The sequence below is a fragment of the Gymnogyps californianus genome, chromosome 2 (assembly GCF_018139145.2).
Source record: "Gymnogyps californianus isolate 813 chromosome 2, ASM1813914v2, whole genome shotgun sequence".
Lineage (NCBI taxonomy): Eukaryota > Metazoa > Chordata > Aves > Accipitriformes > Cathartidae > Gymnogyps > Gymnogyps californianus.
In genome coordinates this window covers 125,985,105-126,129,283 of record NC_059472.1, presented here as the reverse complement: position 1 = coordinate 126,129,283, position 144,179 = coordinate 125,985,105, and the positions used below count along the sequence as shown (strand labels likewise).

Here is a 144,179-nt window from a genome sequence, read left to right as displayed (position 1 = left end):
AGAAAACCTCACCGATTGATATGGTGCATACAGCAAGCGGCTACGTCCCACAAGATCAAGTCATTCCAAGAGCGGAATCTCACTCCAGTCACTACAGTTTCTGCAAGGTGATCCTTTTCCCACCTTTACATATGTAATATAGCCCTCTCCCAAAAAGTAAAGTAATTGAGCTGGGACTAGCTTCTCAGCCTGGACATTAAGAAAACAAACACTACACACACACAAAAAAAACCCAAATATGCTCCTATTCTGATCAGATCATCACCACTTCTTAGTGAAAAATAACAAGATGTCCTCCTGTTGCACAATGAATAAAACCAGTGATAAGTTCTTTTTTGCTTCGTTAGAACTTGCCTTGATAGGCTTGAAGCAATTTAGGCTGCACCCAAGCTGTACCATTAACACAAATAACTGACCATCCCTCAGGCTACTTCAATGTTAACTGAAATCAATACCTGGACTGGGAGCAGCCTGCCATAGAGAATCTACAGAAGTCCAACATCATCCAGACTGGAAAAGATCGTATTACCCTAAAGCATTTCTTGTGTTCTTAAAGACCCCTTTCCTCCAGTTTTTAAATGGATTTGCAGACCTGAATATCTCTTGGAATTCCAAATAGCTAGACAGCCAAAAATTCACACCTCTAGCTTAAATAAAAATTGAAGATTGCGTTCCCATTCCCTCTAATTCAGGCTTGAACATTATAAACCATATATTAATGACGTCAAGACTTGATTATCAGGATGTCTCATATTTAAAAACAATGCAGAAGCCTGGAGACATTCTGCCCAGCACAGAACACAGCATCTCATCTGTTTTGTGATCCTGGCTGATGTGAATGCATAGCAAGGATCCCTTGATCTTTCTGCATACAGCTTCTCATTACAGAACCTCCTCTCACCTCCTAAAAAATTTTGCTCACACCCACTTCTTGTCTAGCAGCAACCATGACCTCCCACATGAAACCACAGTGACTATCAGCCAAAAAGATGGAACTGGTGAGGACACCTGGTTATACTGCGCAAATTTACTCAATCCAACTTCTGGAGAAAAAGTCTCTCTTCTCAACCTCTCATTCCTCCCCCTCACTACAAATGCCAGCAGTTTAGACAGCTCTGTAGCTTCAGAGCAATAAGTATTGAACAAAATACTGGAATGGTTTGTACAGCAAAGCTCAGTGCAGTCATTGACTATAACAAGTCTTTTTTCTCACTTCTTTCCACAGGCTCTTGGGTTCGTTATCACAAACTAACAGTTCTCCTTTAATCTGCCTTCAGGAGAAGGTTCTATCCACTAATTCCTATTCCTCATTTCTACTTTTCAATACTTTCCACAGGAATGTGGCATCAACAACTCTTAATGAAAATTGGTCATAGAGAGCACACAAAAATATTCTTAGACATCACAGTGCACAAGACAAGATCACAAAGCCATCTTAAAAAGAACACATATGTTTTATACAACATTTTAGTTTTATTTATTAAGCAGATCCTTCAGTATTTACCTTCCAAATGCAACAGTTGTTTTTTTCATGGAAATAAAGAAAATAATTTCAATGATACTACCACAAAGTAAGTTAAGGTTAAATGCTATTAAATGAGTCAAGGTACAGCCAGTGTAATACCTTTTTAACGTAAGGACACTTATTTGCAAAACACTTTGCTTAAATAGCAACCAGAGTGCTATCTGCAAGCCTACTCACATGGCAAGAGGTGTGAATTTGTATTTGCTGGCACAGCCTCCCTGCCACGTGGCCCCTTCATTTGCACCACGTCACTTGTGTGCTTTATTAACTTTATTAAATTAATCAAAGAATGACACTACAGTTTTGTTTCACTTTTTATTTAATGTTTCAATATTTTAATCAGCACTAATTCAAAATCCATCAACAAAACAGAACATATCAAAGCAAATCTACAATAACAACACTCCTGGTTTAACTGTTATACATATATGTGTATTGTAGCTCTGCTATGATTTCGTATGATTGGAAATACTACAGCCTCTACTCAATTTCTTATACACAGAGACAGAATATGAAAATGCTACCCTACAGTTTCATGAGAAAGAGGTTGAATCCTAAGAGGATAAAGATATTCCAGGTTTCGGGATGCCTTATTCTTCTGCTGCTCAGAACAGCACTGGGTAAAGTCCAGCCCAAATACATATGGGAAAGTAGTCAGGGTTGCCACAGTTCCAATCAATTATTATGGCGACTTGATGAAACAAATTCAGTACATAAACAGACATTCCAACTTTAGTTAATGGACAAGATGATTCATTGTTATAACATGGCAAGGCTAAATGGAAAGACAAAGGCAGAGACACTAAACTGAATACGAAGACTGGAAACTTCCAGATGTGAGTATAAAATGCCCCTGAGCCAGGGTTACTCAAAATATAAAATACTTCAGAATGTACTAAAATGAGATAGTTTCTATAGTTCTGTCAGAGTAATCATTTCACCTAGCTTCACAATTTTAAACAGCAAGAGCCAAATGATCAGGAAAGTGGGGGTGTTTTTTCCCCTTTTAAAGCACACCTTGCATTTCCCAGCAAAGTGATTTGTGACCTCTGTCTGATTAAAACTCTCCTAATCTTCTGTAAAAAAAAGTTCAGAAAAATAAATCTGGTTATGGAATGGAGGGGAAGTCTTTGGTTTCTTAACTACATTTCTGTGCCAAAATTGGATTTAAATGAACATCATAAACTGTATTTGGAGTCTGCTTCTAAGATCTAGATGGTGGGTTTGTGATTCTATTGTAAATTCAAATTTAGAATAATCCATGGATTTGTAGGTCTGATTACTTACTTCTAATTGTGCAAGTTGTAATGCTAGGTTTTATCAGTATCATAAATAACTTCTTCCATGAACTAGAGGGGAAAAGGCACATACAGCCATGTAACAGGTATCTACTGGTTTTATCATGCATATTTCTGGCCATGAAGGGTATTACCTTTTTTTACAGTAACACTGTTGTGAACTAATTTGAAAAACAAACCCAAAGAAAACAACAAAAAAAAGAAAAAAACCAAAACATACACAGAAGGGAACTTAGCTCCTAAATCACAAAAGTTCTTTAAGAAGTTGTACCTATTATGTATATAGTCTGATTAAGATAAGTGAAGAGCTATCAGCTGGCGCTTATATCAAGGAAAAGGCTAAGCAAGTTAAAATATGTTTGGTAAACCAACCCTTCTTGCTCTCCAGGTCAAACCCTTTACCCATCCATTTGTTTTGAAAGCCATGCCTTCACAGCAAGGTCTGCATTACACATGGCAAACACACACTCACTGACTAGTGAGATCCCAAAAGTGGCTGAGGCATCAAAGTGCTAGTAGATCTAAGTAGAAATAACATCAATGTTCACACTTTCTGAACATATAGGCTAGAAAAATGTTTTAAGATTTAAAGTCTACCTGAAGATTATTCCAGTTGACCAAAGAGGTTTACTTGCTTCAAGAAGAGAACTTCTTTTATATGAAGCAGATTTATATATATATATAAAAATATATATATTAAAAAATGCCTACATGAATTTCAGACATTTACTTTTACAAATACTATGATAAGCCACACGTAAAAAGTGAGGCGTAGAGAACTACGCCTCCAGCAAAACAGAAGATTTCGTTATGACTACCTCAGTATGACCAAGAACATTATTTTCCAGGAGACAGAGAAGGAAAAAAGGAACAAGCCAACAGAAAATACTGAAGCACATTCTTGAATATTTCAAGAAGAAATGTGCGAAGATGAGAACATCTGAAACTGGAAAGCTCAAGCACAACTTCATTTCCCTACCATCAACTGTGGAATTAGTCCAGTCCAGTAGCAACCAGAAGTCGTTAGCATATGTGCATACATCTAAGCTTATACAAGAGGAAAACAACAGACAGGTTTGTAGGTTTTTTTCCCTCTCTCCCTGTTCTTCCATCGGTTCAACACAGTTAGAGGAGTCCACTTCTCTGGAGCGATAGTATGCTGACTTCTATCCTTACCGTGCTACAACCTTTCCGTTACACTCAGATGGAATAAACACCAAACAGAAACGGAGACAACAGTTTTTGTCTTGTTCTGTGACAGCTCTAGACAGGTGAGGACTAAAATTAGTCAGTGGGTCCAGGTGAAAAAGAGATCTCTGTTGCTACAGCTCACATTTATTTATCCAGCCTACCTGGGCATGATCCAACATATTGGCACAATACCAACTGATTTCATTGTGCTGGCTGAAGCACAGAGGACTTCCACTCCTCAGCCTAAATTTGGCACATTTTGTGAGCAGTTTAAAAAAAAAAAATCAAATAAATTAAGAAGTAATAATTTTCTGTCTAAAATATCACCTATGTGTACACACACTCCTACACATACATCCAGCACTATTTACTTGTGCTACTTTCCCCTGGTAATTGTTTTAATACTAAGCATGCAGAACTACTTTTTCACTACAAAACTTTCACATAGCTTTAAAAAAGGATATAAAATATTGCTTTCTCTCCAGAAGTTATTTTTGGTAATGTCAAGTAACTTAAAACATCTTTCTGTTTCACAACTTCTAGTCACAAACTTTCCATATCTGCTCCTCAAGGGAGGAAATTTTTTCATACAAGTATTTCAAATTTTCTTAAGCAGTACAGTAAAATACTACTTGATTTACACTGTGATTTCCATTATGTTACTCCTTAACATCTTCTGCTTAGAGAGTATCTGTAATAGAATTCTGGCTGTAGCCATCCATCTAGGTTTTCAAGCTCTTGGGAGATCTTACAGGTAAGGTGCCAATGCTAATCCACCATTAAATCATTTAAAAATAGGCTTCTTACAAGACTGTTAATATTCATCATCTTAACAGGATCTTGAAGTTTTTGCTGGAGTTTGACAAAGACTTTGTTTACTGTCTAGACTATGATAGTAGTTAAACTTTACATTGCTTTACATAGTATGAAACTACAAAAAGTGTAAAACAAGAACTTCTGCACATGAGATGATAGGGAAAATTTCATATTTGTGTTTTAAAATATTTGAAAAGTATAGAAAAGGCTCCATAATTGCTCATATAAAAGGTGAGAAGAATGTCAAAGCTGGCAAATACTTGTAACTTGAGTCAGTTAAACGGCAGGTTTGCTCAGGTGTTCACAACTCAATATGCACCCTGCCAGTTTAGACCCTTAAGTGATGCCCAAATAAACATATCTCTTAATCCAAACATACACAGAAATATTGTGCTAGGTCTTCAGCTGGTGTCAATCATAACAGTGCCATATAGATCCATACAGCTATGCCACTTTTTACCAACACAGGCTGGTGGCCCATTGAAATGGTTTTGCAGCAAAAAGAGAATAGGAAAGAACAACATTAATTCCCAAAACTGAAAGTATTTCATACTTTCAATACCTCCCAGTTCTTTTGTGAATAGTTCTCACTTCACTTCGATAATTGTATGCATGTATGTATGAATGAGTCAAACCTATAAGCCTGTTTGCCAGGTAAAAATTGCTGATAGCTCACGTACTACAATTTTACTTTTAGGTATATCTTACTTATAACCCCTCTAATGCTTTAGCTTGAACATTTTAAGTAAATTTTCTATTCCTGCATGAAGTGGTCGATACTGTCTACAAAACCCAAAATTTACTTAAGTGTCTGTTCTTGGAAAACAGAGTATTTCTATAACTTTGAAAATTGAAGAAGCATACTAAAGTAATACTACACTTTTTTTCTCCCCAAAAATCTCCCTGTAGCACACAATCAGTATTAGGCACATACAAATTAGGTTTAATTTTGTTTTTACCTTACATTTGGAGCTGTTAAAGCATAGTAAATTACCTAGTAAGTCCAGTGCATCTTGCAAAGACAGTACAGCAGAAAGAGTGATTATCCTTAAAGTACAGCTGAAAACTAATTGGGATGCAAACTGTATGTGCTGCAGTGTAATTTAGTGTTCCATGTTGTTACAGCAATTACTTAAATGAGAATTTAGTGTCATATGATACTTTACAAAACATTTATAAGAAGCAACTCTGATAGACTGAAGCACACCACACCTTTTTTGTTAAGCTAAATTAGAACCAAGTTATAAAATATCTCCCTAAATTAACTAATTTACGGTAGAGCTACTTTGATAATATTTTAATCACAGCAGCATACTGCAGTATTATAAACTTTGCCACAATTGCATAGCTGTATCAGTCAAAGGTTTTCAGTTTGGCCTGACACCTTACACCACACAGTTTGTGGGTTCAATTCTGGCTCTTCTCAGGTCAGTGGTAAAATTCCCATTGACTTCACTGCATCCAGGATTTTGGTCTATGTGCCTAGCTACTGTATAACACCCACAAATAACAGGTATATAACTTAAAGAGATCCCACCAACTCTCTTTTTCATGCGAGTTATTCCCCACTACCAGCATTACGCTCAGAATTAATAGAATAAATATTTGCAACTATTTTTAAACAACCACTTTTATTCTCTGACTGGATAACACTTCCTTTTCTGCACAGTCATTTGTTTTAGAGGTTTTTTGATATCCACTGACAAAACCTTCGCTCAAGCTTTTAGTTTGTTTCCTCTTTGCCTTGTAAAAGAGGCACAAACAAGCACCAGAGAAAAGGAGGTGTGGCTGCAAAAGCACTCTAGCTTAGAAATATCCAGGTGACAGTCAGTGGGAGAAGCAACTTCTAGTTTTCTTTCATTTCAGACCTGCACTTGGGGTTATGACTTTCATAGCAAGCACCTTCTTCAGAACGCCATTGCCTAAGATGCCAGGCTCACCGTCATCCCAACATCTTTGTCGTCAAGATTACTGCGTGTGCTACAGCACTCTGTATGCTTACAGAGAGTACAAATTACTCCTTCAGCCAAATTATTTTCTCTGGAAAAGGCACAAAGTTACTTTGGGGACTAACATACCCAACCACAAACAAGCACAAATTAAAGCAGAACTCAAACGCAACTTAAACTGTTACTTTAACCTTGAGGGGTTAGGTCAGAGACTTCTGCAAACCCACTTACCCAAATAGTGGGTTTAAAACCCACGGGGAACGCACAGCTAGGACAAATTCTAGTGAGATTTCCAGACACTGTGACCGTATCTACAAGCAGTTGGGTTTGTTCATCAAAGCAGACAACAGCAACAGCCAAGTGGTACAGTAAGGAAACCGTACATGACAGATTTAGCTCGGGGTAACTGCATTCACCGTTCAGTACACAACGGGTCACAAACCTGAACACTTGTTTTCAATAGTTCGTGCAATAGCATTCCCTTCTATGTTTTCAAAGTCAGGATCTGATTTTGGAAGAACTGTTTGTGTGCTGCTTAGCCTTGGAAGAGAGCATCTATCTCCCCGAACAAGTACGGGGGGGACAAGAGCGCACAGGGCAAGTATTTTTAACAGTGCTTCCCGGGCATTAAGACCAGGCAGATGCAAGCCAAAAAAGATTTCGAGGACTCTTCCCGGATTCACTGGCGCTTGCCAGGTTGCGAATGATTTCCGCAACAATCAAAGAAGCCGCTATCAAAGCAAGATGCCAAAATGCACGCGAACGCTATTCCTCTCCCCTAGGCTCGGTACGCGGTAAATAAAAGGCATGAGGCGCAGCTCGGCGGAGTTGGGACGCAGGGAGCTCCCCTCCCTTCGCACCCGCTGAAGGGGAAAGGAGAAGAGGATCCCCCTGCCCCAAAGGAGCCGAGCGGGCAAAACAAGTCACAGGCAAGTTGGCCTCGGGGCTGCCCCGCACGGACCTCGGGGCTCCCCGTCCCACCCCGCCGAGCCCCGCCGCCGCGGCCGCCCCCCCTTACCGTGCCGCGACTGGGGCTTGCCGCCCGGCGGCTTCTCCTTCCTGCCGCCCGCCGCGCTCCGCATCCGCCAGCACGCCGCCCCCCTGCCCAGCGAGCCGGCCATGCCGCGGGCGGGGGCGGCCCCGCGCAGCGCCGCGTCGAGCCGGGCGGAGAGAGCGCGGGGGCGGCGATGGAGCGCGGGACCCCGCTGCCCGGCGGCGGGCGGGCAGGCGGGCGGGCGGGCGGGGAGGGAGCAGCGCGGTCCCGGCGGGCCCGCCTCCGCCCGGCCCGGTGTCAATCAGCGCGGACGGGCGAGCAGCGCGGAGCCCCGGGCAGCGCCCCCCGCGCCCCCCGCCTCGCTCACCCGGGGCGGCTGTACGGAGCGGCGGGGGACGGCGCTTGGCCCCCTGCCCGGCCGGGTCCGTGCGCCGCCGCCGCCGTCTGCGGGGGGCGGGGGGGGGGGTGGGGGCAGAGCGGCGGCAGCCCCCTGTTCGTACCGCGGGGAGGCAGAACATCGGAGGGGGCGGTGGTGGGCTCCCGGGACCAGAAGGCTTCCGCACTTGGGAAATGACAGTCCTCGGCATAAACCTCCTCCTGCCCGCCGGCAAGTCCTCCTACAGCACCTTCGCTGAAAAACATGTGTACGTTACCTCCTGCCATCAAAATCATTGGTTCTGCACACTCCTGACTCCATAACGATGAGTAACTCAACCTGAGATTCCCACTTCCCACAAGCCCATGTGTGGTGAGACAGCAGCCTCCCTCCCTCCCTCACCTCCGCGGAGCACCCTCTTCCTCGCTAGAGTCCCGGGGACTCCCCCCGCCATCGCGTTCCTCCCCTTGCTTTGGCGGGGGGGGGGTCCCAAATTTCTGTGGAAAGAGCATTGCAATGTAAGAAACATAATATTCTCTGAAATTTGTTGTCTTCTTAAAATCAGATTTAGCGATTAAAAAGTTACAGGCACAGAGAGATGGAATATTAGCAATTTTCAGGCAAGAAAAAATAGTTTGAAATGCAGTTGTAGTCCTGAGGATTTGGCAGAGCAGTATGTTTCCTAAGTATAAATAATGCACATAACTTTTGTTTGTAATCTTGGTAATAATCCACCTGTATGTCAAATCATAGCAGTCACTGCAACAGCTCTGAAAAGGTATTCCACGGTTGATTTTTCATTTTTCATACACATATATGTCTATACGTCATCAGCACTTCCACCAGGCGTGTCCTTCTTTCTATCTGGACGCTTTGAAATACAGAGAAAATGTATGCAGAATTTGCACTGATGGAAAGAAAAGAAAAAAAAAGGAAAATAAAACCTCCTTCCTGTGCCACTATATTCCATCTCTGTTTCCTTGGCTTCAAGAACCTAGTGGGGAAAGATAATTAGGATTCATTGTTATCATAACTTTAAAACCTATTCTTTGGAAACTGACTCAGAACCAAGTTGCCTTTTTTTTTATTAATTTTTGGTTTTGGGAGACTCCCTTTGGCTTTGAAACTCAAACAGCCAAGGTGCAAAGGAGCCATAGCCTACGATGCAACAGGACCCTTTTGTCCTCCAGTTAAAAATTATCCGCCTGTTTTTCAGTGCTGATCTCCTCCAACAGCCTCTGCTAATTCATCGTCATCCATCCTAAGCCCTGAATTCCCCCCAGCCGTTCTGCCTCACCTGTGAATTCTGGCTCGCAGAAGTGAGTCAGTCCGATACTGTCATCTACTGAAGCTGTTGGTGTTTGAACACACTGCATCAGGGGTGGTTTTCATTAGCGCTGAGAATGATTCATGTGAACAAGGATCACTGACCTTGACCTGACATGTACAGATACACCCCGTGGTGATGAATGTAATAGAATAAACAGTTAGATATGACCGCTTATTCCCTCTTGTAGTGTTGTTCATGCCCAACTCTATTGCACTATAATACAAATAATGACTCATTTGCTTACCCTCATAATATCACATTTAGAAACCTGCTATTCATCTCCGCTTGAAGGATCTTGAATGAAATGACTGATTTAAATCACATATATTTCTATCACTTAATCCTGTTTCTGTTGTTGTTGATAAAGTCTACACAAGTGGATGTGTGGTGTATCATGTCACTGCTGTTCTACATGAGGACGTTTTTTATAGTGAATAGTCTTTCGTTAAATGTACTTTCATAATAGTCTTTACACAGGGGAGGAGGAAGAAAGAAAAACAAAAGAAAATACATCTGGAGATACATCTTTTTTTGCAAAGAATATGAAACTCCTACAGCAATTAGTTGGAATGCAAATTAAGAACAGGGTATAAAAAAGTTTTGTAGAGAGCAATATTTTTAAATTATATAAAAATATATAGCATACAAAATAAGGAATTAGTAAGGACAAGGAAAAGTCTGCAATAGTTGTATGTAGAATTAATATTACAGAACAGGTTTAACAAATAGGAAAAATGCAAAAAAGACTTATACCAACCTTACATACTTAAATTTGTCTTTGTGCAAAGAAGTATTTTTGCAGAAACTTCCACAGCTGAAAAAATACATTTGCAACCCCTTCTTGAAGGATTGATTTGTCCAAGATCAACATTTAATAACTTTCCTTTTTCTTTTTTTTTTTTTTAAAGGAGTGAAAGACACAAGAATCTATCTTAAATACTACTACAGAGTAGTACCTGTGATTTAAAGGACCGTCACACTTATTCATCATATGCCGACAAAAGGCGTAACGGAGAATATGAGCAGCCTCTGTTGAAAAGAAAAGGTACAGATATCATAAAATGATAATACTGAAAAGTTATATGATACCTCTATGTATCACACTGTCATTCCTTTAGTGTAGCATCATAAGTTGCAAGCTAATTTTTGTTTATTCTTGTTTATGTTTCCTGCTCATTTAATGTTGAAGATGTACAACTGTTTTCATGTACTAACTTGGGGTTGTTTTTCCACTGGTGAAGGAGTGTTTGGATGTCTTATCTCTCTGTTTAACATGTTCTTTGCATAGATGCGTTAAACACACTGGTGATTTGAATACACGTTCTAAATTTTGCTTATACTGAACGGACTTTTTCAGACCTTCACAAATAGGAGCATTGCCATACTTGCTTTTTTGCTTAGGCATCTGTTGTTTTACCTAAGAATAATATGGAAGAATTTCTAGTAGTACCGTTTCTCAGTGCTAAAATTATTATACTTGCTTCCTTTGGAAAGAGGAATACACAGTACCTTCTGCCTTGTCAGTCCATCTGAGCACACGATTTCAAATTCATAAGGCTTCAGCTCAGTCCATGGTAGCAATCTAGCTCTAATCTAGAAGCCCCAAGGCAGTTCTGCCCCTTCTCACCTTCCGGTTCAAAACTTGCTGGCAACATCCTTGTAATTTACCATTGACAAGAATTTTCTCTCAGTGTCTTTTGGTACTGAAGATATCTACCTTCTCCTAACGTGGCCAAACAGAGGAATGCTAGATAGGGTAGAAAAGCAGTTCACAAAATGACACTGATTCCTTGCAGAGCACCACTTCACTTTCCACATGGGACGTTTCACATGGGAACATGTGCCCCTCCAGAAGATGCCTCCAGATTGTAATGCATTATGTAAATATGCAAATGATTTTGTGCAAACCAGACAAAAGCAGAAAGACCACAAGCATCTTTTTTTCCGGGCTAACTTACCTGCCTGCAGCTGCCCTCCTCTGCTTTGTGCAGGTACAAAGCAGTGATAAAGCAGCTAAACTGGCACCTGTACCCCAGCTTGCTCTTTCACAGCAGCCTCAGCCATATTCATGCATTGCTTTGGGTCAGCCTGTGTACGCTCCTCTTACGCTACCTGGTGCTGGAGGAATTGGAAAAACAACAGAGTGGCTTTGGTACTAGCTACAAGACAAGGCACAAAGCAGGAGGTAGGCTGTGGTGGCTCTTGCCTTGGCAATAGCAGCGTCCACCCCCACCACAACTTTATAATCCCCAGTATAATCTTTCTGAGTCTTCTTTCTTTCATGTGCTAGCAGCAGCTATGCACACACTGGCACCATATCCAGCAAAGATACTGCGCCTGCATGGTGGGCAGCGGGGAGCCCCACCAGCTCAAAGCCATCAGAGCACTGCTGGCCGAGGTTGTTTGAGGAAAACTCCAAGGCCAACCTTAAACAAGTCATATTCTGGGCTTCCTGTGCTCATAATTGTTTCACGGAGCTGGGGGTACATTTGGAGGACTACGTATTCATCATAAAAAGGAATGTGCCATGGGGTCAGATCTTAGTACTGAAAGTCTGACAAAAAAGGCAGCCGCTATAATTTTATGTTGAATAAAGCAGAAATAGTGACTTATCTTTGCATCTACAATGTTTAATTTTCAGGTTACACATTCCCAAAATTCAAGGTATACTTGACTTCCCAGAATCTTTAAGTGTAATATTGTTTCTCCTACTCCTAGAAACTAGGGAAAAGAGTAGGTAACTGTGAAACAATGTCACGCTGGAAAGCAACATTTCTGTTCTCTATGCCCTTGCCTGTGTTTCTTTCAATGCACCTCTGTTTCTTTCAGTTACTATGCCTAACAGCAGAAAACTCGTTTTCCAGCAAGTGGAAGTGAAGGGATGCATTTCCAATGGGTAGGACAGAAGATACAATTCATAAACTGTGCTGGCCCAAACCCTGCCACACAGAGTTTCATCCAGTTGACTGTAAAAAGCAATCGAGGGTCTGCCCAAAGAGTCGGGTGTGCTGGGTGGATGCAGCAGAGGTGATGAATACAGAAATTTAGAAAGCCCACAGGATACTGCTTTGACCTTATAGCATTTCGGTTACCATTCTAGAAGCTCAGATTTTAAATGATCCCATTACATGTTGAATGTCCTGGCAAAAGTCCATTTTACTCAAACTTTTACTTAAATCTGATCAGGAGGAGCTACTTGAATTACAATTCTGTCTCTGAGATATTGTTGTGGGACAGAGTTGCCTGCACATTTTTGTCTTTTCATCCAATATACTGAAGAACTACAAGATTTGTAACACCAGGTTCATTTATCCTAGTATTGCTGTTTGAGATATTCCAAGATTTCATTATGTAACTTAGAGCAGGCTGGGGAAATTGCATGTACACATACATCACTAACCCAATGAGCAAACATTTAGAGAGATATAAGTGTGTATTTCCAGGCACCACCATTCAGTAGCTCACAAGTAAACCAGGAGGTTTCTGAATGAAATAATAGTTGTAAAAGCAAGTATAAAGAAAAACTGAATATTTACTGCTCTTTCGGGTCGGTCAAGTTTTGGTGACTGAAAAACAAAAGTAAAAGAATTTTTGGTTTTCAAAGCTATGGAATTATTGCAGGGGTGCCTGCAATTTGGTCCCTCATATTAGCTAATGAAATGGAAATGTGACTCAAGAGCTGGATCAGAAGACAGATAATCTTTAGGATGTGCAAGAGACAGGATCCCAAGAAGGCACGCTGCTCTCAGGTACTAACTAGTGCTTCTGCTTTAGATACCCTGAGGAATGGGATTTTAGATAAGTATAGAGCAAAAGTATGCCCAGGGATCTGTGAGCGAAGAATTAGAAGGTCAGTCATAAAAGGTTAAATTCAGCTTATAGTTACCCCAGTCACAGAATTTAAGAAAGAAATAGCTACAGTAACAAAGTTGAAAGAGATCTTCCTTTCTACTTCTTTCCAAAATGAAATAAATTTTCCCTGAATTTTCTGAATTCCTTAGCAAACAAATTTAGAAGTTTGAGTCAAAATTCCCATTTCTTCCTTTTTGACACACATTTTGTGTGATCTGCAACTCCTACGTTATTTCCTATGTTAGTTATCAGTATTTCTCGGTGTTCAACTTGGTCCCTGTTATAAATATGTTTCCCTGTCACTGTGTCAGAAACATATTTGCTGTGCTTTACTTTAAAAGAGTAGTAGTAATATAAATTGAAGTCAGTTTAACATGATATAACTGATGATAGAATCTGGACTAAGAATTTAGTCCTTACAGACTTGAGCAGAAATGTACATTTCATATCCTAACTGGAACAGAGCCATTGCCCTGCAGTGGGAACTCACCCTGCAAAAAAAAAAAGGCTAGCTCTTTTTTACCTGTTGCCTTCTTAAAGGTTCAGTGAGTCAGACACAGCCTTGGTTTCTATTTGCAGCTCTGTAGGAAACTGCAGAAAACCTCTTGCCAGGGGCTGCAAGAGGAACGTACTGAATGAAACATTACCTCTCCTGGCTGTGCATCTCCCTGCCAACAGCCACAACATCTGTAGCATCCCTCCGGCATATGGTAGGTTGCAGGAGCTTGCAGAAAACCTCACACAGGTTTTATGGTGCTAGCGACTGCGAATGGTTTGTTTGTTCTTTGTTTCTGTGACCGTAATTCAGGGTTTCACTCTCTGTTCCACCAGAGTTATGCTTGAATATGGCATCTGGGATTGGGCCCTAACTGCAGTGGCTAAAAGTACATCAAACACAGGCTGTGCTACGTCCTTACTGAGTAGCATGTTAATGTAACTAAACTCATACAGTTATGGAGGTCTAATCACCCATTAAATCCACTACGACTACATTATATGGCTTTTCCCTGGCTTTTAGTCAAAAACTGTTGCTTTAGGTGTTTTTGGTAAAGAGAATGCACTAGTATGAAGCCACATGGAGTAAGACAGATTTGCAATTTTCAAACACGTGTCTCAAAATTACATAATTTGGTCTGTATTTCCCCCTACTTCAATAACCACCTAATTATTGAAAGAACTGCTACATTAATATTTAAAGTAAGTATAAATAGGTATCTAACAACCACTCCAACATAACTTTAAGAAAACATTCTGTGTGCTTCTATGTAACATCAATGAAGACTATGGAACCAAAATAAGGAAATTCCTTCAGAATTAGGTATACAGGAGATCCCTGATCACTAGCATTAGTTCTTTTTCCTTTGGCTGATTCCCTACTAGTCACCATATAACAACATTTCTTTAAATTTCCAGTTGCCTTCATCCTTCCTCAAGTTCCTGTGGTGCTTTCACTGGCCCCTAATGGAACTATTTCTGTTCAGGGTTCGTTCTCTATTCCTTTTAATTTTGGACCCATGGAGCGTTCAGGGATCATTCAGAGTCGAGGGGGATGGCCACAGCTCTGTCACATTCAGTAGCTGAATTCCAAGACATTGACACTGATGACCTGACTGTCTAGCAGAACATGCTGACGGGTTCCTACGTTATTGCAATATTACTGCACGACACCTCTGTCACTGCGTCCTCCTTTGATGTGCTAAGAAGAGAAATATCACAATACAATGGCACACACTGCTTAACCTTTTTGAAACCTATTTGCCCTGAATAATAGAATTTTTTTCAATTTTGCTCTTTTGGCCTGCAGAGGAAAGGGTTCAGAGGTGGAAGGGTGACATTTAGACCATCAGCAGGATGCTAACGAGTGTGTCCACTTTCCCCGTGAAAACTTTTCTCTTCATACACACACTAGAAAAATCGTATCATCCCGAAGTGAGAAGCAGATGCTGGTAATGTTCACAATTATGATGCATGTCAGGTCATGTGCTGTCTAGTTGATTGGCACATCTCACAGCTGGCAGAGACCAGAACCGTGTGAAATGCGAGATGGGGTTTGTTGTCAGCACTTCTTCACCTCTGCATCCGCAGCAGCAGGGGCTCTACCACCAGGCACGGTTCTGATGGATGCATTTTCGCCTTACTTATGTGATCTTTCAGTCTTGGTCAAAATGAATATTTCCACAGTACTGCATGAACAAAGAAAAGAAAACAACATTTGTGTCCTATGTAGGAAACGGGAACAGGAGACAAGACGTAGCTTCTATTTTACCCAGTGCACAGCTGAGCTGTATAACATACCGCTCCCAGAAGCCAGTGCCGTGTTGCTGACCACAGGAAAGCAGCGTTCTTCTCCAGGGTTGCTCCAGCCTGTCAAAACCAGACTCTGTCTGTCCTATAGACTAGAGATAAATAAAAGTACATTTTAATGTTTGACACCTCTTGAGTTCCCAGTACATTTTTTCAAGTTGAGCTTTAATAGCCGCAGGACTAAGGGATATGGAAACACATGACATGTATCAGATACACCCCATGGAACCACCTGACTTTTAAAAGCTGACAAACCACAAATAGAGTTGTTAATAATGATGTGTGTCTTTCTACTTTTTCTGTCTAGCTACAGTAAAACTAAAAAGCACTACACACATACAACGGCTTCAAATCTGCCTCTGCTATTTCTATTTTCATCTCATATTTTTCAACATGAATACATTGGATCTTTCAGGATTTCATAGCCCTATACCTCTCAGAGGCATTCTCTATATAGACAGAGTTTTTTAAATAGCTGGTAGTTCATCTCCATTTCAGTCATTCATTGGCTTATACTAATATAAAACAAGCAATGATTCCTATCAGTAATCAGAGTTAAAACTTGTAAGAAAGACAGTTGTTCTTAACATGGTATGTTTATCCCACGGGACACCTGTGGCATGAGTTTGGTTTAATGGCAGAAAAGATCATTCTAGGTCACTCCAGTCTTCAAAACACAGCACAGGAATAAAAAGCTAGGTTTGCCAAAACCAAAGATGTAAAGCATATACACTAGGCTTTATTTCTAAATACAAGGGTATACGTTTGTTTTCAGAACTCAAACTCAATTCAAATTTCAGCACAGCTGCACACAAAAAAGGAAATAACTACTGATAACTCAAGTCTACATACCTGGAGTCCCTCTTCACTTCTAGAAGCATGCTGCACAGTGCTGCTCTAAGAGACCAGAGACAGAAAGCCTGAATATTAAAAGCCACAGCAGTTCAACAGAACAATGCAACACCCTCTTAGACTTAGGTGCATCTGGCACTACGGTCAGTCCTTCCATTCATACTTAAGCAGCAATATTAGCTATTCATTCACACAGAAGGAAACATTTTCTAAAAGGTATCATATTTTGCTCTACAATTACCTAATTTGCAATAGAAAAAAAGAAGATATGTGAACCTCTGCACCTGATAAAGTCAATTGACTTCAAAGGGCTTGGGACTTTACCCAGAATTTTCAAAAATATTTTGGACAATGTAATACTGAGGTTAGGTCAACATTAGATGAAAGTCTCAAAAATACTGGTCTGATTCTGTAAAATTTTCATCTTAAATGATGATAATGATTTTAGTAAATCTTCCTGTGTCAGCTACAGGATCGAGCATATGCAGATGTTGAATAATGCATAGCTAGAAGTATTATTTATTCTGATAAACTGGAAGTTCATCAAATTGATCTACAAACACTGGAATCAAATTTAATGTTTCAGAGAATAGAACTTTCCTACAATGTACACTATAATTATATTTTCTAAATCACACGTGGTTGAAATTTTAGGTACAATAAATGTAAAGAGCCTAGTAAGAATATGATAAACCCAAGGCACATGAAATATTAGGTAGTGTTCCCATGCTTTGGAGCAGGTTAATGTTTTCTACATCCAAACATCAAAGGAAGAGAAACTCAGTTTCAATCAAAGCTCAGCTTACCTTGTATAATTTCTATTCCTGGGTCTGTCAACAGGAAACTTGCCTCAGTAAAGACAAAAGATGCAATCTAATACGTAACACATATCTAACACATGGCACAATTGCCTAAAATTAGGAAATACAATGTCTAAACTATAAATATTACACTCCCAAAAGAGAATCAGTAATGTCATGCTATGTGTCCATGGGAAAACCTGCCTCAGAGGTGGAGTCAAAGGGAACTCAATAGAGAGTTAGAAAACTGGCAGTTCACAAAGCTATTTAGAGACTGCTAAAAGTAAAATAAAAAAATACGCCAGGGAACAGAAGAAAAAATTCCCACAGGTCTTCCTAACGAAGTGATGCTGACTCTTGTTTCTTCTATGACATAAATATGTCAATTATTTATCAAATAAGAATTTATATATCTTGTAATAATTATGACCCACAGTCAGCTGAAACACTGAAAACATGCTCCTTCCTTGGAAGAGTCTTTAGGGCCAATGGCTAATGTCCACTCGTAAAAAAGATACAGATTTAATTCTGAAATGGCAGAAAAGAGATTTGAATCAGAATTTGTCACTTTCTAAATAAGTATTTCAACCACTAAGCTGTCAACTAAAAGAGAGATTTCCTTTTTCAGCCATATTTTAATTTGAAATTAAATTTAAAATAGTGGCCCAAGCTACATTTGTTGGGCAGACACCTCTTTGTTACTCATTAGGCATGCTTCTAAGAGGTCCCGCTAAATTGTTTTTCTCAGGGGTTTTTAAGCAGACATACTGACTGGATCTGGATCCTGACTGAGCTTATATACAAGCCAGGTGCCAAGCTGGGTGCCTGTACTCTAAGTCCTTGATTTTGCCTGGCTTCCAGTGAAAACTCAGAAAGAACTTCAGGATTTTCAGCTCAGCCCTGTAAGTACTTATTCTTGCAAGCAAGGGATTTGTGGGAACAGTCCCTTAACTTTTCATGCTCCAAGTTTCACATGCCAGAAAAATTTAATAGGCCATTCTGTGGTTTTGAAATCGTGCTGAATACAGACTTAGTGCCAGCAGTTTTTAAATAATTTCCTTCACTATTAGACATAACAGTGCGGTGGAAGTTTGAACTAAAACTTGCTTCCTTGATTAAATATTATCCCGCTGCCATTCTGACCTACAACCTATAAAGAAAGCTCTAGAGTATATGCTTAAGCATGCATATAGTCCCATTAACTTCAGTGAGCATAATGAGAAAACCAAATGAGACTTTATGTTTAAGTTATTATTTTAACATTGTTCAGAAGGACTGAACAATTAAATGTTTGAGAGATACATTGAAGATATTGTGCTCAATTACATGTTTTTTTCAGCAGAGGAGGATTCTATTTGCTTAACTGCAAATTCAGGATTTTCACAGATATTGGAATTGCTCAAATGACATGGATTTATAGGAAGCTGTGGAAGGTCTGAGAAAGTTGAAATTTGAAGAAGCTATGTGCTGACATATGAACAACTTCACATTTCATTTTTTAATAGTAAAAATCCTCTTTGTTATTTGGGAGCATCTGAACAATTGAGAGGATGGATAAAAATGTTTGTGGTCATAAAATTTTCATAGATTCAGTAACATATTCAGTAACTATTATTTAAAGTTTGGCTTCTTTTTTTTCACCCTAGGAAAAAAAAAAATCAGTTATCGATTTGCAAAGGAATATGACATCACATGATCAATCCTCTACCCCATCCCAAAAACCCATGCGTAGCAAAAGTCCTTCATCTAATTCCTTAGAAATATCATATATGCCTGCCAAAGGTAATGAGATGTATACCAGTGATATAATAGAGGAGGAAATATTACAGTTTTAGGTTTTGACATATAACATTGTATCAGCTTGTAATTTTTGGAATTATTGTACAGAATTTCACTCAGAAGTCCTACATTTGACATTATGCTAATGATACAGCTCTCAAAAATCTAGGATTAAATGCATCTTTTTAAACCACTTGGTCTCTCATTTTTTGAAAAGATCATAGAAGAGCAAATGGAAAATACATACTGTTAGTCACTAAGAAATAACAAAAGATCCAGTTGCTGTCGGTTTTCAGAAGGTTTGGTTCCTGGTCAAAGTAAATAAATTTTTGTTTTCCCCAAAAAATCAAGCTGATAATTTGCACTGCACATGTTATATTTAATTACAAAATAGTCCTTTCTGTTTTACACAGCTAGCTGTAGATAAAACTCCATTTCTTATTATATACTCTAGAACTCTCTCCAATCAAAACATTTTTTGTGTCCAAGTAACAAACCTAGGTGTATATGTTGCAACTAGACATATAATAAATCATTAGTGCAAATTAAAGCCAAATTTCTTTGAACTATTGATACTGACAAAGTAGCTGTTCAGCAGTAGGAAAAATACTTCTTAGGACTCATTTTAAACAAAATGGTTGTCATATTTAAATAGGATCCTCCTCCCCTCACCAGCTCACTTGAGCTTGGGAATCTTAGGCTGTTTCTGCCAATTTTGCCTCAGTGACTCATTCTAGCTAAGCTTTTTGGATTTTGGCATTTGTGTTGTTTCTATGTTCCATAGTACTGTGCCATTTTGAGAGCACAGATTGTATTTTTATTAATAAAATAGGATGTATAGAATCAGTCATATAGAATTAGTCAGTGCCCCTGTTGTCTTATCCAAAAACCTAAAAAGGAACGTTAAAACAGGGAGAGTGGATCAAGAAAGCAATTAAATTGGGTTAATTGACGTGATTCTGGACTCAAAAGTGTTCACTTGGCTCCGAGTCCTATGTTTAATGAAGTATTTGTTTGCACAATCCATCTGGTGTAAGTGCTTGAGAAAAAAAAAATAGACAGAAAGTATAAACAGAGCTTTTAATAGATCCATTAACAAATAGATAAGTTGACATTTATCTTTGATATGTCAACTGCAGATGAATCTCATTACTACGTTAACACATTTCCCCATAAATTTCCCTTGAGCGCATAAGGCTTTTTTCCTGCACTTGTTGTCTTAGACCCAACCTGTCATTAACTGTACACTTTCCAGCCAGGGAAATAGCAATTCCTACAACTTCCTCTAAGGAAAAGAAAGTTTTCCCTCATCCTCTCATGTCCATTGATAGGATGCCCTAATGTCATTGCAAAAACTGTTATCCTTGGACATCTCTACGGGAGGAACAAACTCCCTTCTTAGCCGAATAAATGAATGCTTCATCTTCTCAGTTGCATGGTACAAATATACTCTGCTTCTGGATTCTGCCATGTCCTTGCACAGTCAAGACCTATATAGTGTCCCTGCAATATATACATTCATGTGCAATATGCAAAAGACACCCAGAAGTGCACATTTTCTCCATTGTCACAGTACCTCATGACTGCAAACTTTTACTAGCCCTTTCAATTCCCAAAGTCTTTCTCTACTTTGCATGCCATGTTACCTGGGATTCCTGCGGTAGCATCCTCAGAGAGTTGATGAAAGAATCTAGATAAAATTAATAATTTATAAATTCCCCTCTACTGTTCCTCATTTTCAGAAATCATGTACCCTTTTATTCCACTGAAGTGCATACATTCAAAGCGGAACTGAGGCTACTTTCATGGAACTGAGGCTTCTCACATAACTTTCTGGTGGCAAAGCTGATTTGTGCACCTTTTGCCTTCAGGTGGTTAGTCCAAACATAAATTTCAATACTAGCCATTATGCCTGGGGATTATGCCCCAGAGCTAGGGATTTTGCCATCCTCTTGGTTCATGATGTGTGTCAAGCAAATCTTTAAAATTCCTGCACAGTGATGTTATCCATTGCAATACCTACATCCTTATGCTATCCTTTATCTTACCTTGTACGGTTTTCCACTGTGTATATAGCTTAATGCACTGTTCTGTGACCTAAACTGGAGCTCTGCATGCCTTTTGCCTAGTAATTGGGATTCCCTTTTGCATCAGAGTACTGTTCGCTTTCCACAGTCTAAGCATGGCCTGGGTCACTTCCCTTACTTCACAAATACCTGTCATTTTTGCCTTGGCTTAACACTGAGTGAGTCACCTACGAGTGTGTTTTGTCCAAGATCCCAGGGAAGGTCTTTTCCTTACCAGGCATTCAAGAAACCCTCACCTGTAAGTTGTGAGATTTCCATCCAAAATCCTCAGTGGGTACCATGTAAAAAACATTTGTGTAGCTGAGCAGCAAGTACAGACACATCTATCTGAACAACTCACTCAGCTCTTTTGGAATATTCCTAAAATGGGTAACAAACTCTGGCTTAAGTAACACTATACGTTAATCTTTCTGTTGACAAGGCAGTTCCAGTGAGCCTTGACTCAGTTAACTTCACTCTTTGACATTCTCTTCAAGCCAAAGCATGTTTTTCAGCAAAGAAAAACCTCCTCTGTGATACACTGGTAGAGACAGAGAATCTTTTTATGAATAGATTTAGAGGAATTTCTCTGATTTGAAGTGTTTATAGGTTTAGGTAAGGCCTATATGTCATGAATGTGTTTATAAATATACTGCACAGTGAAGTTAGTACAGGTGTTCTTCTGCAGAGATAATTTTGCTGTAGAATATGGCATATATATATATTGGAGATGGCTTCGTTCAACAGAAAACAAGATTTTATATGGTTTTGGTAGCTTCCTACTTTTTACATATATTCTGTGTAGGTAGATGAGCTACAGCTGAGCTGGCTTCACATACACTAGCCAGCAGCAGCAACGAATGTGAGACCCAGCCTAGCAGCACATAAGGCTGGATCAAGGCTGGAAGTGGTACAGCAGTGCTGTGCAAATGGCTTTTGTGCCAGTGAGTACTCTGGTAAAATGCTGCACTGTACATCTTTATCTATTCAAATCCACATCGGCTCAAGGCTCCAGTGCTCAGAGTTGACATATCCTTACAAAACACAGAGATAATATAATCTGTTCTCCCATTGCTTTTAAAATAAAAGTGAAAGAGGTCATATACGTGCAGTACAAAACACAGGACCAGGGCAAAACGGGTTGAGTAGAGAGAGAAAAATGAAAATTACATCTGCTAATGGAGAACAATCCACAAGCAGTGACTGTTTAATCAAAATAAATAAAGTAATCAAACTAAATAAATATAATAAGCAATTTTTAAAAAGTTTTGTGTGAAAATCCAAATCTAGTCTATCTTTTCCCAGTGGGTCTTCGTTTGCAAGTTAGATGTTTACTATTCCCTGGGGGTTTTTTCCCCCATAATTGTCATATTGGACTAAATATTATCCTCTTAACATACGATGCCAAAGTACACCACTTAAGTACTTGATAATGCATACTATGTATCTTCAAATAACATGGCAATGACAATTATTGCACTGAAAGTAAAGCAGAAATACTAAAATGCTACCTATTTCTATAAAGAATGCTCAACTAGCAACTACACAAATGAATATATATAGAATTTCCATTATGCAAAAATATGCTGTTGGACATCACAGAGTCTGTGTGTATACATACGCACAGAAGAATAACAATTAGAAATGCTGACATTTTTCTTACATTCTGACCTTTTAGTACTTTTCCATTGATGCATTCTAAAAAAAAATGAGTATAATTTGTAAGAAACTCAATGAGAAGTTCTCCTAGGGCTTTCAAAATGAAGTGTGATGCATACACTTTAGGCTGTATTTTAGTTTGAAAAGAAGTTCTATTACACTGAAGTTTTCACTTCTAAAAAAGACTGATATGCTTATATAAATTACACATTATTACAAGATGGTCACTAGCTTCTAGCATTTTTATTTCAATATTTAAGACAGCAAACAAGATGTACAACTTTGTTAACACCGATTTTGGCTACGGATTACTAATCTGTGTTAGTCAAACTATTTCAAAGCAAATTTGAAAAGTGGCATCGAGCAAATGTTCTTTTTTGTTTTTTAATTTACAAAATCCTAGTTTTGCTCTGATATAGAAAAAATGGGCCAGATTTATTTCTACTTTTGTTTCACTGAGACCAATGGAAATTACATCACAGCCAAATTGAGCTCAGATTGATCGAATCTGTAACACAACATCTAGGCACACCTTAATGTGTACACTGAAAACTGATTGTTCTACTTCTGTGCCAGATGATGGATCTGACCCTGATGTAGTCATAACAAAAAAAAAAAAAAAAAAAAAAAAGAAAGGCTATAAAACAGAAAATCTGCTGCAGGACTCGGTTTGGAATACATGACCTAATTTAAAGCAGAAATCTCATTGATTTCAGCCTCACAGCCCAAAGGCAAAAGGTCCAGCACTGTTGCCAGTGAAGTCAGTGGCAAAACTCCTACTGGGTGCAATGTGAGTTAGTTGTTTTTTATATCAGGCTTGTATCAGAAAGACATTGAGCGAAATGTTGGCCCTATCAGTGTCAACAGGATTTTTACCACTCGCCAAGTGAGAACCAAGATTGCATTTCTTACATCGGCAAAACTAAAGCCAAGTAATTACTGTCTCTCTTTCTGGATGGATGGATATTGCTGGCACTAATTGCAACTGACATTTTTCAGAATTCTTTTCTTACTCTTAAAAATTTTGCTATCTGCAAATGTTACTACAACTCATTTTTACTTAATTTTTCTGTATTTATTTTTCTCTCTAAACGTTTTCTGGTCTCCTTTATAACACAACTTCTTTTCTCAACCCCTGTCACTTCAAGCAGTGTGATTTTGGAGTCACACAGGGTGCACAGATAAGTTTATAGTTCATAAGGGGATTTAAGAAACTGAATGACTTTGGGAAAAACTCTGTATTTCATTGTTCAGAGGATAAAACAAAATTAGGACACTATTTAAATATGTCAAAATGATGTGAGAATTCACTAATGCTTTTGATTAGTTAAGGAAGTAGTAGTTAGCTACTGTTATAAACAATATTTATAATTCTTAGCTCCTCTGTAGGTACTTTCTGTCCATAGGTATCAGTAGTCTATTTCCTTAACATCTTGTTCATTTCTACACCAGTGATAAAACTAGACCAAAACTATTTTCTAAGGATCCCTCAATAGATGTTAGAGAAGAATAAAGATGCTGTAATATTGAGGCCAATCTGTTTCCCAAAACCCTATCATAATTCCACTATTAAAATCCATGGTATCATGAAATGACTTGGCATAGACTAACACACGGAAGTACATTTGGTAATGAGACAAGAAACCAAAACATTATATAGTCACGGGAGGATGATCAAAGCTTTACATTTGTTGATTCATTGGTAATTGTGTAGCATGTTTATCATCTGTCTCTTTTTTAAGAATCAGGGGAAAAAAAAATTTGATTTTTTTTTTTAAGGAGAAATCACTTAAGGCTTTCATGTTCTTGAAACTTCTTTTATGCTGTTAAAATGACAGGTATGCAGTAAATGCTTCTCCACCCATTAATATGTGTCCTTTGATCAATGAGTTACGTTTGTCTGCTTATGGCATTTTAACACATTACTCCATTTAATACAGCATTCTCTTAAAGAGCAAAATGTCAGTAATAGCCATTTCCTTACATTTTCCTTGTTTCATGATGACATTCTTTAGGAAGAATGGAAATTAAAAATCTTAAGTTTTACAAGGATTTTAAAAACTTTTCTTAAAGGTTACAACTCACATAGAAATTTCTGGTTATCTGAAGACCAAAAACAAAGTCAGAAAGATGCCATGATATCCTCTCAATTCTGATTACTATGATGAGATTATAGTTTCCTGGCATAAGTAGATTTTTATTGTAATTCCAATTTAACAATTTCAAATAAAGTTAAAACAGTATTTAAGCTGTAAGTGTGTGCTTTACCCCCATGTCATCACCTCACACCTTGGATATCTATTTAAAACAGCAGAGCACAGGACAGAATACAATCTAGGTAGGAGACAGAGGAGTTAGAGACGTGCAATGAAGGAAGAAGAACAAAAGAAAATTTTGAAGAACTTAGCATCCGCCAGTATTAAAAACCTTCTTGTTTCACATCTAAGAAAAGAGAAAGCAGAAGGAGCCCCCAGAAAAGCCTTTCTAGATGGAGAAAAAGTGAGTGTCAGCACATTAAGCCCAACCGTCAGCCTGGCACTCTAAGCTATCTGTTCTCTTCTCACCAAACCTTAGATAATCAACTCCTGTGCAGTGTATTTCTACAAGTATAAAGGAAACATCGCTCCTTTCACTATCTGAGGTAATCTGTTTCCCTGGCATACCAAGTAGGCAGGACTAAAAGCTTTGTTTACTTGGAGATTAACTCTTGCATTGCAATTTATGATTCAATTGAACAGACATTTTATGGCCTACAGTTGGTATTTTTATGTACAATAGCGCATGTATTAGAGGTTTAAGTTTTTTAGTCTTATAAAAGAGGATTAAAATGTTTGCAGGTGAACGATGTCTTTAAAAAGCTGTTGAGGTAGGAAAATGATCAAACACCAGGCAAGATATTTACACCTAGTGAACATTTTATATCTGTGTTTTAATACTTCTGCAAAGCAATAAAGCTGGAAATAGAGTGAAGTCATTCTTGAGTAGACTAGAAAAAAAGCAATTTTATTCTAGATCCCAGCCCAACACCCAATGTCAATGAAACCTACACAGTTTGAACACTATGCCCAGTCCTGAGTGAAAACAGACAGTTAAATTCATCCCTAATGTAAGTGCTGAAATCACTGGAAGCGTGCCTGCTTAGATTAGGTTGGAATTTTTTTTTAGCTACTATGCCTTAAAGTATTTATTATCAACTGCATAAAATACACCATTTAAAAACATATGGCTTGGCAAAACATCACCCTTTGCTTTAATGTTTCTGGAGTTTGAGTTAAACAGTCTTTATAAACTGTTGAAGGAAGAAAATAGCTGAAGAATAAAATCACAAGAACAGTTTGAGATATGAAAGCATTCTTACAAGGGACTTGTTTTTAAAGGCAGTCAGAGTACTATTAAAAAGAGTGGTAATAGAAGCAGCAGCACGTCAAGCATATACATACCAGTTAATGTCTGCCTGGGTAGCTCACAGTCCTCCACTCACCAAATTAATGACTTTTTTGCTTTGATGACTAACTTTCAGTCTTTGTGGCAAAGCTGCCCCTGCATGGACACTTCTTCATTGTCTTCTTCATCCTTGCAGACGAAAAAGCACACTTTCATGTAAGTTGTTAGGTGCTGGGAAGACATTTGTAAACAATCTCATTTTAAAAGGACAAGTAATGAACCTGCATGCCATCTTCTGTTAAAGCAGTTATTTGATAAGCTTGAAGTGAGATTCAGAGGGACAGAAGAAAGGACACAGTCACTGGAAGGATATAATTTAGTGCTTAAAAAGGAACTTAGAAGCAGATCACAGCTATAATTCAGGCTAATGTTTCATTTCATTTCAAAAGAGAGTCATTAGAAAATGCTTTGAACCATAAGAATGTCTGCCCATTGGGCTTCCTGACTGGTCTAGGAAGAGAAGATCTCAAATAGTTTAATAGAAAGTTATGTAAAGATCCAGACTTCAAGATAAAAATAGGCAATGTACTATGCAGAAAATTATCATCATTTCTGGTGCCCTTGGGTTTTGCCCTGCAAGTGCTTACTCACTTAAAAAAAAATCCTAATGTCTCCAAACCCCACTTACTTTCTAATTAGAGTATTATTACTTACATGAGTACGCATTTGCAGGATAAGTGCTTTTGCAAGCAGTCTGAGAGAGGCCAACAAGTGAATGAGCACTGGAATGGAATGATCCATTTAGCTATCCAGGAAGCCTGGGTACACGAGTCCTGCCCTGCAGGCAGTATATTACCTTTCTGTGAGTAAGCAGGACTTGTAATTGGCAAACACCCCTACATGAGAACTACATTTGCTTGTGCAATTACTGTAAACCAAAATAAATAAATAAATAAATAGCAAGCCGTAGGTGTCTGACAGCACTTTGGGGATTAGAAGGTCTCAGGTAGTTAAACATAAGTAAAGTTGTGGATTCAACTGCAGTTTGGATTTGGGAGCTGCAAAGAAGCCCCCACATAAAGGCAAAGGTGTGCTGTATCAAGTGGGACCCCAAAGAGAGGGAAGGCTCTTGCCTCTTCACCTTCCAGTAAATTCACATCTGCCTCCAAGAGTCCTATGTCTTTATCACGCTCAAAACTAATTTGGATGAAAAGTAGAAGAAGAAGAAAATATCCTCCTGAATTGATCATCAAGAATATAAAGGTGGCTATTTAAAAATCCAGAATTTACTACCAGATAGACATATATGCCCTGAGAAACCAGAAACAACAAAAGACTGTAATGTTCCAGTGATTTTAAATTTATTAGATGGCCAGCATGGCTGTATTTCTGAGATACAAGAGATTTTTGCATCAATTCAGTTGCCTACACAAGCATCTAGCACCATTTGAGACCTCTGTTATCAAAGACATCTGCGCAGTGATGGCAAAGATGAGTCAAGGCCAATGGGAGTCCACACTCCCAGGACAAGCAGCTGGAGGACAGGGGACACTGCAAAGCATATCAAATGGCACCAGATGTCTATATTTAGGAGACTGAATCAAGACATCTCTAACCTGAAGTTATTCCATAGCAGCTGCCTGACACACTAAACCCCTCATTTGAGTGTGGTGCTTAGTTGCCGGCTGGGGTTAAACCACGACAGTCAGACTCGAAGTGGATGAGACCAGGTTTTTTCCTGTGCCTGAGTGCAAGCACACTGACAGCTTGGTATACAGGTTGTTGATGTTATTTTTTTTTTCAAAAGACATACATAAAAGCTGTTGTGTTTGGTCCAGTAGCTTCCACTACACTTCAGCAAGTGCAAACCAGCATCTGCTCAGGACTTTGGATGGAAATGCAAAGCACTTCAATTCCACATGGATTTCAACCCAAAATCACAAAGTCTGGCATTTCACAGAATCACAGAACCACAGAATGGTTGAGGTTGGAAGGGGCTTCTGGAGGTCATCTTGCTCAAACCCCCTGCTTAAGCAGGGCCACCTAGAGCAGGTAGCCCAGGACCCTGTCCAGATGGCTTTTGAGTATCTCCAAGGACGGAGACTCCACAACCTCCCTGGGCAACCTGTGCCAGTGCTCCATCACCCTCACAGTGAAAAAGTGTTTCCTGATGTTCAAAGGGAACCTCCTGTGTTTCAGTTTGTGCCCATTGCCTCTTGTCCTGTCACTGGGCACCACTGAAAAGAGCCTGGCTCTGTCTTCTTTGCACTCTTCCTTCAGGTATTTATATACATTAATAAGATCCCCCTGGGCCTTCTCTTCTCCGGGCTGAACAGTCACAGCTGTCTTAGCCTTTCCTCATAACAGAGAAGCTCCAGTCCCTTCATCACCTTAGCGATGTTTTGCTGGATTTTCTCCAGCAGCTCCACCTCTCCCTCCTGTAGTGGGCAGCCCAGAACTAGACCCAGCACTGCAGATGTGGTTTCACTAGTGTTGAAAAGAGGGTACCTCTACTGTACTTAAAGATACCCTAAAATATACACCTAATAGAAAGGGGCTTTTTTTTTTTTCCACAATTTACAGCTCTGTAGACGGGAAATTTTTCAGTACTATATATAAACTAACAGGAAAGACGAGAGTCCGTCATGTTATAAAGTTGCTGGCATGTAATAACTAACAAAAAAAACCAAAAAACAAGACAGACAAACAAAACAATATGAAAAAAGAAAGTTACCTAGTGTTGATCTCTGCTAGTTCAAATGCAGATTTTCTAAATGTAGTTTCTTATACAGAGCTGAAGTATCAAACCAAAAAACCTCTGTACATTGGAGAGGAATGTCACCAATTATCTGAAGAGAAACCAACAGACATAGCACAAGCTAAATAAAGTTATAAAAAACAGTTCATCTTAATTCATGCAGGAGCAAATTATTTTGTCATTATATTGTCATAACGAAGTAGTTACTTCCTCAACATGGGCACACTAGCTTCGTCATTTATGATCAGATCATGGCAAAACTCCCCAAAACATGAAGCAGTGTGCCTTAGATGGACCCTCTCATACAATGTTAACATATAAAAAAAAAATTCACCTCAAATTAACTTATAATTTCCTGTTGAAGCCAGGGAAGAATGATAGCAACATTAAGAGAGAGTTACTGAGCTCATTATGATGATTATTCTAACAAATATGCAAGAAAATTCTCAAAGCATACTGCACTGAGTACCCAAGTTTAGACACAAAATGAGGAATTTCAGAAGCCAGATGCAGAAACAGTGCCACTTTGAAGATCTTTTCTGTATATTGGATACAGAAGTGACTTGTGAATTCAAGCAGGCGGTAAGAGACACCAAGGCTCATTTCTCCTTCAGAATATAGCTTTCCAGACTTTTTCTACTTTCCAGTTGCTCATGTTGCATTCTCTCCTTATCTCATATACCTGAAGATGCCTTCTCCTTCAGTGCTATTTGATCTATTTAGGATGTTTAATTCAGATAATAGGCGCCTTTGTAATTTTCTAGATCTATTCTTGATGAAGCAGCATGAGTCATGTAAGTAGAAAGTCCCAGACGTGATCCCTCTGGAGTTTATCTCAGTCCTCTCCTCCTATGCAAAGCTTAGAGACATCGATTTTACAGCTGAAAAAGGAAAATTATTTGCCCTCTGTGGAAAATACATGACATTTCAAACACCTGACCAGCTTTTATTGAGACTGATTCCTACTGAGGAAGCTTTTCACAGGTTTAATCAATATTCATCCTAGGGCTTAGTAAGCATCTCTTACAAGTAACAGGTTGACTGGGAGAGCTTCAGCAAATCACCAGCTCCCACTCACCACCTAGGATACATAAAAAGGCTCACTTTGGCAGTACCAAGGGTTTGAGGAGAACCCCAGATGCCACATCTAACATGAGAGCCAGAGCTGTTGTGCTCTACAGAGCTAAGGAGGTGTGTGATGCCTCTCTTAGCCCTTCAAACCATGCCTATATCCCCCAAACCCGAAATGATGCAGGGGAAGAGTTCAGGCCCTCCTGCTGACACCAGCGCTGTATTCATCCCACATAGCTTCTGCTTCAGCAGCACAGAGAGGAAAGATGTAAGTTCCAACTTAGAATCATAGAATCATTTAGGTTGGAGAAGGCCTTTAAGATCACCAAGTCCAACCGTTAACCTAACACTGCCAAGTCCACCACTAAACCATGTCGCTAAGCACCACATCTACACATCTTTTAAATACCTCCAGGGATGGTGACTCAACCACTTCCCTGGGCAGCCTGTTCCAATGCTTGACAACACTTTCCATGAAGAAATTTTTCCCAATATCCAGTCTAAACCTCCCCTGGCGCAACTTGAGGCCATTTCCTCTCGTCCTATCGCTTGTTACTTGGGAGAAGAGACCAACACCCACCTTGCTACAACCTCCTTTCAGGTAGTTGTAGAGAGCGATAAGGTCTCCCCTGAGCCTCCTTTTCTCCAGGCTAAACAACACCAGTTCCCTCAGCCACTCCTCATAAGACTTGCGCTCTAGACCCTTCACCAGCTTCGTTGCCCTTCTTTGGGCACACTCCAGCACCTCAGTGTCTTTCTTGTAGTGAGGGGTCCAAAACGGAATACATTATTCGAGGTGCGGCCTCACCAATGCCGAGTACAGGGGGACGATCACTTCCCAAGTCCTGCTGGCCATACTATGTCTGATACAAGCTAGGATGCTATTGGCCTTCTTGGCCACTTGGGCACACTGCCTGCTCATATTCAGCCGTCTGTTGACCAACACCCCCAGGTCCTTTTCCTCTGAGCAGCTTTCCAGCTGCTCTTCCCCAAGCCTGAAGCTTTGCATGGGGTTATTGTGACCCAAGTGCAGGACCTGGCACTTAGCCTTGTTGAACCTCATACAATTGGCCTCAGCCCATCGATCCAGCCTGTCCAGATCCCTCTGTAGAACCTTTCTACCTTGAAACAGATCAACACTCCTGCCCAGCTTCGTGTCATCTGTAAACTTACTGAGGATGCACTCGATCCTCTCGTCCAGATCATTGATGAAGATATTAAACAGAACTGGCCTCAATAGTGAGCCCTGGGGAACACCACTTGTGACCAGCCGCCAACTGGATTTAACTCCATTCACCACAACTCTTTGGGCCCGGCCATCCAGCCACTTTTTTACCTAGCGAAGAGTACCCCTGTCCAAACCATGAGCAGCCAGTTTCTCCAGGAGAATGCTGTGGGAAATGGTGTCAAATGCTTCACTAAAGTCCAGATAAACAACATCCACAGCCTTTCCCTCATCCGCTAAGCGGGTCATGTTGTCATAGAAGGAGATCAGGTTAGTCAAGCAGGATCTGCCTTTCATGAACCCATGCTGACTGGGCCTGATCACGTGGTTGTCCTGTATGTGCTGTGTGATGGCACTCAAGATGATCTGCTCCATAACCTTCCCCGGTACTGTGGTCAGCCTGACAGGCTTGTAGTTCCCTGGATCCTCCTTCCAGCCCTTCTTGTAGATGGACATCACATTTGCTAACCTCCAGTCAACCGGGACCTCCCTGGTTAGCCAGGACTGCTGATAAGTGATTGAAACTTGTTTGATGGGTAAAGCTTGATGCCACTGCAAGTTTTGAAGTCCAGAGGGAGATGGGTATGCCGCAAGCTGGTGTAGTTCTTGAAAAGTTAAACTCACTAAAATGAGATGGTGGAGAGGTAAGAGCAAAGAAAGATCCAGGCTTATTTTTTTGAGATAAAAAAACATAACTGAGCTCAACCAAAAACATTCTTTTCTCATTTTGTGCTGGAAGCAAGGCCACAAAAGCAATGCCTTTCATCAAAATTTCTTAACTCATTATTATTCTGCTCACATAGTTATAAGTAAATAGCCACACTTGTTCAAAAAGTATGACTGCTTATCCACTCTGTTAAGCAGACTATCTTAATGAGCAGCTAGCAGACTGTCTTTTTTAATGAAATGTGAACCAGGAGACTGGGAGGCATTTTTGAACAAAATTCATGTGATTAACATGCAAAATCCTCTATGAGCTCAGAGAAGTCAATGGATTCAAACTAGATCTGGATTTGTCCCAGTGCTCTCTAGCATTTGCAGTGATAATTAACATATTTGCAAAGCTGGCTCCATTTCCCCAGCTGACATCAATTATGTCAATAGATTCCTGAGGATTAATTCTCTACAATAAATGGAAAAATGAAAATATAGTTGCCAATATATAAAGGTGCTCCCTAAATGGTTTCCAGGATATATTGTTCTTCAATGTTGTATAACTAGCCTACTTTGTTAATCTATGTCACCAGAGTTAGCTTGCTGCTCAACTAATACAGATGTAAAAGAACCAAACCTCTATAAACACAGGAGATGCTACAGCTTCAGCAAAGAAAACTGATCTATTAAGAAGGCTTTTTTCAGATGACTTTCAACAGGCCTTGGGGGCTGCTAAGTCTGGCAAAAATGAACATGTCAGGTTTCATTGAAAATCACTGCCTGGCTAAAATGGGATTTTGAAAGATGAGCCACCTGCTTTATTAATAACTACATCACAAGATTTTTTTTATTTGTTTTATAGACGTAAAACTCTGTTCCACAGATCATTTTAAAATGTGAACAAAGGTTTAAAAACAACTGGAGTTATTTTCTAAGGATCTTCCCCCTCCCTGTTATCACAAGCCTCATAAATATAGGACTTTTACAGCAAAGATTTCCCCTTGCTTCTGTTTTGGCTCCAGGGAACATCTACAGAAAAATAAAACTAAATCTACAATATGAGGGAATCAAAACCGTAAAATGTGAGCAGCATTACTGGAGAGACCACCGAAAGACTAGGCACAAATCTCACTGGGGGCAAGATGACAGGTACATTAACTTATCTGCAGACCATTTTAAAACCCAGAAAAGACACAGCACAGCATAGAGGCAGGTGGCAGAGGTCCATAGGCTAAAAGGTCACCTTTTTAACATGACTGACACCCGGTAACCTGCACTCCATTCCTACAGTCCATCGGAGCCCACCGGGTCAGTGGCAGGGTACAGTTAATCACAGGGAGGTCTGCACTATTTCAATACAGCACATAGCATTTCTTGTCATTTTTGAGACGTCTGTCCCGAAGCCACTAGACACTGAGCAAACTTGGTATAGCAAACCCTTTACCCACCTTTCAAAGCAGCTGCCTCTCAGCTGGACCAAACCAGTTGTTTACGACTGTGCACCAACAATGATAGCTTCAGACTGGGAAAAGGAGGAATGTATCTTACATTCAATTGAGATGCGGTGGGGCAATTCACAGGCAGGTGTCACAGAGATAATACCAAAAGGATAGGGGGGTCAGGAAACTCACAGCGAATGGTCCCATTCCTATATTTTGCTTTCTAAAAACTGTTGAAAACATATTTAAAATCTGTGTGAATGTGTCTATTAGCTGCGGCACACTCATAGGACAGAGCAGAAGAGTTTTGAGAAAAAGCGTGATGGCTAACCTTGCTTCTCTTGTTGCCGTTTGGATCAATTAGTTCTTGTGACTGACTACCGCTCACAGCAGTTTTCTTCACCCATTCATGAAATCAAACAAATAAAAGACATTTCTTTTACCATTATTTAAAAGGTGTAAAACCGAGCAAAACAGTATTTCTAGCTACTGCTTTCTTAGAAGAATAATGGACTAACAAAGAACTGCGTTCTGTCTACTTTTCCCAATAACTTCTTATTTTTCAGTCAAAAATACTAATTACTTTGTAAAACATTTCTGTGTAATTCACACTGACATACATATATATATAATCACTGAACTGAAGTCAGTATTGAAGAAAATAGTCTGACAGTAAAAGAGAAGGCTACAGCTCAAGAAAGAAGTACGGGAAAAAGCAATGCAATACAAGATTTTCCATATTACTCTGCTTTACCAGCATAGAAATAAGATGTGCTCCCCGAGTGACATTCATTCATCCATCTGCCCTTCAGAATACAAATATTAGATAACAACATCTTTATTCTGTTTGTCCAAAACAGTCATCTCAACCTCTGGAGTACATACAATATTGTGAATAAGACACAGGGCAGTCATCACCCAGAACACTGTGTTTTATGAAAAGCATTGGTTTTTGGTTGTGAGGGAGATACCATCCAAATTGATCAAATTGCACTCAGCTAAATTGTTAGAGTTTAGCAGAAGATAAATAATCTCATCATCTTTAGAATACACTCCAGCAATGCATTACAGCAGTTCGGGTTTTCACTTCAGTCAGTACTGGCTGCCAGCAGTGGCACTAATGAATTTAAGTCCAGCAGCATTTTGACTGATACCAACTTCAACCTCGTAGAAACTGCACGGATGCAGAATTGCTTTTAAGTTTGATGTGTGGTTTGAGGGGGCGGGGGGCTGCTTATTCTTGTTTGGAGATTGCTAATTTGTCAAAATTGTTTTACAAAGACAGAAAGATTCCTGTGAAGCTTGTTTAGAGCTGAAGTAGATTTCAAACACCTCCTGTTTGCCCCTCCATCATCCCTGCTCAGCTCCTTTGCAGCACATCTGAGTGCCTTGGATTTGGCAAAACTCAGGGTCTCCAGCTGGCTGCTTTCCAGATGGCAAATCCTGCAGCTAAAGCTCCTGCCTCTTTCATGGAAAAAAATCAAAATTTTAATGCAATTGAACCTCACAAAAACGCTCTGTGGAGAGAGTTGTGTTTCTGCTTACTGATATCACAAGATATTGTAAAATTAAAGCCATTCAGCCTTTCATTTACTGTTAAGCCTATGTTAGTTCAGGAGGTAGAACAAGCTAGGTGATGACTCAGCATGAGTGAGCAACAGATGAGACTGAAGCTGGGATGAAGGTCCTTTTCTCTGTAATTCCCACTTTGTACAACAGTACTGAGACCTGACAACAAGGATCTTGGCAACACAGCCCACTCAAACCATTTACGATCTTTGCCTCCGTCTCCTTTTGTCATTCCTGTCTTAACTGGATTTCTTCCTTTGCCTGAAAAACCTGCACCTATCCTGGACTCGTTTCCCATCTCCCCAGTCTTGAGCCCTGGTTTCTGGTCCTCTCTCACATTTCCCTGTTGATTCTTAATTCCAGCTGCTTCCTCAGGCTGCTCTGTCGTTGGCTATGAATTCCTACTGCATGGTTGCCCTGCCTCGCTTCTTTTCCCCATACACAACAATAAGAAGGTGGTTTTGTCCACTGTCAGCAATTAATCCATCTCAAACCTTACGCTACCATCTTATCTAACCTAGCAATTGACATCCTAAACATTGTGTGGTCTAGCGGTTTAATTCACTGACCACTAACACGGTCTGGCAACCACAGTTTGGGAACCTTTGATGTTGACACTTAACCAAGTTCATCAGCAATCACAATAAAAAGGAAAACTTTCCTTTAACCATCTTTAGTTGACTGATCCCCAAGGTGGAGACTGCTTTTGGAACTGCTTGCTTTCGCACAACTCATCATTCCATTAACAGTGCCAGGACCTCGTAGGGACTGACGTTACTCATCAAAACACCAGGTCTGTCCATAAAGGGACAATATATCAGGGGAACAAATATGGTTTTAGCTTCTTAATTTAAAAGGTTCCTGAAATACAGAAAAACAACCAACCAAATACACAAAACAAGACATGAGTGTCTCTCTTCTTTGGCTGGCACATACCTAGTCTTGTTACTGACACCTGGACTTCTAATGGCTCCCAAGGTTGGTTCCACTTGCTGATCTATATTTTTCTTTATTTCCTGTGTGGCACTAATGTTACACTTTTTCCTGATTTCAGAGAGAAGGGTGTAAAACAAGATTTTCTATTGGAAATATCCATTTTATTAGGTTCCCCTGACACTTATAGTTCATATAGACTTCAAATGTCACTGATATTGCTCTTCTTATTTATTAGTGGCCAACCATGACTAGTAAAGGTGCAGGAAAAAAAACCCAAGAAACAAACAAGGCATATTTTGCAGATGTAATGGTTTTCTATCACTTTATTATTTCAGTCACAGCTGTGTAACACACAACATGTGAGCTGAAAGTTAGGACAGAAGATTATGATATTCATCATCATGTAATTGAAAAGAACTTACATGGTTATAGGAAAAAACATTTTGAATAGTCATAGACTATGAGAAGGAAAAAAGGTGTAGCCAAATGTCATGAATTAAACATTGCATTTACATGAAGCAAGGCTGCAATCTTATTTTTGGATTTGATGCAAGTACCATCCTCACATCAAGCACTTCCATTGTGCATGTGTCTGGTATTTTAACTGATAACACATTCCATTGAATTCTCTCTTCCTTATCTTTCTTTAATACCTCTCCTGAGAAAATCTGTCTTAGCTGTTTGGAACATGCTATAGTCAAGACTGATGATTAAAACATGGCACAACGTGTTTGGATCTCTGAAAGCCTCTGATGAAAGTCTGATATAACAAGTCCCTCTCATCCCAAAGGTGCTGCATTGCACTATAGCGGACATTGTATACAGAACCAATTAAAATACAGTCAAGCTGACACTGTTCATAAGTAAATCTGCCAATGAAAAAATGACCAATAATGGCTAGGAGGAGAGACAGCTGATTTAACTGATTCCTTTTAAATCTCTTCATGTTTTGATGCCTTGTGTCTTCTTCCCTTTGCTTCCGTATACAGATCTTTTCAAACCAGATCTCAGAGAATGCTTATTGCCTCTTGTCACCTAAAAAGTAATTAAAAATGAGCTTTTTTTTTTCTTTCTTAATAGCAATCCAGTTTGTTCAGCTTCTTGGGAAAAATCAGAAGAAATGAGGCACTAGTAACAATCTAATGAAAGTAGACAGTGGTATAGAGAAGAAGGACCAATAAATACTGGTTTCACCAGGCATGTAATTATTGAAGATCTAGATCTGTTTTGCAGTAAACCAACACAGAGTACTAGTATGTACATGATAAAAATTAAACAAAAGGAATATAATTAAAGGTAGAATTTCAAATAAAGAATAGTAGCACTAAAAAGGAAAGGAATTAAGTATTCTAGCATGAATGATTTGAATTAGGTTTGTTTTGTTTTTACCTTCAGGACGAATCTTTCTTCCTATTAGAGTCAAAGACTCCTAAACAAATTTGTTTCATCTTTTACTATTTAAATGAACTTTATGCTGTTAATTAAAGTGATGGGGGGTGATATCTGACAACTTACAGGCAAAAAGAACTGTATACACACTAATTACAGCATCTGGTTACTTCAAAAAATATCGAGACAATGCAAGCAATCTGTTCCCAAGATGTTAATTAGTTTCCACATAAGAAAAATGACTCATGATAGATTTAAAGACACGCAATGTGGCAGAGAGGGGAATGGATAGACACATCATCCAGCTGTGGCAAATATGAAACTAACTCAGACACTCTGCATCCTCCTTTGAAGAAGACCAATGCAGTAAGCTGTGTCATGTGCATAAACTTATAAGCTTTAAAATAGATAATAACAATGGTATTTTAATTAAAAAAAAAATACATTGAGGGGAAAAAAACCACAAAAAGCAACAACTGTATCATATACTCATATGAAGAAAGACCTCAGCTCCTGTGCTCAAAACCTCCCATTGTATTAGTGGAGAAAATTTGCAGTTGTGGCATATCGGATGCTCATCTAATTCAGACATCATGGTAAAGCTAAGGCCAATGGAGTATCAAAGACTGGCACACAACAATCAAGACCGTTTTGTGGGAGCACAGGAACTACAGCAATCACGGACAAGTATCCCAGTTAGACAATCTAAAAATGATAATGAAGGCTGATGCGATGGGATTGCCTCATACAAGTGTATTGTTTTGTGCAAGTCCCATCCCCTGAATAAACATGTTCAAGGAGACCTACAAATTGAGAATTTCAATCAACTAGCATTACAGCAACAAAGAGATTGTAAAAAACACACACTTCGAGAATACAAGGATAAATGAAGGCAGGCACCAGGGAGATTCTTTTTATCAGAAAAAAAAAAGAAGCTTATCTGAATTATCACATTCTTCAGTACTCCTTCTTGTCATAAAAATATTTCAGACATTTGGGCATTTCTTGTGCAATGATCATTTAGCTTTTCTGCTTAGACATATCCTGAATGTTTTGCTTAGTCTGACATGCATCTTGTTACTGCTTTGACTGCCTCCTCATGAACTTTGGAATTAGTATCAGGAAGGTCTGATTATTCATTCAAACTTACCCACTTGCATTAATGCTACTGTTGATGACAAACTATATGAAGGGATTCTTCAGCAATACTTAAAGGATGTAAGAGGTGTGCAATGGGCTTAATTCTTAACTGCTATGTATTAATACAGCTGCATCAAATTCTGTGATGTTGCATAAAACTATGATTGAAAATTGTATCATTATGAATACCTGTGCAATGAGGATGAAGCTTAATAACTGCAACCTGCAGCAGTATGCATCCTTGGTGGGAGAAAAACCTATACTATCTCTGAGGTCGCTCATAAGATTCTGTACCCAGGCAGGTTTTTGAAGAAATTAGATTAATTAGGTACTGGACCTCTTTTCCTAATTTCAAGGACAACTAAATGTTAAAAGTCTTAAGAATCTGAATTTTCTAAGGAGAAAGGATTTCTAAATAATATATTTTTGCAAAGTTGATGGGAGAAAAATATTTTGCTTCAGCTGCCCCAAACCAAATGATTTATGAAAGATTTTTTGACAAAAATCAATTTGTTTTAAACTTCTATTCAGAACTGCCTCTGCTTGGCTGTTACTAGCCTTGACTTTTCTGCAGCTGTCAAATATCACTACAACTGAAAATTTTGGCTTAGTTTTTGCTCCTTATATTTAATAAATGGCTTAAGAAGTAATCAAACTTGCACTGAACCTGGAAGAAAACATTAGTTGCAAATAAAAAAAAAAAAAACATTAAAAGCCATTTTTTCTAATTACATTAGTGGCCTACTAGGGAAGAAGTAGAGTTTGATTAACAAATAAGAGCTCCAGAAGGGTTATGCCCCAGGGCACAGGAGTACCCGTGGCACATCATACTTTGGACTAGTACAGTCCAAGGATGTTACCTTCTACAATGGCCCTTTTATTTGATCCCTTCTGTACAATCATTTCATATACTGCATGACTTAGTCCTCAGGGACACCTGAGACATAATCAAAAAGCAGGGCATAAGTAATTTAAACTGCTCTAGCACTCATTGACTTTCCCAAAGGCTCATCAACCCTTCTCCCTGCAGCATGTCCAGACTTCTATGTAATACAGGCGCAGAAATCTGGGCATCCCCAACATGTGAGAAGTGCTCATCCACCCACGTAACTAAAAGCGTAGGTACGTTGAAACAGAATATGGAGGCTGTATGCCAGTCATGGGATAGGGGGTGGCTGCAGCTTTATGATGGACACACTTTTTGTTATCTGGCAGAGGAAGGCTGAAGATGCATGTCTCCTGTGTAGCTCCTTATGAGACCTGGCATCCATCTGCTTGAAAGGTCAAACACTCCTGCAGTACAGGATTCAAGTAGAAATTTGCAGATGGAATGAAAGAAGGTAGGCATTTCGTTCCACTTTCTTATTTTTTGCCAGCTAAATCCTGCTCCTTGGTGTTAGGACTTTGGAGGAATTATTATCTCATCTGCAGTAGATGCACGTTCATTAATAACAACACAGTTTAATCTAAGTTAAACCACTGAAATCAATGGAGTTAGGGTGGATTTATACCACTCAGTTTGCAAATAGAATCTAGTCCTTAGATTGCTTACTATACTATTTTTATACTGTGACCTATTTCAGTAGTTATCTTTGGCGAGGAAGGTTTAAGTAAAGATCATGGTAAAAAAAATGTCTCATTTACATACTTTACACACTATTTCATTTATTGAACAGTCATATATATATTGTGTTTAATTGAATAAGTATTGTGAAAATGAATAGAAAAATTGTCTAAAAGTACTCAAAGTTTTACAAAAGGTTTCTTCAGTTATAGCTGGAGCTTTCAGAAGGAGTTTGGAGATTCTGTGTTGTATTCAGATTCGAGTTTGATTTATCTACATGACTGCCCTCTAACTTAATCCCTTCTTTCTATTTTATTTGTGAGGTGAGAGGCTTCAGGTAACTTAGAATATGTATATTCATACAAGATATTACAAAGAATTGTTCATACTTATGTCAAAGTGTTGAATAAACCATTTTTAAAAAATAAAAAGCTGAATCCATATGAAAAGGAGTACCTGCAGAAAGATCTAGTTCTTTATATGTAAGTAAACCAAAAGCATTAAAAAGAATTTAAAAGAAACTACAATTATTATACTGTTATAAATATTTCTAAACAAAAAACCTGCTTATTTAACCACTGTGAACAAAGTGAAATAATATTAAATGCAAAACCACTTCAATAGTCAACATAATCTGCATAACCAAGAGGGAAATCAAGTAGGATTTTGGTTTGGTTGCTCTGAAAATGCAGCTTGCCTTCACACTTTGTGATATGTTACAGAAAAAAAATAGCATGCATATTTCAATCCTATTTTAAACAGGATCTATGAATAATCTCTGGACTCATCCATCCATGTCAGACCTAAATCTTGCAATTTCTTCCAAAATAGCCCAGGCCACACCAGCAAGGTCTCCAGGCCTGTATTTCACATAACTGCTTCAGTCCAGCTGCAATTCTCCCCACTCAAGTCCTTCCACAGGCCTGTTAACAACACTGCCTCTCAGCACCTGGTTCTGATCAAGCTACCATTTCCAAAAGCAAATACAAATAAAGATGTTTCGGGTTTTTATGTCAACATTTATCCCATCTTCTTCCTCCCCACAAGCTACGCTAGTATCTGATTTTGTCACCAGCCCTTTTGTGCCTCACATGCACACACCTCTGGCAGACTCCTTCCTGTTATGTCTACCATACTCTTCTCCAGAAAAAAACATATAAAAGCACATAAAAATCTTACTGATACTCATATGCTCATTTTGCACATCACTGCATTCATTTTCTTACTGAGATTAAAACATTTATCAGAATTTGTTAGAGCCAGCTGTATTTGACTGGGTTATGTTTAGAAGCAAGGAGTTTGATCCAGACGTCATTCTTCATAGTACATCTGTTAGTTATTCTAAAAGGTTTTTAAATATATATGCTTTTCATATTTTAAACAGCGTTTTCAGTTTAGGCTTCTTTCTACCAGCATATATAATGGTCAAGGGATGTTTACAATGTGCTTACTGGATCTAAAAAGCGTCTCATGCTTCTTCATTCTTTGGCTTTGTAAAATACTCTAAATCTTTCATATAATTTTCATGAGTTTGAAGGAGAGCTCCGGTTTTAAATCTTTTACACAAAAATGCTAAAAGGTTTTTTTAATCTGCCTTCTTTCCTTCTCATACTAAACTCATACCAAAAATTCTCTTTGTTCTTTGCTAAGTGGTTTCTGCAGTACAATAAGGTATGTACAGCCAGACTTTATATATTATTGGAAAACAATACAATTAGAGTTTACAGAATATTGCTCAAGTTTCAGGATTCGATTATTTTAAAAAAGATGGGAAATAAAGATGGCCTGAAAAATATTATTTCAGTGTAAAGAAAAAAAGAGGTAATTAAAAAAATGCGTATATTTCAATTCCAGAAGAGTTCCTTTATAAAATAAACAATTGAAAAATATATTTCTGTGAACGGGAAGCAAGGTTTATCATATTATGAATTGGCTTACTTAAAATTTATTCTGGTCCTTGCTGAAAATGTAAATGCAACTCACAGTCAATGATTGTTCTTTCAGACTGCCCCCTGGTTGTTTTTTGAAAGGGGTTGTTGGAGAGGGGATTAATTTTTTTTTTTTTTAACCCACCGAACATGATCGATTAGACAGAGACAATCCAAACATATTTATCTGTATATAACTTCTCTCCTTTTGTTGCTATTGAGAAATTGTGCTATTGTGTGCTATTGTGAAAAAAAAAAATCTCAGTTCTCAAAATATTTGTGTTGTGTGTATAGGTGGGATCTTTTCTACTATAGCTCTAGTCATGAAGAAAAATGTAACAGCCTCAATTCAGACTCAGTCTGATCCCTTTTGTAATGACTGCTCTCTAATACTGTTTAATTGCCTGTGAAGATGCAAACAGGCCTAAAATCCATAATAATTAGCTTAAGATAACTGGCTGAGGTTCAGGCAAATCATCTGATATCAGCATTTCTGGTTACTTTGCACAGTAAAAGGAGAAAATTAGGAGGGATAATCTGTGAATGCAGTGGAAAGGAAAAAAGAGTTTTGTTTACTAAGAATTTTTCTCTTTCCAGCACACCTTCTAGCTTTTCCTGTATGCTGCAGACAGTATCCATAAAGACATACAAGCCATATTCAGCATCTATGTGTTGAAATTCATATTTGCAGGCTACCTATGAGCCAAAATTTGCAAGAGGAAAAAGAAACTACTGAGAAAGACACAAGACAGACACAAAGAAGCAAATCCCTCCTGCATCTCTGCTTGGTGTCAGTTAGAAAGAGAAAAGATCCATAGCCTGCAAAATTTCCCACGTTTGTTTTCAGGGCAATGAACCACTTACACTTTGGTCTGTGTTTAATAAGATTCTTCAAGTGATATCAGTGCACTTAGCATCACCAGTTGCTGCTACATTCCAGATGATAAACTAGCTAAAATGGGAGCACAGTACTGTTTATCAATTCTCCTGAACAGACACTTCTCAGGGTTTAAAATTGCTGCTGTTTTTACATTACACTAGAAATTAATATCAAACCAGTGACTTTGCTGCATGAAAATAGGTCAAAGTGGTAGCATATACTATCTAGAAACCGTGGGGCTTTAGTTGAGTCTATTATAATTAGAAACTTACCTTACACTATGAAATAAAACAGTAATATAGGAAGAAAAAAGAAAGAAAAAAACCCAACAAAAACAACACCACCACCACCCCCAGCAAACTTCAGATAAAGCCTAGACAGTATTGGCTCTATTTCTGGTGAACGGAACAAGGTCGGACCTTCTTATGCTGTTATATCCCCTCCAACCTTCCTCCAGCAAATGAGCATGTGCATATCTAGATGAGATTAAGAAGTATACCCTGGAACTTGCGGTTTGTGCAGAAAGATCATGGAGGAAAAAAAAAGGGGTAGGGGATGAAACAAGTAACAGGTATATTCATTTCTCTCCTTAATATCATTGTTGTGGACAATAATATTACCTATATGGAGTTGTTGAGTTTCCCACCAATGTCTTTATTCTAGTCTTGAACATTCCAGTGAATGTTCTGCTTGGCTGCAAAGAAAAGAAAATAGATGGAAAGAGTAACATGAGCAGTAGGTCTTTTAAAGAACATTTCTGAAATGTGTGTGTGTGCACAGGTGTTTATTTCCACATATATATTTTTATTTCAATATTTCTTTAAAGTTGCCGAAAATAATTTTTTTTGGTGAAACTTTGGTCTTGTAAACACTGGCATTAGAAAATGTATTAACCAACTTATAATTGTGAAAAAAAACCTCAGTAATGGCTGGCAGTCATGTTTAAAAACTTGTTAGATGCCTAGGATTGAGAGTTATTATTGAATGTCTCTCACATGTTCTTCAATTAATTCAGAGAAAGAATTAATTTTATCTCACACTGTTTAAATTACCACAGCCAAGTACATACACGACCACCATAACATACTGTAACAGTTTGGTTTAAAACAACACAATTGAAAAAGTAGCTATGGTCACAGTACATTTCTGCCTTCTTCACAAAAATATATAGATTAAAGTGTGGTTGGAGAAACCACAAGCATATCTTTTAAAATAGTAATATCGTTAACTTTTTTCAGAAATCATAATTTATTTGGGAAGGCAGGGGAGCAATCTTCAGTATGTTTGGGTGAAGCAGCCAACTTTTATTCCATTGTTTTAAATAAATTATTTTGCCAGCGTTTGTAAAATTAGTGTCAATACAGTTTCTACTGAGATTAATGGTAAAATATCCAACACATTGGTAGGGTTTGATTTCACTCATCACTTAAAATATTCACTATTTATATAATAAATTACATATGATTCTTCAAAAGAAGAAAATTACACCCAACAATGAAATGCCATTCAGTTTGTCTCCCTACCATTTGAAGAAAAGAATGCACTGACTAAACATTATGGGGCTGATTTCCAGAAGGCTACACAAGAGAGGCTTGCAATAAGCTCTTAGTTCTGCTCAGTTTTCTCTTAAACTAAACATTTCAAAATCTATGGAACACACACAAAATTTCCATTTCTCTGACCATTCCGAATCACAATCCAATGTGCATCAACTGGGCTTCTGTCAACATAATTGGCTACAGCAGTCAGATTTTCAGAAGAGCTTAGCTTCAGCTTTGCCACCAAAACAAATAAGATTATCAGAACAAGCTCTACATACAAGACGCTGACTCCTTTGAAAAATATGTGCACAAGTGTCATGGTTGGAGCTGCTTGATGCTGGCCTCTTTTGAATGTTTGACCTTTATCTAAGTCCCAAAGTGGTGCCAAATCCTCTTTAGAAAGCCCATTCCCCCTGACTGTCTTTTCTCCCTGTAAAAATCCACTCTATTGCATCTGCAGGATTAACAGAATAAAATAGGACATGGAAGGGATGCCATATGTAGTCCAACCATTTCACTTTTTACCAGTTATTCCTGCTGCTCACTGCTCCATCCCACAGGAATATTTATTTTAATTATTAAAGAGTAGAAAAACCAGAAAAGACCTTCTGAATTAACTTGTCTGTTCTCGTGAATTTCTCAAGATGTGCTTAGCCTAAAGAAAGAGCTTCTAGATGCTGATGTAAATTCACATTTTGATGGATTTTGTATTGATTGCCAACGTCAATGTGAAAGCGTGTGTTTATTTAGGCCTGAAGAAAAGATTTTCTAAAAATGGGCATCCAGCTGCCTAGTAGGCATTGAATTCAGAGTGATGGCACAGAGGAGCCTGTTTGGTTATGGTTTCCCTTTTGTCTTGCTTGCTTATTATATCCAGTGACTTCTACAGGTGTTCCATCTTCTCTCCCTGTAAGAACCATGTAAATACAGTTATATTAATATTTAGATCAAATTATGGATATATTTAGATCAAATTAAGTATTCCATAGAGAGGCTTAGTTTGTTACTGATTGTGATCAACATGAACACAAAGCTAAAGGGTGTGCTCCTGGTTTGCTCCCAGGAACAGAGAAAAATTGGAATTTTGTAAGCATCCTTTGTGGCCCCTTAAGAAAGGGACATATGAGGATTTTGCAGAACCATGCGCCCTTTTCATTTACTACCATATCCCAGAGGGAGAAAGAAGGTGGAAAAGAAAAAATACAAGCACTGAATTACAGACAGAATAAGTTTAGAATTTAATGGTAGAAGACTATTCACAAATGCCAAAGACCATCGGTACATTAATTTAATATAGCTGTGGCCTCCTTGTGTCTGTCTCTAGCCATTAGCATTTCCAGATCAACTGAAAGATGAGACAAAATGAAACTTCTGATGCGATACTTTCTGTAAACACACATGTAAATGAAACTTGCTGTTGGGATGATACACAGTTACACTTCAGTCATACGCAAATGACCACACTCAATGTAAGGCAAGTGGATTAAATGCAAGAGCTCACACAAGATTGGCTGAACATGGAGATCTCAAAGTCTTTCCTGAACACATGAAGTACAGTATGGTTGTATGCTAAATTTATACTAGAGAAGAAAAGGTAAGAAATAGGTAAGAGCAACTGGAATATCTGGTTGTGAGTCAGTGCACTGATTCTTGGTCTCCTTTTTTTTGCCCCCCAAAGAAAATGTCTCTTTGTTTAAAGCTAATTATAACTTGGGATGGATGCCAATACATTGTACAGTATAAAATAACAGCAACATTTTATACAAGGAAAAAAACCAGCAAGGTAGAGACTTGGAATTTATTATTACAGCCATTTAGTTTACTATGGCTCAATTTAACTAGATTCTATGCAATGTAAATATACACTGTAGTCTTCCAGACAAGATGCTGTAGAAGAGTGAAACAAAACAGAGACCAAGAAGGGAAAGAGAATAAGGTAACTAATGGGAATACACTTAGCAGAGCAAAGGTTTTGTCTGAGCATGTGCAGAATGCAAGAGACAAGAATTTTGTCTCTGTCCATTAAGACTAGATTACATTTGCTGGAAAACGCAACTTCAAGAAGCAGCATTTGAGACTTTGGATGGAATTTATCTTCTCTGTGGCTAGCAACACATTTGATAAACATTTTATGCTGCACTGTTTTCTTAACATGTTTTGCTTTGACATTTTACCTACTTAAAAACAGTTAAATACAACTGAAAATTAAATGTTGTATTTCATTGTGTATTAAAGCAAAACGTCCCGCTCTGAAATCAACATATGCTTTGGGACTTTGTTTAGTTTTGTGGAAAAGAAAAATAAATATCAATTTTCCTTTGGGGTTGTCCCTTAACATGCTTGTTTTTGTTCCTCAGGCAAATTCAAAATAAAAAGAAAAAAAAAGAGCTACAATCATTCACAGAGCTGTACTCCTGTCACAAATTGCTAGGCCATTAATGGTCTGTCGGTGAGGAGATGTTGGTAGGGAAATCACACTCTCAAGTGCTCTTTTAAGAAGCTATTTCTGAACCTCCATGTGTGCTCTTTTCTTTTTCAAATATTACTTTAAAGGTTTTGCCGTTGTTGTTGCTCATGACAGCAGCATGCAATAAATTAGCGCAGTAGCATAAAATCTGCTAGCTTTTCACAATTATTTATTACGTTATAGCACAGAGGAAAAGATGGAGCTTCATACCTGTTAGTGGTAACAGTGACAAACGAGGCAAGCAGAAACAAATAAGCGTAAAATAACTGCAAGTAACTTGCACTCTACTGGGTGAAATCGTGTTGCTTCTGAGATCAGGGATGCTTTTGCCAGCTTTGCCACTAGCTGCAGTGGGCTAAGAAGTGCCCATCTTGACATCCTGCAAGGAATTCCCTAGCCAAAATCCACAGTCAATCCTAACACAGAGATTATGAGACAAACCGTATCTTGGTTAGTGATATAAATCCCAGTTCAGCTCTTACAACTGTCCTAATGTTGTTATCAAAGGAGTAACTTAATATTGCCGAGCCAGTTCAACAAGGTGATGAGAGGTGATAAAGGGAAGTATTCTTCATGGTTAGGTTAACACACACTTTCACTGAAACAAAACCGACCTCTGTGGAGATCACTTGAAAGGACCCAAGCTAGTCTTCCCTCCTGAATCACCTGGGGAAAAAAAGCAGCAGAGGCTCACCTCCCCCTTTCCCCAGCATTCATTGACGTGATAATCTAGGGGATATCTGCGCTGTGGATACTCCACTGCTGGTTGAGGAGAAAAAAAGGATGTTATAATTCTCTATACAGATGAACTCCTTCAGTAGTTTAACATTAATACACATATAAAAATACCTATAAACCTCTAGGAACATACAGCAGAAGACAAAAGACAAAATAGTCAAAATGTGGGGAGGCAAAAGTATAATAAAAGGAAGGACAACTTCAGCCTATCCAAATATTCCTTTACTGGGGTGTTTATTAGATGGCTATTCTGGCTATTTTGTCAGACATTCATTCCCTCTCTGTTTCCCACTCTCTTCTTTGTTGTGACTGTTCTCATTGTTTGAGAGTTGAGAAGAATTTCAAATGAAGGAGTTACATTTTCAATAATACATCAAACATAATCTCAACACATTCAAAAGTGATGGGACCCATAGTAAATTACATGTTGCAAAGCCTCATCAGCTGAAGCGATTACTCCATTTCTTCAAGCCATTTTAAAAGAGCCAAGAAACTGATGCTATTTACATCATGTATATAAATAACATGTATCTCATATTTATATAAAATGTGTGAGATGGGTGAACATTTCTGCAAGTGTTCATTTGAATTTTAACTTGAATTCATATTAGCAGTGATTGCACAATGGAGACAATGATTGTACATACCCAACCCCTTTTGAATTTTCTCCCCTTAGGATTTCAATGAGTCTTTGCTTTTTGCATGAGTTTTCTCAGAGGCAAGGGCCTGTGATGACTAGTGCAGTATTTACAGAGAAAGATATTTCAAAAAATCATTTCAGGAGTGCTCCTGAAGATACAGCCATCTAAAGACAAACTCATTGTATTATGAAGAGTAAGAAGGGGAAAAAAAAAAAAGAAAGAAGAGTGAGAAGGTTGGTTTTTTTTTTTCTGGTGTTTCGTTTGGAGGTTGCTTTGATTTCATTTAACTTGTACATATAAGCACTGTAAAACTTAAAACCCTGTTCGATAGATTTCAGAAATGTTATCAAAGACAAGAAGCATTTGTCAGTAAAGTGTTTCAATCCTGTAGAAAGAGAGATATATAAGAGCCTATTTTTCTTTTTATGCATGTTAGTACAACCGGTAAAGGTAAGTATCTTTGCAAGAAACCGCAGTTAACATATAACAGTATATTATATAGCACAGTGGGCTTGGTACACGACAGTGCTTCACATTGCAAGTGGGTAACATTTCCAAAATCCCACGCAGGAGAAAACAATGAGCCACCCACACAAGGCACTGAAGCACCTTGCAGAAAAGAAGTTTACTTTGCTAATGAAAGCTTTATAACCAATAAATCTCATCTGCCTGGTATTATTTTACATCGTGTAGGGGACATTTCATCACAGGATCACCTTATTCCCAAAATTCCTTATCAGAGCCCTCAGGGCCAGCAAAGTAGCACATCACAGGGAGGATACGAGTACTTCATCTGTGAGGACTTGGGAAGAGAAAAAGTAATAAAAAGCTATGCTCATTCATTCAGAGAATGAAAATAACACATACTCTGCTGATGGCTGAGAAGCATGGCTAGAATTCCAAATACTACTTTTAATTTGTTTATTATTCAGTCTGTAGAATAAATAACAGCACTTAGAAGCAAATAGTACCTATGAACAACAAGTATATTTAAAAAAAATATACTCATCCTGAGAAATTCTAGAATTATAAAGAGGAGTTTAAATTGACCATGTTATTCACCATAGCTATTTAAAGTTCTATTATGCAATACCACATCATGCCAGGTTAGTATTGCTCACCAGAAATATCACACAGAAGGTCTTCCCCAAACCCCAACTGGATCAAAAAAGTAACATGAGTGGGCTACTTCTGTATAATTATGTTTGCTTCCTGGTTTGGAAGCTGTTTTCCAATTTCTATCCTCCGATATGCTTTTTACTAAAAACTCAGTCAAGATTAGCTGGGACTCTCATGACTAAAAACTACAATGGCTGAAGGACATAAACTTTGTGAAAATTCAGGTGACTTCCCGAAAGACTTTGATGCATCCCCACAAGCTGGCAATGTCATGGGCGTTTCCAAACCTACTACAAAACTAATCAATGAAGTCTCATACCCACTTGACATACAGAAGCATTCTTATTCATGTTAAACAGTTAGGAGTCTGAACTCTGAACCCCAGAAAGTTAAAAGCCTGTATTTCAACTATGGCTAATATTTTTGGTATTGTAATTTGCATTTAATTGGGACTGATTTTTCAGAGCTAGAGAGCACTGCTGGCCTAAGATGGACAACCGAATAATAGGCATATAAATCAGTTTTTGAAAACACTGGCCTTAAAGAACTTTTCTGCAGAAAAAACAGCATGTCATAAAAATACAGTGAGGAAAAGCCATTTCTAGTCCTATAGCTGAGCCCCAAGGCAACCTTTTAGCTAATATACATATGGCAAAAGCAGATTTCTGTAATGGCTTTTTACAGTTTGTATGCATAATATAATGGCGATAACTTTGTACTTTAATCCACATTTGCCCCTATACAACACTGGCTGAAATAGCACTGTGTCTCTGGCACTGTATAACTGAAGGCAAGGCTGCAATGTAGCATGGCCCTGGAGCCACTAGTTGTTTGGCTCTGGATCTTAAAGGAGGTTTTGGGGGAGAACAGGAAAAAACAAAAAAAACCACGTAACTAAACTAACTTTGCATACAAGCTGTTCCCCTAGCACATGAAGGCAGAAGAAACTTTAACTATGCCAAGAAGACAGAAAGAAACAAGACTGAAACATACTCAGTAGAGTCAGGCCAAAACAGCGGCGATTCCAAGTAAGGGAGCAGGTTCTGAGGGCTCTTTGCAAATGAAAATTGGCAATTGGCACCAAGCCACTCTTGTAATGAGTCAGTGCTGAAGTCACTACTACAGCCAGTGCTTTGCCACTCTTGAGTAATAAGCTTTGTTTGGGGAATGTCAGCTCAATTTATTATACATAGATTAAATTTGATTTTCTACTACATTGACAAATTATGTACAGACAGGCTTAAGAAAACCTCCCTTGCTGTTAATGTACGTTTGTTCGTATTTCTTATACCTGCAGTTCAAAAAAGGCTGAGGGTCATCAGAATTGTTGGATTATTATTAATTACTATTATATTTGTAAGATAACAAAAACAACATTCCAAAAACATGTATGAGCACTTGATTTCCATTGCATTAGGAAAACTATCTAAACACTTAAAATATATACTCTAATGTCTAAAAAGCAACTCAGAAAAAACAAAGCTCAAGTTTATATGCAGGTCCTATAAAAGAAGTTCAAATGCTTAAAATATCCCAATGTTAGGCAAGATTTATGTGCTCAGCTAAAATGCAGAGCAGTCAATAGGTCATTTACTTATCTTCTAACACACTATAAATAAGGCATAAATAAATTAAATGAACTTGTTTAATAGCCAGGATAACACCAGAAGCAAAATAGTGACTTTTTAAAGTGCCTTTTCACAGGAAAGGAACATGTCAGACAGATTCTCTACAAGACACTCAATCCACCTAAGTATGCTGACTCTGGCATATTGTACTACACACCATTTTCAACTTGTCAATGGGCTAGCAGCTTTCCTCCTCTCCCCATCCAAATCTTCAGCATTATGAAACTTAAAAAATATTCCATTTGCACAAGCTTTCTTGTTAGGTTTTTGTCTGGTTTTCCACTATGATAGTGCTTCCTGTTTGTGCCTACCTGCATATTTGTCACCCTCAGTAAATGTTGAGCCCACTGACTGATTTGAACTGAATTTGAAAGATCAAGATCAGGAAGATAGGCTGGGTCCTAGCAACCTTATGAAAAATAGAGAAACCCTGAAAATACCCACGTGAGAAGGCAACTCCTCATACCTGCTCCCACTAAGGGAAAGCTCCAGGGAGAGTTCACACTTTCTTAGAAAACAAAATCAAACAGAAAAATCAAACCCATAGGAAATCAGATTTCATTCATTTTTACAGTTATGGAAACACTGTTAAATAAATGCCTGCATGATGAAAAAGATATTTACAGAGAAGTGTCATTTCCCAGGTCCACACATATGTTAAAGACGTAGCCTCAGTACAGTCTCTTATAGAAATGTAACTTCAGTATCACGTGGCTCCATATAGCCCTGGCTCATCTGTAGTACATTCCCAGTCCTTTCCTTTAGAAAATCAGGATCACTTTTAGCATCAGATGAACCAGTATTTCAGAGAGAGCAGGGGAGATCACCCACTGGAAAACTCTAGCCAGATTACAACTAACTTCGTGTCTTTTCAGCAGTGCAAAATAATCCTATTAAGCTAAAGAACACTTACCCTGGTTTTCTTGGCAGGGGTCTCTACCAGCTGCCTGAAAGAGCCTCCCTGTACTTTTGAGGCACATGTGCCGATGCTCCTGCTAACCTCTGTAACTGCACCTCCCTCTGCCCCTCAGGGCCACAGAACTGCAAAACTGGTGTCATTTCATAGGTGGGCAGATAGCCTAGACAAAAACTTAGCAAATCCCCAAATTTAAAAACACTTGCTTTACCAGCTGAAATGAAAACAAAATTTTTCACAAAAAAAAGAATATTTTAGGAGTGCTTTCAGGCAGCGAAGCAGCTGCACTTAAGTTCTTCTATAATCCTGCCTAGTCTGTGGAAGGAAACAGAGACATAACCTCTAAGGAGATGACGAGATCCTATGTTTAAACTGAAGGTAAATGAATGCAATGAATGCATGAGGCAAGTTTTGTTCCTTTTTCCTTTTGTCCCTTTCTTTTTTAATGTAGCTTTCTGGAGAAGCTCACCAGCACAGGACAGGAAAGTCCTCAAGAGTGAAACGAGGATATGCATCTCAACTTCACCATGGGCGAAAGAGTGTATTTTTTGTTAAAAAAGCCAAGTGGTGGCTTTATGGATGACTGCTACCATGAAGCAAGGCACAGAGATGTCTTTTTTGTAGAAAACAGAAATTATGAAGTGGTGTTGTCCCACAGAAAGACTGACAAAAAGTGGCTTTTGCTCAAGAGAAGAGACTCCTAAGCACACTTTCAAAAGCAGTTAAAATGGTGACATTACTATCCTTAACAAAGAAAAATTAAGAAATGCAATTGCTGAGTGTCTTTCACAGAATATCGGTATAGCTGAATATTTTCACCATAGATGAAGTCAAGGATGTCTGAAGAGGTTGAAAGTATGCACTTATACTACAAGAAAGTAAAAAGCCTTTAAGTCCAAAGCTGACAGCTTAAGATGAGACTGAAGTACAAGCATCTGGCTGCTTCTGTTTCTCCTTTTAACAGCCAGCAGTTTAATGATACTTGTTTCCTGCCTTGCTCTTCTCCTAATTTGACAGCAAGACTGAAATGGTAATCATGTTTGGGAGAGCTGAGGTAGCGTTCGGTGAAAGCACAAGTAGTAAAAGAAATAAGAGAAACACAACATTAAATCATTCTTTTTGTGTATTTATCTGCAAGATCTTTCTTCATGTCACAAACAATTGCTTTAAGTATTGATTCATCATCTTCTCTCCAGTATTAGCAATTCTTGAAATACAGTCTTTGGTTTCAGTAAAATTCAAGTTCTAATTTGAAGTAAAAACTGCTGCTTTATTCTCAGGAGAAACACAAGTCTTCTATAATACCTATTCTTAAGGGATTTGCTTTTTTACTGTCACCTTGCTTTTTCCCAATATTATTAGAACTATATTTCTGTTCTAAAATAGAATTTAAAATGTGTATTGAACACATTTTAAACAGCAACTGAAGTACAGGAACATACACAATACAAAAACGTTTCTCCAAGTCAATGAAAAAAATACATGAAAATTTGGGAAAACATGGCTTATATTTACACAGAGTACTTTCCTTTTCACCTTCTACCTAGAGGGGTTTTTTTGACATACGTGGACAGCAACTGAAGGAGGTGGAAAAGTGCTAATGTCTTACTGAAGGTAGCCTCTTTTGACCAGAACATAGAAGACCAGCAGTGGTATTTTCTGTTTATTTTGCTTTATTTGGTAGTGTCTGAAGAAATATTATCATAAGCAAATCTACCTCATCTGCAAAAAATGTTTACATTCTGTAATGAATGCTCACTTATGGCAAAAAAGTTCTTAGCTATTTCCAGTCCAAGCATATTTGACCATCTAAAATGACATTTCTTCTCAGGAAACTACGAAGACGGGTTACGCTAAACATTTATATCTACTTTAAGGTGTTAACAACACCATCACTTCATTTGTAACATGGATTTTTATAAACATCACTTTTTCTCCTGGGAAGATGCTATCAAAATAGAGATCTAAATCAAATACTTTAAATAAAAAGTAAGGGCATCTACAAGATATTGCAGTCCCTTAGTCTCCAAAGTGCTGGAGATGCAGAGTCAGGAGTGATTCTGTATTATGAGACAGGCGAGTCCCACTTGGATGTGGTTCACATGAGCCCTCAAGGTACCCCATGCATTGCAGTGAGTATGCTCAGTTTCTCAGCACATGTATTGTAGCTGTTTTCTGGATGTACAGAAGTGCTGATGGTGAGACATCTGGAAAAATATTTGGTTGTCAAAGACACCAGTGCTAGATAATGGAGCTTAGGTGTCCTTATAAAGCACAGGGTCTATTCCCTATCAAGTATATGGAGATCTTCAGGAATACTACGTATTTTCAGGAATAGCATACAATTTAGATATAATTTCCAACTAGATACATTCCACAGTAAAGGCATTTTAGTGGACTACAAAGCAAGAATATCATAAGAATATGGGAAGACTATCTTGGGTGACACAAGTGATATTCAGCCCAATTCCTAGAATTCACATTTGGAGCCTCTAAAACACATTTTCCTTCCTCAACATTAAGAACACGCTGAATCAGTGTATCAAGAAGAATCAACTCAACTGTCAGTGCAATTGCCACAGGGAATTGTCTCCATCGTTGCAACACAATACATTTGCCTGGGCATATCACACTAACTAGCTATCTCACCACATTTAGCAGAAGAGACTGCCAAATTACTGTTTAATTCAGTGAAGATAGAGATCTAAGCAGCCTATTAAGATCTTTGCTTTGACTTATGGTCTGATTTAAAGTGACAATTCAAATCTGCTCTTGTATAACCATAAAATAATAGGATATTAATAATACAGTTTATGCATTTCATGCCAAGCTAAATTTTAAGCATATTATTAAGATGCAATGAAATATTTAAAAATTAAAGTGGAATGATAAATGAGGAGGCTGGAGAAAGGTAACTAAAGCATACAAGTTTTAAACTGTCCTTTTCCTGTGTACATTATCAAACTTTGTTACGGGTAAATGCAATAGAACAGCCATTTTTTACCCTTCAATATTAAACAACAGTATCCAAGCTATGACAGATCATTTATACATTTTTTACTCTGTGTTTTTCAAATGCAGTGCCAAGCACTGTCTCCTTCCAAGCCTTGAGAGCAGATGCTGAAATGAAAGCAAGAGTATTAAAAAGATTAGTCAAAAATAGAGGTGGCACAAGTTCTAGAATCTAAGTCCTCCAGAGTTCCCCAGTCGGAATACAAAACCTTCATAAAGTTTCTTACACAGTTAAGAACCGGAAGGAGGGTAAATTAATGAGTTTCCCAAAAACAGTGAAGGAACAAAAACATGAGAGAGAAATTGGGGGCTGGAAGCCATATTACGATTCAGGCTATCTCTAGCAACATACATGCAAGTACGAATGCAAGCAACTTGCAAACACCACTTAAATCCAAGTCTTGATTAGAAACTGAAGCCAGAAGTATTCATTGTGTTAGAACATCCTCGTTTTGAATTTTTCCCAAGTCTATTTGGTAATAAGGGAATTTTTCCTGTGATGCCAATGGACAAACAGATCCACATCTAAAATATTCCACAGGCTGGGCTGCCAGTGGAGAAGATCAGACCCAAGAGCATTTATGGGAAGAACAAAGTCAGTCCTTTGGGTGTGATCAGATAGGACTAGTACTGGTCAATAACTATCACCCTTCAAACTGCTGTCCTGCTTGAGCCTGACATTGACCCATATGCCTTAAAAGTATAAATTTACCTTCTACGACAGTTCTTCAACAGGAAATTCTGGAAATTGAGGAGACATTTCAGCTCCTGAGGGCATTTCATTCTTTTTCCTCTGAAAAGTGTCCAGACAACTGCATCTCCCCTCCCTGATCCTGCTCAGCATTTGAAACTTAATGGAAAATTAAGTTTGAGACATGAGAATCTTCCACCTGTGAAGAAAAACAAATCCTCATGCTCAACAGCAGTCAGATTGTGAGCCTTGAACTGAGTCAGCTTTTAGACAGCTCAAGTTTCATTCCATGTTATGTACCATGTGGGGATACTTTTTTAAAAAGAGAGCATGCAGTGAAGATATCCATGACGACTGGCTATGATTTTTATCAAAGCAGAGTAAATGTTTAATCCAAAATTAATCTTTAAAATCTATGCAAATGTGATTGTGCAGTCCTTGTTGTATAAGGTAAGCTCTTTTTTTAATATTGCAGACATACACTGTGACTACTGCAAATGTCAGAGCATGAAAGATCTACTTACAATGCCCAATTTGGATACATAAAAATTTTCCCCACTCTCACTGAATGACAACCAATTTAATAAATCACTGAAATTCACTCTCAGAAGGCTATGTTTCAAACCTGTCCTGTGCAAATCATCCAGTCAAAGCTGTACAAATAGACTTTACATATTCTTGAATCTGCCCTACTGAGTTTAACAGAATTTATTTATTATATTCTAAAACATTTCAATACACTTATGTTTGCTAGGCCTGTTTTTCCATTCTCTAAACTGGCAAACTTTCAGGTCAAGGAACTTTCATGACTGATTTTGCAACACTAAATTATTTCAAACCAAGTAGGGCTTTGGAGGCTTATGGTTATGATTATGATTAAAAGTGGCAATTCCTACGAACCATATGAAAAGCATACTGCATTAATATCATCCTACAACCCTCTGCTATTTTATTCCTTGTACCTTTACAACAATTTTTTTATTATTATTAAAAATGTATTACAGCTAGGTGCAATTATTAGCACAAAGTGAAATTTTAAAACAAGGATGGAAATCCCAATGCAATAGGAGCAGGCTGTATATACAGTGCTTTTTTTTTTTTAAATATATGTAGTGAATAATGCACCATAAAAGATTTAGTTTGTTGGGGTTTTTGTTTTACAGTAGGCTTTCCATGCTTGTATATCACGGTTATTTGTTATAGACATCTGGACAATGTACTGATAACCTGTCAAGATTTTGACGACAGAATAAAATCGAAGAAAAGAATTATAGAAAAAGATCAGTCTAGACCTCCATATAATGTGACACTCCTACTCACCATTAGTAGTATAAATAGCTCCCATATGAATCCTTTGGATACAAATCAGTCGATTACTTAAAGCCACCTAATTTCTATCCACCACATGCTATATAATAATATCCCTTTGCAAGTACAACCTTTTGTGAAGTAATCTTTATAAAAGGGCTATCATATATCATACAGACAAGCAAGCCAAACTCTGGAGATGTAATTGTGTAAGTTACCCAAAATTAAGAAACAAATTAGAGGCAGAGGTGAGAACAGGACACAAGTCTTCTGCTGCTAACGCTTTGGCTTGCAGTTCTCAGTAGAGGTAAGTCCATGGCAGCCCATGCTGCTCCAGGGATGCACAGATGAGTAGCCTCTACCTAAAAGTCATCTCAAAATTTCCACTCAAAACACGAGTGAAACCCTTTTTAGCTGTGAGGAGTTCAGCAATTCCCTGCTGATTTCAGTCTTTTATCAGACTTTCTGGAGTCAGGGTGGCCGGGGATGCCAAGTGCTCAAGTGTCTATACAGAGAGAGAGGTTTCCTGCTCCCCATTCAGATGAAGGAGGTCTGTAGTAGCATTGGACTTTAATGAGTATTTCTAAACCAAACTGGTATTTTGCCCAGGAACACTTTGCACACTGCTGCCTGTGCCACCTCCCCATGGCACCTGGAAACCATCTTTTACCTCTTGTCACATCCCGCTTCTTTGTCCTCCTTTCTGATCATCAGTGCCTTCCTTCAACAGAGATTTTCCATTGTCTCTAAGGAACTGTGCTTCATTCCAAATTTCACCTCCAAATGTTCTTTTTTTCTGCCCTCACATTCAGCTCTGATCCTCGTTTGCATCAACTATCAGAAAGCAGAATTGCAGCATGTTGCAAAGATTCCTTTCACCTTCAATTTGGTCATTTCCATTGATGTGCTCAATTTACAGTCCAGGCACAGGAGATTCATGCCTGCCATTCACCTTGAAGTTTGGTTAATAAGGAACTTTCAGCATGACCCAGTCCTCAGAAGTACATCAGTGGGGTTTAACTGCATTGATATAGATATATAGGTGTATTTGCCCCTGCCAATACAAACATAAAGATTGAACACTGAAATAAAACAGCCATGCCATTTCCCAGACTGCATTGGCAGTCTGCAGCTATGTAATGTTTCTGGTTGCTCAGCAAAAGAAAAAAAAAAAATTGTGTTTATTTTATTTTATTTTTAAACAGGTGCCTGAAAAGCATTTTTCCAATCCCTTTTTCTACTGAAAATTGAGACACTGTGGAGTCTCCAGAACTGTTGAAATTAAGGCACCACTAAATCCAGAGAAGTAAAAAAATAAGAAACAGTGTGGAAGTATTTTTTGTCAGACTTCCCTAAAGGTGTTGTTATTTTTATTAATACTCTTTTAAATGCACTGACTAAATTCTTGAGAAAAATATTTCTGTCTAAAGCTGCTCCCTTCTTTTAGTTAAGACCACAGACCTACAAACATTCACATTTCAGGAGGGAGGATACAACCCTAAAACCTTCCTTAAAACAGAAGAACGTAATTGCCCTTGCCACAACGAAGGCTAAGGGTATCCTGGGCTGCATGAGAAGGAGTGTTGCCAGCAGATTGAGGAAGGTGATCCTTCCCTTCTACTCAGCATTGGTGAGACAACTGCAGTGCTGGGTTTAGTTCTGGGCTCCCCAGTACAAGTGAGAACTGCTGGAGAAAGTCCAACGAAGGGCCATGAATATGATGACGGGACTGGAGCATCTCTTCTATGAGGAAAGGCTGAGAAACTACGACTGTTCAGCCCAGAGAAGAAAAGGCTCAGGAGGATCTTATCCGTGTGTATAAATACCTGAAGGGAAAGTGCAAAGACAACAGAGCCAGGCTCTTTTCAGTGGTGCCCAATGACAGGGCCAGAAGCAATGGGCACAAACTGAAACACAGGAGGCTCTGTCTGAACATCAGGAAATTTTTCACTGTGAGGGTGACCAAGTACTGGCACAGGTTGCCCAGGGAGGTTGTGGAGTCTCTATTGTTGGAGATATTAAAAGGCCACCCGGACATAGACCAGAAGTAGTTCTAGGTAGCCCTGCTTGAGCAGGGTGATTGGGCAAGATGACTCCATAGGTCCCTTCCAACCTCAACCATTCTGTGATTCTGCAATCACAATGTTTCTATATCATAAAGGGAATTAAACTCACAAGTTCATAGAAAACACTGGTTTGAAAGACATCTTTAAAAGGAGGACTGTGGGACTGCACTAAATTAAGCTCAACAGCAAGTTCCTGAAAGACAGATAAGGCAAATCTCCAGAAGCAAAGCCCTCCCAAACAACTGGAGCACTACTGGAAATGGTGTTGGTGCCAAGCCTCTAAAATCCTAAATTTTGTCCCTGTCCTCTCACAAACTGCTTATAGAGGCTTATTAAAGTCATTTCAGCTCTCCAAGTTTCAGCTACAACCTTGCCTCTTAGGAGTTTTATGTGGACAAATGAAAGTGAGATGTTTAGACACTGAAATGAGGAGCAAGAAATGCAAAGGCTTGTAAGAGCCAGAAGAAATATCAGCCCAGGAAATAAACTGATCAAAAGAGCTGCATTAATTCACTTGTTAATACAAAAGCCCAGAAAAGGAAGCCTTTACAGATGCTCCCTCTCCTGCAAACTGATCCTGCACATGCAGCACTTTGCTCTGACCCTAACGTGCAAAGCTGAGCTTGTAACAGATGAACTCACTGCACAAACAGCACATCCAGCTCACAAGAGGTGACTTGTATCAGCTTGGCAGAAGGTTAGTGATTTGCCCAGGCTGATGCAGGCTCCAGTTCAGACACACAGCATCACTTCTCCCTGTAACTTATTTTGTTGTCTTCCATGGAGATGTTCACAAAGTAAGGATTTGAGTGTGATGACGTGTGGCAGAACCTGGATAAGAATGATGAAAGATTCAGTCCAGAAAATCTGAGTCACAGGTCCATACAAATCGTACCCCATATACTATGCATTTCAAGAGATATGATTCTGCTATGGATTTCACAGGAGAACATACAAGCATCTATGCCTGTCCTTCAGCTTCCCAAACCTTTCTCCCTACAGCACGCTGGTGGGAAATGCAGGCATACAAGTGCTTTAGGAACATGTCTCTACGTTTCAGCGCTGGGGAAGTTTTTGTTTTCTTGCTTATCATTTCTGTTTTCACTACATAGAACGTGGTTCCTCTTTATTGGGGTGGGGGACACAACTAGTCAGTCTCCAGATGGGTCTGTAACTGTGTTTCTGTACACCGTTACTATCTTTTATGGTCAGCTGTCACAAGGGTGTTAGAGAGGCTCACGCTCTGTGTGCCACTTCAAAAAAACCCCTGGCATTTAAGCCTATCTCAGGCACACATAAGATAGTTATCTGTCTGTCTCAGTGCCCATTTCTTGGTCAGCCACAGCAGCAGAGCAGTGAGACTCCTGAAGTCACCCTGTCACAACCAATTGAATCATCTTTGACAGCACAGGGTTTTTATAATAAATACGTGTGTGTGGCTAGAGAGCTTAAAATTTAGTATGCCCTTGGGAAAAAAAATCACTTTGCATCCCTGTGAGAAAGCTAACGGGGAGACTCAAAAAACTTCAAGACTAACATTCAGAAAATAGTTGGAGCTCTGGAAGGATATGACAACCAAATAGATAATCAGGCTGGAGAAAAGTGATGGAGCCAACATCGCAATGTGCCAGTCAAACAGCAGGGAAGAACCCATTGGCCCAAACAAACTGAAACCAACAAGAAAACACTCTCTCTAACTGCTGAAAACCTTGTACACAAAGGAGGCATAGGAAATCCATTGGGAAGGCACTGTGCCAGACTTATTAAACAGCAAGACAGACAATAAGGCCAATAAAACATAGCAGAATGCTTAAGAAACTGATAAACTATCTCCAGTGGAAAAGGTATTAAATTAACCAAAAGAAACCAGACTTCTGGAGGGACAAGAACAGCTCTTCCCACTGCTAGAAAAAGACAGAAAATGCAATTTACAGCTGAGATGGAACAGCAAAAACAAGAGAATAATATGGCTGAAGCTCTAGGGAAGCCCAGACTCCAAGTTGTTCAGTCTGCACTGAAGAACAAAACAATGAAAGAAAAAAATTCCCAGTATATTACTAAAAAGTCATACAGCATAAGATGAAATCACTAATAGCAAGTCACTGGAAGAAATCAGAGGGTTGTAGCAAATATTTCCGAAAAATCAAAGGAGGATTTCACGAAGTGTGTCGTTCAGAGTGATCCAGAAAAATATTACGTAGTTAATGCACTTTCTAATATATATTGACTTGCTTCCATTTATGACTGAGTTTGCTATTCAATGGACTGATCACTATTAGGATACTCCAGGTCAGAGCCATGTGAGCTTCCCCAAAGCTCTACCCCAATCACCAGCTTTCACCAACCTCCCAGGCCACCAGCTCAGTGCTGACATTTACCCCTCCTCATTGCTTTCTTTTTAACACATGAAGTTACTGATGCTATGGAAAAAAACCCACAAAGTATTAGTGTGATTACATTATTAATAAGAAAAATCTTCCACTTCCACTCCACAGAAAAAAGGGAAAAGATCATTAGAACAGGGACAGCAAGTCCAGACCAAGACAGCCTGCTCCCACTCTCAAAATAATAAGGCAGTGAGGGATAAGAAAACTCTGGATGGGAAGAGAGATAAAATTTCTGCTTTCTCTAATTTGAGCACGTAGGCATCTAGGAAAGTAGGAAAGGGGCCATGTTTGTATAATACCAACCTGACAGAGCTATGATCTCTAGATGCTACTGTAATAAAAATACAGAAAGACTGAGGAGCAATAAGCCACTTGTGCATTAATCAAGCTGTAAATGCTGCCTGAATTCCACAAGAAACCTCTTCTGGCTGCCTCCTAATCTGAGATAGTTCACAAAAAAAGCCTCTGTTGGGATGTTTTAAACACTTCTTTCAGAAAAAAAGGCTAAGCTGTGGAGAAGTGTGTGAAAAGTGAAAATGGAGAACACAAACTAAAGAGAAGAATTTCAATCTTCTAAACAGTGTCTGAATTTTGGGCAAATCTCTATAGGTCTTTATTGGTGGAAGGAGTGTCTTGCCATGCTGTGAGATAGATTTTTATTTACCCAGCACGTGGTAGGTAGACGTTAAGTTAGTTCTCTCTGCAGATGTTAAGATGACAAAATGTGTCAAAGGACCTTGGACAAGGAGACAAAAGGGAGGGGAAACCTAGAGGGCTGTTGAATCCCTCACTTGAGCAAAAGGTTTTAAGTTGCCAAGATCGGAATTGCCTATGGCACAGCTTAGTCATTCCCTATAAAATACTCTCTGGAAACAGCACAACTCCACCTGTGCCTAAACCAGATTTTTCCTGAAAGGTCTAGTGAGGCCAGTAACCAAGAGCAGCAGACATTATCTTGGCAAGGAGTTATTTCTTTACCTTAAGTCTTCTAAGAAAGAAGTTTTGTTTTGTAATAAGGAATATTCCCCAAGAACATGGAACGCTTGTAAGTCTAGCTTTACTCTTAAAGACCATTCCTGCTGTGCCACTGAAATTGGTGGCAGCACTGTAACTGCCACTTCCTTGGCACCCGCTGCTTCTGCAAATGCGTGCAAGATTTCAAGTTTTAGGAGCTTGTTTAGGAAGCTGTGCAGGCTGAAGTCTCAACAAAAAAACCCACCTAATACAATGCAGAAAGAGTTACTGAAAGGGCAGCAGCTTTTAATATAGTAGGTTGCAAGCAACACACCTTTAGCCTACTTGAATACTACTGTGAAAACTTGAGTTAGATTTTTGTTCTGCAGACTCCTTACCATCTATAAAGATCATAAAGGTCTGGTCTATAAAGAAAGCAGGAGGCGTTCCTAGGGAATACCTGCTCTATATACGGTAATTCTTCAGCTGCCTCAAAGCTGCTGAAGGATCCCAGCAGGAGCAACATTAGGCCTTCATTAGGTCTCACTAACTGAAGGAAGCCACATTGGGCTATTTCCCATCTATTTTCTCTTAATGTTTGGTCCACACCGAGTATTGAGACAACCAGATCAATTCCATGCTTGCTCTGACCGCAAGAAGCACCTATGAAGTATATTCAACACAGCCCTTTCCATCATCTGTATACTAAGGCTGTCATCCCCATTTCCAGGAAAGTCTTCTGGTATCGTATAGGACAAGTTACTTAAAACCCCAAACTCCCTGTGCAACACACAAAACAGCTCTGTTGGCGATTCTGTGTCCACAAAGCAGTCAAAAAAGCCACATTCTGGTGGCCATTTAACTGCATAGTCCTGGAGAAGCTTTGATAAAATGTGCTTACACATGCAGCATCATGACTCTTCAGGGACCTGAATATTTATCTGCTGTGGTCCAAACATTAGACATAAAGACATTATTTCTCCACTTTGGTCTCCATAGGATCTAATTGTTTGAGACAACTCACAGCATGCCCACTGTATAAAGACCACCTGCAGTCCAGCACTAAGCACAGCAGTTCGGGGAAACTTTCATTAAAATCATAATTACTTTAGTACTCTCTTTTTACTAGAGTCTTCATCCAGGAATCAAAAGATCCGAATCAAAAGTTCCCTTCTCAGCCCAGCCTTAACACCACAAACTGCTTGCTTTTGGCAGGGCGCAGGGACGTAATTTCACCTAACTTTAAACATCTACCTGAGCTTTTTAGTTAATGGTGCTAAGAGGAACATCTAAAACAGGTCAGAAACTGTGTGGTAGAAGTGCCTATTCCATTCCTTGAGCACACAGGGAGGTCTAGACAACTAATCAAACATTATGATCCCAGGTAGCCATTTATGTTTTAGCTATCTGAGTTCAGGTGCAATGGCCCTCCAGCTTCATTGTGCATCTCTGGCTCTGGTTGTGACAGGAGCTTTTAAACCTTCTCCTGCATAATGTTTTCTACCAGATCAGGTTTTGGAAGCACCTATGATCTTCTATGTGCTACAGCTAGTCTGGCGAGGTCCAGGTGACAGCATGTCATTTATTGGAGACAGTATGCCAGCCTAAATTGGAGAGGACATTGTGGATTCTGTTAATGCCCACCCCTAACTTTTCTCCTACTCTGTCATTGCAACCTGTTAAAGGTGAAGGAGGGGATTATACTACTACTAAATTCACTCCATAAAACCCTTTGAGATCTTAAGATGAAGCACCCAATATATGTGCAGAGAAGCAATGTCATTATGACCCTTTCAAGTATAAATTACAACCACTTCGGAAAAAGTTTCACATCATTTTATATATCTTTATATCTGTTCCTAATTGTAAATCCTCCTCTTCAACTAAGGCTGTCTTCAGTCTATAATCAACTGACCTTTCCGAGGTGTCCTTTTAAGTCAGATGCCAGTGAGCTGAAGGAAAAAAAAGGAAACACCTTAAATGGAAAGGAAAAAATGCAAAGGGAAGAAGAAAGCTGAGCTGTAGAAGACTATCACTTTCTGCCCTGTTAGTATTTGCATCCAAGACCGTTTTTCATGCTGGGATGTGTTTTTTTTTCCTGCATGGTGTCACTTGGTTGACTTTTTTTGCAAGTGTTTGGGAATTAGAGACAGGCTGAAACTTTGAAGCTTCTGCTGAGTAAAAGGCAAACGTAACTTTGCTAACCATGTGCCGGGGAGCTAGTTCAATAGAAACAGGCAGGGTCAGCAACAGTCTTTCAGCAAAGAGCGCTGAAAGAGTGCTGATTTCTCAAGTCAAAAAATTAAGGCTAGCCAAGATAAACAAAAATAGTCTTGTAAAATCATTTCACAAATTGATTTTCTGATTATGTTATCATACTTCCTGCTATTATCAATATCTTCCTACCTATAAGAACAGATCCTTCTATATTCGAGAGGTTAAATGCCCAAGTGAATCCAAGCCTAGATCATCTTTTTTTCAAATAAGAATTTTAATGAGATTTATAAGCACTTTTACATTCCCAAGTGAGAGAAGCAGTGTGCTTTAGCAAGGAATGAAGTCCCAGCATGACAATTATAATGTAGGTTTAGGTTGTCTGTGTCAGGTTGGATTATTCCAGGCTACAGATTTTCACTATTTACGCTGACCTCCTGACACACAGCAGTTCTAGTGCAGACAGGAGCTGTAATGTAATCCTGAGGTTGGCTCTAAGAAGCCATTCCCTGATAGAGAGATGTCTCTGAAGTGGATGTCAAGTCTGATGCAGTAGAGATATCAAATTTCCAGTTCTAAATAAACTAGTTGTGTTCAATTAATCAAATAAGATAACTGTAAATGGTTAAAAAACAAGTGCACGAAAAAAAGGAAAGACACTAACATACTGAATGGGTCCTTAATCACAAACTGCACTTGATTTTGGCTTCTGGTTTGGCCTTTAAATTCAACTGGTGCCAACTAACGAGCTCATTCCAATGCAACCTGCCACCAGCTGGGCACCATCTTCAAGGCACAGTCCCACAAACAGACACATTCTTCCAAAAGTGTCTAAAGATATTTGGCTGCCCAGCTCCCAGGATATGCCAGGTTTTGTCTTCCATCTGTGCAAAGACAAGTCACAAAAAAAAAAAAAAAAAAAAAAAAAAAAAAAGACATTCTCAGATGTAGATGGTACATCTGGGACTGCTGCCTGTCTGTAAACTGATTTGATGGCAGCGGAAAGGAGGCCAGGGGATGGGAAATGTACTTCATCTTACATACAGCAACATACAAATGAATAAAAGGTGCATCAACATTTCATTTTTAAACGCATTCAGAACCACAACTGTCTTCATCAGAGCTCACGACAAACAGCAACTCTACTAAAACAGATTTTTTTCACTTTCCATTTCTCCACACTGTATCCAGCTGCAATGTCCAACTAGTGGATATAGGGGAAAAAATTCTCAGAATACAAGTACAGTATGTAAAAGTTAGGAGAAAGCATCCATTCCCAAGAAGAATGCTTAATGATTTATATTTCATAGTATGTGAAATGTTGTTTCAGGAAAGAACCATTCTGAACCACACACCAGCGCTATGAGTTTACCAGTTAGGATGTCTTTCAGTAGTGAAATCAGACAGGATATTGATGTCTTGCAGAGCCCAGAAGCCTTCATTAAGTTAAAATTCATGTTTAATTGCCCTAAGACCAGTCATTAGGTTGAAGAATTCAAGCTACCTGTTCATGGGGCTGCGCATACTATATTTGCTCATACTGATAAAATTTACAGTGCTTTCAGCTCTCAAGAGCTAATATCCCCTCTTGTGTAGTGAAGTAGTGGTACCCTCTGCCACAGGTGCCAACAGCAACTTTTTCTAAGGCCTTTAACTCTCCTCAGCACAAGTAATACAAACTGCAATTCTGATTTAAGAGACTGCAGAGACAGAACAGCTGCAACATTTCAGCTCCAGGAACTTTCCTTTGAATGTGCTGCATTCTTCATTTTATGTGGATTCTCAAGTGACAAATCAAGGAGGAGGGAAAGAGGCCAAGATAACAGAACGAGAAAGCATATACCAAAAAGGACTTCCAGAAACAGTCTGTTGTTTATAAGTGGCCTCGGATACTGGGATTACTTACATATGAGTTTTCTGGAATGCAACATCTTCTGGCAGAAACAACCTTTTCAGAGCAGGGGTTCCAGAAGCGCAGCCCATGGGTCTGTTTGCAGACCACAGAGCATTGCTGTATAGTCCATGCTGGAAGTTTTTCACATAGCTGCTTCTGACAGACATAGAGCTATAGCAACTAAAGGGTCTGTGTCCACTATGCTAGAACCAAGCTTTACATCCAGGAGGTAGTGCCTGCAGCCAAAGTGACCCATGAAAGAGTCATCCCACAAGAGTCTGGACTGTGCCCCAGCCGTACAGCCAGATCCTGTATACTCCCCCAGCTACACCTAATACTCTGCTTGGCAGGGAGACGCTGTTGCATCGACCTGTTCCAGGAGTATTTATGTCATCCAGAAAAGAGGGAGTTTCCACTTCTGCAAGGACAGAAAAAGAAAAGCAGTCCTTACCTGATATGTGGACATGAAAGTGGATTGAGGAATTTTACTTCTTCCGTAAATGAACTTTTATTATTTGCTCCTGCCTGAAAAAACTTTGGAATTCCCACCTTAGATGGTATGTAGCACCTATAAACCTCTCAGTAGAGATCAAGTTTCTTTTCTGGTAAAAAAGAACAACTTACTTACAGTGGAGTTGGACTCCACTATCACGCACTGGCACATATGCCTTTTAATGTGCTAACATTGCCTCCTTGTTCCCTTTGTGCCAATGCTTGTTACTGACATGCCTCTACGCACACAGCCTTTCATTCGCTAGGTTTCCCAAAATATTGTTGCGAGCCTTGTTTGGGATACCTTCCCCACCTTGCCAGTACTGAATGCTTTGACTAGAAACATGATACAAAAATCATCTTGCAAGGGAAAATTGTGTTGAATGACAAGATCTCTCTGAGATACGTCTGTCTGAAAAAATCAGAAACTTCTTCATCCTTAACAAGCTGTATATATTGTGTAAAAATAGCTTATTCCAAATTCATCTGTCAAGTTTAATTGTGTAAAATTGGCCCTTGAACACAGGTACACCAACTGCCACTGCACTTAATCAATGCAAAGCAAACTCTGCAAGCATCCAGTTGCTTAGGATTTTCTTATCCTCCTAAATACCTGATTCATAAGTTCCCTCATTCATAGCTGAAAGAATCATTTGTATTGTTATTAACAGATGTGCATCATTAAGGTTATTCCAGGAGCAGAAACCTTTTGAACCTACGACAGAGTTCCTCAAGCCTGCCAGAGACAGCAGTTCAAGCTGATCACGTGCACTACCTTAATGACAGTGGTCCAAGCCATATCGTGAACTCAGATCACCCATACTTCCTATATTTTTATTGTGATACTACTTGCAGTCATAAAGGAAAAAGAAACCTGGAGTGCATTCAGTGTTTATTGCACCTTATGTCAGAAAAATGAACACAATTGGAGGTAAGGTGAAGCACTACCTCTACAGTCAACACAATGTAGTACTTGGCTACATAAATAGAGGATGAAATCCTAAAAAAAAAAAAAAAAAAAAAAAAAAAATCAATCTATGTTTAAGTCAAATATCAACTGCGTGCCAGTTACTTTTTAATATCATGGGTTCTAATAATAAAGTAGCAAGATGTCTGGAAAAAAAATTCAGATTCTGAGCCATCAGAACTTTGCTAACATACAAAAAAAAAGACAGGAGAATATCATTTTTATACTTCTAGATTTATAAATGTCACAAGCCTTCTGCTTCCTGAACTCTGTCTCTTGCTTTGTTCCAACATGTATCCCAATGTATACCTGAGCATGCAGAGTCTGAACTCACTGCTGTCATGCTGTATTACCCAATTAGACTTGTACTGTATTAGATGTGACACCTTGTCTTTGCAAGTTAAAGATATCACTACATAGTGCTCCCCATAATTATACTGCTGTTTGATAGCACTACAGAAGAAAATGAAAGCTACACCCTGTAGAATTATTTGTGACATATTTCCGTAATTATGCAGATATATACACTACACAGAGAAACAATTTGTGTTAATACAGCCTGGAAACAAATAAAGAACATGAATATGCTTGTGAGACATCTATAGGCTATCCAGCAAAACAATATCTTTTAATAGAAGGATCTACTGGTAAGAGGGATCCATATAAAGAAACAATTTGCAACAGCATACATTTCTTTAACATGGTCATATAAAAGTTAAATCAGAAATAATATAATTTCCCTTTGTCCTATATCCTTTATAGTAATAAAGCCATACAAAATCCAACTTTGCCACTCTTATTTGCTGCAATTGAACACCACAGATAAGCTGTAATATCTGTAAAATAATTAATGATTGTATGCTGTGCCTTGTTGATAAAGAATGAATTCCTTTTTTTTTTTGTAAAATTCTTTGTATATAAGGGAACACAAGCAAAACATTGGCAAAAATATTTTCTCTTATGTTCTTTCTTTATGTGCCAAATGAAATAAGGTAAGCAAAAAGTAACTTCCTTGGGAAAAAAATCTGCAGCTGAAAGGTGAGAAAGAAAAAAAAATCATATTAAAAATACAAATATTTGAATTATATTCCTACTACTTGTGAAATACACTTTGGGCTCAAATAAGTTCCCACTTCATTGGGTTGGGACTGTATCTTATTTTTCTACAACAGATCCTTCTATACCCACGAAAATAGGTGCTACAGTGCAACATCTAATATAAAATCATCACCAGTTTGCTCTAATACAACACAGCTCTATACAACTGAAGTCAACGTAATGTCTACTAATGGTTGCAATAAGAGAAGGACTAATCAGAGAGACAAATTATAGCAACCAGGATTGTACAAAGCAGAACTGCATGCTACAAGCTGTCTCCTTGGAAAGAGTGAAGCCATTTGCAAGGTACTACCCTGCCCCATGCAGGCAAGGCAGCAGAGCGTAGCCAAGGGCTAGAGAAATGGCTGTCTCACAATGAGATTTTATATTCTCTAAAATCAATAGCAATTCAGCTGCAAGAGTACAATCCAGTTATGTTCTATCATCTTCCCTTATTATCATCATTTTTAAGAGCATCTAAAGTTTGTCAGTTTTCTGCTTGACATCTGGCTGAAAGAATAATCAAGAGAGCTACAGCAGGCAGAAAAATGGGTCCCTCCAGCATTGCTCAGCCTCTGAAACGGGACACACACAGACTGCTAGTGCCCAGAATATACCTTTCTTTGCACTGAACTTTATTTCTTGGCTTGTTGGAACAAAGATAAATAAGGAAGCCATTTTAAATGCATGGGAGGGATACCAGGAGTATCTTTTCACATTCTGGAATGAATATGGGGTTTTTACATCATTTCCCAGTAGTCAGTACATGATCACTTTTACATCATTTTTTAGTAGTTAGGACATAAATTGGAAAGGGTACCCCAAACAGCAGCACCCAGCTCAGCAGTACAGACTACATTTAACATTAAAGATGAGAAAAATATGAATAACATACCTTTTCTTTTGGGAATCTGAACTGCAAAACAAAACAGAAAAATGCACACAATGGAAAAATTTTCTTTTGACAGCCCTCCAGTCTCACAATCATACTGCTCCGCATTGTATGAACACTAATATACAGCATAAAAGAAATATGACTAACTAAAAAAAACAGAAAAGAAGTGATAAAAACCTGCAGTATCTACAGTATATTTTGTTTGTCTGTTTTATGAATTAAATTGCGCAGGGAAGACCCAAAGGGTGAAACGACTGCTGTAAGTGAATTCAGAGTACCAAAAACGTCTTGCAAGGAGGATGCTGAATGACAGCTGTGGTTTTGAGCTGTGGTTTCAAGAGTGGCTCGATACACTGACTAGAGATGTAACTCTGGTCACATAGGCCTGGTATCAGCCTAAAGTCATTATCAGCCACCTGCTGGGCAGTTTATGTGAGATGAGTTGGCAATATCTACTCCATACACCAGAGACTGAGCAAGCATAATAGAAACTCATGTGATAATGATTTTTATTTGGCAGCTAATGTGGGTTTTGTTTATCTAGCAAAAATAAATTCTACTAGAGCTGATGCCTGGAGCTGATTCTTCCACCACAGGATATGAGCAACTTCCTCAGTCGGAGTAGTGGTTATTCTTGTGTGTTACAAATATGAGAATAAAGCCCCATGAGACTAGTCTTTATATATGTAAATATCCCCAGCGATTTGAATTTCATGAGCAATTGACTGTTTGTCCCATCTTGCCTGTCTCCTTTTCAGCTTTGCCTTATTCTCTTCCTTTCTTCTGGTTTTTGGTTTAGCTCAGCCTTTCTAGAGCCCATCCCTCTCACAGCTCCACTCAGTGTGATAAGAACCCAGGAACTCCCTCACCACTTGCAGCCACTACTTTTCTCCCTCTTCTCATGGGTTGTTTCCTCTTCAGCCCCGCATCCACCTGCAGTGACTCATTTCCTAGATGTGCAGAAATTTGTCTTACAAAGCCCAGCCCTTGGTTTATCCTTGGGCACCTTCATATTAAATACAGCTACCAATAACCCCATGCTCTGAACCCCGACCTCGGTTAAGAATCATGGTTAAAAACTTAGAGGCTTTCTTAAATTTATTACGATGTCCAGCAATAAAATTAGGCATGAAAACTGAACTAGTTTCTTCCTTTCAGCAAAGGCATAGGTGAGGCAAGGACTTCTCCACTCAAGGAGAAGGGGGAAGTCCATTTGCAGCCTGGGTCATGTAACTTCTCTTCTCTTTATGAAGTTCTCTCAGAGTCGCACTCTGGCAAATCTGAAGGTCTTAAATTCACCAAAGATAAAAAACCAAAACCCTGAAAAACTTCTCTTGTGCAATAAAACCAAGACATGTTAATGAACTATGCTTCTTTTTACAACCCTATTGATTTTGCAGCAATTAAACCTTAAAATTTTACAGACTTTTTGATATTTGTAGTATATTTATTTGGAACCATCATTTACAATGAAAAGCATCATTACAAAATCTACAGCTGCTTCCCTAAGTAGAAGGCACTTTTTTGGATATCCTTCTTCCACTCACAAATAGGAAGCTTAGTATTTTTATTCTTCAGTCCCCTGACTCACTGTATAACTTTGTGATCAGTTTTTGACTGCAGATTTTGCTCTGGACTGAACTGTACCACTTCAATCAGGTTAACTTTTTCAGCCACAGAGTGCTAGTAATACTAACTGCTATTGCCAGCAATTACAGGCAAAGAAGTAGAATTGAACAAAGTAACTAACTCATTCTGTCAATTTTTGTTTTGTATTTGTGAATCATCTGCAAATAAATCTAACTTTTCACACATTCTTAATTACTAAAATTATTTCAGCAAATAGTTATTAACATGAAACTGACTTATGCATTAGGAAAATTTCCTCTCTAAGCCAGACAGGTCTTTCATGAAGTCTAGTCCACTGTGAAATCAATGACAAAATTCTCATTAACTTTATGGCATTAAGATTCATTATTGTATATTTCATCTATTCCCTGATTACCTGTAATCAGCTTCCACTGAAACTTCCCTCACACAAGCCCTATGTTATTGACCGTGCTCTCCAACTAATGTAAATAACCAAACATGGTTCAACCAGTAAATTTTAAAATCAGATAGATATGCAATTTTAAATGTTTTCAGCAAATACCTCAAAACCAAAGATTAATAATTGCCTTCCTTGAAGCTTATTATCTTCTCTCCAGGGTACTCCCATTAGTAAAATCTGAGCACTTGAATACTCACATGACGAATATGAAAGATCATTGTACCGGTGTGTAGTGGGATTCTTCTGGCCAGCCCATGAAGAGATTACATAGATATCCATCTAAAGCTGCTAAAGCTGTGCTGATTTGTTGCAGCAGGCAGTAATAACCACACAGGATAGATGAAAGGATTATATCTGGTCTTTAGGGAATGAGTAATGGAGATCTATAATAGAGGAGACCTGCAAGAAAATCTTTGAAACAGCCAAGCTCAGGAAAGAGAATTAGGTCAAAAAACTCAAATAGTGTCAAATCCTAGGGATGAAGGGGAAATTCTGGTTTCACTGTGGATGTGGTCCTGCTCATCTAGCACTAATTGTTTAAAGGCTAGGTATCAGATCTAATTCAAACATCTCTGTGAAGCCAATGGACCAAAAGAGAAGTCTGCAGAATACAATTTATTTTATTATAAGAAAAGCAACAAAACCCAACCAAAAAAAAAACCAAACCAAACACAAGAAGCTGTCAGGGAGCAACAAGAGCAAGTCTGCTCCCTAAGGGGAGTTGAGCCAGGAGCGGCAGGGGGTCCCCATGGGTACCAGCAGGGCAGGATGTCACCAGCCAGGGCCCATCCACCACCCCAAGTTGGGGAGCAGGGCAGATCCCGAGATGGTGACCAGGTCCAACCAAGAGTCCAAGTCATGAGGCAACACCATGGCGATAAGGCAGGTCCAAGTTCAAGCCAAGAAGCCAGTGCTCCTCCAGTGTAACTCAGGGCAGGGGCTAAAGACTCTAATGGGTGGAAGTCCCAGGTAAGGCTGGTCATTAAGGCCTATTAGTGTCCTCAGGGTCCTGACACAAATCCAACCTTCCACAGATTTACAAAGACAGCAAAGCACCAGCATTTTAGCCAGAAATCCAGTGCAAGTCACAAAAATGCTTAAGTAGGTAAGGCACTTATCTCTTTCTAATTTCAATGCACCTTTAAGCAAATCTAGTCCTGCCGTTAAAAATAGCCTCAATGTTTCAAAGTAGTCTAATACTTACCTGTTTTGCTTGATCAAGGGTTTTGACGGAACTGTTCCACATTTCTCCTTCCGTTTCTGGCTACTCATCTTTAGCTATGCATTAAATCAACCTGGAGACTTCACTCCTTTTCTGTCTATTCCAGGTTTGAGGCAGTATGGGGAAATTGGCTCAGATGTTAGTCAAGTTGTTCTATAATAGTTAAACAGAACAAGACTTTATTGATCAGATGCCCTTCCTGAGAGATGACTCCCAACTGAATTACACGAGAAAAAATAATCACAGTTCTTTCTTGTAATTATCATTTTCTGTTTTTCTGACCTGACATGAATTTGCTGTTCTCAATCTTTCAGTATAGCCTGGAATTTTTTCCCATTCTTGGGCTCCAAAAGCAAAGGCTCAAGTATTTCTTTTTTCTTTTTAGGAGAGGACATCAATTTTCCTAACCCAAAACATGTCCACAAAATATTTCAAATGTGTTCCATCTGACAGCCAAAATTTTACTGGACACTTTATGGTCAGCCAAGTTCTGGTGTCATTTTCCCTTTATTAAATTCCCAGAAAGTCCGGTGGCTTTTCATGTTTAAACAGGAGAACAATTTGCTGCAAGTGGCATAGTCAAAACCAGTAAGATTACATTCAACCAGTGGTGAAATGTGAAGTTTAGTATTAGGCAAAGATACCTATACTAACTCTATTTTATTACTTGCTTCCCTCCAGTGTCAGCAATAGGCTGTTTACTTATCAAACATAGAGGTCATCCCACCCTCATATCTCAAGGAGGCATTCCAAATCAGTTAATTATGTACAGTTTGATCATCTAATCCATTCTTGTTCTGCATAATGTCCTCTTGTAGGCATGGTTTAAGACAGTAAGCTTATTCATTTTATTATTATAATCACTCCTAAGTATATCAGGACAAGGAATTGAGAGTCTCAAGAATACTTTTAAGACTAGGAACTTTAGATGAAGTTCCTTCCACCAGCATAAAGTGGGCTGAAAAAACAGCACTGTCAAGCCACTTTAAATATTCTGCTCTAATCTGAGCTATATTTTAACGTTAAGGAGAACTGGCACTTTACTCAAACAAAATCTTGTTTAAACATGACACTAATTAACTAAGACAATTCAGTGAAGAATACCTACAAATGATTAAAGTTACTAGTATTTAAAGGAATTCCTATGCTTTTGATTCAGTGAATCAATAGCAATACAAGAAAAGGCACAGAGTAGAGTAATTTGTCTTCGCAACTTTTCCTTTTTAGCTTTCATCACAAATGCTTCCAACGCTCCTGACCTTTGCACTAAGAAGTCACCTGCAACTACCAGGGTCTTCTCCAAGGCCTGGGTAGGCTCAGGAGAGCACACTGTGGCATCAGGTACTGTAGGGGCAAGTAACAGGTCTTACAGACTCATCTAGTTCCATTCCATGCCCAGTTCTTAACTGGGGTGAGGAAAGCGCCAGGAGTTTAGTCATCTCTTTTGAGGACCTGGTACAAATTCTACTATTTCCCAATTGTACAGTTTTGACTAAGGGCCTAATCCTGCAACTGTTAATGGCAGATCCCAGTGCAAAGAGGAAGCCAGGTCCAGATGTTTTTCATTCAAAACACACTGTGATATTTTCAAAACCAGCAAATGTTTCCTGGTCAAGCTATAAACTCTATACATACAGTCCCTGTTACATGAATGGAATTTACCTAAAGATAAAAGCAATTTCCACATAGTCTTTCAACTATAAAACCTAATGAGCTTTCAGAGACTGAAAAAAAGAACTAGAGAAAAGGTTAACATGAAGTTACAATGTTAGGCCTGGTCATAACTTGTATCCTCAGCAGAATCTAATGCTGACACCATCACCACCAAATCAATATAGTCAAAATCACTATCCTGAAGAACATTTGTCAGTGTTATCTAAAGAAATATTAGCAATATCTAGAGTGAAATAAAACCAAGGGTTTGTCAACTGTTGTTTTCAGCACTTGGGCTGAGGAACAGTGGAAAGACAAGTTGGTAAAACAAAGTGACTCCTGCAGAACACATTATATTGAATCACAGCCTCAATAATCATTTCTCTTAATCCTTTTGAGTTTTTCTTTTGGATTTAATTTCTTACAAATATTTAGCCTATTCTTTCTTTTCTTCTAAATACTTTAGATGTGTTGGGTGGAAGACTCATAGGGAAAATGGACTCTTCTAAGCAATTGTTCCCTTCGGACACCGGACACATCTCTTTGGGCTCCTCCTTTTCTATCCACACTTTGTGCATTCAAGACTAGAAGAAATGTCACTAGTTGATTGAAAGGAACAAACAGCTCAGGCTCAGTCACAGTAAGAGCGTGCTAACCAAGCCCTAGAGACCCGATTTCAGACATTTTGAGGTTTTCCTCAGATCTTGGAGCCTATTTCCAGAGTGCCAGTAAATCCAGGAAAGCAAGTATGCTGTGATTGCATATCTTGCAGCAGAGCAAGAAGAGCAACAGGAGCTGAAAGCTGCAGAGACAGTTGTTCTTGCGAGTGAAGGGCTGAGCAAGGAGGACACAGACATCCTGGACTCAGTTCATAGCCTTGCTACAGGCTTCCTGCCAGGGGTGAGACAAGTCAGTAAAATGCTGCGGCCCAGTTCCCCAGCTACACAACAGGGTCATTTCTTCCTTTCTCCCACGCACATTCTGTCTCCCTCAGTCACAGTCAGCACCTCAGCAGTGCTGCTCCTGCCATGAAAACCCCTCTGCACCAGCCTGCCTGAATGGGCTCCCCAGGGACCTACACATGTGGATGGAGGAACCGTCACCAGAAAACAGCGGGTGAAGAGTGGAAACATACGTGCCACCAGATAGCACATGAAAGTCTCCCAAGAACTGGTAAACTGAGGACACCAAGAGGCTGGTGAATGTGTCCATCAACCAGTGGTGGGATAACTTGGACCACGTCAAGAGAGGAAATGGGCTACTACATGCAGACAGAAACTACAAGAATAACACATGCCTACTGACACAAGGGACCTCAAAGGAGTTTCCGAACACCTGTCAAGAAACCATGGTTGTATCAGGATGACCACCCACTGCTGAGTAAGCGGACAGCAGGACTGGCCTCTTACTGTTGCTCCAGCTGCGTGCAGGTGTGTGAACTGTGCAAAAGAGTAAGTGAATGAATAGTGCAAATAGTTTTCTGCTATTAACAGCTCAAGTCTATTAATAAAAAACAACTTTAAAAAAGGCGTTCTAACAAATCTGGTTGCGCTCTGTGTCCCCCGCAGACTCGATCACCTTTCAGGGAAATTTACAACACTTCATCAGGTGTATTTGAAGTGTGTAACACAATACAGTCATAATTCTTTTAAGACCTCAAGATGCTACTTCTACAATCATTGTATTATTATTATTACTGACAGTAGCAAGAAATGCTTGCAGTTCAGGAAAACAAAAAGAGAGTCTCAACTTCACTTTACTATCTTGATTTATACCATCTGAGTGTAATCTGCTTCACTTGTAAACAAGCATTTGTTCTGATCTTTTATAAAATGGCAGTGAAATGCAGTAAGTTAGTATCATGATGCAAACAAATAGAAGAGAACTGGGTTGCACAAGCATTTCCAGATTGATGAATCATGCAATTTGCAACCTTATTGCTCCTTTATCAAGGAGCATGAGCCAGTATAGTCACAATAAAGACATTCCTCCTTTTCTTAAAAAAAAAAAAAAAAAAAAAAAATAAAAATAAAATTGTATAAGGGATATTCTGTGTAACACATATTAAATGAAGTCAAGAGATTTTGGGGTTTTTAAGTTTACTGCACTGATGCCAGTGACTGGAACCAATAAGTCACAAACCAAAAATCTAATAAGGGAGAAAGCACTCATTTTGATAAACCAACCTTTATAATATAGGTCTATCAGATAGCATCTTGTATATGTCCTTGGACTGTCCTGAGGTGTCCAGGCAAGATCAGCAAGGGAAGTGAGACTGGCAAAAGGAGCAGCCAGAGTTTTGGAGGTAGATCTGAAACCTCGTTCATCTACAGAATTGCATGCTGATTTATCCAGTTCACATATATGAAATCAGAAAATAACAAAGATTCACATTTGACACTTCATGCTTCAGGTATGTTCACACGTTAAAAATAGATTTTAAATCAACAGTAACTGATGTGTATTTATTTCAGATAACAAAATCTTTTTGCTTTTGTAAGCCAGTAAAAAGCTGATGTTTTAGATCGAAGTTCCTGAAGTAACCCGATACCCAAAAGTACATTCAAGGTTCTCATGTCCAAGACAGAACTGTACAATAGGAGCAAAAATTGTAGACATCAAAAGAGAAGCTATATCTTAAAAAAATAAGTTGAGTTCTGCAGTCCAATTCTAGATTTTTGGGGGTGTGAGTTCCTACTGCCCCCCCTCCTCCCCCAGACTAATGCCATTCACAACATATAGCAGGACATTCAGCTCTAAACCTGACTTCAGTTCTCGGTCCTTTGCTGATACTGTCATATTTAGGTCAAAGGATTATGCTAATGCAAAATCATTGCAGAGAAATTAAATACAGGGAGGAATTTTAACATGTAGCAATGCAGTTCACCATGTTCTCTGCCTTACTGACAGAATGAACAGCTAATATATGTGCTTAAAAATGCCTGCAGTGTCACTCATCTACAGCAGGGGTTGGAGTTTCCTAATTTCTTTAGACTTACAGCCATATATGCTATCAGGCTGCCTTCTTACGCATAATGCTCATATGGGTTTGATTATAATTATAGATGATAATGTCCAACTTTTAAGTAACATTTTTCAGCAGTGGATTTCAAAGCATATCAGAAAGGCAGCCAGCATTTTTATTCTCTTTTTATATGTGGGAGAACAGATTCAGAATAGGAAAGTGACTTATACCAGCTCTCTTCACCCACCAGCACAGAGCCCAAAATAGTACATAGTCTATAAAGCAAAGTTTTACCATAGCAGCTAATCTGTTATCAACAGTTGTTAAAAATCACAGAGAAAACACTTGGATATTGGAAAGAGTTAAATATTTGCTCTGCTGTGACAGCGAGAAAAGTATTTTTGTGTCTTTGTTTGCTGAACTGATGTAAGAGACTGCCTAGCTAAGGGCAATGGCATCTTTTAACCAGCAGACAGACTACTTAACAGGGGTCTCCATCCCGCTCCCTCTAAAAGTAAATTGGAAGAGAAGACAGGAAGTTTCAGCAGTGCAGAGACAGATAAAGCCTGGAAAAAACAGGCAGATGAAGCAAAAGAGAAAGTAGTATGATCAGCAACACCAAATGGCAATATGGATCATAAGACAACTGAGAAATCAGTTCAGCCATGAGATTGTCCAATGAGGCACATTTCCCTGACAAACGGAGTCAAAAAGAGACCACCAATCTCAAACCCTCCACCAGGGAGCTCCTCTCAGCCCCAGGGCTGGCCACACTCTGGTGGGGCTTGCCAAGACCATGGTTTGGCACCTGAGCCTATAACATAGAATAATACTAGAGCGGATCACTAGAAACCCCGATTCATCCATTATCTTTCAATATAACTGCCTGGATTCTCAAAACATACTTTTTTTTTTTTTTTTTAAAAAACGTAAAAGCACAGAGCATGTCAATGGTGGGGCCACCAAGCATGTCCAGGCTCAGACAATGAGTCCAAAGAGACTATCCAGGAATCAGTTCCTGGCTGAATGAGCCAGCAACTCAGATTTAGGGGACAGCTGCCCACCAGGCAGCAAGGGCACCCAGACCTAGTCCATGACACGAGCGGATTACACAAAACCATGCACATCTGGCCTTATGAAAGCAAAGGAAAAGCAAGGTTAGGCTGAAAAACAAAAGACAAAAACATCCCTCATTAAATACTTGGGGGGGGGGGGGACGGACACGATGGGGGGGGGACATTTAAATTGAATTATACAAGTGGGAGGGGGCGTCTATTGCATGTGGTACTAGGCAGGGGGGAATGAGGAGTGGGGTCTCTTTAAATGCTGTTGGCACAGGCCATCCTCCCAGAGATTCAGGTACCAGAGCAGTGGCCAGAGGAGCATTGGGCTGAGCACACTGGCCCTGATCTGAAATCTGATGACATCAATGGAAGCGTTTCCTCTGGCATCAGGAGATTTTGGATTGCACCCAATATCAACAGCAGCTTTGAACTGGAACAAACTTTCATCGTTACACAGATCTTCCTCAGGCTCCTTCTTTTCCAGTTTTATTTAACACAGAATGACAGCCCCCTTTGCAAATTAGACAGCTGGGGAACAAATTAGCCAGATCTACTTACAGTGTAGAAAATTAAGAACGTAAGTTAGCTTTTTGCAATATCAGTGAGAAAACTCTGGAAGTTCCCGAATTCAATTAAGGTTAAAATTCACCCAGTGAGCTGGGCTCACTGGTTTGTTCAGTACGTTCACACCTCCCAGCACACTGATCACTAAGCGTAGCAGGAGTACAGAGCACAGACCAGCAATGCCCCGCAAACCTGCAGGGGGTTGTTCCAGTTGATGCCACATACACACAGTAACCTTCCCCTTAGGTCTAAACTGATTTAACTTAAGAGAACGCAGAAAAGATAGAGGGAAATAATAAAAAGATTATTTATTATTAAAAGAAACTTAATAAAAAAAATAGAGGGAAAGGATGTGAAACACACAAGGTGGGTAAGAGTAAAAGGAACGCTTGGTTTCACAGAGGAGTTGCACGCAAAATTAGCATGCTCACATATATTTGGTCAATAACAACTATGTGAAGAATACCAACAATGTCTTTTGTCTCAGATTTTTTTTTTTCTGGATAGCTTCCTCCAGTAGACCTTTCTAACATTTTTACTTCAGCTATTAACACAGTCTTAGAAAATTCAGCACATCAGTAATCAAAATAAACAAGCTGAACCCCCACCGGAAATCCCAAAGCACATGGCATAGCAAAAGGACCTGCAAGACAAAAAGATAGAAGATGCTGGACTGTGGCCACAGTCTGGAAGGGTTTCCCTCCATCCCTCCTCCAAAAGTTTGTTCCCAAACATATTCCCATACATAAGTCAGTTCCCTACACCTTAAGATAGGTACATAAGAAATATGATGTGGATTTTGTTGTTGTTTTTCCTTATAGTTTCATTTCTTCTTGGTCAACAGCAGGAAGGTGACATAAGGCAGCAGAGTGAAAAAAAGACAGGGGCAGAGACATTCAGGAGTGAACGTGAAAGTAAGAATGTGAAGCAAGGAAATGTCAGGGATGGGGTAGAAATGAGAGGTCTGGACAGATGAATCAAAGAATTACTGGGCAAGAAAACTGGATCTGGAAAGACAAATGTGATAAGAGACACTCAGTAAGGAAAGACAGTACCAGGTAAGAAAAAGACAGGGCATAAAAAAAAAAATAGTACTTATCACTTACAAGTTAGCATAACATATACACAGAGTAGGGCTGAATTAAGGATTCGCTCTCAATGTTCATTCTGTCATCGCCTGACTCTTTTTGGCAAGCGCTTAACTTCACAACCTTAATTAACGTCCTTTTAATGTTATTTTTGTGTGTTTATAACACCTTATCTGAGAGGCTGAGACTTACCCATCACAATTGCAGTTTTCAGATTTAAATGCTTTTGGAGCAACCAGAGCATAAAAGTGTGTCAAAACAATCCTTTTCATGCCCAGCTCACTCAGAGCTAAAATGATTTTCTTTGAAATCCTTTGAAAAAAATTCACTTCTGAGAGAAGAACAAGCATGAAAAATTGCACACCAAGAAGTAATTTGGGGGGATGTTATAAACCATGTACAAAGATAAATTAGAATGAAAAAGTCATCATGTCTGTGCCATCTAAATTGTGGAGTACCCCTATAAATACAATGTGTTTGCCAGTAATCCTCAGGGAAGTAATCTCCACGAACAGATTTCACTGAAATTAAAAAGAACTTTCACAATGTAATCCATAGGTTGGAAGTCTTAGGACTTAGGAATTGCACTACATCCCTTTTTATGGATGGAATCTAAAACATGAGACATCTTACTTAGCATCAGAGATCTCCTGTGCTCAGTGCGGTTGGATACATTCCTGGATATATCTCTGTAGATCCCTTTGAAGGATGCTGTGGCTGAAAAACTACTGCAAATAATTCGGGTGCTAGACAACTTTAAGAACGGCCTCCAGTGGAAGCAGTTATAACTTGCAAAAGATGCAAAGACCTTAAGTAGGCCATTTCATTAGGAGCAAACACCCTATTTTTATTTCATATTTATTTATTTCAACTTATCTTTATAAGCTTGACAATGTAGACAAGAATTTCCAAAGTCAGCCTATAAAACAGTCTTATATGATGGCCTTTGAGATCTTTACTTGATATCACATGTGATCTATTTTGCTTGATCTTCAGCATCCTAAACATGTATTATTCACACTGCCAGTTGCAATAAGCATCGAGGGACTATTTTCTTCACCTAGAAGATGGAGATCACAGATCTCTAATGACAGAGCAGATGACAAATGTTCAGAACAGATAACAGCACTGAGCAACACATGATCAGCAACCTCGGCACAAACAGCATCTGATAGCCTTTGAGATCCTTCTTGGGAGCCCCCTGCTTTGATCAACAGCCAAGACTAGTTACCTGGTTATAGTCATTAGGCAACACTGTACACATTGCTCTAAGGAAACTGGTGGAGCAAGAAAGGTAGCAGTACATCAGTTTAGACTGTAATAAACTAAAATCTGTAGCCCCTCTGTTTTAATTACTCTAAATCCTACCTTAATTTACTGTTAATGTTCAATTAATACGTGGATTCTAACAATTTCATTGCCAAAATCCTCATTTATTACCCTGGAAGAAAGTTACACTTTCTAATTATTTTGGGGGTTTTTTTTAAGCAAATATTTAGCCTTATTTAAAGGTTTATTTGAATAAAGGCCTTCTTGTTCTAGTCAATATAAACTAAGGTACTAGATGCCACCAGGAGTAGGCATTCAGTGGACAAACAACATCAGTTACTTATGTGAGGTAAGGAGTTTTCTTTGTTGCTTTTAATAAGCCTCTGCATTGTAGGCATCTCAGATTATTGCTAGAGGTTTGTGCCACATCTGCTGTTCATGAGATACAAGAATCCACAGTTAGCACTTTTTAAAGTGCTTTTATGTCATGCTTTTAATTTTGTTTTTGCAAGCTTGGATAATTTTAAAATTGCTTCGTTTGAGCATTTTCTAAGTTTTGAGCAGCCAAAAGGGGAGATACAAAATAACCCCATTCACTTCCCATGCTATTAAAAGGAGCTCGTCAGGATTGGTTGGAACAATTGATATTAAAAGAAGCATCTGTAAGTTAACGAGGTATTACCAATATTGCCCTAGCACCACACCCAAATAGGTGGAATTCTTTGTGTCTTTATCACTTTCAATTGTCTCCAAATTCTGCATTCTCCTGGGAAAGATTCATGGCTCAGACTGATACATTGCTGCCTCTGCAAAATCAAGATTCAGCCAAACAGCAGCATCAGTAAATGTTATAATGTCCCATTCGATTCATTGTTCCAGATGTGGCTTTCAGATCCTAGCAGGACTACTTATAAAACAATGTTATTAAAAAAGCCATTTTTATCTTTCTCCATATTATTTGTATTTATTAGAGAAAGGAAAATAAGTACAAAAACCACTAGTGCCATATTGAAGAGTAATAAATTAAATCCCCAAATACAGGAAATGAAAATACTCTGATCCTCTTAATATCAATGTCTCTGAGTACGTATATGGAATAAATTTAGCTGCATGTTTAAACAATCCAACTGATAATTAAAGCTACCACAGCAGGGTAGGGGAAGTAAGACAGTCATGTCAAAATGAAAACAGAGTACCTTGGTTTTTCATTTCCTGGTTCTTTTTCTGGATTTCTATTTGTAAGCTTGAAGGTTCTTTGCTATACATTTTAGTTTTAACATCTGTACGTGAAGATAGATAAAGCATATACATATATACGTATGGATATTTATATATTTTATATATCTCTGAAGCAAAGCACATACAGAGTACTAATAATACTGCTTCTTTCACAGAAAGAGGTGTAAATTCCAAGACTCTGGTCATATCTCAAAGATGACATATTTCAGTCTCTTAGGTGAAAGGAAGCAAGGAGATAGCCAGCTGGCTCATGTGATGTTAAATCTTCCATGCCAACTGGACAAGAAGTAGTATCACTGTTAGCTTTGGAGGCTGCTGCCTGCCTACTAAGTACAGGAAGACCAGAAGAGTTAAGAATCGAAATCTACATGCAAACAATTTTCCAGTCCATATGGAGTTGTCATTATCCCTCCGAGTATAATTAGGTTTGCCAGATTTACAGTGCTGTATGCGGCAATATACTGAATCAGACTGCTCAGCTGCTTGCCACTCATACAACATTTCCAAGTCAGGCCTCGTTACCCTCCTGGCAGTGAGCAATGAGGGGAAGAAGGTACATTGGAGCTCTTGGTCGTAGAAGGAAGCTGGCAAAACTCTTGAAAGAAGAAAGGAATGAGACATTCAACAAAAGTGAAATATGGACATGCTTCTAACCCTTCATGCTTCCTAAAACCCAGATAACTGGTTATGGTCTTTCAGTCCAGGTACAGCCAGTATATCTGCCACAAGATATGACTTACTGCAAAGAACCTTAAAAACCCCACTTTCAATGACTCTCAGCTGCTGAACTTGAAGGAACATACAGAATATATTTAATTTCTTTTTTTTTCTTTCACTGACTTAATATAATCATTACCACATTTTTGCAACATTGCCAAATACACCTTAACATGCCACTTGGTTTGAAACCCCTGAGGCAGAGGCCATGGCTGAATTCAAATTGTAAGGTGTCATGGACTGTTAGATTGATGATGTATGTTTAAGTTTTATAGACAAAGAAACTAAAGGGCAGAGTCTGACCCACGCTTATCCAGCAGATCTGTGGCAGGGATAAGAACAGAGCACACATGCCTTGACCTCAATCTTGCATGTAAGCCAAATGCAGTGTCTCTTGATTTAACCTGTAAATTTAGTGAAGAGACAGTTGCTAGAGTTATGGTATCTCCTGTTAACCAAGACCACTAACACATCGGATATTTGGAGCCGCTCTTTCCACAGTTATGTATAAAATACTAAGAATAAGTATAATCTCCTAGGAAGAAGTCAGCTTGTTCAAATAAAGTCATCTTAATTCTAAATCTTCGTTCCAGATGTAAACAGGACCCCCCCAAAAACGGCCGCCTGAACGTTACTATATTCTGTACCTCCATCTGAGCCCAGAAACACAAAGAAAAATAAACAAAACACACTGAACAGGCAGATTTTAAACTATTTCATATCTAGCCAGCAATAACATAAAGAACTGCCTCACCCAAGATTTCAGCCATACTTCTCATCCATGAAGATGGGAGCATCTGTCTAAATCATATCAAGCCACTTACTGTTGTGAATATAATAAGTTGTACTGATGACACAATAGGGTGATATAAAAAATGCAGAGAACGTGAGATAAATGCAATAAAACCGATAAAATAATTCACGAAATAAGCATAAGCATTCCAGACTGCAACCTACAGTCCTGACCCTTGATAGTCAAGAACATGACCAAAGTGCACTGCATCTCTTCCTGCCTGTCCATTAGGGCTTGCTTTCCTTTCAGCTGGGAAAGGAAAGGCAACCTTAGGTCTCATCATACAGACGAAGTCTTGGCATATAATAAGAATTTCTACTACAGGCTCAGAGTTCACTAGCTGGAAATGCCTGATCACACAGATTGCAATAACCGTGAACCATAAGTACAGACATAAAAAAGACAAATACAATCCTATGACACTTCACACATGGTATAAGAAGTCAGAGCACTGTGTATTACCTCTGTAAGACCTTATCTAGAATTAAGCTTACAAATTCCAGTTACCTGTTTTCACGATGAATTAGGACTACTACAGGTCAGAGAAGGGCTAAGATGATCAGAGGAACAAAGGTCACCTTACAAGAAAGGCACAAAATTCAGAAAAAAAGAAAAATGGCAGAGAGAAATCTTTGGACCGCTGTATATGAATACACCAAGGTATGAACATAGGAGGGAGAAAAGAGCTGTTGAAGTGCAGTGCAGACTGAAGAGCCAATGCATATAACCAGGCCACAAATAAGCATAGACCAGACCCTCCATAAGACAAGTGCATTTCTAGAATACGCTGTTCATACAGGTAAGAGGAGCAAACATCCTAACCAATTTTGATGGAGCTGGCACATTTATAAATAGGGTGATATGACAATTTGCTTAGCACAGCAGCTTGGATTTGATGATCTATGAAATCTGTTTCACTTCCGTCATCACATCTTTTGCTAAGTGATTATCCTAGTGATTGAATTAGGAAAATTCACGTATCACTATAACAGCAAAACCCATCATGGGCTGATGCTGAACAAAGCAGGTCTTGTCAGTATATTTATACTGGGTTTTGGGGGGGGAAGGGACTTTTTTGGTTTTGTGTTTGTTTTTCATTGGGGTTTGGTTTGGGGTTTTTTTGTTTGGTTGGGGTTTTGGTTTGGGGGTTTTGTTTTGTTGTTTGGACGTGGCTTTGTTTTGAGGTTGGGGGTGGGTGGGTGGGTGTTGGTTTGTGGGTTTGTTTTGTTTTTAAGATCCACAACCCCAAAACTGAGTCCATAGTTTCTAGTGTGATTTCTTTCCACACAGTTCAAAGGAAGGTTGTCCACAAGAAGGTAAGAAAGAAACCAGAGTCCTTTGCAGCTGTTGTACTAGACACAGCCCCAGAACCAACATGGAACAAGAAAGAAAGAGCTCATCATTGCTGCCTGGTGACATGCATCTGCTATATGTCTACCACTCCTGCTGACTTCATCCCTGCTTGGATGAAGCCTGCTTGGGCTTCACTCACTAAGCTGCAGAGGAGCACTGGTGTTGGGGTTTAAAACGCCCTTGTCACTCTGACCACCGTCACCGAGTGAGTCATTTTGCCAAGAACAAAGGTTGAGATCATTTGCTTCTTACAGACACTACTTCCTGCAGACACCTTCTCAGATCACAGAAAGCCCCAGGCATCCAGCTGCCTTACCAGACAGCCAAGAATATTTGGATTTCACAATACCTTCAAAAGTAGCTAAATAAATCACCATGATTGATTAGCTAACATATCTGTCCCTGTGAAAGCAATTTCAGATTTAACTGCTCCAAAGACTAAGCCCACATGACTGGATAGAGGTGCTACGTCCCTCAGCTTTCTTGTATCTAATGCAGACAGGTTGGTTTTTTGTGGGTTTTCTGTTTTGTTTTAAATAGAGAATTGAATACTGAACCATCCATAATCTCCAGCTTCTTATCAGCCAGCCAGATTCCTTCCTAGGGTAAAGTCTCATACCCATCATCTTTACATTCAAGAGGACATTTTTATTGTGAATCAGTAAGGAGGAAAGCATCCTCCAGAATACAAAGTGGTCAAAATTAATTTAACTAATAACTCCCCAAACAAAAACATACAGGTGGATCAAAAGATTCTTAACCTGATCAACCAACGAAGACTTTGTGTGTCCAAAAAAATCTTCATTTCTTTTACCTGTATAAAGATAATTCTTAAAAAATACTGTTTCTTCTCAAACTATACCAGACTGATAAACTATACCCCTTGGTCTCCGACCCAGTCTGACTTACTTCTCCCATGAAGAGTTGGAGGATAGCAGAATCTATCATTTAACTGTTTGAGTTCATGCATAACAACGTCAACCAGCTGCCTTTAGAGTGGCGTAACACAAGACGTGAATGCAAACTGAAGATGAGAAATTTGTCACCACAGTAGAAACAATTTCATTCCAGATAACATGGATGACATATGCCTATTCCTCATATTTTAGTTCTCCTTGCTTTGCTTTATTTATGTGCCATAAAGCTGTAATTCACTAGTGAAGAATGAAACACTTTATTGAACATCCATACAGTATTTACACTCCCTGCATCAGATGCCACTTTTTCATCATAATGAGACATATTGGGAATCCCAGAGCTATGAAGATTTATGGACCTCTGGACTGCGTTGGTAAAAACAGAGCACCGTGAGCAGACTCTCGCAATGAGCCCAATCTAGTAAACTTTCATATTAATTAGAAACCTCTGGAGGGTTTATGGGTAACAATTTAAGTTAATGGGAACATCTTTCTCTGTCATCCATCATTCCTGTAGGGACAGTAATAAAGTAGGAAGAAAAAAATAAATTAAAATAAAGACAGTGTCTGACAAAGGAATTTTGAAATGTTGTAATCCTTTCAACTTATAGGTTTTACCAGAAGTTGTGCCTCCCAGAATTTATGATCAAGTCAGTTTGTAGCATTTTTTATGCAAATGACATTTCTAAGAGAAAGACCAATTTTAAATTAAAATAAGTAAATAAAAACAAAGGAAAACTTAATGCCTCAGGGAATTAATGATTAAGGAATCTGTTGCCTCCAGAATATAGTTAGTGGTTCAGGTCAAACTTCAAGCCAGTCTCTTGCAGGTATTTTGGTATAAGCTTACCCATATGCATGGACAGCCCCATTTAGGACAGCAGGGCCATTTGAGATGAGTCAGATTAAGCCCAGGCCTGTATCTCTGGGGGAACACAGCCTTAGCTACACCAGAAAAACTCTCATAATTTTACAGTGGAGCCAGAGTCCTAAATACATCAGCTGCACTGTGCTCGATTCTGACAGACAGGAGCAAAGGCAAAGGCAAAAAATGCCTCCAAACACAGCTGGCAAATCACCACAAAAACATAGATGACTGCTCACAATAGGTGGTTTTAACCAATGCTGGGTGTAACCACCAGGGTTTAAAAATACAGTTGGGAATAAGAGTTTGGGAATCATCACCTGAATTTATGAGAGATTAATTGAATCACACCTAGATTCTCAGGAGAATCACCAGGAAATTAATTTGTATGCTTTGCCACTAAAATTGTTGGCACTTCTTTTTATCGCTTTGTTTTAGTTCAAATGGACAATCCTTGTACAAAATTTCATGTCATGTCAATTCTGTGTTAGACAGAACCCATTTGCTCAGATGAAAACCATTAGTTTTATTTGTACTAAGTTTCAAGAGTCACAAAACGTGAGAATATAAGTATTATGTGGATCTATCTTAAAGTAACTACATCTATGCATATCCAACTGAAATTGCTTCATGAGCAAAAATCTTAGCTGTTTGACTTTCCTGGCCAGGTACCACACAGTGCCATTTTGGTGTATTTACCCACTATCAAAACAGAATAACAGGAGTGAAAAAAGCAGAGAAGTTAGCAAATTACCCTGTTAATAACCCTTTCTCCAGAGCCAAGCTCTATGTGATCTGGACTCTTTCCGGGGCTGCAGATTAAGATAGGCAGCACATGTCAAGAGCACCCGAAGCAAAATAGAAGCATTTGTTTTATCTAGAGCCATCTCAGCATATCAGAAGTGGTGAGAAACAGTTGCTTGGCTAGCCCAGTTTGCCTCACTTCTGTGAGGCTTTAACAAAAAGCTTAATCGCTTATTAAAGCATGAGTGTATTTACTTCCTTTTACCATGAGAGCACTGTGAGAGACAAAAAGCAAGCTGTGACATAATAGAGCAGAATGAACAACAATAGATCAATTTCAAGATTTAAATATTTCAAAGTTATGTGGATCATGTATGGTAACATCATTGCAGATAAGCTGGATTGTAAAATCCAACTTCAATTGTTCAAGCCTTGCTCACTCAGCCCATTCACAGAGAAATGTTTTCCTAATGAATTACACTGAGGATTACTTATTTGGTTTCCTAGATGAGATATTAGGAGCAGAAGAAGGTGCTTCATACAGTTAAGCATCAAGGAATTTTATCCAGAAGATTATCAAAAAGGGCCTAGAGAAACAAGACACAGCAGGGCGAGTCTTAATTGTCTCTCAAGAAAAACTCACGGATGGAATCGTCATGGAATTTGGTTGTACAACTCAGGAAATTTCACAATTAGAGAAGCAAAATGACTAGTTAAGCAGTGACTAACTATGATTGTTGCGGTACTGCTAAGGAAAAGAAAAGAAAAAATAGAACACAAACAACAGCTACCTAAATTACACCTTTTTTCCTGAGAAAACCTTTAGTCACAGATGGGACCTCTGACAATGAGGTTAATCTCAGCCTCAAGATTCTTAATTCTCCAAATTGAAACATGTCTTAGGGTACATCTTAGGTAAATAAACCTTTAGAGATAGGGAATGAAATCTTACTAATCTGTGGAAGGCCTCTTCATTTAGTATGGAAAACCTAATAAATTATAAATGGCAAATATCTGTAGTTGTACCAGAGTCCTATAACATCAGATAAACAAAAGTGTACCTGAGTTTTTGGGAGGGAGTCATCCATTAATACGTCTATTAAACTCCAATCAAGTCTTATTATTTGTCCAAAATCTCAGTTTGATCTACCACCCTTCTATAAGGTCATGTTTTAAGCAAATTTACCTTATACAGGTTTTGCCACTGTTTCAATTTTTATTTAACACACTATCTTAAAATTTTAATCCAGTTTCCTGGTGGAACTTCATAATTTCAGTCATGATCATGTGGTCATGATGAGGTCATCACTGTGCTGGGAAGGTACGAGTTTGTTGTGAGTCTTCATGCCGTATTGCGGAATCTTCTTTCTGGGCTTTCTTACCTGTCCGCTTGCTGCTTCCTTGTGCAAGGAAACAGGATATTCATCTTCAGCTCATGAATAAGTAGTCCGTTAGTGCTGAAACAGAGTAATTTGTCAATATTCTTGTAGCAGTAAATTCTCAGAGCATCTTTAGGGTTCCTCTTTCAATGCTAAACAGGAGATATCCCTGAAATATCCTTCAGATTCATCAGATTTAATAAGAATTGATACTGTTTCAAATAAAGGTTTATTCCTTTGGCTCTTAAACCTCTTAAGCTTTTAAAACTTAATTACTTCTCAAAGGGTCCTTTGAATTTAAATAACCTTTCAAGATGGCATCATCTCTTATGAATAGCCTTTAGTGAGGTAGTTCTTTAGGTTTCTCACAGAAATTTATAAAGTGTTTTCAGATCAAGTCATTCCACAAAATATATGTTCAAATTACTTTTGTATTAGTAACTAGTTATGGCATCATATAACCCTGCCATATTGTACCTAACTCATCTCACTATTCATGTAAGAAGGAGGAAAGCGAAGTATTATGTGACAGTTTCTATTAAGGTATGTTTGCAACGCAGGTCCAATACAGGAAATCAATCCTGATTAGAAGTATGCTTAATTGTTTGCTTCGACCCACTGCAGTCAAAGGAACAAAAATATGTGCTCTAAGTGCTTTCCCAAATACATGTGGACTGTTAGCTAAAGCTTAAGGATGACTCAAGAGTAATATAGTCATTACCAAGCAAAGCTTATCATGGCTTAGGTATTTCACCCTGACTAGACAGCACTCAGTATGAAATAGTTAACCAAACTTGATAGAGGACTTTGAAAATAAGGAGTAATTTTCCTCATTATTCACATATCTTTGTCAGTGTCTCAGCTTTCAGAGCACAAATGAGAAGCCTCTCCAACAACTGCAACATTAGAAAAAAAGAGCAGCAAGGGAGAAAAGCACTTCATTGCATTGACAGCTCTTTTCATGCCTCAGTTTCTCAGGATTTTCAGTTGTCCATTCCAATTAGGAGACAATTATGTGAGAAACAACAGCAAAGTGAGGATGGAGACCTGACAAAGAAGTTTTGTTGGAGTATGCAGGTATGAAAATGTAACATAAAGCTAATGGGCTTAAAACGCAGGGCTTTGCCAGCAGCCAGCCAAGGCTCTGAAACAAATTCCCATAGGAATTAAGGGCTATCACAAACAGCATCAATTCTCACTCCAAATGCAACTCACTCTTTTTCTGTCTATCTTGCTTCCCATAAGCAGAAAACAATCCTACCAAAACAAAGCACTCCTACTGAGTATCTAGTTCTTCATGCAGGGAAGGAACAAGCCAAATATGACAGATGCTAATCACCTCAGGTACTATAAAACTTGCAAGGTACTCATATACTTCACAACGAAAGCAGAATGAGAACCTACATAAAATAGAATGGCATGCAAGAGCAGGGCAGGAGGGAGACTGTGACAAGGATATCATTACTGGGAGAGCAGGATACAAAAAAAGCTACCAAAGACATGCTGCTGCAGCTGAATTATGCAGAGCTCTGAAAAAGAACGAGCTTGAATTTAACACACTGATTTATTCTCTGTTTCTGTTTCCTCACTTATGACGTAATCATTAATCAGCTACTTTTACAGTGAGAAAAACTGGTTTTTGATTAAATTAATCATGAATACAGTCCAGAAATAGTTCCCTGCAAGTATTCTTTTGAGCAAACACTTCACTCCCACAGCTTTTCACAAAAAGCTCCACAGCAGATAAAATAAGTACAAACATGATCTAAGCAAAACTCTATTTAGCAATTGTCAAAACACTAGTGAGTAGATTTCCTTATTATTCAGTCAGCTCTGCTGGGATCTTCGCAATCAGGGCGCAGATGAGAACCCTCTGCTGCACAGCAACAAAAGCAGGAGGAACGGAGAAAGATTTCTAGCTGGGCTGGAAACATCTCTCCTCACCTTGGCGCTTGGTACCTCTGAATTTCAGGGCCAGAATTGTTTCTGGCAGTTCTCAAGAGGCAGAGAGGGAGACTGCAAGCCAAAAAATGGCTTTTGAAGCAAGAACAGAGCTCCTGTAAAAGCCATTTCCTTGCCTACAATCACTCTTTCATCTCAGGCCATTTGTCTGATCGAAGCTGCCTGACCTATCATTACTAAATAACATTACAAGGGCAGTTCTGTTCAGTGATACTTAAAGGTTTCAGCTTGTCTCTAGATTAAAATCACTGTTCTGGAGGGATTCCTGGACAAAACTAGGAATGGGAGTCACATGCATAGAGCACATAAATGCATTACCCTTTGAGCCGAAATTGTAGCTCCTTAGTTCAAGAGGCTCCACCACTGTACTAACATTAACGCTCATTAGTCTAATTGCATGTTCAGATAAAACACCTGGTTTAAAATATAATACCAACATATTATATGTGTTTAAAAACAACAGCAAAGTGCACTGACTGAGAGATCTGAGGATTTGCCTGGAGGCTTGTGTATAACAGCCACTTTGAACAATTCTAAATTTAACCAATATGCTATAAAAACAAAATGCACAGCACTTCATACACTTGTCACTAGCACTAATTTAAACCACACTGTGGAATAAGCTATTTACATGGGCTTGTTGACTTACTTTTTAATCCCAGCTTTTGGTGAAGAAAAGAAGTTAAGTAGTAACTTAGAAGGTTGTTATTTCCTATAAATCATATTTTTGTATGATGTTTACAACATAGTATTTCATTTTATGAGGGTTTTTTTCCACTGAATGCAGGTACAGATTAAGCCACAGAATATTAAGAGATAGAAAAGTGTTTTAATTCATTATTGCCTTGAAGTGATCCTCATTGTCTGACATTTTGGAAATCATTTTGCTTATAATTAGTCTTTTCTCCGTCCTCTTAGTAACTTCCATTTGAAAAAGAGTGAGACCTTCTTAAACATTAAAAGGAGCTTGACACCATACAAAACCACTTACAAGGAGGGATAAAGGGACTTTGTTTAATTTAGTTCTTTGTCATAAAAATTCTTTCCTCAAGATCCTTCCAAACAATTATTCACTTCTCTTTAATGTTTGTCCCAAGCATGTATTTTTAGGTTCTTCACTGTTCTGTTACACGCTGTACGTGTAAGCTCCGTTCCAAAATATTTTTCTTAGGACAATAGTTGTTCTATATATTTCTCAATAGTATTCAAGTTAGAGGTGAACTAAAATAGGTCAAAAAAAAAAATCTACAGTGCAGTTCTCACCAATACCTATACACTTACATGTGGAAGTTGATAAACCAAGTTAACAGAACAACTTATGGGTGAAAGTAAGCATTTACGTTTTTACACATATATGATTAGAAAATGAGTGCAAAAGTAGGTCTCTATGGCTCAGCTTTTGTGCCAGAGAAGTAAAAGGTACAAAAGGAGAAAAATACAACAGGTTTCTGATAAAGGAAAGCTGTACAGCTGGTACATCTCCCTGGCTTCTGTGGACTTCTCTCAGCAGGCAACTGGACTATAAAGTCCATCCACAAGTTGGATGCATATGAAGAATATACACAAAATCTGTCATGTTTATGACTTGATTTGATGTACAAAAGAGACCATAACATAGCTGGGAACTAGAAAAAATGGCTTTGAACTACTTATTCTGTTAGGCATCTAACTGTGGCAAGCTGGACTTTGCCATGAGCTAACTGACCGTGCTTTAGGATGTTTATCCACCACTGTGTTTAAGTGACACAATACAAAGAAAGAGAGTAAAGGACCTACCAGAGCAGAATAATCCTTTTCCTTTTATTACAGACAGATTATTACAGACAGAAGGGGGGGGATTAAAAATTTAATTATTCTGGTGTCATGCACATCAAACGTAACTCTTAATACGTTTATACAAGAGGCCACTGGAACTGTGCACATCCATAGGACTTAAGGCTTCATCTGAGTAATAACTAACACATTGTCAATCTAAATTTTTCTAGAAACCTATCTTTGGTAAAGAAGGAACACGTCCTGCTTTCCTTGGAACACATTAATTCCTTAGTGGTGCACGTGCTTGCACTTGACAGGAATAAAGAATTGTGAAGACAAGCTTCTTCCATTCAAGAATACAAGGATGACATTTTTACCTTTAATCATAGTGAAGTGACAGTAAAGGAATCAAACCAGGCAAGAGGTGCAGAAACTATAGGGTTAAATTAATAAACAAGCATTAATAAAACTAGAAAAATCACAGCACAACACAATTTATGTGAGAGCTGGCAAGGCAAGATGGGATGAGGAAAATTTATCTCTTTCTTTTGCATAGTGTCTAAAGGGGGAAAGAAAAAAGTGGCAATTATTAACACAGCAGCAGAAATGTTGTAGAAAAAAAAAATGTATAAGTAGGAAGGTGACTCCATGCAGAGCCTGGAGAGTGAAAACTATCTTTGTGTGTGCAAAGAAGTCAAAAAATCATCATCTTCACAAACCTACAGACCAAACAAGCCCCTTAACTTTAAATATCTCATTATAGTTTACCTACTACTAAAGAGAAGCTTACTGACCCAGTATCCTTGCTATTTCATCGTCTGCAAAGCCTCAGTTAGTGGAAGCCCCAGGCACACCTTCTGTTCGGGGGGGCGGGGGGGGGGATTATTCTAGGTCAGCCCTATTTCAGCTAATCATAGCCTGACATCATCTGACCAGGAGAATCTTTCCTGCCTGAATTATGGGGGGTTATATTTGGATTTTTTGCACACTTGTGAGGTTAAAATCATAAACAGAAACCTGAAAGGAGATACAAAACAGATCTCTTACTTACATTTTAAGAAATATACATATAATTCATGTTGCACATCAAAAGTTAAGGAGACAATTTAAATGGGTACAAACTGCATACAGAAATGAGACTTCTTTCCAAGAACCTAGTAACAGTCAAGGACTGGTAAAACGCATATGTACTTTTTAGAAGAAAGATGGCACTGAGAATTAAAAGGAACACTTGGTGAACAGATTGACTTAAATTGTTGTTTTATTAGTATCTAACACATGGTATCTTTCAGATAATCAGCTTGCTTTAAAATACTGTATGTCAACATTTTGGTCAATATCTCTATGCATCAATAAACCAAAGCAGAGATCATTTTCTTTGCAGCAGGCAGTACTTCTCACTTTAGTGTAGAGCACTGGAGAGCACACGCAGATCCAGCAGCTCTGCTGGCTTTCTTTTAGCATAAGGTGTGTCCAAGAGAGCTCTGGCTACAGAGAAGAGGACTTCTTCAACAAAACAAAACACATTACCAAGGGTGGTGAAGAGGAGAGGGGTACAAAGGTGCAAGGGAAGGTTTGCGATACAGAGCGTGAGGCTGTGTCTCCTTCCCTTTCCGCTCCATTAACTCTGCCCATGACATGCCCATGCTCCACACCACCTACAAGGCTGCAGACCTGCCCCTTCTTCCAACACAATAAGGGAGAAAGCTATGTGCTATCTCCATGGTACACTGTTGACATCAGGTCCAACATGTGTGGCATTTTGCAGCAGATTCATGTTTAGTGGACACGAAAAGTTATAAGCCTGAAGCCCAAAAGACTCCTCAGGGCCTTTGAGTGCCTGCCAGATTTCTCTTTGGAGTCCTTCAGGGGATAAAAGATGCATCACTTCCCTCAGCCAAGGCTCAAAGGAAAACACAACATACAGTCCATGAGAGAGTCAGGCCTTTGAGTTGCACAGTCTAGAGAAAGGCTCGGCTTTTTTGCAAAATGCTTGTGCTTGTTTTAATACACACAGAATATCCACAGATATTCACCTCAGACAGATGCTTACCACACCTTTGCCAGCAGAAGTGCCCACCACTGCATATACTTACCAGCTTTATATTTCTTTAAAATAATATGAGTTTGGGATCATGAAGTTACCATTGCTATTTCGAGGAACTCCCAGGACAAATTAATCTTTACAACTCTAATAGAATTGTTTGCAGCCATAAAGAGGTATCATAATACAACTTCTGAATTTAAAATACCTATACATTGTGGTTTTGATACTCATTTTTCGCAGCATTCTTTTGTTAAGATTTTCCTGAAGTCTGGAGGCAGGCCCCAAAGCTAGTGGAGGGTAAAAAGAAAATAAGTTAGTGCCTTTAAGGCTATTCTTTCTTAGGCTAGCCAGGAGAAATCTGAACCTACAACTATGGGACACAGATTTGACACCTGACTCTGTCCAAATCCCCCACATATCCCAAACCAAAACCTTAAAACAAAATAAAAACAACTCAGAGGTAGCAAGGAAAGTGAAGGCAAAGAAAATCACACAAGTTGTGACTTCGTCCAGAGGATTTAGTGAGCCAAAGCTACACAGACCTGATCAGCACTTCTCCCATCAGGGAGAAGTGGACATAATTTTACTTCAGAGGACAAAATTTTCGTACTTCAGAGGACATAATTTTGTCCCTGACCTATGGCAAGCAGTACAAATTGTTTAAGTTTGCCTGCTGAAATTAAATAGCATACTACAAAGAACAAGGGGCCACGTCAGGAGAGCTAATGTTTAGCCACGTGGGCAATGAGCCCAGACAGGGGCAGCCAGGTCCAAGAGCAGTTTATAGCTGCTTCTCAGAGGTGACAAAAATCCAAGGTGGCACAGCAAGTATGGACTGACTTCTTGCAGTCACTGGTAGCCAAAAAGAGCTAAATGAAATTACTACTGTGTTCCTCAGGAAAAACTTTGTGATTTTTCTGCAGGAGCTGATGTAATTATCAAAGGGGAGATTTTAGACAGATGTAGGATCTTTTCCAGACGGCAAATAAGTTAGCCTGAAGAGCTCTATGAGGGAGCTACCAGACCTTTCATGGCTGTCAAGGCCAGAAGGTGAATGCATCATAGTGAGTAGTGAAGAACAGTGACTTATCCATTCATTTAGACACATCTGGTTATTACCAGAAGCTTCTGTATCTCTGAATAACACACGAGACCTGTCCAGTAAGCCAGACAGCAAGAAGCACTCGTGCCATAGGGAATCTATTTCTTTAATAACCAGAATTAGAAGCTGTCTCACAGAAATACATCTAATGAAAGCAGGAATTGGGGCTGGGACTCCTACTCTCATGCAATCACTTCCCTCCATCCTTATCCTTCAAAGCCAGCAATGGGATGACAGCAATCAGAGGACCAGCTTTGATGAAGTGTGTGAGGGAAAGAGAGCCATAGTAGTTCTTTATTATTAGAGAAAACCATTAAAAAAGGAATCAACCTTTACCGTCTATTAGCTAGTTCCCAAGTAAGTTGATAAAAATCATGACATAACTTCATCATCTCACCTTACTCTGGTGTTTTTCCCTCTGGCCAGACCATACATACACCCTCCCAAAGCTGAGAAAACACAGACAACTGATTATTTTTCTTCATGAAGACAAAACATTTTGTGATGACTATAATGGAATTCATTGGCACAGAGAACACAGGTGCAGAATAGGAAGACACACAGTGCAGGGCACATTTAAATCTAATTTAACAAAATTTTCCAAACAAGTTTTAAATACTGTACTGTTGCACCTCTAAACAGTAAGTCTTTTATGCAGTACAGGCTTTTAATACACTCACCACACAACACATACCCACCCACTCTGCATGTTCCTATTGCTATATACTGCATTTCCTTTTGGGAACTGTACCTAACCTACTTCCAAAAGAGAACTAAGGCTGTATTCTCACTTAAGAGCAGCACAGCGTTGATCAGAGAAGTCTATCGCAATAGGAAAAGATATGGTTTCTAATATGAAAACAGGGAGAACCAGTAGAGTGCAACTCTAGAGCAATGGCTTTTAAGGTTGTGTACTGTTTTGATATATTTTACCTCTTGTTGTGGATGAAATCGATGGACCCGCACTGTTTTTCAAAATCTAAAATAGACAAGTCTCTTTTTTGTGACTTAAAAACATAATTTAGCTTTTGCTGAGCAGACTTATTTCTATACACAAAGCATGCCAGTCAATTACATCGAAACAATTTCATTCAGCTCACTAAACATCAGTATGTAGCATGATTTAGTGCCAGGAGTGTATTATACAATAGCACAGCAATTTTCAGGTTTGGAATTGAAATGGAAATTGCAACGTGGATTAATATTGACAGTAAGCACATACAGCAGCAGGGAGTGTCCTGCACTTACCCAGGGCCACATGACCAACCTGTTCCTGACAAGGAATCCTTCTCCCACATCATACAACAACAACATTATATTTTCTTAATTCAAGTTAATTTCTAGCATTTGCATGCAAACCATTGTACAAGTGTAGGAGTCACATGTATCAAGAAAGTTAAAAAAATGAAGTTATTACACTTAATTTCATAGTTCTAGATTCATAAAAGCTATTTTATTCTCTTGCATAATTGAAGGCTTTTATTTAAACCTGAAATAAAACAATATTAGGTATTCCTGGCCTTGCTTTTTCTCTCTGAGCAAGAACTAGAATTGGTGATGACTTGTTTATTGATCCAACATTTCCAACATCTTTGAAATACAACTCTAACACACTGAAAGATGAGACATCTTGTTTTGGCCATTGTTCATAAAGGTCCCTTTGATACCTGTCAAATAAAGACTTTTGGCATTTTCTTACAAAAATGAAAAAACCACACACATCAACTTCTTGTGATTACAAGCAATTGCCTAATTAAATAAAACTGACCTGGAGTCATATCCTCTACAATACACAATATGTTTCCGGAAACACTACGGCTCCTTAAAACAGCTTTGAAAGATGAGTTCTGCTTTAAAAAAAAGTTGTCTCAGTCAACCATAACTCTTATCTAATTCAAAGTTGGCATGCTCTGTTGACTATGAGGCAGCAGAGAATTCCTCTAACTGCTTGCTTTCTCTGTCCAAAGTGATCATTTATTTTTTACTATTCAAAAAAAGATCATTTCTGAGGGTGAAGGCTATTTCTTAGCTGTGATTATTACCTCTTGGCTCGTATACTCTGAAAATCAGAAGTATTACACAGTGGAATTTTTTTTCCTACATGATGGATTTCATCAATTGCTCTCTAGCAGTATCTAAACTACCATCGTGTTACAACACCAACTAAAGATCATCTTTCCTCTGAAAGATTTGGGATTACGACAAGATTTGGCCTGGTTTTAATAGGCTCAGATTGTCTGCTGATTTAGTCATGTTAAGGGCTCTAAAAATTGACACGTTCATGCTAATTTTACCTTTCTCCTGTCCTGCAGTTACTCACCACAAATGCAAACAGCAGACCACATTTTAAATGGAGTGTTAGAGCTTTAAAATTATTGAGCAAACAATGGATAAATGAATTAAGTCATTTCGTATTCATTGTAGCAATACTAAGATTGAACTGTTAGCCTGTCTGTTAATTGTACATATTCAGTATATCTCAATTGTTTATATACCAGCTATGTTTTGAAGGGTTACTCCACAACAACCTCAGTAGCTGCTTCAAAAGAAGTGGCGGCAAAGAAATCTCTTGGGAAACCATCAAATGCCATTTTTAAATGGCTATTTAACAGCTGCAACTCCCAGCAATGTAAAAGAATCAATGTGAATGCTCAGTTCCATCAGACTTTTGTTTCAAGGTAACAGCTGTCACAGAACAGCGAGACAAGAAGAAAAATAGGTGGAATAAACACTTAATGGTCATTTCTAGTCTCTGAAATCTTTAAGGGTTCATTTCTGCAACGCTAGTCAGTGCTTATGTCAGTGGAACAACATGTGTCAGCGTAACTTAACACAAGGAACATTTTCAGGATTCAGCTATGAATGTCTCAAATCTTGAGGGTGAAAAACTGGCACCACTGACACTGAGGGACTGCCACAAGAGCAGCAGGACCAAGACTTTTCCCCCAAATGCCTAACATGCTTTCACCTTCAACTGCCCCCTCCTTCCAGCCTGATTCTTCAGATACGCCCCCGTTCTCATATCCTTTCCTCTCTCCACCCAGCCATTTCAGCACTTCACAGGAGCCTGCCTTTGGCAAAGGTGAGACCCACCATTTGCAAAACCTTTGCAAATGTTTTATCTGTCCAAAATGATCGTTTGTTTTTTACTATTCAGAAAACATCATCTCTGAGGATGAGGGCTATTTCTTAGCCATGATTATTACCTCTTGGCTCATACACTCTGACAATCAGAAGCATTACACTATGGATATTTTTTTTTCCCCCATGTGATGGATTTCATCAATTGCTCTCTAACAGTATTTAAACCACCATCATGTTACACTAACCAGAGATCATCTTTTCTCTGAAAGATTTGGGATGATGACAAGATTTGGCATCATTTTAAAACATGGTTAAATGCAGCTCACTGCCTCCACACTGCTGCTTTTGTCCTCTACACACTGGCAACACAGGATCACATTTTCACTTTCAAAGGCCAAAAATCAAAGAACTAAATGTTTTCCAATTCTGTTCTTCTAAAAGAATTTCAAAGGGGAAAACAAATGGCCCATGTCTTGGGGAAAATGGAGTGAAACCAAAAAGAAAAACCGCAGCCGGATCCCAAAAGCAATGATTCTCCTAAGTTGGAACCAGCACAAATCCTTCGTGTGTTAAATGGATGGGAATTACAAAAACGTTTATTTCACAAGTCCTTGTTAACCTAAATCACACACTTTTTCAAACTCTGCTCTTCATTAGGAAAGAAAAAAGAAAATCAAAACCTACAAAATCTAAAAGAGGTTGTTAGAAAACTTATTTTTCCGTAATAGGAAGGTGCTTAGACAGATATGCCTTGTTTTACTGCTTAGAAATCTCTGATGGCAAGTAATTAACCAAGATAGAAACCACCACCATATTGATCACTGATGAGCTTTAGGCAGTAGCATCCAGAACAACTGTCACAAATTGTGACAATACATGTTCCAGTAGAGGCTTTTATCATTACCATCATAAGCCTTGCACAGTTTAAGCATATTTTACAAACTAGAAGATATTTTACTAGTTTGTAATATCTAGCAAATCAAAGATAATTATGTATTCCCTGACTCTAAGTAACCATGAGTTCATTATACCTGTGAAACAACATGCAGGATAACCTCAGAAAATCTGAAGGTGTATGCTCGGAGGGCCTGATTCTGCTCTAGCATTTTCCATGAAGTTTGAATTAGACAAAGGTATTTGGATTTGGGAATTAAGAAGTGCAACAGGAAAAACCCAACCCTTAATGCACTAGCTACAGTTTCAGTCAAGTAAAAAAAAAAGTTGGTAATGTGGGCACTTAGCAATGGTTTAATATAGACACAAAATTTATGAATCATGACAATTAAATAATGACTCATCAAGGGAGGCAAGTAAGCAAAATCAGTTTCTTTTTTAACCCTGCATAATATAAGAGCTCAGCAATTTTTTATTTTTTTTTAATTGCAGTAACATTACTTCTGAGGGCAAAATACAATAGCTTGAAAAAAACCCTTTCAATCTGCATAGACATTTACCTACATTATCCTTTTCTAAAGCTGATTTTCAATTAAGTACTATGTCCACTTACCAAGAATGTATTTGAATATACAACTGTGCTCCTAAGCATTCCCAAAGCAAGCCACAGACTTTCATGGATGGATTATAAAGCAGAAAGTTTCACAGTATACTGATTCTCTGAAGTATAGGACCTGACTGCAAGAACATGCCTGACTAGCAGCACAGTGTTGATATTTCTTCAGTCACACACTAGTCAGAGCTGATTAGAAATCAGGTTTGATTTCTATTTTGTTACTTTTTTTTTGTATTTTGTTTCATAACCTAGGGAAATCTGAGTCTGCACCACTTTTCATAACACAGTCTCACAGCAAAGCAGGAGTTGGACAAGGAAAAAAGAGGAAAATGGTGCGTTCCCCACTCCAACCTTATCCTCCCAGAAAATCTGAGGCTGCAAAGATCAATTCTCTTCTTACCTAAGGGTTTCCTCCATGAAATCTGCTATGGGGTAAGGGAGAGAAACAGTCTTAGCAAGCTGGAGAAACAAGGGCCAAAAATAGTAGCCCAGTAACATACATGATAGGTACTTCAACATTTTCCCCTAATGGATCAATAAGCGAGTTCTTAGTAATACACATCTTCCCTATAAACTGTAAACAAAATTAAAATGGGACTACTTGCCTTCCTCAGAAGATAAGGCTCCCTCTTATTTTGCTACCTAACTTATTTCTGCTGCGTTAGCTTGATTTTACCTTTCTCTTTGGTATGGTGTTTCTGTTACTCTTCCAAGTAGATGTGACCCTTCCTAAAGGGAAATTATCGGGTAACAAGGCTATAAGTGCCTCCTAATACTCCATGGGCACTTTACAGACTGACAAAGGAGCTCAGGAAAAGGAAAGGAAAAGAAACTTAAAGTCCTGACATGTCTGATACACAATACATAGCATGTCAGATGCAAATGAAGACTGTACGCTGCAATTAGCTTTTATTTTGTTGCAGGGGAAGAGATACTAAAAAAAAATTTCTTTCTACAAGCACCCTGAGTCACCTGGACAAGCTGTTACTAACAATTCCTTTCTCTGCTTTCCCCCACCCCCCAACCGGCTACACACATATATATTCTCTAATTTTAAGCATACATTTACAATTGCTTTGTCAATTTAGCTACTCCACAGAAGGGATTAGGATCCTTCATGAGACCTTTTCATTTACTGAATAATCATGCAAAATAAAAGGTTAATAGTTCAAGAGTACCTACAAGGAAAATGGACCAAGAGCCATTCCCGGTATAACCTCATTGACTTCATGGACTCAGCTTTTACTGCCTGTTTTATACATAGCATTTCTGAAGCAAACAAAGCAGAAGGGCTTTTAGAAGATGTTACACATTATAATGAAATGGATCAGAATAATTATTTGTTTTAAGCACATTCCTCTGTCTCAACTTCATGATTTAAATAGGACACACTAAAGAGTAAATAATATATATTACAAGAGTAGTAGAGTCTGGCTTGCCTTCTTTAAGTGTAGGTGGTATTAGGTTAATTGATTTTAATGCTGGGGTGAAATTTCACTATTAACTGATGCTCCTTTTGTTGGCATTATATCCCTGCATTTACTCTAATATGATTTACTGAATTAAGAGAAGTTTTGAAAAAATTTGAATTGGCTAGATTTTCCTGTGTGGGAAGACGAAGGACAAAGACATACCAAGTGATGCTGCAAGCCTTCAGGGTAGCTAAGAAAAGAAGCTGACATTCCATTAAACAAAAAAAAAAAAAAACCACAAAAAAAAAAGGAGGAAAAAAATCACTATTGGAGTAAGCTACACAGCTCTGTGAAAGGATAAGAGATAGCTGCAGTGGGACCTTGCTTACCATCAGGCAAGGTTCAAGGGCTCACTGATGTAAGGTCACGTTGAAATAGATTGCATTTGAGATGAAGTCTCCAGTGATTTAGTTGAACTTTATGTTCCAGATGTCTTTGTGTAAAGGTGCACTTCCATTACATTTAGGGGCGGGGAGAGACTTGTTTTATAACCCCTTTGTTTCTGTAAAGGCCCTTATAGGAAAGGGTTTAGCATGATGGAGATTCTTCCATATTTTCACATTTGCTGTAGAATTGCTGTTAGACATACTTTTCAATAAGCAGGTACACCTGTTACATTTAAATGCAAGAAAACTGAGTTTATTTCCAAGAACCCACTGTGTTGACAAAAGATTAGTTACACAAATCAGCTTGACAAACAACAAAACTTACGAAGCTTGGTAACCTTTGCATAATGCCCTGTAAGACGTGGCACATTCTTACAGTGGATCATGGATGGGATGAGCAGTTTCGGAAAGTGTCATTTAGTCACTCAACACATTTCTGAAGGGAAAAAGGGGCAAGAAACAGTCAGGTATTATTATTTACAAGGATGCATCACAAGAAAGTTCTCCCAAAAATACCGTCTCCAAGAGAGGCACACATTGTGGTTCCTGCCCTTTTCTTATAAAAGCACTGCAGTGTATTAACACTTACAGTTACAACTGAGGCCTTTGGGCATCTGCACTTGAGCAGCTCTCTGACTCGGACAAAAATTTATTAACTTCAGTATGCAGCATCCTACCATCTTTCTGCTAGTGAGCCCTTACAGAAGCAGTACTATCACATACCCTCATCATGCAGGTAGTTTGATCACGATATCACCACAGGGAGGATATAGACACAGAACCATGAATTATTTTCTCTTCTAAATAGAGAAGGTCAGGAGATATTACAAATATGAGATATAAAAATGAAGAATATCTATTTAAAAACGCTTTGTTGAAATTTTCATTACAGAGTGTGTAAGGAATAATTAAAGAACAGCTATATTTCTTTGGTCTACTGACATAAACAGAAAAGAAGGATAGGAATTTGATAAAACAGGGTAATTTGCAGGGCACAAACTATGGTAATGAGAAGAAATTAAGAGTAGGAAATTTTAGGCTAAATATTGTAAAATACTGACAGTTAGTCATATCTGTTTTACAGAGGAACTATCACTTGGGACATGTAATACTAGCAAGCCAAAGCAATTGTGAATTTGTGGAAACACAGGTATGAATTAGATACTTTAATATTTTTAGCCTCATCTCGATTCTTGGACCACAGGCAAATGAAAAAGGGGCCCAGTTAGCAGCAGCACTGTTTCTAATATTTGCCATTCTTTTTGCAACCAGCTCAGTTTGGAAAGTTGCAGTCCTCTGAATACAGGCAACACTATTAATCATGTATTATACCTCGAGATGGATATCCATCCCTTCTTTCCCTCACACAGGTTGAGAAACCATTAAAGAGAACAAAGCAGAAAGGCACAGCCTGTCAAACTGCACAGCACTAGAAAGGTTATCGTAATACAGCTGCAGGCTGCTGTCTTTTCCAGCCTGTATGACAGATGAAAAATTTCATTCTTGTGACAAAAACGGTAATGAGGATAGAAAATGGCACAACATGAATCCAGCTTTCTGACAGGGTTCATAATGAGAATCAGAATTGTGCAAAGTTAATCTAATCCCATCACAGTGTTAGAACTCAAGTCACAGGGGACTTGCTTATATCTATAGTTTCATATACATTATCTCAGGAGCACAAAGCTTACGTGGAAAAAAAAGATACAAGAGCAGCATTTTGAAGCTGAAAGAGGCTTGCGCTATCATAAAATAATGGGGACAATCTGACAGAGGATCAGCCTCAAGCCCCAGCATTGTAAATGCAGCTGATTGCACCATCATGAGTGCATACTAGCACAAACATTTCTTTGCATGCACAAGTGACAAATCGCAAGCTAAAAGTTGATTTCCTCTGATCTAGGAGATGGACTGTATAGTGGCTTTTTGTTAGTCATATGCATAAACCTCACCATTTCAAGAAAGAGATGTACTAGTATTCATTTAGTAACTGAGCTCATATTACACAGCAACACTGTGTGGTATTCTTAAAATAGCAATGTATTTTTATTATTATTTAAAAAGTTTTACTGACTTTCCAGCTTACTTTTGAGTCTTTAGGGGACTGTCTTCAGACTAACATCATCTTTCTTTCTTTTCCAATCAGCTATCATAAATCAGATCTCAGAATTTTAAGTGCATAAAAAACAGTTCTCTAAACTATGTTGTGTTTCTAGGACATGAAGAATATAGTTTCTACATGACGTACACAGAAAACACTGTAGACAAAAATACTGTAAAATCAGGCATTAGCTGGCAGACACATCAGTAAGCCTAGAAACATTCTTAATTTGGGGAAAGAGTCCTAATTATCACTGAGGGACCTCCATCTCATATGCATCTCCCAATTTGGGGAGCTTGTGCTTCAGATATGTAAAAATATCTAGGACAAAATACTCTCCCTCTCATTACTTTCCCTCCAGTCTCATTATTCAACTGATACTGAAAACACACACAGGATTAACCCCTTCTTAGCTAAAAAAAGCACAAAATTACATTTACCTTGCATCCTAGTAAGCTGCATCAGGCAGAGTTAAACATCATTAAGTCTACACAACATAATAGGTAGTAAGCTAGCTTGACTCCTGCAGTTGAAAGTAGCTTATTAGTCTGGGCTGAAAGTTGCACAGATTCACCCAGCTCCTCAGAAGGAAACCACATGGTGCTTGTCTGGAAGAATAATTGGGCTACTTCCACTCAGCACATTCTTCTTGGGGGGGGGGGGGCAGGGGGTGGAAGTTATTTCATAGAATCATAGAATGGTCTGCATTGGAAAGGACCTTAAAGATCATCTAGTTCCAACCCCCCTGCCATGGGCAGTGATACCTTCCACTAGACCAGGTTGCTCAAAGCCCCATCCAGCCTGGCCTTGAACACTTCCAGGGAAGAGGCATCCACAACTTCTCCGGGCAACCTGTTCATGTGTCTCACCACTCTCACAGTAAAGAATTTCTTCCTAATATCCAATCTAAATCTACCCTCTTTTTGTTTAAAGCCATTACCCCTCGTCCTATTACTACACTCCCTGATGAAGAGTCCCTCCCCATCTTTCCTATAGGCCCCCTTTAAGTACTGGAAGGCTGCTATAAGGTCTCCCTAGAGCCTTCTCTTCTCCAGGCTAGACAACCTCAACTCTCTCAGCCTGTCCTCATAGGAGAGGTGCTCCAGCCCCCTGATCGTCTTCGTGGCCCTCCTCGGGACCTACTCAAGCAGGTCCATGTCTTTCTGGTCATTGTAGCAAGACCTCGGCCTGTAGGATTTCTGCACTGGTCAACAGTTCAATGGCATTTTTGTGTGACAGAATATCACATGCTGAGCAATGTGAAACTTTTTTTAAAAGGCCAAGAGCTGTAGTATACAGATGTACACAAAACTGGAAGCTTCTACTTAGTGTTTCTCAAAAATAGCCAGAATTTTTTATTATTTGTTTAAATTCAAGAGGAAAACACAAGTTTTGTTTGGAGTGAGGGGGTTGTGGACAAGCTCTACACCATATGTGCCCTGCACATCCTTCAGGGTAGGCATTTCAGTCAAGAGCGAACGGTGGAGCCCAGGCAGCTTCACTGCCACAACCAGCAGCACTAGGGCAACTGCCTCCCAAGCCAGGAGGTGACTGGTGACCCAGCCCTAACTTCCAGGGGAAGTCCCACACGTCCACACCCTGTGTTTTCACGTGGCTCTGCAATTGTCTGGTTGCCATTTTTTAAAACTATACCCATGTGAACTCAAAACATACTGTCCATTTTCCTTTAGGACCAGGAAGTGCTTATAAGTATTAAAAAAAGTATGCATTTGTACACATAGATAAATATATATAAATCTACTTATGCTAAATAAGTACATATAAAGTGTCATCTGTGCATATGTACACAGATATGACGATACAAATTAAATTTCTAAAATTGTAGGTATAAAGTGTATAGGATATTCTTTAATAAGAGTAATTTATTAATAGAAGTGAAAACACAAGTATCATACAATCATGGACACCTTCACACACACTTTCCAAGGCTGCTTAACAATCCTTAAAATGTCAGGGAGAAGGTGGGTTGAGGGAGAAGTTCAAAGGCAGGGTGTGCCAAAAAGATTGGGGGTGGGGAAGGAGAGCAAACAAGCTAGAACATGTGTGAGGGTTATGGGCCTATCCTAGGAGGCCCACAAAGGGCCCCCCACCATGTATGCAAGGGGGAGGACAGTCCTGTGAGCTGGGCAGAAAGGCCTCCACCTGTGGCTCTTGCTCCAGAGAATGACCATGCAGTAATACCAGGCCAGGCAAGCTTTGTGCAGTGCCACAAGACAGGCATTACTGCCCACAAAAAATGGGACACCAGAACAAAAGGGCAGTTTCAGAAGAGCATGTGTGCATGGGCAGTCAAGTAAAGCTGCAGAAGATTTCAAAAAATTTTTTACAGCTGCATACAGGCTTATAAAGGGTGGAGGGTTGTGCTATACATGTTTTCATACCAGTTCTTAGACTGATGTCTGCTCCAACATACTGTGAAGTCAAAAACAATGAACAATAGTCATTTCCTGACAACAATTGTGTTCCAGGAACATCATATATAGAAGCCAGCTTAACATTCATTCAACTTATTTCTTCCAGTTTTCATGATGCACTACGCAATAAAATATGAAAACTCAGTAACTCAAGTACATATATTTTCGTGCAGTTTAAGTTACATACGTATGGTTTTGCAATGGGAAATGGAGTAATTCTTAGAATAAATTCCATCTTTTCCTAGAAGGAAATATTCAATATGTGAAAAACATCTGAAAGCTTCTCTTAGCCATCATAGAAGACAATGGAAAAACAACCATGTAATGTACCAGTGTGTAAGCCCAAACCAACTCAGCTGGCCTCAGTGCTTTTACTGCAACTGTTCCCATGATCCTTGCCTACCAAATTCAGCCTAAAACCACTCAGTTCCAATTTTTTTGTTGTACAAAACAATGACACTTTGAACACCACTAAAACCCAAATGTTGTTATATCCCTAAATACTTTAACCTTAGTCTCATGTGTTGGCAGGCTAATTGAAAACAAATTTCTTTGCCTGCTTGTCATAAAACAAATTGCTCACCTCATTATCTTCACTTCTGCTGGTTAGTATCATTTTGGACTTCAAAAGAGATAGTGAGTCCATGGGCTGTTTCAGACCATCTGCTGCTAGACTGCATTAAAAGTGAATGTTCATTGGGTTTGGTGTCCTGCCCAAAATCTCTCCTAAAAATAGAGAATACATAGGAGCATTTAGACAGTTTGAGTATGTTTTGCAAAGCTAATATGAATGTATTTATGTGCCCACACAAACCCTCATTACAAGCAATTTATGTTTGCTCATTACAAAATTAATTTGTGGAGGAAGAGTTAGAGACTTGGGATAGGGGAGGAAAGAGAAAAGCAGCTGCCCATACAGGAGCACCTTCCTTCCCTCTCTGCTTTCTGCTGCTCTCCTCTGCTTTAAGGAGGATAGGTCTGCTGATTTGCCTCAAATTTCTCTTTAGGTTTAAATCATTCCCTGTACCAAGCCTCTTGGTATGGGACAGTATGACTGAAGTACTTTTGGAGACCTCCACAGCCACTACCAGGGCCTGCTCCATTAAGCAGTGGATCTCACACCTACAAGGAAGAGCTAACATTTTCATAGCAAGAATCAGAAGCAAATAAAGTCCTATTAAGCTTCTCCTCCTCCCTCAAGGTTACTATCTCAAGGTAATGACAATATATAAGATGAGTCCTGTCAACCTCTGCAGGACACATTAAATTCCTGTTAAATATGGATTAGATGAGTACTGCAAAATCATGCAGTGATAAAGGGTACATCTCTCTAACTGTCTGGCACCCACTGCAAGGCCAAAGCAACAGCAGGCACTTCTGGAAAATATGTACAGGCAGCAAGCAAGGTTTATATGAAGGTCACAATTCTCACAGTATCATTTCTGAGGGAGAAAAATTCAGACATACATGCAAATCTTTTCATTATTTTAAAATACTCAGTGAGTCCAGAGAAGCTGTATGATTTTAAGAGCAAAGTAACTGAAAAAAACCCATGAGATACTGGCAACAGTAGAATAAGGTGAATGTTTTATAGGGAGGGACAAGAGAAAATACATGAAAGTATTTATTTTATATTCAACTGCTATAAACCCTTAATCTTCTGCAACTATAACAGGGCATAACCCAGGGTTGCCACAACTGTGATGGATTCTTCAGGGTGTAATGCTGAGTGAGTGGCTGGAGAGTCACTTACTCTGCAAAGGCAGCAAGAAAAATATTGGATGTGTAAGCTTCCTGAACACACACTTAAAACTGGTAAGATAAGTAAACCTGAACACAGGAGTGATGAAGTGTCTGCTCTACTATCTGCTCTGTAAAAAGAAAATGTCCTCTTGGTCAGAACTGGTGATTGAAGTGCTCAGACTGGCAGCAGAGGCTTAGAGAAAAACCTGTGGCAGAAAAAGTTTGTGCATTCACATTAGCTGAAGGGTCCCCTTAAGTTCCAGTTCATTAATTGGAAGAAAAATCTTCAAACAAGCATTTATGGTGCACACACGTGAGAAAAGTGTTCTGGAGAAACTACATATGAGGAAGAAGTATATGGAAAAACTTATAGGAAAGAAATATCACCACCAACAGGAATACAGTTAATTTCTTTCTGTAGGGCCACTGTGCATTTTTAGTACAGAACATGGAATATGTTCAGAAAATCCAAATATTTTATATTTGGCCATTTCAGATAATTTTACTTGATCTCTCCTCTCACATCTTTCTTTTGGGGAAAAGTGAGGGCGGAAGATATTTTGGAGCACCACTAGTTTGTTCTCCTTTCCCCTCAGTCCATACCCACTGTTTCATCATTCAACAATAGCTTCTGTAGCCTCCACAAAAGCAGGCGGTCCATTTCTGCCAACTAATATATTACTACTAAATCCATTCATCAACCACATGATGCTCAAGACAACAACTCTATGTTAATAACTAACCCACTTCTGTCAAATGATTTTACTAGAATTGCTAAACTCACTGTGCTTTTCTTCCACATGAAAGACTGCCTGGATGACTAAACAAGGAAAATGACTGCTGGTGAAACAGCTCAGAAGGAGAGTGGAGCATCCACCTATAGAGCAACAGTGCCACTCATGCACCACAAGGCAACACCTCTGTTCATTTAAAAAATGCTTGGAAGACAGACAAATCGTCACATGCTGTAATTAACCTGCAGCTGGTAACTTGTTTAGAGCAGTACAATCACTGGCTTCCATAGAAAAACTCTGTTTAGGGCACCTGACTCCCCCCAACTGGTCTAAACACACTAACTAAATCCTCCACTGCTGCCAAGGTTTCCGTAAGGATTTCCTTTATAGAAATATGGGTGGGATAGGAAGTTATAGATGGATTAGACTTGTAACATGAACAAGACTATAGATATTTCTCTGCTGTAACTTATAACCCCACTAAAAAATTTAACACATGCCCAAGATCTACAAACAAGCACTTAAATTTAAGACAGAAAAAGAGTTGAAATGAACTTCTTTAGTGTGTTTGTGGGCTGCCAGTTTCCAGGTATGTCGTTTTATTTCAAATCGCTACATGGGCCTAGAGCAGAAGAGATATGGAAGGGGTAGAGACTGGCACTAATCCTGCTGTTTGGAGCAGATCTGTACATTAAACCTACAACATAAAAAGCCAAGAGCATGCAGCAAAGCCAGGAAATTAATAGCAATAATTCAACACAAAATGGCATATCATCTTCCTCTTCTCCCTACTATTTCCCCCTGCTTCCCCCAAAAAGGATTACCCCCACAAAGGAGGGGCTAACAGCATCTCTCATTATTAAACAAATGTTGATCCAGCTTATGGGCCTCTACTTCTTCATATTGAAGATAAGAAAAACCAAATCCTTTTGCCAACTGAAAAAGTTCCAGGGCCATTTTTGGATCTACAGGTGAAACTGAGCATCTTGAACTGCATCCAGGGAGGTCCCAGGCACCACAGGTATCACAGTCATTTTTCGTCAACTTGAGGTTGATTTAAAAGGTTTAGTCCAGAGCACAGCATGTGTGTTACATTAATCTAATCTGGACATGACAGAGGCAGGCATTTGAGTTAACATTTGTATGCAGAAAGAATCTTTTCCTTCTCCTTACTTGAAAGGAAGAGAGGCAGGCTGCAATGGCTACTGAAAGGCCAACAAGGACCTCACTGTAGCTAGGTAGAACCATGCCTTTTCATATCATCCTTGCTAAAAGAAACTTAGGTGATCCATGTGTCTTAATGTATTTGTTAAGGAGTGGATAAGAATATTAAAGAAATACTTTCTTTTTATTTTCAAGAAATGAAACTGTACTGGACTGAAATCAGACTTCTAAGTGGAAGTCTTAGGCATTTTGGAAGATTACTCAATTTATGTTACGAAAGAATCAAGTATAACTTTACCTTCGCTGTCATGGTTTAACCCCAGCCGGCAACTAAGCACCACACAGCCACTTCCCCCTCCCCCCTCCCAGCGGGGTGGGGAAGAGGAAAAAAAAAAATTAAAACTCATGGGTTGAGATAAGAACAGTTTAATAACTAAAGTAAAATATAGTACCCTACTAACTAAGAATAATAATAATCGTAATGAAAAGGAATATAACAAAAAAAGAAATAACACCCAAGAAAAGACAAGTGATGCACAATGCAATTGCTCACCACCCACTGACTGATGCCTGAGCAGCGATCTGCCCCTCCTGGCCAACTCCCTACAGTTTATATACTGGGCATGATGTTCCATGGTGTGGAATACCCCTTTGGCTAGTTTGGGTCAGCTGTCCTGGCTATGCTCCCTCCCACCTTCTTATACACCTGCCTCCTGGCAGAGCACAGGAAACTAAAAATCCTTAACTTAGGATAAGTGCTACTTAGCAACAACTAAAACATCAGAGTGTTATCAACATTATTCTCACACTAAATCCAAAACACAGCACTGTACCAGCTACTAAGAAGAACATTAACTCTGTCCCAGCCAAAACCAGGACATTTGCTAAATTCAGAGTAACAGAGTTGATTCAACCACTTATACAAATAACATCAGTTTGGGCATTTCTTCAGCCTACTATAGCTCAGAGCAATCCCCTGAAGGCCATGGAGACAGTAAGCAGCAGTAGAAGTTGGGGTACTCCTATTAGGTCCCATCATAGCTAAAGTATTCCAATATCAAGTGGAAAAGGAATCAAGAAAACTGGTACAGACATGAACCTTGGCTGGTGCCAGGCTTTGCTGATGGGAAGAACCAAGAATTAGGAAGCAAAGAGTTGGTACATCTGCTCACAATGTCCCTTAAGTGATAAAGCATAAACTTAATGCAGCTGAAAAGCCAGTATCCGTTCTTTTAGCTGTTTTAGCTGCAGATGTTACTTGCCTCATTTTTTTTTTTTTTTGAGGCCTGATATAGTCTTTACCTCAGTCACATCTCACATTAGTTAGTTTCACAGATCAATAATTCATTTTGTCAATAGGTCTTGGCAACTATACTAGCTTGCAATACTGCTTACAATAGTTTAACTAGGAATAAGTTATTAATTTCTTTGGTGTAATAGAACTGTTCTTGCAAGTTAAAGCTGCTTTTATCAACATTGGCTTAAAAGAATTAACTTCTAGGGGTCCCCCCAAAGGTAACATTAATCCAACTGTGAACTAGATTCTTGAATTATGTATTAAAGCAATGAGCTAGACAAAGCCTGCCTTTCATTAAGAAAGCCTGCATCTTACTGCCATTTCTCTTACATATACCGAATAGTACCTTTTTTTACCCATTATTGTTAATGTATTTCCCTGTATTCTAAGTATTCCTTTAGATTTGTTCTCTTTTGTAAAAACGTATCAATAGTACGTTTTTGTACTTGGTGCTCTTTTCAACCACTTGCCACTATTATATTTTTAGGACAAATGTCCTAAATCTATCAGATGTACTGATATAGAAGTGTCATCCATGAACTAGTCAGTCAAAGGAAAATTCTGAAGCAAAAAAATTATGGCATTAAAAGATTTTGGTTTTGTAATGATAGAACAGGGGGGAGGTGGCATAATAATTCTGCCTCCAAGATTTTTCTTCCACATTTATCTTATCCATACACAGTCTTAAAAAAACTCTTGAAATTCTCCTAATATACTAATTCACACATATATGCATAACTTATCATTTGCAAAAGCAGTATCAGACTCCAGTTTTCAATCCTCTTTCTCTTCATATAAACTTTTTGTTTGTTCTGAGTTTTTCTACGAGTCATTCATGCACAGAAAACAAGCAGTAACATGTAGAACAGCTTTTCCATGGCTGCTTTCATAATTACACAATATGCTTTCAGAAGCATTTTGTTATCCTTCCGATATGAGGAAATAGAAAAAATATGGGCATAGAAGGTTATTTCAGATGAGAGAGAAAAAACGCAATGAAATTGAGTATATTTGGTACAATCTTCCTTATTGGCACGAACAAAGTCTTGCTTTCTGAGCTCAGAAAAACATCTGAAATAGCTGCCCTGCTTGCATTTTCACACATCTTTTAGTCAAATCTGACTGAAAAGCCCTTTCTCTAATCTTCCAAGCATCTCAAATACTGCTGTTGAGGTTATTTGCAGGTTTTTTTCCTCCCATTTCAATGATCTGGAGACATCCATCTGCATTTTGGGTATGGATAAAATTTCAAGCTTATTGCTTCCATTAAAGAAAGACTCCTCAAATTACCTTAAATGAAAGATTCTTATATATCTGATACAGATTCAATGAGATATAAAAGTTCAAAATGCCAGAAGAAAATAAGTGCAGCACAAATTCAGGATGGCATTATGGGATACCACAAGTTAGACAGAGTCTCGTATCAGGCCACCTTTTTCTTAGTAACAGTTCCATGCTCTCAACTTGGAAGTCCTAAAAGCGTATAGCGTACACCTACCTTTCCCCAATACATCTAAACTGTAGAGTGAAGAAGTTAGGGTTTCAGAAAGAATTTCCACTCACTTTAACACCATAGGTGAGATACACCATAATACTAAACCAGCCCCAAGCATCTTTACAGAATAATTGTTAGAACTGTTATTTAAATAATAAGCCCACTTTTCTTGAGAAAATACTTTGTCCAAAAGCTCTGGCATACTGCTGTTCATACTCTCTAAATAATTTCAAAGTACGAGCACATGGAGCAAAGTAGCTTAAAGTAAAAGCTGATCCATCGCAGCTCCAGGTTACAGGCATAATTCGCAGCAGATCCTGCATAACTCTACTGTAGCACAGACTGTGTATATGACTTGTTAAACTGGCTCCTCTCATTTTTCTTGGACTAACTGGAGCACTTCCAAACACCCTGGCCAGAAGGGGTAATCTCAGTAAGTGAGAACAGCCACCAGCCCTCTAAATGTTTTTCTTGGTTTCTCATAAAGCATTCAAGGCTCAGGTACACAGCCCATGCTTGGCACAGCAGAGCAGAAGTAAACCCAGTGCTGTTCTAAACCACCTTTCTGCATCCCCATGATGTTGCCTGGACCAACACTGCCAAAGCCATGAGCTAAAGCAACCTAATTGCTGTTGCAATTTATACATCAGTTCTAAGTCCCTAGGAATGGAATTTATTTCTTGGTACTTTCAAGTATGGACCAAGCAGCCTGAAGTTCTGAAGCACTTGTTAAAACTTAAACACCGAGAGCATGCTGTGCTGCAGCCTCCTCTAATACACAGAAATTCATGGTTTGACTTTCAAAACACTGACCAGAAAGCCCAGATGCTTTTCAGCTGAGATCATTCAGGCCTGCTGTGACATTACAAACTAAAGGACTGTCTCATAACAAGCGAGGAAAAAAAATCCCTTCTCTGCAGTAAGCCTGGGGATAGGCATGCTCTCCTGGATGGGTTCACAGCACTCATGAGTACCAACGCACCCCTAGGACACTGTCTACAGGGTGCTGCACCACTTCACAACAGCTTTCACAGCATTCATGCTGGAATGCTTCTTCAGAATGGGAAAATTCTTAGATACAAGACTATGACCTCAAGGAGAAACTGAAGATTCCCTCCTCCTTGCCACACACTGCAATGCTAATGACAGCAGAGTCAATTGATTAGATCGGTAAGTGGAAGTGAAGTGTTTCCTCAAATTAAAATGTCATCCTTCCACACTCTTCAAACGCTGTTTTCCAAGGAATCATTCTAAAGAAAGACTGGCAGTTTTTCCTTATTGAAGTCCTTGAAGATAGCAGAAAGAGCAATATTTTGTGGTCCATAGGGAGCTTAAACACCAGTCTGCTTTCTGTACATGCAGTCTCACAGAATGAGGTGCCAAATAGATGAAAGTAGATGCCTAATAAGGCCTTGCTCCTCACTCCCTCTTGGACTTACTGAACTGCCCAGCTGTGCACCTTATATAAAGATTCAGAAAACAGATTTTGACTTTAAAGGCTGACTTTGCTGGAAGCCAAAGTCACAGATCTTCAGTCTCATGTTGTTTAATTTATTCTTAATATTCTCTGAATGGCATCTGAAGAGTAATTTCAAAGACATATAATTTAAGCTTTTGCTTACTAAACAAATATGGAAGAGAGTGTATTAAAAGTCAGCTTTGCTGTGTTCGATTGTATGTGTTGCAAAGAAACATAAGACCAGAATGCAGCACCCATATAATTTGAGTTGTGTTACTGAAAAGGGTTTGAAACAGTTACTGCACTCTCCAGCTGACAGCAGGATACTTGTATCACGTGTTAATAGACTAAGTGTTCATGAGTAAAGTGCTTCCACTGGACAGCCATGTTTAAGAAATTTTAAAAACAAAAATAAAAAATATGTGTAATTTTAAAGTCTGGTAATATTTCATGTCCTGTACAGTTGGATTAATGCAGGGTACCCACTGTAGTTGCCATTATGCATAACACAACACGTACTTCTTGGACAAACCTACCTCTCTGTTGAGCTCAGTGCCACTAATATAATTTACAGCTACAGAAATAAAGGGTGTAAACGTGGCTTTGACAGGGGAAGACAACACTAAGCTTGCTGTAACAGGAACTGGAGATGTTGAACGTGTCAACATATTGAAAGTGATTCTGATCACTGGATCTGTAGTGATGCTCACTTATTATTGAATGATCGTCATGAAAGCCTTATTTCTCCTTGAGTTTTATTCATTCTGCCTCCCCAAGACATAGTTTCATTTGGTTTAGGGCTTTTCTGGCAAGGCTTTTTATTTTATATACTTATTTTAAAACAAAACAGGCTTTGACTTTATGAATTTTCTGGAAGCAAGACCAAGACATTCATTTGTCTGCACTTTTACCTACTTCGTTTATGCAGAATGAAATATTTGCTATTTCAGTCAAGAGACCAAAATATGTAATTGTTTTTTATTATTTCAGATGTCTTGAGCCACATTACATCAGATATAATATGACCCTCCCACACCCCAGTCCACTCTGCTACTAGAAATCAATCATTTAATAGGTTTTACAGGCTGCAGCAACTTTTTCAACATATTGGCAAAATCTGAAGTACAAGGATTCAGAGTATAACAGAAGCACAACTACTCTGGTTCATGCAGAGCTTGTCCTAATGGTCTGTACTGCTCTGTACCCACTATTCTGACTATGAGAGCTCCAGTCTTCTCTTGCACATCTGCACAGATTACTGCTGCCAGGAATAAAAATAATTCTGGGAGGGAAGAGGATTAAAGTGGATAGCCCTATTGCCAGACAGCAGAACATGCATGAGCAAACACACAGCGGCCGTGGTCCTTATACCTAGGCTCAGTCCAGGAACATTCCTCAGCAACTCTTTTGGCAAAGGGCATTAAAAAAGTGACCTCTCCTCAGGCACTGGGAAGAAAAAGATTTGTAATAGAGAAGTTCTATCCCATTCTCCTCCATCTGCCAAGTGCTTTTCTGGCACACTCAAAAATAAAACTGCCAAACCAAGTTCAAACTAGAATGCTTCATCCTGAAAGTATTCCTTATTAATAATCCTTGTCTAGTAAAAAAAAGTGAGCCTGCTTCTGCAATCACTTACTCACATGAGTAGTCTTAAAAGCCCAAAAAGAAGGAAGAGTTAGTAGTCAGGGTTTTTCATTGTAGCCCTGTCTTACCAGCTGACTCACAGTACAGGAATAAATCTTGGCTGAGTGTTTGACCTCACAAATCTTCTCTCTCCACTGCTATATTAAATTATCTTCTCCCAACCAACCTCACTTTGAAAGGTTCATGGTGCAACATAGCTCTTCTAGGGCTTGTTTTGGTTTGAAGTCAGGTTATATCCCACTTCCTTCCTTTCCTGTCTTCATTTGCACTTAGAGATCCTTACTCTGAAAAGGAGAATTTTTCTGAAAGCAAGATTCTTACTGCAATTTTTCCCTCCAGGCACTAAAAGAATATTACAGCAAGCTAGTCTAGTCTGCAGCTGTACCAATTTTGTATAAACTTGTAAAGATTTTTTCCCCTTTCACAGCAGAAATGCACTTTTAAAATGATGTGTAGCTCCTTCTTTTGGATCAGCTGTGATTCTGTCCACTCATCTGTAATCATGCCCACACCCATACTCTATATATTCTATGTACTGCTGAAACAAGGTGTTATGTCAGACTCCTAGAATTTCCATTTCATAGTTCACTTACATGAAGATCTGCTTATGATTCCCACTCAAACTCAGCTGACAGGATACTGTCAAGACTATTTGTTCAGAACCATTAGTAAGTTGTAGCCCCTCCCCATCACTCAGTCCTAAGATACTTCTACTGTACTCTCTCCCCTACTAACTCAATGACCAAGTACATAGTGCTTAGACTCTTATTTTCTAAATCATGCAATTGTTCAAGGACTGTAATGCTTTGCTAACTGTCTTCAGTTATAAACAGATGCCAGTGAAGCTTACGTCTAGGAGAGGAACAGTCTGTACAACAGATTGAACTGTAGACATCTGTCCAAGTGTTTGTTGGTTGATGGTTTTTTTTAACTAGAATAGCATTAGCAACAGGAGGAATGGTCAATACTGTTAAGATTCCATGTAGCAAAGTATATAAGTCCTTTTTAATGAACATGTTGAAGACTCATAAGTTATGTTTACTAATTAAACTGTTTACACACATATACTATTCGGACACTGTCTGGAAGATATACATGCTATGTTTACTATGGGCCAGCTTACCTTCACACCTAATCCCTAGAACAGATATCATAGTACAATAATGGACCAGGAACAGGTCATGTCATTTGGTCTCTGCTTTTTCACCTTGTAGATGCCCTAAAACAATACAGGTACTTGTATAAGGCTGCTCTGTGAGGTTCGAGTTATTCAAATGGTTCTGAAAGCATAGGCTTAGTGTAGAGGAATTGATGATATGTATATACTGCTGCAGAACAGCAATTGCGCTTCTAGCTCACAGCTTCTCCATCTGCTTTGTCTTCCTCCCTGACCTCTCTCAGTGCTCCCCAGGTTACACACTGGGTATCCCCAAGATGTTGTCACCCATCTGTATAAGCAAGGCATATGCCCTTTTACTTTCTCTACCCCTTGGAGCCTGGATTTGAAGATAAGGTATTTCTACATGCTGCTGAGTCACAGTGGTGGCCGACATGAAGGAAAACATGGACTTTTCAAACGAGTCAGAATTCCAGTCTGAGACAGACTGTTCACAAGCACATGTCCCAGTACTGGTTCCCTCAAGACCCAGCAGAAGAAAGTGGATTAGTCTTCCCCATCACACCACTTCATTTTCACAAGCTAGTCCGGCACCACAGGCAGAATAATTCGCGGCTTGAAGTGCATCTTCCACATACCTGCTGGCCTGCCACAATCACGTTAATGCAAAAGAGTTAGGCTAAAAAAAATATTATTTCTTATTTCAGCTTCAAAAGGCCTGTACCACGATCTTGCCCTTAAGAATCACTCCATCAATCCTGTAATACCATTTCTTAAGAAAACAGACACTTTCTTCTTGCTGACTAGTGTAACGGGTACTTTTTTTTTTTTTGCAATCTTAATTATGCTTAAGAAACACAGTCTGTTTATCTTGCCAGTGCATGCTTTACAAACTGTACTTCTGCAACCAGAGCCCTCATACCGCATAGTGCATGACCTCAGCTCCCACTGAGCACAGGGAGAAGGCCTTAACAGATTGAGGTATTTTGGAAAGGCCCAGGAGAACAGAGAGATGAACTGTGCCATGCTGCTCCCAGCAAACCAACCAAATTTGGTTGCTTCTGCAGAGCAGAACAATTTGTGACTAAGCTGGGTGGCTACATTTACTGCCCATTGCTGTGCATTTCACACAGTTCCTTAAAAATTCTGTTTTCAAAAGAAAGAAAAGCCTACTATAGGAAAAAAAACCCAATTTTTCCTCAAACTTTCGTTGACATTTTAAACATATGAAAACTCACTAGAGTTACCATGTGACCAATTAAAAAAAAAAAACCAACACACACCACACAAACCCACAACTAAACAATTTCTCTTGATAATTCAACAAACAAAAAAAAAAGTATTAAGCAATCAAAGTACTTGTGTCTGACCTGCAGAGCCTGAAGGTTTTTTGGGTTGCTCTGGTGCCCTACTAGCTTTTACTAGTCAGCAATTCAGCCTCTGAAGATGCTCTTGCAGCAATGGCAGACAACCATGGATTCAAGGGATTGTGAAAAACATACTAACAGTCAATAAAAAGGTTCTGTATAAGTCATTCTGAAAGCATTTAAGGCAGCACAACATTTATTACTGTCAAGCTATTGAATGGAAACTTCTCAGACTCTAGCAAAAGAGGCAGTAGTTTCTCAACACTTTATGCTGCGTTCTGTTATCTTTACATCCCTCATCCTCCCTCCCCCATCTTTGGTAATCAGCTTCTAGCACATTTTCCAGCCTGAAGTGCTATCATCATAAATGAAAAAGAAAAGGACATTAATATGACTTCCATTCCCAGTTTTATTTTTGGCTTTCTTGACCTTCTGGCAAGTTGTTTTACTATGAAAATTTCATTAAAGTCTCTATTAAATTCAGAATGGAAGATGGCAAGGAGGATACAATCAATTTTAAGGACATTAATAACTATAGAGAAGGTAATAGTGTGACTGCTCCTGTATCAAAACAGCAAAGGCAATAATAGCTTTTTGCATTATGGAGCATCTTTTCTCCCTTACTTAAGGAAGAGCACTATCTTAGATTATCAGTCATTTCTTCATATGTAAAATTAATCTACAGTGATTCCACTGGGCCAAGGAGGTACAACGCTACAGAAATAAGATCTTGGCATAAAACCCTCAAAAACACTAGCACATAGAGAAATGAGCTACTTATCACATGGTCTGACTGACTGCAAAAAGAAACCAGCTGAAATTTGTGCTATTATTCCTAAACCATGTTTCTACCTCTGGAGGGGCTACTTCTATTTTCAGAATTAATAAAGGGAACATTTCTGACCAACCTGTTACAGTCATATAAGTTCTTTCCATATGTCTCTTATCTCAAGACTTCCTACAGCCACGCGGCAATTTCCAATTGCCTCTCACATAAAACCAGTATGAAACAGCAAACTTCCTATGGGACTCCTTGAAGTCTGACTTTTCCTTTCCAAATCAAAACATTGTCTGGGACACTTTTTTCACTTGCTGTTCTGGGGAAGGTCTGTAGTGAGTAAGTCCAGAAAGGAATATTAAATTCTGGGACCACTTATGGTAGGAAAGCCATTGTCCTCTATAACATCAACATGTTACACAGCAAAAGAAAATACAACACAATGTAGGGCACTATACCTACCACCAAATTAAAGTTACACAAAAAAAGGGTTTGTGTACCCACTTTCAGGGAATAAGCACAAGCTATGTCTATACTAGTAAGCAAAATGGGACACATCCTGTTCTGTATACCTGAGGACAAGTTGCTCAATGCAGCTTGCATCCACACAGTTAAGCTATGCTCCCTTTTCTGTAGGGTAGCTTTATCCATAGAGCATAGTTTATTAATGTAGACATAGCCTTAAAGGCCAGAACGTCAGTAGAGCACATATTGTAATATACAGTGCATATGTCAGTAAAAGTGACATTTGCAAGGTCAGGGTTGCAGAATACAGGGAGACTCTACAAACAAAGCAGAATTTGCAAGTGGAAAACATTAATGAGAATGACATACAAATTAGCTCCAAATCCTTTAACTGTTTTAATGGAATCTGGCAAAAAGTATTCCGATAAGATGCTCAATCATTTATTGGAAAGGCTGCACTTCAACTTTTTAAATAGCAATACACTATTTTAAAGCTTCAATCTAAAAATTGAAGACCAAGAAGAGCCAGACTAGGTTCTGTGATTCTGGTTAAGAGAAGAAAATACAACCCCACCCCCCCCCCCAAAAAAAAAAAAAAAAAAAAAAGATAAGGCTAGATAAAAGGGTTCTTCTAGGTAGTTGGTGGAACTGGAACTCAGATAACGCAATAATTATCAAAGGTTATATAAAAGGGACCACTGCAATGTACATGTGGCAAAGATCTCATTTTGATCAAGAGTTCATACATCAAATGGCAAGTTTAAAAAGTCATTATGTGTACAGTAAATGTATTGTTTATATAAAGTGGCATTGTTAGGGGAGTAACAAAGCAGACATAATGTCCCATTAATGGGCAGAGAAAGCTATCCATGCATTTATACCCAGAAGTCAAGGATACAAGTTTTCCAGAAATACAAAGGATATCTGCGCTTTACAAGAGGAGGGGGAAGATGCAAAAGTGTTTCAGAGTCTCGAGATATCTTTTTTAAATGTTTAATATCACTGATGCGATACATAGTGCTATTTTCACAAGTGAAAGCTGCTGTTTATTACACTAAAAGTAAAGTACATGTGCTAGAGCATGTTCTACTGGCTAAAGCTGATATCTGTAGACCCTGGGCTCACCACCGCCACTTTGAGGACTTATTGATCATGGACACATGGTTAATCAGGTAACATGTAGACTGAGCAGGACACATGGTATGGCAAGCCAATTGACATGACTAGTACTAAGCAGAAACAATGACTGGATCAATGAATTTAAGTTGTCCAAGCTTTGTTTCAAAATTTTGAAGGGAGGTAAACAATGAATGCTCAGCAAAATGCTGCAGTCTAGAGAACAATATGATTATTTCAGAGATAAATGTGACACAGGAAACAAGAGATGGGGAGGAAATCTTTGTCAAGCTTTTGTGGAAATGGAAACAAAGGGAAATTCAAATGACTAACAAAACTGGAGATAAAGATCAATGAACAAATGAGTTAATGAAAAATAAATGAGTTCTCATAAGCCATGCTCCTCCAACTCAGAGCTCAGAGAAAGAATAAGAAAAAACTTTATAAGGCAATTTCGCTGTGGAAGAGATTGTGTCTTTGGAGCAGTCATGAACTAAAAATCAAGAACACCCAAGATATTCTCACCCATAAGACTGGATGCTTTTATTTTTTCTTTTCCCTGAAGGAAATTAAGCTAGCATGAGGTTTCAAAAAGAAGAAGTCTTTGGTGTTCGATATCAAATCCCTCAGTTATCCCTACCTAGGATGAAGTTGTTGACCATATAAAGACCTAGTCTGACAGGCCTTCAGGAATCATTCTTCTGTACAAAGTTAGCCACCTTAAGAAGAAAAAATGTTTTCAAACATTCCACTTCCTGTTGAAAGCCACCATGCAGACTCATGAGAGTCCAGCTTCAAAATAAATAAATATTCTTCCTGTCTTGAAATGGATTTTTTCCCCCCAGCTCTCTGATCGCCTGAAGGATCTAAATATATTTTTTCCTCAAAGCCCACTTCTGAGATGGGCCTGTTACCTCTTTAAGATGTATCTTATGCATCCCGACAAATGTGCTTAAGATCAAAAAAAGAAAACAAAAAACCACAAAACAAAACACCACACACATCAGTAACACCATGACCCCAGCTAATACTAATTGGAGGATTAAATTGAAAGCACGTTAAAAAATAACTCTTCAAACTTTTGTGACAGTAGAAACCACGGATCGATACAAAAGTGTTCTCAATTTTAAAAAGCTCACACAACTCATGACAAAACCATTACTTCATCCCTTCCCTCTTTACCTGTGAGCTCAGCCAGCCAAAGAAGAGTTAGAGTAGAACAATTTGTCTACTCCCATTTCTGATTTGGTTCTTTGTTTTCCCAGAAACCAAGTAGTTCCTATATTCCTCTGGGGAATTTCCCCGGGGGAAAATTCCTCGAAACCACAATGTTTCAGCCAGAAGTTCCATAACTACATAAGTAGAAATAAGAAACTTTGTCATAGAACATAGTTACACATGATTGACTATTAAGACTTAAATTTAAAAACAAAATTGAAACTGAGCTGATCCACTGTGGAAGCCATATAGAGGGCTCCTCCAGAAGCCAGGATGACTTTTGTGTATATACACACATATATATATAATGTCTAGAAGCATACAGAATCTGAGACACAAATATACTTCAAAAATAGATACAGAGCATGTCTGAGATGTGAAAACAGAATTACTGATGCTATGAAGCCAACAGCATTTCCTGGCATTCTGTGGATGGCAAAGCATTTAGCATAGAGGTTAAGGAATACAAAATAATTTCAGAAGGTTTCCCTAAATGTAGTCCAATTGGTTGAAAACATCGGGCTTCACTAATATGTCTTAAAGCTTATTTTCAAGTGTTTTTTATGTGTTGCATCCATAAGTAGCTTCAGAAAAATATTCTTTCCATCCAAACACAATAAATTTCTTATGTTAATAAAAACCAAGTTGAACAGTTTGCATAGATTGAATTCTTTTAGAAACCTGGGGAAGATCTTATGGCAACAGAGTCTTGTAGCGTATCTAAAGAGTAAGAGCATTTTAAAATTGGCCAGTTAATCCCAGCACAATTATTTTATATGGATGACATTTGTTACATGGAGATGGCTGTAGCCAGGTTCAGAGTATTCCCTCAGGCATGTTCTAACATAGCACCTAATGCCTCCAGGAGAGCCTCCAAGAATCACATAGTATCATGAGCAGCAGCAAAACCAATAGAAATAAGCAAGCCATGGGCTGTTACGCTAGTTAGGAAAAGACTGAAAGCAAAAGAACTTTAATGACAAATATAGTGCTATACAACATATATATGACAATTAATATTCTGATATTTCAAAGGATCAAAGCATACAACCGTGCAGAAGGAGTACCATATTTTGTGTTACGCAGAAATATCACCTTTTAAGGGATAACTACTTCTCTTTAGAAGACTATACTGAAGCAGTTAAATCCTCCTCCTGAGATACAAGACTGTTTTAAGACACATGGTAAGATACAAACAAAATCCTGCTGTAGACCAGGATGATCTAAGCAAACAGAAATTGCCCTTTCTCAGGTTATCCAGTTTGCAGGGCCTACTTTCGAACAGTTAATAAACTCCATTTTGGTTTGTGTATTTTGGTTTTTATTTCTCTAGTTTGTCCAGGCATTTCCATTACTGATATGGGCACAAGATTTACATACAGCTGCTGAATTTTAGTAGGTATGGGTAGCTATTCTTTCAGAATAACACTTGATTTTATCATAAAAGAAAAATTTGATCTTATCTGTTAGATTCTCACTCTGTCGTCTAGTTCACTTAGAAAGTGTCCGTGCCTAGCATATTCTGTCTGTAATTAGTAGTAGTATTTCAGTAAACTACTAGCCTACTTTCCCTACCTATTAGCTTTTTAAAAGCAACATATTTCATTTAAATCTTCCTTCTTAAGTCAAGTGGGCCATCAAGTCACATCCCTAGGCCAAGCTGAGAACCTTTTTGGGTTTAAAAAAAAAAATTAGCTTTCCTAGTAAGATCTGCAGCCCTATTTCTATCTTCTAGTAAATCTGCTTTAAAAAGAAAAAGCATCAAAAGCAAGTGAAAATTTTAGGCCAAAGCACTTGACTGCACTATAAGTTTAGTTATCTAAATATATTAACTTAAGACTTACTACTAGATTTTTCCTGAACCTACTGGTATTCTTATCACCTCTGCCTCATGTTTAAGATTCAAGCTCTCAGAAGGAGGTTTTTAATCAGATGGCAGGGAAAAGTGAGAAAAGTGAGACTTCCTGTGTAAGAAACCGAGAACTCCTATTCATTGTCTGTATCAGATATCTGGCTCCGAAGCCAACACTGAAAGAAGATAAACCTCTGACTGATACTGACTGACACCAGGATACTGGTGAAATAGATTAGATAAATCTCTTGACCTGAAAGACTGCATTGGCCACTATCTCCAGTGCAGAAAGCTTAGAAAATTGCTCATGACTGAACTGCTGATAGTTTAGTAGAAACTCAGAGAAAGAGACCCTGTATAAAAGAGTGTTACTGGATTGAAACAAAAGAAGAAATCCACTACCAAGTTAAGCTTCCCCTTTTGGTATCACTCAAACACATATTTACACACATACACACATACAGAGGAGTGAGTGAAATTTTGATGATAAAAGAAAGGGAAAAGTGGCCCGTGATGTTTAGAAGTTTCAAATTGTTGACCTTATCTCACAAGAAATAACATCATGTGACTGGCTTATTAGTCTGGTACTATAAACTAGGACAAAACATTATAAACTTATAAAAACATTGAGTACATTGAAACATTTCACTGAAGTGTTTATAGAATAGGACAACAGTATGAAATTGTCCTGAAAGATCAATAAAAAAAAAATCATTCAGTTTAGAAGGGGAAAAAAAAAAAATGAGTTTTACCCATAGCACATTAGGCAGCACCAGGTCTGTGCTTGTTGCTCATAATTACTTTTTTACAGCAAGCAACAAATCCTCCTTGCTCAAATCAGTAGCCCTGTTAAAAGTAGTGAGGTGACAGTGCTTTCCTATCTCCTGCTTATTAGACATGGTTCTTGGTCAAGACAAGACAAGAGGACAGGGAACAGCAATGCCTGTCACCATCACCAGGTGCCATGCTAGGGTGAACATGACCAAAGGTGGCAGATCTCAGCAGCACTCAGGTATTTGCATACAGCAGGGAGGAAACAGAGCAGGAAAGCAGAAGGTAATATGGAGTTGTCCCTCTGAGATGATATGGAGGAGGTATGCTGAACAGCTACTGAGACAGATTTTTGTTTCTAATTCACCACCTAGAGCATCTGGTCTTAAAGTCTTCACAGGCTGGAAAACAAGCAGATGGAGAAATAGCATTTGGCAGGGACATAATGGCCAAGGGAGCCTTGAAGGAGAGAAGCCAGAGTCTGAGCCCCCCCCCCATTACTTCTATATATTGCACACACATCCTGCAGCATGGTACTGATATTTGATGCTGCTTTCCCAGGGGGTTGGCTTGCTGATTTTTCTACCAGATTAATCATCCCGATTATCAAGTAGGCTAGTTACACAAACTTACATCGCCTGAGTTTGTTTTACTCATGGGTTGTTTTGAACAAAGAGGCAGCAATGCATTTTCAGGATTTCACAAACTAGATTTTTCTATCTCTCGCTTGGAGGTTACCAAAAGAAATCCCATCTGGGAGGTCCATTACTGGGCATTCTTGCCAATTCCTAGATAAAAGCCTGATCTTAAGAAACAGGGCTGAGAACCCCCAGCAAATTAAATCCTATTACGTTTTAGTGGGTCTAAGTGCCTAATTCCCCTTGGTAATCATTTACTTCATTTTCTTTTTGAAATTTAATATTTTAATGCATTTTAAATTAATGGCCATTAGTGAGAAGGACTTTGAATTAGACAATAGGAATTTGAATATGCTTCCCATAAAAGCCTTTAACAGAGTCATCATCATACATTTGAGGATAAATGTGCAGATATGCACTCTTGCCTTACAAAGTGCTTATATTTTTGTCAAGAAAATTGTACGAAAATACTAAGCACATTAAACACATAGTATTTACCTCAAGAAGCACTACTTCAATAAAATGTACATAACAGAAAATCTAGAGGGACAAAATTATAAACAGGATTAAACAGAGTTTGCTATGGACATGAGTCAAAGAGAGGCAGAGTTGATATGTGCCCTAGAAAGGCAATAAGCAGTACTTTCATACCAATTCTCTGGTCTGAGAGCACCAATTTCCTTGCACTAAGCTGCAAGAACCATCCTGCAAGTAACACTAGCCTATCTGAGCAAAACTGTATCATCCCTCAATCTCAGACTGGCCATTTTTCATGGTCTGGATGTTGCAGACTTGTAACTCCTTTTTGGAGGAAATGTCAATCCTGCTTTTGCTGCAAAAAGCATCCAGTAACAAAACAGAATATCATGCTTTAAAAAAAAAAAAAAAAGCTAAGCTTGTTGCTATCTGCTGTTTGCCTTTGGGTTAGCTTTAGGGTAGCTTTCCCTTTAGACAGCTTCAGGTTAGAAAGTCCTACAAGAACTATTAAATGTGAAGATGTGGATACAGCCTTCGACTTTGAGAGTCCCTAAGCCACAGATTGCTGAAAGCAATTGATGGAGTGGGAAAAGCGTCACTTTATGCCTGCCTGCTTTCATATTATTTCCCTAAACATCAAGAACTGGCAGCTCTCCAATCCACTAGAAGTCTGGCCTACTAATGTGGGATACCTTTGACCTCATCTTCCATTCCTGTATTTCTTTATTCAAATATTTTATGCCATCAAACATGTCAAAAATAATTATGATCTCTCAAGGTAATGTAGAAAGAAGGTTAGTGTTAAAGCACAGCACTAATGAACCACTTCTGCAACATATTTTCAAAGTAAAATATTTTGAATCTGTTTCTTGCTTTTCTCACCTGTAAGCTTAATATCTTCTTCCCTGGGAAGTTTACTTCATTGCATTTAAGTTCCTCAGGTAGAAAACAATACATATGTGAAAACTGGCTATCACAATAACCAGTTTTTTAGGGGTTAAACAAAAAAAAAAAAAAAGAACATTAAGCTTGTACTTTTCTCCAGGGACCATCGCTATAGAGTCTTTATTGTCCTTGAGAGTATTGGTCATTTACACAAAACCAGCCTACACCCTCCAGTGAGGTAGGCAAGTCATTTTAGAAGGTGACCATTTCAGAGATGCATTACCAAAGAACCAAGAAAATCAAAGAGTCTTCAAAGGACCTAATGCTTTTAAAAACAAAATAATGTTCCCTTCCCCTCCCTGAATATATGCATACATTTGGACTAGAAAGCTTCAGAGTTTTTTTGTGAAAGAAGTATAACTGGAAAATGTTAAAGACTTCTCTTGGGCAGCTTAAGTTACTGCACATTTTTCAACTGTTAGTCACATATTCCTATCAGGAGTGTAGGATTCCCAGCAGAGGAATCCCAGCTGTAGCCAAGAGAAGATCTGAGATGTTTTGCTTTGTTTGCTAATAAACCAGCTCTCAGGAAATGGCTAAGTTTGGGGTTTATGCAAAGCACAGACTCTGTTTGAAGAGCAAGCTAGGAAAGATTTTTGCTCACTCTGTAAGAGGATAAATTTAGGAAAAAATCCTACCACTCATGAATTTATGTAAATATTTGTCAGCATGCAAGTTTAAAATAGTGCATTGTAATTCCATCTGTATTAGCACATCTAATGGCTGATATGACATAAAATTGACTACATATCCTGAGCACAACATCCAGCATCAAATCTGAGTTTCCAGACTGAGAGAGACAGAGCCTGTTACCCAATACAGTTTAGCTGCAGCCACTCTCAGTGAGGACTGTCTACTATGTATTTTTATACTCTATAATACCTGAAACAGACAAGGACTGCTAGAGCAAATATACATCTAAAGATAACATATATGTAGCTTCTTCCTGGAATAGTATGTTTAGCACTGCATAGGCAGAGTTCAAACTGGCTGTATTTTTCTTCCTTCAACTCCTCTTGTTTGGATTTTAACAAGCAATCCAGAGTTAAAAATAAAAACAATAAAGAGCAAGATTAACTAAACTATGAAGCTCAGATTACCTGTGGCAAACAACAGAAATCCATCTCTTGCCAGAACCTTTGCTGGTCTGTCAGTTACATATTTCCAAAAGAAAACCGGCTCTTGGAAAAAGTTACACAGAAGAAACTATACCTCAGTTGGGAAGGGAACATGTCTGTGAATTGGAGGAAGTGGAAAGAAGGAGCCCTTGTTTCCAAGAGAGTCCGTTCAGCAGGCTTTGAGTTCCAATGCTGCTGCCTCGGCTCACATCACGCTCCCTGTTATGGGTTGTTATGGGATGCCTGTCCAGGCATTTCTTGCTATGATTAGAGTCATGTCAGACTGTCTCTCTTGAACACCTATCAAGAGGAGGAGGAATAGTCTAAGAGACACCTTCCATCTCTAAGTTTCAGTTGAATCCCTTCTCTAGGAGAGGAGGAGCACCTACCATCAGTCTAGCAAGAGCAGAGCACAGGACCTTGTTGAAGAGCCATTAAGCTTGAGCAACTGTGTGCTACGAAGTCCATTTTGCCCAAATCTACAAAGTATACGGGAAAGATCTGTTGTCCTTTAACACCCTACCCCTTATGGCTTAGTTGCCAACCCCTTCAGCTTACCCCTCAAATTTGCAAGAGTTCAGGAGATTAAAAGATGGAAAATTTTGGCAGATGCTCCCAGAAAGATCACTGGCAGTTTAGGAGGGACCGTGCCTCTGTCCTGTCTTCAGGATGCAGAGTAGAGCTATAGCAATACTCAACATACAAGACCTTCAGAAGACCACCTTCCTGAAGAGCAGGCTACAAGTTACATTACAGCCTGCTTTGCTGCCTTTCTTTAATGAACAGGTAAATCAGTGTCAGTGAATCTTCTCATGACCTCAAATCCGTAGAACCTATGCAATAAAAATCAGAGGTCCAAAAAACTCAATCATCTAAAAATCACTTTCTAGTACACGCTATGATCTTGGCTATATCTGTTAATTTTGTTCATTAGCAAGCAAATAGTTAGTAAGAAAACAAATTGTTGAACTCATCTAAAGGAAAGCAGCAAGCCTGTAGATAGATTTGAGGCTGCTTCTGAAGGAGCTCAGGTTCAGCTTTTCAATTAACTATTTTCATTTTACAAATGCATAACTAATAGTGTCAAATTGAGCAAGCCACCTCCCTTTCCCACTCTCACTGCCAGTCAATCCCCTAAAATTGAATTGAAAACTTTGTTTTAAAAAAAGAGTATAACAGGTACAAAATTCACTATTAATTCAATTATCCCTTTGCAGGAAAGAAATAATTAAAATGTAGAATTTTTTATTCAGAGGAATAAAAAAAAGATATTTCAAAAGTTTTAATCAAAAGAACATGCCAGATTCCCATAGTTACTTCAATTGAAGATTATTACATAATACAGAAATATATTTTGTTCAACATATTATTAAGAACATACCATTTAAAAGAAAACCTTCCAGTGTTCTCCAAATGAAATAAAGAATGCAAGTGTTACTTGATTTTTTTTCCTGGACATTTTTCAAGAATGCACTCAGTTTCTTCTGACAGAAGAGTCAAATTTTTCAGCCAGGTCCTGATGATATAAAATTTATTCCTCCCTCCCTCCCCAGTGATGTCTAGAGTAATGCCTGTGAAAACACACCTTTGCATTAGATTTATCCCAGTCATGTTTCACACTTTTCCAAAATCTAATAGGTAGCAATATCAGTCTTTATATTTACCTATAGTCTTCAAACTAAATTAACAAACTGTTACGGATCAGACTATAGGCTGCATGTTCTCAGACTGTGCAATTTCAGCAAACAGTAAGGATACCAACCTCTGGGTAACATGGATTCTTTAAAAAGTTTGAGGATTTCCAGTTCTAAGTAATTGATCTTAAACCTAGATTACTGAAAAATTATTGAAAAAACTCAAAATACTCGAGAGATGGCTCACTAAGCCCCTGATCTTGCATCAGCTGTTAGCACATGAAAAAGTAGTGATGAAAAAATACAAGTACTACATTTATAGTTACATGTCGCAAGTACACTTCCTTTCCTCGGCTGTATGCATTCAAAAGTATGACCAACGTCGTAGTGCACCCTTAGTACGTTTGCTGATGATACCAAACTGGGAGGTGCTGTTGACTCTCTTGAGGGACTAGATGCCTTACAGAGGTATGTAGATAGATTTGAGTATTGGGCAATCATTAATGGCATGAAATTTAACAAGTCCAAATGCTGGATTCTGCACCTGGGATAGAGTAATGCCAGGCTGTGGTGGGTTGACCTTGGCTGGATGCCAGGTGCCCACCAAAGCTGCTCTATCACTCTCCTCCTAAGCTGGACAGGGGAGAGAAAAATATAACGAAAGCCTCATGGGTCAAGATAAGGACAGGGAGATCACTCAGCAATTACCATCATGGGCAAAACAGACTTGACTTGGGGAAAAAAGTAATTTAATTTATTACCAGTCACATCAGAGTAGGATAATGAGAAATAAAACCAAATCTTAAAAACACCTTCCCCCCACCCCTCCCTTCTTCCCAGGCTTAACTTTACTCCTGAATTCTCTACCTCCTTCCACCCAGTGGCACAGGGTGACAGGGAACGAGGGTTGTGGTCAGCTCACTTTTCTGAGCTCGTCTAATCAGTTTTCCTATTTTTCCTGCATGCATTAGCCCTCCACACTTTCACACATTATTCTTGCTGCCTGCTACTCTGTCTTTGCTATTTAAGTGTCTTTTTAAAAATCTCATGTTATGCAGTGAAATCTGACAGCAAAGCAGCCGACAAGCAAGTCTGAGGGACCAGTGCCATAGCCACTGGTGACAGAGGCAGGAAGAAACTGTTCTTTCCCTTGCTGCTTCCCAACTACTGCAGAGATACGATAGATGCACCTGAAGGCTTTACCAGAGTAACTGACAGAGAGAAGCTGCTGAGTAACTGGCATGGTGGGAGGGGGTGTTTTACTGCCTGGCAGGGGCACAAGACCAACAGATAGGAAGTTCAGCAGTGAGGTTGACTTGATGAAGAGAACACACAGCAGAGTTCAAACCTGTTAACTGAAGTACACTCACTGCCACAAAGGAGAAGTGACACAGACCCAGAGAGAATGATCTCAAAAGCGGCAAAGTCAGAGGTTTGCAAATAAGATTTTGAGCATCTTTCAGTTACTGAAAGCAAAACTGTAAGATTAGGTACCTCAGACAAAAAGTAATGCATGGAAATGAAGAACAAGTTTTACGTGGCCTGGTGGAAAAAATAACACACTCAACAAAACACAGATTACTTTCACTTCTATTTGAGGTCTTGTTTGCTCACATCAGGAGTTTCTGGTCTTTCGCTGACAGAACACTAGAGTACTGAAAACTGAACCCTCTTTTCCTGTGTGGAATAACGTGCACTATTTTGGAAGAATTAGGATAACAAAAAACTCATATATACTCCAATGACACTATGCTAAAAATCATGCATTTGGCAAATTGGCTAACTGATAACAGAGGCCAAAATATTTCTCTTGAATAGCACACAGAAGGAAAGGGTTTGACAATATTAATCTAATTTTTTATTCACAGGCAGGTTGGGGCACTGGGCCAGATCCTCTGTTCACGTAAGTTTCAGTACTGTTGTGGCCAGCTACTGTCCTGTGCCATAAAAGTTTCAAGTCTCTGATGAATGGCAGTAAATTAATTACAAGCAGGACTATTTTAATGACCCAATATCCATATTTGTAATAGAGCACAAAGGACTTCAGCACTTAGTCACTGCAAATGGATAGTCATGCAAAGGAGGACTCCCATGTGCCTTGGTGTCTCAAAGCTGGGGGATCAAATAGAGATATATCACCATATCACAGCCCACGTGGTCAAGGAAATAAATCCTTGTTTATGCACCCTTTCTCTGTTGATGTTTCCTATTCTGCTGTTTAAGAAGCAAGCAAACCTCATTGAGAACACATCCCTACCCCTTCACACCTAGTTCTCACACCCTATACTGCATAGGGTTTACTTGTTAAAGGACCTATCCAACACCAGTTTGATTCCTAAAGCTGATATAGTAGTCAAACATCAAACCTGAACAGCATTTAAGATCCCCCTCCATATAACACTGTGCACTATTGGCATGATCCAAAGAGTATGGGCATTCCCACTCCTCCTGATGTACAGCAGGCTTCGCATGAGGCTCTTTACACTGTAAATATGGCCTACCAGATATGATGGGACTACCGTGCTAAGAGCTAGACCTGGACCTTGGGTGAGGCTCAGGCTCTCATCCTCATTCTAGCTTTGGAACAAAGGTGGCTTCCTGCCTCAGTTAAAAACAACACTCTTGCACTTTTACATTAAGGAAGTCTCAGGTCTAAAACTAGACTAATCTGTAGATTCTTCCGTTGACATTTAAAATTTAGTTCTGCAAAAGAAATTCATAAGCTTGCAGACATCCCTATAGCAGTCAACAAGATTATTTACCTATACAGAGTATACCTATCAATAAATATTTATAGGATCAAAGGCTATTTTATTTACTAAGTTTTAATTTATCTTAGTTTATGCATTCACTGGTTAAGATCTCCTGTGCACAGCATTTAGAAACTATTTAGTCGCTAAATTTCCTGCTTGAAACATATAGTCCTGTAACCTTCAGGTCTCCATTAAAAAAATGTAAGACCATTGAATTCATGTGTCAGGAAAATCATGCCAAACACTATTAAGCCAGAAAAGATTCTTTAATGTTAAAAAGGTTAGGCTAGATTTCTTAAATTATCCTGTTGATCTGATGAGAAAGCATACCCTTTACAGCAAACAAAAATATTCTAACAAAGTAAGACTTTTTGTCTACCTATAATGTAACAATTTCCTCAAGCACTTTCAAACAAGAAGAGTTGACCCACAGATAATTAGTCCAGAGCTCATGATAAACCGGTTTTGCACAAATCAAGATGTTTAACTTCAACCAAGCTAAGTGAATGCTGATGTTCTGTAAGACAGGTAGTCACAGTTACAGCACTTAATACTGTAAAATAGCAGTTAAGATAATGTCTACTGAAAACAAATGCAGGTTTCAGGGGAAGGTAAGAGGTACTTTTTAGCTCTAAGAAAATTCCTTTTATTTTTTCCTTAGAATAGATGGAAACACTTGGTTTTAAGATCTCATGTTTACACTTACAGCACAAAAGCCTAGCAGAGCACTTCACATGGACTTGAAAGATTTAGATCCTGTTACCACAATAGATACTGCCCTCCTAGGTGGCACCAATGAAATCACTTTTGCCTCCTCACACCTTGGGATCTCCATTTGTAAAACAGAATTATGATATTTGCCTCCTTTATGAATTACTGAGAGCTACTGACAGAAAAGTAGTATGTAAGAATTCAACAATATTTTTGTGAAGAAATAACTACATGTTCTTTGTAAAGTGTTAGCCATGTGCATCAGATTTGCTTTAAATATTGATTTTAAAATAGCTACCCTTCTCCTTTGCTTGGATTTCAGTCTTGTCAGACCATGATGAAATGAGACGTGGTCACCACTTGGCTGTGACATTTCAGCACGTACAAGAAACATAATCCAAATGCAGATTTGGTTTTCTTTTTAAATAACAACTTGTCAGAGTTCCCCTGTAAATTATAACACCACCTACATTAAAAGTTCATTTCCCCTTCTGCCTTCCAGATCCCAGTAACTATGATCCCTCCAATATTAGGTGATGGGGATGACTATCTCCCAAGCCATATTTATTTCATGTGCGCCACTGAACACATCATCATTTTCAAACATGAATAACTGGAGCTTGAGCACAAAGCCACATGATACCAAAGAAGGAGCTTATTTCTGAATAACCGTGTTGAAGAAGGTCCCTTCACAGCAGTAAAGCTTACACTTGGTAATAACTAGCTGCATAACCAAGTCTCCAAAGCAATGACCTCATTCTGAAAGGCTCTGCTTTCCATTACCAGACCTGGGGTCCATCCATCCATATCCATGAATTGTACCAAGTCTTTAAAAAAAAAAAAATCCTGTAGAATACAGCTTTTTAAAGGCTGCTGTAGACGCTAAGTTTTTTTGACAATACTAACAGCACTTACACATAGAGTTGTGTGTTATGTTTCTCCTATCCATGGGATGAAACACCTGCAGACTCAAGCAGCACATCTGGCAGGCTCTCACAAGAACCTGCCTTCAGTATCGAAGACGTGGCAACGCACCAGCAAGTCTTCCCCTACACCCACATCCATGTGCAAAACTGGCCTTTTATTAAATGCACTAAACTGATAGCCTTTAACAGAAACCCTTTGATTTATGCAGAAATAAATCCAAAAGACAAATAGGAACACAGGTTGCTGCATCACTCCATTCTCCCTAGATCCTGAAGGGGAACAACCGTTACCCTGACTCACCAAAATGGTGTTACTCTTGAGAAGCATGGAACAGATTAGGGTTACATTGCAGAGTCACTACCCTCAGAGCCCTGACAGACATGAGAAAACACAGTTCTCCTCTCCAGGAAAAATTACCATTTAAAAACAGCTGACAGCAGCCACAGAAAAATAAAAGCAAACAAGTTTGAAGTCTCCAAATAGCCTGTGAACAGGAGTTTTATAGTTACAGACAGCCACTCCTGACCTTCAGATGTACATACGCAGTGTTTTGTATCACTAATCTGAAGTGAGGATGCTGAGCCAAAGTGAATGCCTCGAATGATAAAGCTGGAACTTTGCAGTTTAATCTCCAGCTCCAGATCCATCCTATCTGGGAGCTTTCAAGCAGCACACTAACAAAATCATGTGCAAAATAGTTAAGAAATGTCTTACTATTTGATCTGTAATGAAGTCTACTACTGATTTGACCTCTAATATAGCATGCTGCAAACAAGTTCCAGCTGGCCCTCAGAGACAGTTATATCTGGCTGCTACACCAGCACAAATCCAGTGACTCCAGACATACTTAAAACGGAGTGCAGAATTTGTTCCAGAAAACTTAGTAATCAGTATCAAGACTGTGACACTTCCAAGATTATTGTTTCCTAGTTACCACCAAGAGACTAGCAATGAGCACTCAAAAGATAACAAACTGAATTATATGGCTAAACTCACTCAGAAATTGTTTCACAATACATGACTTGTGCTTAAAATATGAACATTGTTAATGGAATGCACTGGTTTTGGCTGGGATAGAGTTAATTTTCTTCACAGTAGCTAGTATGGGGCTATGTTTTTGGATTTGTGCTGGAAACAGTGTTGATAATACAGAGATGTTTTAGTTGTTGCTGAGCAGTGCTTACACAGAGCCAAGGCCTTTCCTGCTACTCACACCACCCCACCAGCGAGTAGGCTGGGGGTGCACAAGAAGTTGGGAGGGGACACAGCAGGGACAGCTGACCCCAACTGACCAAAGGGATATTCCATACCATATGACATCATGCTCATCAATATAAAGCTGGGGGAAAAAGAAGGAAGGGGGGGACGTTCAGAGTGATGGTATTTTGTCTTCCCAAGTAACCGTTATGCATGATGGAGCCCTGCTTTCCTAGAGATGGCTGAACACCTGCCTGCCGATGGGAAGTGGTGAATGAATTCCTTGTTTTGCTTTGCTTGTGTGCACAGCTTTTGCTTTACCTATTAAACTGTCTTTATGTCAGCCCATGAGTTTTCTCACTCTTACCCTTCCGATTCTCTCTCCCATCCTGATGCCAGGGGAGTGAGCAAGTGGTTGTGTGGTGCTTAGTTGCCAGCTGGGGTTAAACCACAACAGGGAATTAACATAAAGAATTTCTGAAGTGTTTTCCAGATGTTTGCAATAATAAACAGAAAATCCCTTATGGTCTATTAAGGAAAAAAAATTGTATGATACTATTAATCTCCTTTGTTTAAAACGAAAGGGAGAGAAAACATCCAAGAAGTGTCTGTGTTTAAGTTTAAAATAGATACAAACACTAATTTTATCACTTTAAGAAGCCGGAGACTGATGATCTGTACAAACATGAATTTACATATTAATAAAATGATAAATGGTAAACAAAAAGTAAATTCGGGGGGGGGGAGCAGGAATCCAGAAAAGCCAGCAGGATGTACAGATATAGGCCCAGTCCACTGAATACTTTCAGTATTTTACAGTACTTTCAAAGGAAAAAAAAAAAAAGAGACCTTTGAAAAACTGAGACTTGTATTAAGATCTCCCACATGAAACATTTCATCTTCACACTTTGAAGCTTTTGTCTCACATACATCTATTTTATTTACTTTTTTTTTTAAGGTTAAAATGATTAAGTAACCTCAGAACAGAAGGAAATGTTATATTGTCTTGATCAGAAGTTTTCTTGAGGTAAAATGTTAGTAACTGACATGCACTGACATCTAACGCTGCCCAGTGCCAGCCAGTATGTGAGAAGGGGAGGGAGAGTAGTCATTAACAACTGCAGCAGTACCCAGGGACTCCCACCACCCCAAGCCCTGTGTATATTGCTTCTCCTCTTCATCCTCTCGTGAGTCACTCTTTTGCAATAGCTATGAGGAGAATATGAGTTAACCCTACATTTCTCTATCCTGTGCCTGAAGATGATGGATCTGACTAGAGGGCTGCCTCCTTTATCCATGTAGCTAGCACTTTACTCTGCAAGGATTCCCATTAAAACCTCAGGGGGCTTTTCAGCAATTAACACAGTGGGAATGGAAGTAATCAGCCCACAACGGGGTCATGCAACAGCCTATTTGCCCACAGGGACAGAGTGCAATTGCAATCATTAATAGAAAGCTTTGGAAAGGCTTGAAAGCTTTCCAAATCTAAAGCTTTTCAAGTCCCTCATAATGCTGTGATTGTGTGCAGCTCCTGGATAGGAATCCCTACAAAGCTGCGTAGCACCTGAGCTGGCCTGTTAAAGCATGATGAGGAACAAACATGAAACACATTAACCTCCAATGCACTAGCTGCAAACAATTATCAAGAGACTCTCATTGCCTTTAAGAGACCTCATGCAAACCCAAGTTTCCCATGTCTGTTTTCATCTACATCAGCATTAAAGAAGCTAGCCACTAGCATGCATTTTATCCTCAGTCTTCGTTTGCAAACATCAGATTCTGAATAAGACCTCATCATGTGTTGGGATTTTTTTTTTTTTCCTTAGCAGCATCCTAAACCAAGACCCAGGGAAATCCTTGGGAGTGTTTTTTTAGCACAGATGTACCTGTACTGAAAATATTTATCTGAAAGTTTTCAATACTAGAATAACAAGAAACTAGTTGTCTTGTACCTACCAATTCAATGTTTTGAAAAATAGGAAAGATACTTTTTAACTGATTTGAAAGAGAATATAAATCATATATGTTGCAAAGGGAGGAGAAATAGGTTGTATTTCCCAAAGTCAGGCTTATTGATTAGCCTTCTCAGTACATTATAAAGCTAAAAGCTGTATTCACCAGCTGCCACACATTTGCTGACTCTGCAGGTCATTTCAGACAGCACAGCTTATATATTTACCATTGAAGGGCCCATTTTCAAGGTCACTGGAACTATTTCTATTGAACTTTAGTACTGCATCCGCACATGCTAAATCCTGGATATTACACTATTGACTTACAGAAGAATGACTTTTTCAGCTTGACTACATTGTGTTCACTGAAATTTATATGCTCTGCTTCGGTGCCCTTATTAGAGCTATTCAGCAAGAAGAAAGTTCTGGATGAGTTTTGGAAGCATCTACTTGTACAATCAAGCACAGCTTCTCTCATGTGCACTCCAGCTGCTTTTCTGTACCAGGTAAGGAATTATCAGAGCAGAGCTGTTTCACGAGGTCCCTCCCAGACCTGACTCCCCACTGCCACTGAGGACACACAGGGGGACAGATTTCTGCTGGGTAGTGCTACCCTTAAAGCAGAAACAGGAGCATTAATCTTACCTGAGGAATTCACGTTGCTGGCTCCACCACCTTCCGCCTTTGAAGAGGACTGGAGCAGATCCATAGGGAACAATAATGAGTCCCTGAATATCCCCATGCCTGCAGCATTCACAGGAATAAAGAACCATCTAACCAGAACCTTTCCACAATACAAACCAGGTAACTCCCTGCCACTAAATCCTATTTAAACCAAAGCACCTCCTTGTGTCAGGGCCCTGAGAGCACCTGTAGGCTGTGGTTGCCCTCAGTGGCCTCAGCTGGGACCCCCACCCACACACCCCTGCCCACCATCCCGGGCTCCATTTAAACTCAAACCCAGCAGCCAGGTGTGGTCTGAGTGATGTTATAGGTATATCTCTCTCCTGCTTGGACCATCTCCACCCCATGTAGGGCTGTTGATGGCCCCTGTTACAGCAACCAGTTCTGCCCTGCGTGTGCGTACCTCCCTGACTAATTTGGAAAAAAAAAAAAAGATAAGGCTTGTATTCTAACCATTAAAACTCAATCTCTTTAATCAGCTAAAGTGAAGTGTCACTATCAATGTCACTGCTCTATGTGAGTGCTTAGAGACTGATCAAATCAATTCTTTCTCTTTGGTGAGCTACACAGAGTGACTTTTTCAGACCTTTTACTTTAATAATTCTGCTTAGACCTTCATAAGAGGGGCTGTCGTGGACTTCAGAAATAGAAACGTATGTTCCTCCCTGGAGGAGATGAGGAAAGATTAAAAACCTTGCTACGAGGAAAACTTTCAACAAAATTACGCACAGGTTTTCCTCTATTATCTGCTCCATTCCTGTGGGCTGGTACAATCTCCCATGGGCAGGTACAATCAGGATTTTTCTTTTCAGCTCCACAGTGTAAATGATGGGGCAGAAATGGGTTGTATGTTGACTTAGAAACATTAAATTTGCTCCAGTCACATGATCTGCACATCCCCATAAGGCCCTCAGCTCTTTCCCTGTCCCCTAGCTCAAGACTGCATCTGCGTCTACCCTGTACAGATGTTTCCCAGGGCCCAAGATGTTTTGTATCACTGGCTGATATATAATATGCTGTCAAATGGCAGCAATTTGGCTATTTTGCCTGAAGTCAAGTTGGTTACAAAGATTGCTCTGCTTTAGAAAATTCTTGACACACCAATTTACTATCTCATTATGTTCCTACTCTCTTTAGAGATAATACAGTCACATTAAATGCTCATTAATGTTAAAATTAAGAAAAAAAAAATTAAACCCTCATCCTACATATCTCTCTGTTTCTTAAATAGCTCATGCCCTAAACAGTTTAATTTTTATCTCATGTACTTGTCAACTAATCATCTTTGGTTGAGTAGTAAGGAGAACTGAACAATGTTTCTGATAAAGCTTATTAAACAGATGGGCTTTCCCTTGGGAGATAAATCAGAGAAATGCTTACTTTATGAAAAGTACCTTTTTTGAGAGGGAGGGCAGGATGGAAGGGGAGCAGGAAAAAAAAAATTACAGCATTGGGAAATAATTAGTGATCATACATGTGCCCACTTTTCCAAGAGAACAGAGACTAAATAGCATCACAGGAGCCACAAACTTCGTTTCTTTGCAACTTTCATGTGGAGGCTCTTCACTTTACTAATTCCTGGCTGATCACATGTACCTGTGCATTTTTGTTACCAAGAGATGCACAGCTTCCATCATAACCCTGGGCAGAAACTACAGCAGGTTGATTTGAGTTTGGAAGGGAGATCTTCTATTTGAGGAAACCTCTGCATACATACACTTATATAACCTGTCTTCTTCATGCACAAGTAACTCCTTGTCCCCTTCTTCAGCTGTGCTGCCCAACAACACACTGACTTGGCCGTTACCTCCAGCATGTACATGCTTATAGGTTATTGCATGCCATCATTGGTTTGTCTACAGTGCATAAAGGCATGATTTGGCCAACTACTTCATCCACAGTCATACTATGCCTGGCTCCTTGAAGGTCAGCCCACTACACCAGGTGTCTGGGGAAAGTCAATGTGGTCCACAGCTGCATCTCCAACTTCAGTCAGAGCTGTGGTCAGTGCCACAGACTGATCCGGCGGGCAGACTCACAGCAGTTTGGCTGGCAGCCACCTTCAGCATACAGACAAACCCTTCAAGCAGTAGAATTAAAAGCCTGCGGCACACTCCCATGAGCTGCTGAGCCCAACAGGGAATATCCACACACAGGATAAAAATAGACCCAGAGACCTACTATCTCTCCAAAAAATATGACTCATGGAAAAAAAAAAAAAAAAAAAGACTGAGGGATCTTGATATCCCATACCCAGAAGCATCATTCTCCCTGGACACAAAATATGCCTACCTGATATACAGATACTTCTTTCTGTGAAAAAGGTATGGTTTATCATTTCAGTAACGTGTCAACAGTCTGAATTAACTTTACTTGTGCCTTGCGGCAAAAATCTTTCTGCCAGTCATCTGTGACCGAAGAAAAGACAGTCATGACAATCTGCATGGTCATGCAACTTCTTTTTGTAGGCTATAGGATATTTGGTGGTTTTTATCTTCAGACCTGAGCTTACTGAATGAGTACATCATCCTCAAAATCCTCTTACAATTGTGAGGGAAAATATCTGGGAAAAAATGTAAAAGCATCGGTATCTTTGAGCAAGTGGAAACAAAGCAAATTGCCAACTTGTTGCAAGAACTTCTTGTTCTTGTCTTTGTCAACTTCTTCACCTCATTTCCAATGTAGTGATCAATCTTTCCTAGTACACACTAAGTACTATTTCAAATGTTTACGTACTGGAGGTCCTGCTTTATGTATATCAGGTTGTGAGCCTTAAAATCCTTGATTCAGAAGAGCACAAACATGTTTTTAACTTTATACACAGGAAGTGAAAATTAACCTTATCTTTAGGATACTTTGGAAATAGAGGGTGAGGGAGGAGTGGTAAAGAAAAGCCATTTGCACAGTGCCTAGTTACTTTGAACAGCATTGGGTTAATAACTTTAAAATTTTATTGTATAGAAAAACGCAACCCTCAATTTTTACATAGAACAACATCAGGATATTTTATGAACTCTAACAGACTTGAAATAGTACATTGTCTTCCCAGACTTAATTTTTTGCCTACCAGATGACTGCCTACATAATGAATTACTTACACAAATGGGTTTTTCATAAGGTCTAAATCTGTGTAAACATAACCGTCTTTCCAAATAGCACTCAAACATACACAAAAAAACTTCAACATGCAGTATCAAGCAGTTTAATGTCCCAAAGTCTTAATTCTGGAGGAAAACAGCTTAAATCCCCCATCACCTAACCAGACAGCAAGGTCGCTGCTGTTGAAGGACGAGGTGCTGGAGTTAAGCTTTCCTGGCATTTGCTCATGAAAGCTCGGGGAGGAGGAAGGGAGAAGGAAGAGGAAATGATGAAAAAAGACCCCTCTGGGCTGAATAGTAGAAGCATCTGCTGAAGTAATAAAAGCTTGTATTTGTAACAACATTTGTTGCCTAACACTCAGGAGCTGGTAGTTAATCAGGCTGCCCTTATCAGTACGTTATTTCACAGCAGCAGCAGAAGTTACAAGCAGAGGAAACAGGCACTCAAGGCCCAAATTCTTCTGGAAGCACCACATCAGGGTGGTTTCAGAAAAACTCAAGATGATCTTCAGTCAGGTGCAGCGCAGCAGGAAGAAAGACGTGGCCCTGTCACCAAGAACAGACAGATACTTTCACTTGAGCTGCAGTTCCGGCTCGTGTTATGGAGGAAGGGTTCATGAACAGATCTTTTTACACGCAGAGCATCTGCTTCAAGTCTTTTCAGGCATAGTACATTTTATATTAGGCCACAGATACAAATAAGCCAAACAGGGAGATTAGAAAGTTATCTGTTTGGCACAGATTTTCATTGGAGTGAGGCCCTGAGGACCAGCAAGGATTTGCCACAATAGGTTGCTGACAGCCTTTCTTCTGCAGTATATTGTCCTGGCTCAATAGCACAAGGTCAGACTGAACGCCTTTTTGCTGCCTTTCTGCTTCTCCTAGGGAGCAATTGCTTAGAAAAATATCCCTTTACTTGACAGGTTTGTAACACAAACAAAAAATCCATCCTGGTTGTGGGTATTGGACTGATTGCTTAGGAATCAAACAGCAGAAGACTAATAGTATCATAGTCACTGAGCCACCAACCACACCAATGTAAACTTAAATGCACACGAATGATAGCTGACTGGGGACAGCCTGGAACAATAAATGAATGAACAGGTTGGTTTGGTTTTTTTTAAATCTAATACTCACTCCTCATTATACAATTAGCAATCAATTCCTTCTCCTTGCAGAAGGCAAGCCAGGATAATTAACTGCAAGAACTTCACACACACACCCCTGTATGCAACACCTCAAGTCATTCTGCAAAACAACTTCTACAGTGAGTGTGATGGAAAAGGAGACAGTCGCTTGGAGATTTTAAACCTGTTGACAAATTACAGCTATCTTTGTACATTCTCAAGATAAGCACTTTAAGGTTGACACTTTTATGTATACAATAAAAGGGGATGCTGTGTGGGAGGTACTGACACACCAAGGCTAAGAAAGAACATCACTTTACATTAAAATAGTCCCTATAGACATAGCAGTTCCCTTTTAGGATACATCTGGAAACAAAAGAGAATGCATGTTTTTAATTTAAAATGAACCTATTAGATACAGAATTTTCACAAAGAGGCCTCCCCTAATGCTCTGGTCTCTTGTGCTCAAGAGGAGGATCCAACACACACAGTTGTCTGCTCCACATAAGACCTCTCCTGAGCGAGCAGCCCTGCCCTCAGCACGGCTGTCAGTATGTCTAGGCATCAGGGCTTCACAAAATATCACAAGTCAATTGTGTTTAAATACAGTGAATTTTCTGAGATCTCCAGAACAAACCCTGTGCTATAATCCCACAAGTGTACATAAATTACCCTTTTAATTTATATGTGCTTTACTTATACACCATCAAGCAAAACATCAATTTTATCATTATTATAAATATCCTATATACATATTAAAGCCTTATTATTAGCAGACTGCCAGACAAGGCTAGGTAGGATACCTCCAGCAGCAGCCCACCTTTCCTGTAGGTCCAGCTCCCCAGACACTATGTTGCCCCCCAAGAAAAACTGTACAGTACATCATGATTTAGGTGGTGTTACTGAAGAAGGCTGTCCTCACTGGAGCTGCAGTGCTTAAACTCTCGAGCGGAGCTCCAGAAGGACACCTACCCAAGGCAACCTTACGGGGCAAGATTCGAGTGTGTGACAGGGCACCCTATCCTACCACCATGACACAGCTCTGACAGTCCCATGCGACATCTGTGTAGGGCTAGCTCCATTGTCCTCCCACCCTGCTCCTGAAAGCGCAGGGAGGTCTAAGGGCATAAGGGATACTTGCCCACATCTGCAGCCCCAGCTGGCCCTGGGCCCTTTCAGGCTCAATATAGCAGATCAAGCAAAGCT

The 144,179-nt window shown here is 39.0% G+C and overlaps 1 long non-coding RNA gene across 4 annotated transcripts; it reads right to left on the bottom strand.

Moving 5' to 3' along the window:
* Positions 1 to 64,761: 64,761 nt before the first annotated feature.
* LOC127012609 (uncharacterized) lies at positions 64,762 to 138,861 on the bottom strand. 4 transcript variants are annotated; one of them, XR_007766031.1, is made up of 3 exons: positions 138,710 to 138,861; positions 108,076 to 108,218; positions 64,762 to 65,294 (listed from the first exon to the last, which is right to left on the bottom strand). It is a non-coding gene; the product is annotated as an uncharacterized LOC127012609 (long non-coding RNA). The 4 variants fall into 4 exon arrangements; XR_007766030.1 differs by lacking the exon at positions 64,762 to 65,294 and adding an exon at positions 88,484 to 89,716; XR_007766033.1 differs by lacking the exon at positions 64,762 to 65,294 and adding an exon at positions 103,239 to 103,392.
* Positions 138,862 to 144,179: the final 5,318 nt, after the last annotated feature.